At 39.9% G+C, this 134820-nt stretch overlaps 3 protein-coding genes across 8 annotated transcripts; 1 reads left to right on the top strand and 2 right to left on the bottom strand.

The window, feature by feature from the left end:
* The first annotated feature begins 14836 nt into the window (after window positions 1–14836).
* Window positions 14837–24522, top strand: fbxo33 (F-box protein 33). Its single transcript, XM_072568870.1, has 3 exons — window positions 14837–15664; window positions 21871–22547; window positions 23252–24522. The coding sequence occupies exons 1-3, from the start codon at window positions 15228–15230 to the stop codon at window positions 23518–23520; spliced, it is 1383 nt and encodes a 460-aa protein (XP_072424971.1). The 5' UTR covers window positions 14837–15227; the 3' UTR covers window positions 23521–24522.
* Window positions 24523–27160: 2638 nt separating this feature from the next.
* On the bottom strand, window positions 27161–93526 carry mia2 (MIA SH3 domain ER export factor 2). Of its 6 annotated transcripts, XR_011960455.1 has the most exons (29): window positions 93228–93511; window positions 85655–85788; window positions 81754–81840; window positions 75395–79799; window positions 68544–68933; window positions 68339–68442; window positions 57584–57727; window positions 57414–57435; window positions 57222–57310; window positions 56862–56939; window positions 54052–54162; window positions 53826–53897; window positions 53636–53740; window positions 52722–52844; window positions 52573–52639; window positions 50439–50494; window positions 48101–48191; window positions 42713–42851; window positions 41883–41984; window positions 41741–41801; window positions 40146–40181; window positions 39182–39249; window positions 35364–35476; window positions 34353–34481; window positions 33964–34107; window positions 32585–32670; window positions 32149–32377; window positions 31261–31378; window positions 27276–27390 (listed from the first exon to the last, which is right to left on the bottom strand). XR_011960455.1 is itself a non-coding variant. In XM_072568864.1 (28 exons), exons 1-28 carry the CDS (start codon window positions 93340–93342, stop codon window positions 27233–27235), a joined length of 7458 nt encoding a protein of 2485 aa, XP_072424965.1. In that variant the 5' UTR covers window positions 93343–93508; the 3' UTR covers window positions 27161–27232. The 6 variants fall into 6 exon arrangements, 5 of the variants coding, with proteins under 5 accessions (XP_072424965.1, XP_072424966.1, XP_072424970.1 ...); XM_072568864.1 differs by lacking the exon at window positions 31261–31378 and having other exon boundaries at window positions 27161–27390; window positions 93228–93508; XM_072568865.1 differs by lacking the exon at window positions 31261–31378 and having other exon boundaries at window positions 27161–27390; window positions 32600–32670; window positions 93228–93506.
* Window positions 93527–106416: 12890 nt separating this feature from the next.
* On the bottom strand, window positions 106417–128468 carry pnn (pinin, desmosome associated protein). Its single transcript, XM_072568859.1, has 9 exons — window positions 128313–128468; window positions 125993–126064; window positions 125623–125691; window positions 119834–119906; window positions 117151–117245; window positions 116528–116603; window positions 114580–114735; window positions 114361–114499; window positions 106417–108049 (listed from the first exon to the last, which is right to left on the bottom strand). The coding sequence occupies exons 1-9, from the start codon at window positions 128423–128425 to the stop codon at window positions 106920–106922; spliced, it is 1923 nt and encodes a 640-aa protein (XP_072424960.1). The 5' UTR covers window positions 128426–128468; the 3' UTR covers window positions 106417–106919.
* Window positions 128469–134820: the final 6352 nt, after the last annotated feature.

Below are 134820 nucleotides of genomic sequence, written 5' to 3'. Positions count from 1 at the left end.
ATGATGATTTCTTGGTTGACTTTATGAATATGTCAGTAACCTTAACAGTTCGCTCAGATAAAGACATTTATACTTATAACTTAGTTTTCTATTCTTTGAGCTTCCAAGAGGAGCTCATTGAAGGTTAGGCAGAGAGCTTTCAAATCTTTACGTTGTAGCATCAAGAAAGCAGTCTGAAAACCCCAATTTAAATGCTGACCACTCCCTGACAGACTGTCTGTCTCCTCCATGAGGACCCAGTTACCATTCAACATCTGCCATCTTGGTTTTTTTCCAAACTTGCTTCAACCAATTCCCAGGTCCTGATCTCATTGACAGCCAAATTTTGCTCTCTGTTTCAATGTAATGCTATTCCATGGTGATGAAGTGTCTGCAGAACCAACCTGCAATTAACTTTAGGCATGGCCTCATGAATAAACAAATATTGGTCTGTTTTCATTTTAACAGAAGCTGTTACTCACAGTCCAAAAGTCACCGTTAGCTCACAATTCACAGCTCCAAACCAAAATACAAAAAAGAATAAAATAAAAATAATGAAAAATCAGTGAAGGCTTTACCCCTTAAAACTACTTGGACAAACAAATTTGATAGGTGGATAACAATATTAAAGGCTGAGGAATACATGATGTTCTCAGAGAAATTATTCTTTTAGAAGAATTTAAAACATTATTATTATTTGTAATCAGAACTCGTGTAAATGTCCAAACCCAAATTTATAAAAGAGAAAATGAAAATGATGAAACATTAACGAGTGCTCCAACAGTATCAAAATCAAATCGTTGTATCAGGTCCTTCAATGGGCTATTACGATGGCTAAACAATTTCAATTCAAGATTTGTCAATGAGCTCGTGACCTGTGCTGCTCATTCTTGTTCTCAGTACTTGCTTCTTCTGCTAATCTATGCTAAGTGTTGTCTTCTGTCTTCAGTGCTAATAGGAGTAGAAAATGTTTTAACAAGTTTGGGTGGGATGCTCTTAGAGGGTCAGTGTGGGCTTGATGTGCCTAATGGTCTGCTTCCATACTGTTGAGATTCTATGATCTTTGCATTACAGTGTTCTTTGTGGCATACCGTTTACTGTTTAGAGTTATTAAACCTTTGCTGTGAGGGCTACAGCTAACGTTTCATTAGTCATGGCATTTAGTTTGATAGGACAACAAAATTGTACCTTTATCAAGCATAAAATTAATAGTTGTTCATTCACATGTACCCGTTATGTCAAATTTGAATCAGTTGGGTCACCAGTTTCCCCTAGGAATGCTGTGGGTATCTTTTCAAAGGGAGCTATGTAGTCTAACAGAGAAATATATTCTTAATTTTCTAACCTTTTTTATATGAGTAAGCACTTGGCTTTCTGCTGCTCTGAAATTTTGTCCTACCTCTACACTTTTTCTAGGTGAGACATTTTTTCTAGGTTTACATCTGTGACATTCGTTTGTCATAGTTGGGCACTGCTTGTTATTGTGAGGATTTGTTTCAAGTACTAATGAAGACAATTGTCAAATGTGTCTGTAGAATGTTTATATCTTGTAAAGTGGATAGGCTTTGTTGGCCTGCTGTAGTAACATTGTCCTTCTCTCGGGGGTTGTCTTTTGGTCTTCCAGGTTTCAACTTCGAGCACAATTTGGATAGATTTCTCCAAAGTACAATCTTCCTTGAACTATAATAAATCTGACGGACACTCATCAGTAATTCCAACAACAACTCTGCCTCTGATAAATTCTGATTTCAAAGTAGTCACAGTTCTCCACGAGTCTGGAGAGCATTAATTATTTATGGATCTACCTGCAATACTCTTTTGCAATATCTCACCCTTTCAATTTGTTCTCCGATTGAGCTGTTAGAAGTTATCAGAACAGTTAGAACTTCTTCTAAATGAGGCGTGTCCCATCTTGATTCATAATATCATCTGATATAGTACCCGCAGAAGACAATAGTATACTTACTTGTTCATCTTGAGATTTAGTATTTCATTTTGAAGGAATTCTGTATAATAAGTGTTTTCTCCAGGTTGTCTAAAGCTGTGTTCCATTAGGCCCATCCAACATTTAACCCTGATGGCAGTATTATTTCTCCTACTATTTTTTAATATGACCATTTATTTGGATTACTTTAAAGCCATTTTAAATTCTATGGTATATAAATATTACTTTATTCTGTTTACATCAAAGTTATAAAATTTTCAGGAGATGCCTCATAATGGTGTTCTAGCTTGTAATCTTACTTAAAATGTTGTTTTAATTTGCTTACCTTCAAGTCTCTTCAAACATTTAAATTCTGTATAATAGAAAATTTACAATACTTTCATTATCCGTAAGTATTTTGAATTCTTTTATGGGGTAATGCTTGTGATATTCTTCCAGTATAGCTTAAAATTCCGTATAGGGCAGTATTGTATCTCTACTGATTACTGGGCCATAACAAAAATGGAGGTGTCCCAACCTCTGGAGGTTTTCTCATCTTATGGAGGCAAGATGAAAGTTTTCTGTTCTATCATGGGCAAAATGATATTATCCCATCTTTCACAGTTTAAGACATAATTTACGACCCTTTGCAAAATTTTAAAAATAAACTTTAAGTTATGAATTTCCTGAGTCTATCACAGTTTAAATTTGTTTATCTCCATTCATTCATGTTCGAACTCTTTTAAATTGCACTTTTGTTGCCTTAAATGTACTCTGCAACTTTCCTGATAGCACAGCTTTGGAATAGAGTCATAGAGATGTACAGCATGGAAACAGACCCTTCGGTCCAACCCATCCATGCCAACCAGATATCCCAACCCAATCTAGTCCCACCTGCCAGCACCTGGCCCATATCCCTCCAAACCCTTCCTATTCATATACCCATCCAAATGCCTCTTAAATGTTGCGATTGTACCAGCCTCCAACACATCCTCTGGCAGCTCATTCCATACATGTACCACCCTCTGCGTGAAAACATTCCCCCATAGGTCTCTTATATCTTTCCCCTCTCACCCTGAACCTATGCCCTCTAGTTCTGGACTCCCCGACCCCTAAGGTCACCCCTCAGCCTCCGATGCTCCAGGGAAAGCCCCAGCCTGTTCAACCTCTCCCTATTGCTCAAATCCTCCAACCCTGGCAACATCCTTGTAAATCTTTTCTGAACCCTTTCATGTTTCACAACATCTTTCCAATAGGAAGGAGACCAGAATTGCATGCAATATTCCAACAGTGGCCTAACCAATGTCCTGTACAGCCGCAACATGACCCCCCAGCTCCTGTACTTAATACTCTGACCAATAAAGGAAAGCATACCAAACACCGCCTTCACTATCCTATCTACATGTGACTCCACTTTCAAGGAGCTATGAACTTGCACTTCAAGGTGTCTTTGTTCAGCAACACTCCCTAGGACCTTATCATTAAGTGTATAAGTCCTGCTAAGATTTGCTTTCCCAAAATGCAGCACCTCACATTTATCTGAATTAAACTCCATCTGCCACTTCTCAGCCCATTGGCCCATCTGGTCCAGATCCTATTGTAATCTGAGGTAACCCTCTTCGCTGTCCATTACACCTCCAATTTTGGTGTCATCTGCAAACTTACTAATTGTACCTTTTATGCTCACATCCAAATCATTTATGTAAATGACAAAAAGTAGAGTACCCAGCACTGGCCCTCATATTATTTCATGAAACCATGCCTTTTTGTGCCTGTTTACATTGGTGGTGATGCTTAATTTGAACAGTCTGTTGTCTGTCTTTTTAACCTTTTCTCCTACACAGCCTGGTTCTTTGAGCTGTTATTTTAAAGGTTTTCTCCCTTGCTGCAAGGATTTTGAGCATTATTCACACAGCTCTTAACTGCTCCTACAGATACTTCTTCCATAATGACATTGTAACTTCCCACTGTGACGAGCGTTTTACTCACTTCCTTGCCAAGCTAACTTTGTTTTTCCTCTTTTGTTACCTTGAAGTAGTTATGCAACTATCCCTGCTATTGATCATCATGTCAAATACTGGTAGCTTGTACTTAGGGTATAGTGCAGCTACCAAGCCTCCTCTATACTATATTCAAAACCAAATACAACAGAATTAGTACAGGTTTCCCTTAACAAAAATCAAAATCCCAAAGGAAAATCATTTTTTCTACTGAGTCCAGGTGCCTACCTAATGCATAGTGGGAACAGATAATCACTATTTAATCTTAAAGAGAGACACTTGTTTTACTCCACAAGATATAGTTTGTTACACAATTGCAAAAGATATGTGTTACGTAGATTAATTAAGCATAATTAGTTAAAGGCAAACAGGGGCCTGAGATGATTCACCTGTCTCCATTGTTATTTCGTTCTAAGATGCTTCTTCTCTACACAAAGACTGTATGACATAATCAGATTGACGGAACCTAAGGCAGCTTCAACAGGAACACTTCCAGAATCATTACCTTATACAACAATATGGAGGGGCAAGTCCAAAGAAGAATTTGAATAGAAGGATGATGATGTTGATTTTGAGCTAACAAAATCTGCAGGTACAGAGATGATGCATAAGGCAACCTAATGCAACAGAAATTTAGATAGATTAGATTAGATTACTTACAGTGTGGAAACAGGCCCTTCGGCCCAACAAGTCCACGCTGACCCGCCGAAGCGCAACCCACCCAGACCCATTCCCCTACATTTACCCCTTCATCTAACACTACGGGCAATTTAACTTGGCCAATTCACCTAACCTGCTCATTTTTGGACTGTGGGAGGAAACCGGAGCACCCAGAGGAAACCTACGCAGACACAAGGAGAATGTGCAAACTCCACACAGACAGTCGCCTGAGGCGGGGCAATGAACCCAGGTCTCTAGCGCTGTAAGGAAGCAGTGCTAACCACTGTGCCACCGTGCCGCCCGTATGTTGCAGAAATTATGGAGTGTGTAATTTTGGGAAATCATAAGTGCACGCAAATGGTCAAGCCTGTTGGTAACAAAGGCATGTTTCATCAGTTGAAAAGCTGAAGCATGGAGAAACAGAAGTGGGCAGTAATGCTAATAGAATTTGGAGGTGGAAGCCATCTTAATGTTAAGAATGATTCCACAATTAAGTAGGTTGCTAACAATCTTGTTCACTCTCTGTAGTCAAGGTGAAGTTAGCCAGATTTTGTGGCAAAGTCTGAAAACCGTGGTTTCAATCCTGCCAATATTTGATGAAAGATGGGACTGGTCACCAACTTTAGACAGGCATCGTGACAAATCTGAAACAGTGAGGGATTTATGAAAGATGATGCTGAGTTAGCAGGTTATCACAGTCCATGTGAGATGTAATGTATTTGGTTGATGTTGTTGACAGCTAAGTGTGGTGCTGCTGTCACTAGAAAATCTGAAGATTCATGCTGCTTTCACAGCATTTGTAAACTACCAATTCAATACTGAAACTTTAGAAATATCTGGATAATTTGCCAGTCTTAATCTAGATATGTGTCATCGTAGATCCAAGGTATGAAATTAATTTGACACTCCATCAACTTGTACTGTCATTCCATCTGCTTATTTTAAAACTTAAAGTATTATTTACCAAAACCCCTGAGTTCACTGGCTTCCACTGTTAGGTTCAGCAGCAAAGCCTCAAATCTAAATTTCATATTGTTATGTTCAAAATATTCCATCTCCTCATCCCTCCCTATCTCTGTAATCCCTACCATCCCCACAACTCTCTGTGATTCTCCTCTTCTGGCCTCTTGCTATCCCTAATTTTTTTTTAAACCTTTCATTAATGGCTGTGCTTTAAGCTGTCTCGTCCTTCAGCTCTTGAAATCTCTTCAAAAATCTTCTTTCTTCTGTCTCGGTTGCTTCTTAAAGCCTACATCTTTAACCAGTTATTTTTCTTAAATAGCTCAGTGTCCCATTTATGAGATATCAGACACTGATTTGATAATGGATAAAAAGAAACAAAGAACTGCGCATGTAGGAACAGAAACAAAAAGAGAAATTGCTGGAAAAACACAGCAAATCTGGCAGCATATGTGGACAGAAAGCAGACTTAATGTTTAAAGTTCAGTGGCCCTTCTTCACAAGTGTTCTGAATATAGGTTATCTGGTTTCATAAAAAAAAACTGTACTCACTAGAAGATTCTACATATGATTTCTCGGTTGTGCTGAAGAAGTGGGGTTGCAGTATGTTTAACAGTCTTGGTCAAGGCTGGAAGAAATATAGACACCCTAGAATCCACTTCTGAATACTATATCATGGTAGCTCAGTGGTTAGCATAATTACCTCATAGTGCTAGGGACCTGGGTTTGACTCCAGCCTTGGGCAACTGTGTGGAATTTGCAGTCTTCCCGTGTCTGTGTTTGTTTCCTCTGGGTGTTCTGGTTTCCTCCCACATCCATGTGCAGGTTAGGTGAATTGGCCATGCTAAATTGCCCATAGCATTCAGCTATGGGTAGGTTAGGTGCATTAGCCAGGGGAAATGTTGGGGAATGGATCTGGGTGGGTTACTGTTCGAAGGATTGGTATGGACTTGTTGGGCCACATGGCCTGTTTCCATAATGCAGGGATTCTGTGATCTATGATTACATAAAAGAAAATAAAAAGCCATAGATCAGGAAGATCTTATACCTTTCAAAAAGGCTTAACCTTTTTTGCCAGCAATATTCTTGACAGATATTCAATTCAAGTGAAATATTACTCCTATATACAATTCAAAGTTTCCTACTCAACTGATGATTTTACAAGTATTTCCTTTTGGTGACTTTCTGCACATTCATCACATGCGATTTTCTCCATCTTTCCCAAAAAGACACTCAGAAACGGACTAACTCGCCAACATTTCTCACTGAACTGTAAGAAGCACTCAAAATATTTTCCAGGCCTATGTACTTGGACTATTGAAACAGCTTAAGTCTTATTTTCAGCTCTGACTGCCTGAGCACTGCCAAAACATAACTAACTTTTTGCTCATATGGAGCTTTTCTTCCAAACTGCAGTTACTCTATCCCCGACCTCTCTTTCTGTAGGTCTCCAAAGCTCAACTAAGTGAACATTTGAGCAGTTATTACTCTCGGTAATTTGTTTAATCATTTATCTTAAGTCACATAATTCACTGAGAACACTACCACCAGCAAGTACGCTTCAAGCCACTCACCATCTTGACTTGAAAGTTGAGCATTATTTCTACACTGTTGCTGTGTCAAAATCCTAGCATTCTCTCCCTAACATCCCTGTTGATGTACCTACAGCACATGGACTGAGGCAGTTCGAGAAGGTGGCCTACTATCATCTTCTCAAGAGCAACTAGAGATGGGCAATAAATGCTGGCCTGCCAAGGTTGCCTATATCCCACAAGCAAATAAAAGAAAAATGCTGTTTTAATACACTTTTTAAAACGTTTCTTGCCCTTAAAAAGTCACATTCACAGAACTAAAAATCAGAAACTCATTTATTTCTACTTTAGATTTCAAGTTACCAAATAATGTATTGCAAACCATTGTCACACCTCTTCCATAAAAACAAGGAAAGGGACCTTTAAGGGACATTTTAATTTTGTATTAAAACACACTCTTGCTATTTGCATTTTACTTCTGACAGTAATGATATATTTATATTGAACATAGTACTTTCATAGCAATTATATTCTGCACAAGCCCATTTTTAATGAGAATTATTTTCTTTTATATTTGCTTTTGATCAAGCATCCACTATAATATTGCCTTTTCTCAAGATGCCGATTATTTTCAAATTATACTGCTTCAACATTAAACTCCAACAACAGTTTCAAATCTTGGTATAAAATCTCAGTAAATAAAACTATAGGATTATGGTCCAGATAAATTAGTTTTTTGGATTTGGAGACTTCAAAATATTGCAGAGTAAAAACCAGGTTCAACATTTCTTTGTCCACCATTGAATCTGTTGGCATAAATTTAATTTTCTAGAAAACTGACTGGTGATTTGATCCCCATTTCATCCTTTTATAACAGGACTGCACCAACACCAATGTTGCTGGTGTCAACAACTAGTTTGAATGGCTTATCTTAATTTGGTGCCGGTAAAATTGATGGAGTAGTCAGTATCACTTTCAAACTGTCATAAGCATTCTGACATTCCTCAAATTTCCTCATGAAATCTCAGATTTCCTGCCTTTTCTTTAAACAAATGGGTTAATAGAACCACCACAGTGCTAAAATTTGTAACAAACTTCTGATAAAATCCACTCATGTCATATATTGTAAAATTTCGCATTTTGTCTTTGGTACAGGAAAAGTCAAGATATCCCTTATTTTTGATTCTCTAAGTGCTATATGACCGTCTTCCTACGGGGTGGTCCAAATGTTTCACACGCTGTGGCAATTTCACCTTTAGCTTTCTTTAAGATCAATTTGGCTCTTTGAAACTGATCAAACAGTTTTGGGTCCGAGACAAAAAAAATGAAAGAACTGCAGCTGCTGGATATCACAAACAAAAGCAGAAATTGTGGGAAAATCTCTGCAGGTCTGGCAGCATCTGTGGAGAGTAATCAAAGTTAACGTTTTGGGTCCAATGAAAAAGGATAGATCTGAAGTGTAGTCTCTGAACTTATTCATTAGCTTTTCTTATCTCCAATCATGTATATCAATTCAAAAGAACTTAACTTTGTGCACTCATAGGGGTATCCCTAATGGTAAATTCTTTCAGGGGAATTCCTTTATTCCAATTACTAAAACATTCTCAATAAGCTCTAATCATGGTCTTTTATATTTTATGCTACATTTCCAATGCTCCTTGAAATTGTGACTGATAAGCTGAAGACATAAATTGTTTTATTCTCAAATCATTATCTCTTTCAATATATATATGACATGCAATCAGTTCAGTATTCAAATTTTATTTAATTGGGTAATTCACATTTTGTAAACAAATTTGGACAAACTTTTCTGCTGCCATTTTTGCAATATTTTTTCAAAGTCACTGCTTCAAGAAATCCTGTTGAAACATTCATAATTAATAAAAGATATTGACTCCTAATTGGGGCCACAGATAGAGGTTTTAGAACATAGAAAAATACAGCGCAGTACAGGCCCTTTGGCCCTCGATGTTGCGCCGATCCAAGCCCACCTAACATACGCTAGCCTACTATCCTCCAAATGCCTATCCAATGCCCGTTTAAATGCCCATAAAGAGGGAGAGTCCACCACTGCTACTGGCAGGGCATTCCATGAACTCACGATTCGCTGAGTAAAGAATCTACCCCTAACATCTGTCCTATACCTACCACCCCTTAATTTAAAGCTATGCACCCTCGTAATAGCTGACTCCATAAGTGGAAAAAGGTTCTCATGGTCAACCCTATCTAAACCCCTAATCATCTTGTACACCTCTATCAAGTCACCCCTAAACCTTCTTTTCTCCAATGAAAACAACCCCAAGTGCCTCAGCCTTTCCTCATACGATCTTCCCACCATACCAGGCAACATCCTGGTAAGCCTCCTCTGCACCCGTTCCAGTGCCTTCACATCCTTCCTATAGTATGGCGACCAAAACTGCACACAATACTCCAGATGCGGCCGAACCAGAGTCTTATACAACTGCAACATGACCTCAGGACTCCGGAACTCAATTCCTCTACCAATAAAAGCCAGTACGCCATATGCCTTCTTCACAGCACTATTCACCTGGGTGGCAACTTTCAGAGATCTGTGTACATGGACACCAAGATCCCTCTGCTCATCCACATTACCAAGTATCCGACCAATAGCCCAGTACCCTATCTTCTTGTTACTCTTACCAAAGTGAATCACTTCACACTTACCTACATTGAACTCCATGTGCCACCTTTCTGCCCAGCTCTGCAGCTTATCTATATCCACATCCTTCCTCACTGTCAACAACTCCATGGACTTTCGTATCATCCGCAAACTTGCTCACCCAACCTTCCAACCCCCCCTCCAGGTCATTTATAAAAATGACAAACAGCAATGGTCCCAAAACAGATCCTTGCGGAAAACTGCACTCCAAGATGAACCTTTACCATCAACTATTACCCTCTCTTCTTCCAGCCAGCCAATTCCAAACCTCCAACTCACCCTCAATGCCATACCTCCGTATTTTTTGGAGTAGCCTACCACGGGGAACCTTATCAAACGCCTTACTAAAATCCATATACACTACATCTACCGCTTTACCTTCGTCCACCTCCTTAGTCACCTTCTCAAAGAATTCAATAAGGTTTGTGAGGCACGACCTGCCCTTCAGAAAACCATGCTGACTATCCTTGATCACATTATTCCTATCCAGATGTTCATAAATCCTATCCCTTACAATTCTAAGACTTTGCCCACAACAGAAGTGAGACTCACCGGCCTATATTTACTAGGGTTATCCCTACTCCCCTTCTTGAACAAGGGAACCACATTTGCTATCCTCCAGTCTTCTGGCACTATTCCTGTAGACGACATAAAAATCAAGGCCAATGGCTCTGCAATCTCCTCCCTTGCTTCCCAGAGAATCATGGGATAAATGCCATCAGGCCCAGGGGTCTTATCTATTTTCACCCTTTCCAGAATTTCCAACACCTCTTCCCTACATACCTCAAAGCCGTCCATTCTAATTAATTGTGACTCAGTATTCACATCAGCATTCTATTTTTTTTCTCTTTTTTTTGGAATCTCCTGTTTATTTTTTTATTATTCATTTAACCCCCACACTACCGCCTAACTACGGTAGTGCTTATTTTTCCCCAGCACCCATGGTGTGTGTGTGCAGGTGTGAGACACAGTGAAAGACACAAAGTGCACGAATCTTTATTCAATTGCCACCACCAGGAAGATAAGAAAAACACCCGAGTGGCTAGTGACAAGCACTGCCCTTCAAACCAAAGGGCAATGCTGTGTGATCAAAACAGTGAAGGGGAGGGTAAGGACTAAACCAAAATAGAGTTGGACAGGGAAATAATACACTCCACTCCCCACATCAGCATTCTATTATGATTCTGCTAAATGGTTCTTTGAAAGCTGGTATGATAATTAAAGGTGCAGATTTAATTAATTGTTGTTTCCTGACTGTGTGATATGTATGACATAAGTTAACTTTAATTTTAAGTAAACCTGACCAATAAAAATGTTAGTATTTTAGCTTGCATCTTCCTAATGACTACGTGATGTGAAATTTGATGAGCCACTCTAAAACTGAATTTCGATACTCATGAAATTACATTCTAATGGGCTACCGCACATTTCTCATCAGCAGGCATTTATAGACTTTATATTTAAAGTCTATATCCTTAACATTTTGTCTTTTAAAAATAATGCTCAGATATTGGTGCTCTTTTGATTTCTGAACAGGCAGTTTGGTATGTCTAGCTCTCTTAATTCAAGATGTTTATTGCATTTCTAATACAGAAGTGAGGCTAAACATGTTAGCTTTCTCTTTACCTTTATCCTTTCTACTTAATTTTACAAAGATAGTATCAAATAATGAATTTCTAACTCATCTCCCTTTTTTGCAGATACTTCCTCCTGTGTACTTCTTTGAGCCTTAGGTCTGTCACAACAGAATCAGGAAAATCCAGGATTTTTCTCCTTAGCATTTTCTCATTAGCATCTCAGGGTTAAATTCATCAACTAAAGTTTAGAACTATTACAGATATGTGGAGAGTTTGCAAGATAAAAGTGAAATGCCGTAGAATTAGTGATTTTGATTACTAAAGACAAGAAAAGAATTTGAGAACGAGTGAAATCTTTACTATGGAAGCTGCTGTGTGGTTATTATGCTGGTCTTTGTACCTTTCCCATTCAGCATAATTTACTCTAGTCCAAGCTTTTTGATGAAGGGCTTTTGCCCAAAACATCAATTTTCCTGTTCCTCGGATGCTGCCTGATTTGCTGTGCTTTTCCAGCACCAAACTCAACTCCAAGTTTTTTGAGAGACGAGTCATGTTCTCTTAATTTCCTCTGTTTGGTATTCCAGTTTTTAAAAGTTTAATTTCCTCTTTTTATTTCTTTCTTCTCAATTTCCAATTCAAACTTTCCTGTTTTTAATTCTCTTTCCCTTCCTTTGCTCTTTTCCTTTCATTCTCTTCTGTTTCATCTTTCATCTCTTTTTGCTTCTAATTGAAAGTTTAAAAAAAGTTTTTAACTGAATCTTAGTTAATTCTAGCAGTGATATAAATTTCAAGTTTGCCTCCTTTTATTCCTGATCATATTCTTATGAAGCTGCTACTATGCATTTGGTGTAAGAATGCAAATTTATTACACAAAATATAAAAAAGGTATATTTCTATATGATAGTTTGGAAAGATCTTACCATAAACATAAAAAAACTAGCCCTTTCTCCCAGCAATATCCTTTACAAAAACTCAATGCCAATGAAGTTTCACTCCTAACTTCACTTTAATTTTTTAAATTCAATTGTTGAGGTTGAAAACATTTTCATTTTGGTGACTATGTGCACACTCACCAGATGTGATTCTCTTCCTCTCTCCGAGAAACACATAGGTACTGGCTAAGTCAGTAATTGTTTTTAACTGAACTCTAAGAAAAGCTAAGGGCTTTTCTCCAGCCCTGTTTACTTGGACTACTAAAACACCTTGTGACCTCTTTCCAGTGCTGATAGCCTGAAGACTGCCAGAACTAAACTGCCATTTGTTTGTATGGATCTTTTCTTCTGAACTTCACTCACTTCTAGCCTTTAGGGTAGGTCAAAAATCACACAACACCGGATACACTATAACCTGACCTCTAGGCTCTCTATGGCCTCAAAAGTTCAACTAAGTGAACACTTCAGCATTTTTTTCACCATGTAGTTTTAGTCATTTACCTTAAGTCACATGATTTCTTGGAAATGCTGTTTTGAACTCTGCTAAAAAAAGGGTTTCTGATCCTTAAAGCCAAATCCACAGAACTAAAAAAATTACTTCTACTTTAGATTCCAAGTTTCCAAATAATCTTTTTATAAGTCTTCATTACATATTTACATACACCATTTTAATTAAACTATCCTTAACAATTTGACAGAGGTAGCTAATCCATTGTACAAAAGTTTAATAATTATATACATGTATTTTTTTCTTGAAGTGCAAAATCTTAATTGATTGCAAAATAGTTGTATGGCCTGCTCCTATTTGTTGTATTCTTATATCTAGTAGATATAGCTTCAGCACTTGATTGCAAGTGTAGTATATATGCAATAAAAGAGAGTTAAAACATAGACTGAAAAGATTTTCAAATTTTTCCTTATTCTCAGTTCAGCTCACACAAAATCCACTTCTGTCAGTCCCTTTGGCCACTCAATTTTTTTCTTGAATAAAATCAATTGACAAATTTAACAATCATTTAATCTCCTGAGGCACAGGATGATGCAATTCTGCAAATTATCTGTTAGCATTATTTAGCTGAAAATCTCCACAAGTGGGCCATGCCACCAGTGCTTCTTCCGGAGGCTCACTGATGATGTTACCTAGTATGGTGATGAAACGTCTGAAAACAAACCTTCCAACTCAGCAAGCAAACCTACATTCAGAATCTCCACCCTCCCCAGCTTTTCAACAGTGTTTCTGAACAACATTTATTTTAAAAAAGGACTACTAAGATTATTTTGATGAATATGGCACAAGTACCGACCTGTGACATGTAAACATTGGCAGCTAGCCATTGTGTGGCTTTTGTTACTTAAGCAGTAATGCATGGAAGACTAGCACTATCATTGGAAAGACTACTTTCATTGAATTTCTGTAGATGGACAAATTCCATAGCAAATCCACTGACATACAAATGCTACACTGCTATGATGGAATAGGAAAAGTATGCTTCATGATAATATATCATTACCCTTTAAGTCCAAACATCAAACTGCATAGCATGTTGTTACACTGATCGCAATTACCTTCAATAAATCATAATTTGAAGATAGGACAGTTTGATGCAAGTAATTTAAGATTCTTACTTGTAAGAAGCACTTTTTTCATTTCTCACATTACTGATATTAATAGTGGGGAAAATAACAAGAATGAAGACACATATGTCCTTCAAATAACAGACGCCAAATACAACTTTTTTACTCAGGCCATTAATTTGGGACAATCGGCCACTTATGAATTAAATTGTTCATCAATTTTTAACATTGACTCTTCAAAACGTTTATTTCTCCAGTTTTCCATCTTCCTCCTCTCATTACTATTTCTGAAGACAATAATTACAGCTTTCCAGGTGATCATGTGGGCACCCTGGACAGTAAAAGACAAAGAGCGGTTTAATTAATGGGGTCTTTTACAGTCAGTCCATCCTGACTGTCCACCATGGGTTGCCGACGAGCGGTCAAGTAGCGAAAACGTGTTCCCCCCTTGTCTTTTAGCCCTAACCACAGCCGACTCGTGTTGAAGATGGGAGAGTTCTTCCATTGTCCATGACCCCCGAGGCGGCACGTCCAGTGTTGAAAATGGAAGCTCTCTCTTGCTAAGCCCTACATTGTTACGGCTGACGTGTTTCGAAATCTAAAAATAATTCTGAAGAAAACATTAGGGGGTTATCTACACATTCGGTAACCAAGGGGACATGGGGGGCGTCACGGAGCATGAAATACTGCGGCCGCTGGAAACCTGAGATGAAAATAGAAAGTGCTAGAAGTTGCTGCCCGTGGGCTCGAAACGATCGTGTCTCAGGGCATGGACCGAAACATCGACTCTTCTCCGCCACTCCAGACCTTAATTTTAAAAAAAAATTCCCCCCTTTCCAGCGCCTTGTGTTCGAATGAAGGTGGGAGTTTTCTCCCCCTCCCCCCACCCAAAAAAAAAGACAGAAACTTCTCGGCTTTTTCAAAAAAATGTCAACAACAGAGGCCCCTGGAGGAGGGGTGACGTCACCGGGCCGCAGCCGGGAGGCTGTAAACAGGTTCGGGCCGGATCACTCAGTCAGGGGGAGGGGATGGTACTTCCATCGTCGACATCACTGCAGCTTCACCTTAACCTGGAATCGAAGCCGGGAACGCAGTTGTCAAATACTCACACATTGTTCACACTTGTGATAGGTCTTCGCAACCTTTTGACGATAAACGTGTTAAGAGCCGGCTTCACCACTCCAACACACACCCCTGCCCTCCCAGCGCTGTGGAAGTTCCCGGCCCACTTCCGGTGGAAGGCCCAAAGCCGCGGGCGGAGATAAAACATCGGCGGCGGCGCTGGAGGCCTGCGGTAGCGAGAGGGATGAGAGGAGGCGGCTCTGTGGCCTGGGCTGCTGAGCGCAGGGACAGACACAGCCGGAGGCAGCAGCCACTGCAGCACTAAAGCAGGCATCCAGCCCGGGCGATGGCTCTGTGCGGGGCGGCGGCGGCCGTGGCCGAGATTCTGCCGTGCGAAGTCATCGTTCACATCTTCTCCTTCCTGTCCCCCTGGGACCGGCTTCGGGCCTCGTCTGTCTGCTCCAGGTGGCGAGAGTGCCTCTTCTACCCGTCTCTGTGGCCCGAGCTGCGGCTCCGCCTGCGCGGCTCAGAGGCCGAGCGCTGCCGCCTTGACTTCCTCATGAAGAAGTGCGGCTCGTTCGTGCGGGAGCTGCGGGTGGAGTTCGAGGGCAGCGGCTCTGAGAGTGCGGCGGAGCTGGGTGCCGGGGAGCTGGTCACCCTCAAGGCCTACGTGGACGAGATGGTGTGCGTCTTGAGGAGTATCCGGAGCAATCGCAACCTGCAAAAGCTGAGCGTTTTCGGGGACATCTACCTGCAGGAGCAGGGGGAGAAGCAGCCGCACGAGTAGGTGTCCGGGCAAAACTCTGGGGCTGCGGGGGTGAGGGAACAGAGTCGGGTTGGTCACAGTCACTCCAGCGAACCGACAAACACCAGGAAGGGAGTAGTCGGGAATTGGGAAAGAGTTCGAGGATGGGGAATGGTATCGCCTGGGAAAAGCTTTTCTCTATTTATAACAAACACTGGGATAGTTTGTGGATCCTCCGCTTTTCCACCGTCATCTTTTACTTTGCATAATTCCAGAGAGAGGAATTTGTTGTGAAGTGATGTTGTTCAATTCATTGCATGTAACCTCTAGCATGATGGATGATCTGGCTGAAGGGACTAGGGGACATTCTAGCGAAGTTTGCAGATGATACGAAGTTAGGTAGACAGGCAGGTAGTATTGAGGAAGTGGGGAGGCTGCAGAAGGATCTAGACAGTTTGGGAGAGTGGGCCAGGAAATGGCTGACGAAATTCAACGAGGCCTTGCACTTTTGGGAAAAAAATACAAGCATGGACTACTTTCTGTAAACGGTGAGAAAATTAATAAAGCCAAAATACAAAGGGATGTGGGAGTGCTAGTCGAGGATTCTCTAAAGGTAAACATGCAGGTTGAATCTGTGATTAAGAAAGTGAATGCAATGTTGTCATTTATCTCGAGGGTTGGAATATGAAAGCTGCGATGTGCTACTGAGCCTTTATAAAGCTCTAGTTAGGCCCCATTTGGAATACTGTGTCCAGTTTTGGGCCCCACACCTCAGGAGGGACATACTGGCAACTGGAGCGTGTCCAGCGGAGATTCTCAAGGATGATCCCTGGAATGGCAGGTCTAACATATGAGGAGCGGCTGAGGATCCTGGGATTGTATTCATTGGAGTTTAGAAGGTTAAGGGGAGATCTAATAGAAACTTGCAAGATAATACATGGCTTGGAAAGGGTGGACGCTAAGAAATTGTTTCCGTTAGGCGAAGAGACTAGGACCCGTATGCACAGCCTTAGAATTAGAGGGGGTAAATTCAGAACAGAAATGCGGAGACATTTCTTCAGCCAGAGAGTGGTGGGCCTGTGGAAATCATTGCAGTGGAGGCTGGGATGCTAAATGGCTTCAAGGCTGAGAATTTATCAATGAATTAAGGGCTACGGGGAGAATGCTGGTAAGTGGAGTTGAAATGCCCATCAGCCATGATTGAATGGTAGATTGGACTTGATGGGCCGCATGGCCTTACTTCCACTCATGTCTTATAGTAGGACAGATCGGGCTGAAGATGTGAATGGAGTGTGTACAGGGATAGTGTAGTGCTATTGAAGTTAATACCCGCCCCTCACCACTCCCACACACTTCTTGCTCTTTGCGCCCAATATCACGTGCCCAGTTTAATGTTCTAAGCTCCAGGACCGCAATTTGACCCAACGTGGTTTTGTAATCTGTGTAAACCCGATTTAATAATAATCCCTCGCAGCCTCATGGAAAGTGTCTTTCTCGGTAACTGAGCCGAGAGTAGGGTCTGGGAAAGCACAGCAGGTGAAGTAGTGTCCGAGGAGCAGGAGAATCGACGTTTCGAGTAAGAGCCCTTCATAGGGCTCATTCCTTGACCTACTGTGCTTTCCTAGGCCCCACTTTCTACTCTGATCTCCAGCAGCTGCTGTCCTCACTTCTCCCTGTGTAATTGAGTCAAGTCCTTTTTTTTTTCAAATATTAACACTTTGGCCATTGTCATTTAGGCTAGTTGTACTGCCCTTTCTATTCTTATCCCTTTAGACTATCTAATTTCTTTTCTTTTTAAAAGAATCTCCTGCTAATGCATTTTTAGGGTTGGGACTGTATATTGAGAGCCATTGAATTGATTTGCTTCAGCCTATTTTGTTTTCAAATGTCTTCTCTACTCAAATCAATACAAGGATCCTCCCAAATGATAGTACACCACAGATAAATATTGTCATGAGCAAAATGCTGTGCCTGCTGGAAGTCTGGAGTAAAGCAATGCAAGGACATACTCTGCAAATCTTGTAGCATTTGTGCAGAGAAAAATGGTCAATGTTTTAAGCTGGTAATCTTGTTTTGAGTAGACTTGCTGCAAATGTACAAGTAAACTGAAAGATACATGCTGGTCTTTTTTTCATGGGCTGAAGATGTTGCTGACTGACTAGGCAGCATTTATTGCCATCTCTAATTGTCTTGGGGCAGTTGAGTTAACTATATAGCTGTGGGTATGGAGCCACGTGTAGGCCAGGCCATATAAGGATGACAGTTTCCTTTTTTAAAGGGCATTATGAATCAGATGCATTTTCCCAATGATTGACAATGGATTCATGGTCATTAGACTCAAATTTCAGAATTTAAAAAAAATTGAATTCAAATTTCACCATCTGTGACAAGATTTGAACTCTGGTCCCCAATCACTTTCTGGGTCTCTGGAATAACAGTCCAGCAATAATACTACCAGGCCATCATCTTCCCCTTTTCAATGTAGTTGTACCTTGTATTGTCTGTTGATTAGAGAAGGCCTTGAGAGTACAACTTAACTTTGAACTTTCACAAGCTACACATTGCATGCTTCTCAGAATTATGCACGTCAGTGATTCCATAATCCCCCATGTCCAAATGCTTATCACCACCCTGATGTGAATAGTGAGCTGGAAATGAAACTCCACAATCCACAAGTCATCTCATTTGGATTATGATTGATTTTTATTATCAAAGATGGTTCATGCTTGACTGATTATCACTGAAGTAAAATAAAACTCTGTTTCATCAGTTAACAAAGCTAAATATTTAATGATCAACTTGTCCTGTAATATGGCCAAAAATAGATTATTGATTACTAATTCAATCTTAAACTATATTCCTTGAACCGCAACACCCTTTTGCACACAGGATGGACAAGACAGATTAGAAACATTCTCGGAATATGATGATTAGAAAGCATAGTTAAGGTGCAAGTTTTCTAGATCGGCGTATAATGGAAGGAGATTACTTTTTTCAAACTTTAATGATGTCATGCAATGTTGACTGCTACAATACTCAATTTGGTAGCTAGTCACTTGTCACAGCTTTGGTTGAAACTAAAAGATTTTTCTTTTTGCAGAGTGTTATTTAGCATTGACTTCCAGTTGTGCGTGCTCCTTTCAGCTCAGACAAATGGCTACTTAAAGCAATCAAAATAGATTGTGCCATTATTTGTTTCCAAAGATGTGGATGACAGATTTTGTTCACTTTTAGAATTAGATGCGATTAATACATGGCCGATCAGGATCATGAGGTGAATTTAATCTGAGGAAGGGTTGCTTTTAGTATAGGTTGAATTCTTAGTGGACAATGAAACGAAAGTATACTTTTGTTTCTTGCCTTTGTGAATGAGATGGGATATGTCAATGACTACAATTGAGCCAAGAATTTGAATTGACATCATCTCTTTATACCTCTCGGTTGACTAACTTTAAGTTCCCTTAAGCCAGCTGTTCTGAACTGAACAATTTTTATTGCCCAGGAATTTATACATTGTGCCATGTAATTAACCTTTCTTTGCAGGAATAGCCAATTAAATTTGAAAGTTAGTGGAAACTAAATACATTAAATGGTGGGTATTGGTATCAGTCGTCCAAATGTTCTGATTTTTTTGGTTTAAATAGGAAGATGGTTTGCTTTTGCACTTGCATCTTTAGTATTTCCTTCATCGGTTTCAAATAGACATGAGGATCGAAATATCTTAAGTTTAAAAAAGAAATTACTCTGGTCCTCTTATTACCTTGGACTATGTTGTAGAATCAAATCTTGCTTCTCATTACATTCACAATTTGGCAAAGAGAATTTATCAAGGGCTTTATTTCTAATAAACATTTCTCATGAAAAATGCCAAAAGTATTAACAATATTTGTACACTTACCACAAGTAGAACCACTTAACCAATATTTTAAATAATAAAATGAATGTTAATTCTATGCTTAACACAAAATCACTTGCATTTTATATAAAATGATTGGATTAAATTTAGAAATATTAATATGCAATTAATAGAAAGAACTTAACTTTCTGGATAACTTTTTATATTTTTCCCTTCCCTACGCTTTCTCACTGTTTAATGTTTAACATGTTTTTTTCTTAACATTTTCTGTCTTCGAATTTCATTTTCTTTTTCTCATTTCTATTTTTTTTAGATCGATACTTAACTCAAAGTCTGAGCAGATTATTTTTTCCCCTCCCCCCAGTCTGCAGCCATTGGTTCTTCGGTATGCTAAAGAATATATTCTGCTGGTCCAGTTTATATTAAAAATGTAGTTCTCATACCAGTGGAATTTTTGTCCCTTTATTAAAGGTAAGGTTTGCTAGGATGTAATGTATTAAAGGGCTGTTGATACAGAAACAAATTGATTACCATATTAAAAGTTACCCCCCCCCCCCCCCCCCCCCCCAATGAAAGGAAGTGGGTTTGAAAATTAGTTTGCTAGTGTATTTTCAGGTGGCTATTGAAGCAAAAGTCACTTTGAAAGAATCAAATACCCAAGTGCAATATCATTTCTTTGGCATGGTTTCAAAAAAAAATTGACACAGGTTGGGAAGTACAGACAAAATTGTTTGCAAATTAAAATGTTAGTTTTGGGCTTGATACCATGCGATGTTTCATTTCACAGCATTTTAAATTATAGACTTCTTGAAGTATAAGAGAATTGGTTAGGAATTGTGGAGTAATTATTTTGGAATAGTTTTAGAAGCTGAGAAGCAAGCCTTTGATCAAAAGGGCTATTGTGTAGGTTTGTTGCTATGGTTAGTTTCAGGGTGTGTGGCATAGATTGAATTGCATATTTGCACGTCTGCAGTGAGTGGTTGTACTAAAGTAATATGGATGGCAATTGTGTAGTACTGCAGAGCATTTAACCCTGATATTTCTAAGATTTTGTGTGAACTTGCATTTCATTGGAAGCCTGGCTTGGTTGGTTGCCTTATGTAACCTGTTGACTTGACAAATATTATAGTGGGATTTGTACCCGTTCTTCCCGTGGCCCTTTTTTTTGCTTTGGTGTTTTGAGCAGAAAGAAGGCATTTCTCCAAGAAGTTGGAAAAGCACCTGAAGCAGCATTTGGGCTGTTAGTGCCTTGTAAGAACTTTAACTGCAAATTGATAGCTTTTGTAGGCACTTGGTAGCAATAGATTAGTTTATTTAGTCACCAGATAACGTGGGTGGATTTGAAAGGAGAACAATTCAAGAACTAATGGTATGTTTTAAGCAGTCCATTCCCCTGATAAGAGTATTAATCTGTGCTCTATACTTTTTTTTGAGAACTCCCTAAAACCAGGTCTGATCTGGTTTGTTTGTAAAGATGACCCTACTAACTTTTTTGGGCTGTATGCCATTTTCTCTCTACTGGTAAGTATCACAATGGAAATAAATGAATCATTTTGTTTTGAGATTGCAGCTGAAAATTGTCCTACTCCAAAGAAGTGTCTCAGGAAATCATATATTGCATTCTGGGAACTTTTTAAAACAACAAATCATTAATTTGAGTTTTGAATAAGAACTGTGTGTGGGAAATTTTTGAATTAAAATATTATGACTTTTAAATTTCCTGTTCCGTCTTTGTTTAAACAGTTTTTAATGGCTAGTTTGAAGCTGCATTCTCAGCTCTTGCACTGTATGGTATTGTTTCAATTAACGTCACACTTTTTTGATTAACTAAAGCTTCTCAATTTCTAACTTGCCCAGAGTCTATTTTAGAATTTCTGTTATCTATATACTCTCCAAAAGAACATCATTAAAGTGAATGGTAAAGCAAGGGGAGTTCCCAAATGGGGCAATTCTTCTCTTTTAGAGAAGCCATAAAAGCATAGTGAGTTTATAACTGCAGATGGTTTTCCATAAAATGGAAAACAATTAATTTAAACTGGATTACTGTGAGACACAGGAAAGTTCAATATCAGAAACTACAACCTAAAATGTGTAGTAATCTGACCATCGGGTTAATAACAGAATAAGCTCATTATGTTGAACTGTAGTCTTAAAATCCAAAGTTAAATAGAATTGGCTATAAATTAGTATTAAATGGCATTTATTAAGCAAATGTGCAGTTGCCAGTTATGAGCTGCATGGCTTTCCTGTTTGTTCTTGCTGTTTCCAATATGATGTGCATTCTGTCCCAAACAGAGTTTTTAAATAGTTCTGGGGCTTTGAACTTGCAAATCTAATTGTTGGTAATACCTAGAAAAGTAGCAAATGTAATGCTTTTGTTTATTGCAGAATCCAACAATTGATTGAAGAGCTATTGGGAAATTCCAAACATCTGAAATGGCTCTCCCTTGGGTTTATGATGGAGGTAGTAACTCCCACAACATTAGCAGCCTTGCCTCAGTCCAGTGCCAATTGCATTGAACACCTGAGTCTCCTGGATACCCATTTTATTAACAAATCCCCAGTTGTTGAGGCAGTTGAGCTGGAGCGCTTTTTAAACCTGCGATCGCTTGCTTTGGATTTCTGCGATTTTACTGCTGATGTGACACGAGTACTCGCCAACAGCAACCACGTGCCTTTGCATAGGTTGTCTCTCTTGATGTCCAACGTACATGTTTTAGATAACATGCCACAAGATGCAGATTGGAAGGTGCTTACCAGGCACTGTGCAAATCTTCATGTTTACATCATGGCTTTTAATGTCAGGAATGACATTTTACTAAGAATTCTGAAGCCAAGTATACCTTTAGAGAGAATTCATTTTGACAGCTCAACTAATGGTATTTCAGGTGATGTGGTAGATCTCATAACCCAGCAGTATAACAAATCCCTTACCCACCTCCTCCTCATAAAGGATGTAGAGCAAGGCATCAATGGTTTTCCAGATGTCGGCAGTGACCGAAATGAAGACCCCATGGTAATTTTGGCATGGAAGTGTAGAAAACTCTCTCACCTCTCGATCCATGGTAAGCAATCCTTTTGATTATTTCATTGTATTAATATTAGTGAATTAAATTTTTGTTTATGACTTGAATGTGCATGTTTGGTGTTTGAATCAAACCATTTTGCATGTTAAGACTGAGGTTATAGAATGCATAACTACGAAAGGAAAGACAAAAGCAATATCAGAAATTCAATGCAAAGTCACATCTGAGTATTGTCACATAAGCTGCACTCATTACTTCATCTTAATGAGCAGTTATGTAAATGCTGGGAGATTATGGCACTGGCTTTTGAGCATTCTGCCTGACTCACTTTACCTAATGTAATATAAATGTTATGGATGCTGCAGTAGTGATATTTCACATAGCATCTTTTATCATAACTCACTGTCATGCTGAATAATGGAATTTTTGTAACCATATGGTCACAAGTGACTGCATTGAGTCTTAACGCCTTTTTCAGTTGGGTAGTGCATTAGTAACTGCTTTGAATTTGAACTCCATAAAAGCTTGTGGAAGGATGTTTGCAGCAGTATTTTTGTAAGGTAAATTAGTTTCAAGAATATTGGAACTTTGGTTCATTTTTCTTTTTAATTTTTAAAAAAAACTACAACTTGGGTTTCTCTTTGGAAATCAGTAAATTTTTGGATAAACTTGCAGCCTTTAACTTGTAACTTTTTTTGCATTTTCAAACTCAGTAACTTTTTTGTTTTCAATTTACAATCTAGGATATGTTGTTTGGGCCCACAATCTCATTGCTATCGCTCGGCTTCGTGGACCAGGACTGCAAGTCCTGGAAGTCACTGAGGAGAGCATTAATTTTGATGCTGCGATGACTCCCCTGGATGGGGATCCTATGCATAATCTCATTGAAGAAGTATCCTTAGGTTTGGGAAAACGGTGGCATCCAGTAATGAAAAATGAAATTCTTTATGTTTTCAGTGAGACCGCTCGTTATTTTTACAAGGAAATGCAGCGCTTCAGTGAAGGCATTTAGCATTTCAAAACTTGTGTATTAGAGGGCCCTGCATTTTCAATAACTTAACATTTACATGTGCTGTTAATTAGTATTAGTTATATATAAAGTGTGTATCCTGCTTAATCTGTAAATGTAGTTGGTATTGGTTTAGAAGTAGATGTGGCAAGAGTCACTGGATTTTCTCTGTCAGCGCCTGTGTCAACTGCCAAAGAAAACAGAATGAAGAAGTGCCCACATGCTGGCAGGGGCAGGCCAATGGCTGGTCAGCCAGAACCTACGAGTTTAAAAGGTCGAATTTTCGACCTGCGGTACACAGCTGTGCTGTGGCTCAGTCAACAACTTTACAGCTCTTAAACGAACGTGCACCTGGTTCACTGTGAATAGTGAATACAAAAAATCAGTTCTAACAAAGCTATGAGCTGCTGCTATGATTTTGAGAACATTCCACTAGGATAACTTAAATCTTGTTAAAGCAAGAGGCTTTAAAAGCCGCAATGTTCAGGGCAACCGCGGGTACAGTCGTGGTCTCTGTGAGACTAGCACCTGACCCCAGTTTTAAGTGGTACGAATGTTGTGCATTTAATGTAAGGACAGCCAGTATTACTCAGTGTGGCCATCATGCTGCCCAGCAGTGCTGTGACCTGGCTGCTTTGTATAAGCTTGTAAAACAAATTTACTGTATGCAACATATGTCAAGATTCTATTTATGAAGAAAGTGTGAGTGGTGATTGTTTCAAATGGTTTTACCATCTTGTGTCAATGATGCATTTTGACAGGTGTGCATTATGTTGCATGTCTCCAGTGATTAATGCACTTACCATGCGGATTTTATATGTACATCTGTAGAGTGGATCCACTGGTGCAATGTATGAAAATGCCAGATGTGGTGAGATTTTATCATTGAATGAGATCATATGAAATACTGACAGAAAATGTGAGGAAAGCAGTTGAATGTTAAATTAATGTTTAAGTTTGTGTTGACTGTTTATTGTTTAATCTATCAATAAAGCATTCAAATTACTTAATGTTTAGTGCTAAAGTTTTGGGAATTTACAATAAAGTTGAGCTATATCATGTGCACATGGCAAAAAAATGCATGTGCTGACAGTAAAATACATTGGTTTTCAAAAGTTTAGCCTTTGCATACGTTTACTGTATTATTTGCAGTAAAGTATGGTTACAAGCTATAACAATTGGTTTCTATTCCTTACACTTTTTTTTTGCTGGAAATCTCTAATGCTTCCTGAAATATTTGCACATCAAATAGAAAATTGTATTGCTAGTGGGTTTTTTAACCATAACTAGGTAAAGATAAAGTTGAATTTGTCCCAGACGACAACCATAGGAAGAGAGATGACTAGTGAATTTTAACCTGAATGTCACCATGTCATGAAGGTAGAACCTTCATGGCAACTTTAACACAGGTTCAATTTACACACTGCTATTAGTGTCACCCTTCATCACTAACTAGCTATTATACCACACATTCCATTACTTTAAAATTTTGCTGATAGGAAAAATTTCCCATCTTTTTGAAGACTTCTAGCATTTAAACTCTTTAAATAGCTTTTTGTTTTCAAACTCAAATGTGGTGTAGTCTTTTTAGCTGGCTGAAGGCAAGGGGGAAAAATGGCACTGGCAGCTACTGAGGGACTCTGGAGCATGTATGGATGTAAAATGCTTTAAGCATAGAACATGGGAAGGAGGTAATTCTTTAAATCAAGAATAACATGGATTTAGAATTTGGGTGGGGTGTTCCAGTGGTGATGATTCTTTTTGTTCCCTGCTTGTGTTCCACTTGATACTGTTCCTTCACTCATTAGATTAAATCTTGGACGGCCTTTCCTCATGCACCTTTTTGGTATAGCTCTGCCACCTGGACTACAGAAGTCAAGATGGCTCTCTTTACCTTTAAGAGCAATTATTATAGCCACAAATGTTGGTAGAACTAGTGATGCTCACATTGTGTGCAAATTAACAACTTTGTGGGAGGAAGAATTTGATGTTAGGACTCTGATATATCCAGTACATTTCAGCTGTTCAATGCAAGTTGCATTGAATTGCAAACTGTGTAAGATCCTGTTTACAGTTGTCAAGTTAATCCAGTGAGCAATTTTTTTGAACAAGATCATTGTGCACCTACACCTTGGTTTGAGTATTCATGGATCCTCTTCCTGATTAACCACTAAAATAGATGTGTTTTACTGTCAAACTTTGAGATTGCTTAACTCTTATCTAACCTATTGCATCGGTGTTTAACAAGTAACTTTCAATGCTTTCTACTGAAGCAGATTTAAGGTCTTAGTCTGGGGGTGGAGAATTGTTTTTGCTTTTGAACATTTTTTTGGCTTCTGTTGGATGAACTTGTAGGGTTTAGCCAACAGTTATTCTTCCCTCTCCACATGGTTTTGTTCAGCAGACATTTTCAGGCCATTATTGAACTCTATATTCCCACCTGACTTGAGTAGAACTAGGTGGGATAGCACATTGATTTAAAGGTTACAAAGACTGACTTGAAGCAATGCTTACTGTTTCTCCACCACCCATTTCAGATTGGGTTTTTAACATTGTTAGCCCTTTAGTCTATCAATCAATATCATTGAGTTTTAAACAAGTGATCTTTGGAATTGGCAATAAAGAAAATAGCACTAATCTAACTACAAAATGATTAAACAATTTGCTTTTTCTATTTCACTCTTTACAATTGACTTTTAATCTATTTGATGTCCTGCACTGACACTCCCAGTGCAAAGATGTGATACATGCATATAAATTTTGACCTCCAGAAATGGCACAAGGGTGAGTTTCTTCAGTGTTGCCTATAGTTATTTGACTTCACTTGGTCAGTCTATGACTCACTTCTGGTGGTAGGTGGGACTTCTACCTAGAGGTAGATACTCTACTATGCCACAAGAACCTATATATTTTATTCCTAGGATGTGAAAAATCACCTTTAAAAAGAATATTTCATTATTTGCCATTCAACAAACTATCAATAGTTGAAAGTGCTTCAAATGGCTATGATGGAAACTAGCTATAATTTGTCTAGGAATACCGGAGTTGGCTTTAGATAATTAAACTGTAGTAAGTGACTAATTTTCATTCAATGTGAAGTAGATTTGAAATGTCAAACAAGTTCAAGCAGAATAAAGGTGATTTGTAGAACTAGTCAAAGTTGTAAAATCCCATAACTGATTACCTTCATTCCAATGTATAGATGTCTGTATGAAAAAAAATTACACCTAAAAAGTTGTTTAAATCAAGCACTTGTCTTATTTTCAGTATTTTACAATAAACTTTTATATTCTAAATGTTCTTCAAACATTCCGTCTTATATTAAGAGTATAAATCTGCATTTACATCAGTGGAACTAAGCACAGCACCACTCTTCAACAGATGGTATTTTCTGGTTAAGATCTCTTGCACTTCAAATACTGTTGCTTTAAAAAAATCAGCACTTACAAATTCCACACAACTACAGCATACAATGCTGTTAATAATGCATGGTAAACTACTGTACAATGGCAAGCTAAGTGCACAGTAAAAGTTTAAAATTTCATGAAGTCTCCTGAGATGTGCAACTTGTAAACAGCACTTCTGTCAGAATGTGCCTTTATTCCAAATTGGAAAGTCCATATTAAATATTAACCAATTAAAGTTATTTATAATTCACATCTTTAATGTACATTTGACTCAACATGGCTAGAGGTTTTTATTCCCCTCACCCAATTCATTTTTCTTGTGACGGGTGTTCTGGTGCAGAAAACTTGGGTACAGGCTGTCGAGATGGGAGAAGACCACTTGGTACATCTAGAAGTTGTCTTGGAGGAAGAAATGTAGGCTGAGGCAGTGGGAGATGGTTTACTCCTGCCTGTACTGGATCTCTCACTAAAACAAAAGTACAGATAAGTTATTCTCAATTAGTGCAGCATTTTATTCACCTAGTTAACTTGTTATTGCTTTCAATGACCAATTAGGAAAGTTGAACATTCAACCTCCAGGATGATCTTTTCTATTTAATTTCCAGGATATTAATAGATTTTGATTGAAATATTACAACAATAGGGAGCAAAACCACAAGTAGCAAAATTTGCAGGTAGGTACAAGTTGAGTGCAATGTAGGAAAATATAAAGTTGTTCACTTGGCAAAAAAGAACAAGGTCAAAAAAGTCAACTTAAATGACAATTTTAAGGTGCAGAGAAATGTTCTAGTATGAGTCCAAATCAATAGGCAGGTCGAGCCTGTAATCAAAGTAGTTAATAGGGTGCTATCCTTTGAGAAATTAGTAAGTCCCCTGTATTTCACTGCCTAAGAGAACAAAGCCACAGTATTTTATAGTTTCTTGGACAAAAAAACTTTACACAGGCTAACATAACTTGACAGTCCAAAATAAAGCTTGTTCAACATGAGTAGTGTGATTGAATACCCTACAACACAAATGCAATCAAGAGATTTCAGTAACTACTCCCAGATATTAATGTTAGTCATCATACCTCAATTTTTCACTTTTGCTGATCCAACCCTTGACTAAAACAGTTGAGTGTTTCAATCAATTTATCAGTCCAACAAGTCTGTGCTGATCAGATATCCAAAATTATTTGGCTCATGTCCCTATTCAGATGTTTTTAAAAATGTTTTATATTTTGTAATTGTACCCTCATACACATGCCACCCTGAAAAACTTGCCTTTCAGGTCCCTTTTAAAATCTTTCTAGTCTCACATTAAACTTCTACCCTCCAGTTCTGGATTCCTCTATCCTGTGAAAAAGACTGGCTCTTCACCCTATTCATTCCCCTTGTGATTTTATAAACCTCTTAAGGTCACCCCTTCAGCCTCTTATACTCCAGGGGTAAAAAAGCCCCAGCCTATTGAGCCTCTTCCTATACCTCAAACTCTCCAATTCTGGTAACATCCTTGTAAATCTTTTCTGAACCATTTCAATTTTAAACAACATCTTTCCAATAGCAGGGAGACCAGAACTTTAAGAATATTGTGTTGTGACCTCACAAGTGTCCTATACAGCTGCAACACTGCATCCCAACTTCTACACTTAATGTACTGACCAAGAAGGCAAGCATGTCAAACACCACTAAACAGGGTTATGAAGAAGGCAGCTCCACTTTCAAGGAACTGTGCACCTGGACTGCTAAACCTCTTTTGTTTGGCAACACTCCCCAAGGCCCTACAATTAACAAAATGCAACACCTCACATTTATTTGAAATAAACTCCTTGGCCCATTTGATCAGGGTCACATATTCTGAGATAAATTTCCTCACTATACCACCAATTTGGTGTCACCTGCAAACTGATTAACAAGATGCAATTGAGGTAAGTTATTGTGGCAGAGAAGCAGAAGCTTATTAAAATAGTGCTTGCTATATCGAAATATTGAGTCCAAATGGAAAGTCCTTCACACCCTAGACCTAGTGAAGAACTGGAGAAACCCCTTTCTCAAAGCAAAACACTCCCTTAAAGCTTGCACAATGTTCACATGTGTACTAAATCCATAAATGAAATGCACCTGCTCACTAGATTCCTTATGTTCTGGGGGAAAAAAAAAAGTATAAAAGAGGCAATAAAAATTATCCTGAACATTTAACAACTTTCCATACAGGTTGTATACCACTTCTTATCAAGATGACCAAAAAACATTGTCAAAAACAGCTTGGCTTATTTAGAAGATATTCTCTGGAAGGCCCAGTACAGTTCAAGGCCTGATAGAATGCTAGCACCTTAGTTGAGACCAGGAATGTTGTGCACTTGGGAATCTGAAAAACGTCAAGTATTTACTAATGGAATGAAGCCAGCAAGTTCCACATTTCAAAACAAATGAATTATGTATTGTATAAGAAACATGTAAAATAGGCTTATATTTTACACATATAAATTTTACACAAATTCTCAACACAACCTCAACTTTAGCCTAATTATTTCCCCACAGTCTATGTGGTTACTTATCAAGTTCTTGAAAGTTCCTTTACTTCTGAGACTAAAATGCTATAGCACTCAGGAACTTTCAGCATTCCTCCTGTCCTCCAGGGTATGAGCTTTATTGGACTCCTTCCACTAGCTTTCAGCTAATCAACACTCTCCAGCGTCCCTTGAGCACCTCATGTCAATGGACGCTCCATCTCCAGAGTGGGTTTCGTTGCATTCCAGCTTAGTTCTGTCCCCTCAGAAATATTATTAGTTTCTGCAGCTAGAACTTAATTCCTGCTTGAAACAGAACTATAATCACAATCTTTATAATTAATCTCTGTATGACATTGCCATTGCCACCGCCACACTCCCCCCACGAACTTATTGTTTATCTCAGGAGGTAGTTTGGTCATATAATAACTTGCTGAAAGTTATAGGCTGATTTTTTTTAATTTTAAAAACAATTCACCTTGCAAAAAAGCTATAGATCTTAAAAGGGATCAGCATCCCAACAGAATATATATTTTATTCAAATTGCCCAAATGTACATGGGCAACACAAGAGTTAAACTATAATTAATAAATTCCAATAAAAATTTTTGGGCAAAGACAATTCCAACATCGAAAGCCTCAAAATATGTAGCTTTAGATCCACGTTGGCTGTAGTGACATGCCCAAGGATGATGATCATAGTGGTCCAGAAAATCAACAAGCAATGCTAAATTTTACAACAGCCAATTAGGTCAGGTCCTAGACGGTCAGCTGAAATTCATGGCCAGGGTAGATAAAGTGGGCCATTTTGCTCTCACAATATGTTCAACTTGATTGCAATTTAAATTAATAGCAGCACTTACTGAATTTAGTTTTGATAAACAAAGTTACAATACTCTAGATTTTAGCAATTTGCTCCATTCAGGAAATAGTTCCCGTATGCAATTCTCCATTTTTGTTGGATTGCCTTTAATTTGTCCCTAGGATCCTTACACACCTTTTGATCCATAAACAAAATCTTCCCATGCCTGTGTGTGCTTCCTCTGGGTGCTTCGACTTCTTCCCACTGTCCAAATATGTGGGGGTTAGGTGAATTGGCAGTGTTAAATTGCCCATAGTGTTCAGGGATGGGTAGGTTACTCTTCGGAGGGTCGATGTGGACTTGTTGGACCAAAAGGCCTGTTTCCACACTGTAGTGATTCTATGATTCCAATAACAGGTCCAACTGCCAACGTTGGAAGGCAGTCCTCTAATGAAGCACCCAATAAGTCTTTAGAAATTTGACACAGAATCCCATTTATTTTGTGAACACAGAATCTGTGTTCTACAGGTTTTAATTTGATTCCTTATATGTTCTGGCATTATTAACTAGGCCAGTATATTTTTTCTTCTCTTCAACTGTTTTGGAGAAGGGGATGGTGAGCTCGTTTTAAAGTCTGTGACATTTAGAAAAATCCACAGTGCTGTTAGAGGGGGAGTTCTAGGATTTTGACTGAGCGACAGTGATTGGATGGTGATTTGTTCCATGTCAGGATGGTGTGTAATTTGAAAAGGAACTTATATGTTACTCCTATGCATTGCCTACACTTATTCTTCTACATGGTAAAGGTCATGGGTTTTGGAAGCTGCTGTTGAAAGAGCCTGGAATTACACATTATCGCTACTGAGTATCAGTGGTAGAAGGAATGAATGTTTAAGGTAGTTAATAGGGTACCAATCAAGCAAGCTTTCAGTGTTGTTGGAAACACACTCATCCAGGAAAATAGGGAATATTCCATCATTCTCTTAACTTGTGCCTTTATATATGGCAAACAGATTTTGGGGAATCAGGAACTGAGTTACACACCTTAGAATCCTGATGTGCTGTTGTAGCCACAGTATTTATATGGTTAGTGCAGTTCAACTTCTGGTCAATGATAATCCGCAGGATATAGATGGTGGGGGATTCAGCAATGATAATGTCACTGAATGGTAAGGAGAGACAGTTAGATTCTCTATTGCTAGTGACGGTCTTTGCTTGGCAGTTGTGGCATGAATGTTGCTTGATGTTTAACAGCTTAAGCCTGAATGTTGTCCAGGTCTTATTGCAGATGGACACAGACAGTGCTGAAAAGCTTGCCATCATTAGAGAACATTTCTACTTCTGACTTTATAGATTGAGGGAAGATCATTGATGAAGCAAAGATAGTTTGTCTTAGGACTGTACCCTGACAAACTCAGCAGTCACGTCCTGGAAATAGGATAATTGAGCTCTAACAAGCACAATCATCTTCTTTTTCTGAGGATCCTTGATGATGCACTCAGGTTAACTATTACCATGTTGACAAGGGCAATTACTTTACCTCGCCTCTGGAGTTTAGACGAAGGCCCAATTATCTGTTGCAGGAAAGCATGAGTAAATCGTGGATTAACAAACTTTATCTGGAGGCTCGGGATCATAAATTTCTGTAGGTACAGGGGGAAATGTGTCTTGGCTATAATGGAGTTTGTTCTGCCATTCAAGCCTCACCTACAGAAGATGGTTAGAGTCATAGAGTCAAACAGACCTTTCGGTCCAACTAGTTAACGCCAACCATGTTCCAAAACCAAACTAGTCCCACTTAAATAAAATTAATACAATCATCTAAAGATAGTTCATCTGCTTTTTAGATGATTTTTCAGCACATGAGATGAATTTTTACAAATAATCTTATTTTATACATCACCAAATGGATAAATAGATGAGTATACTTACTTCCCATGGCAGGATGAGGTGGTAAACCAAAAGCTCTTAGGGGGATGCGTTCTGGAAGACCATAGATTCCGCCACGTGGACGAAGTGGAATTCCCCTGGGCAGGAAGTGACCTCGTGGATCAAAAGGCAGGGAAGGTATTTGCTTAGCAGAAGCAGCTGCAAAACCAGGTCTAACTCCAAAGTCAGGTTGAGTAGGTATGGTTTGGTTTATAGATATACTTGATGTGCCCTGCAGAAAAGATCACACTTTATTTAATCTGTAATAATAAGTCTAAAAATGAAATAAAATGAGCTGTGTAATCAAGTCAAAAATACAAAGCTTGTTGGAAGTTGTGGGATTTTCTCAGTTGGATATATGGTTTGTGTTCTTGGTGACATTTAAAAGGTAAGAGGCAGTGGGGAGAGAAGAGCATAAAAAGTAAGACAGTAATAATACATGAAGTAGACTTGCATGGACTTGTGTCTGATTCCCTGGAGCGGAATTTGAAATTTCCATGCTACTTTCCAGCGTTGAGCATTCACCTGTTCAAATCAAAATTTATAAATAACTTTACTATAAATTTAAGTTTTATCATATCAGGACAATTACAAATGCAATGGTATCCTCATCGATTTTCTACACTTTCCTGTGACTAATTTATTTCTCTTTAGTACCAAGAGAAATTAGCAAATTGCAAACACTACACAATACACACCATACATATGGAGAGGATAGAAAGTACATTCAGCACCCTGTTGTAGCAGTACAATAGTTATGATTACCCACCAACTTTGATAAAACATGATGTGAAATGATCAAAGCAAGACTGCCATGTGACTGATTGAAAGAACTTAACCTTGCATTTAACTTTTAAGGGATTAGTGAAATGATAAAAGGAGTGAACCAACTAACCTTGCCAAATAGGAAAGGTTTAGAAAATAATTTAAAAACCCGATAAAATATGATTATCTTCTTCCCAAGATGAACGAATGGAACACAAAGATTAAATTTAGAAATTAAATGAGTGCACAAATACCAGAATTAGATTTAGTACTTTACATTTTAAAAATTTAACTAATAAATTTATGATATGGTTTAAACATTAAAGTACATCTTCTTTCACTGTTATTTAGACTTTGTAATGCCTGCATTTTTCAGCCAGTTTGCTCTAATACTTCTCATTGGGGAATGAAAATTGGATTTAAATAAAAGCAAAATATTACTGATATTGGAAATCTGAAATAAAAACAGAAAATGCTAGAGAAACTCAGATCTTGCAACATTTACAGAGAGAGAAACACAAAAAGTTAACATTGCAAGTCCAATACAAAGAAGTTGTAAAAAGTCAGAAATGTCACGTCGATTCGAAATGTTAACTCAGTTTCTGTCTCCACAGGTGCTGCCAGACGTGCTGAGTTTCTCCAGCACTGTCAATTCTTATTTCAAATCTCAAGCATCCACCGTACTCTGTTTTTATTTCACTGTTAAGAATAAGTTTGTCAAAAGTAATTGTTTAGGCCTATTTAAATTTAAATTTTAGAAGTATTAATGATGGAGAGTTTTTGGATTTTGATCGATTTCAATCATAAATATATTTTCTTCCCACAAATTTCTCAAGTTGGTTTATAACTTAGTTTATTTCCTCAATTCATTTGTGTTATACTAAAATGATAGCTTCAGTATTATTTTATAACTAGAATAGATAAATGTAAATGTGTAATTCTACTGGTTCACATATACTTCCAGAATATATATATATCCCTTGTTTGATGCCTGATATTACACAGATTAGATTGATTATAAGACAAAAATTCTTTATAAAGATCCTTATATACCTGATGGTGTCTCCAAGAACTTCTGTTCTCTTTCCCACACAGGGGACAGCGAACCACTATCTGACTGCGGACCATGGTGATCAGACAATTGGTCAGAGACTGAATCTGCATTTTCATTTGAGGCATGGACTGATGGACCTTGTGCTATAGACAAAAAGATACACTAAAACGAATTAGAATACATTTTAGATATTGTGGCTAATAATTCTTAACAAATAAACACTGTACACACTATAGAATTGCATCTTGTAAATTAATTTGCATTCCAAAACAATTTCTTTACACATATTGTTGCTCACGAGAGCACTTGTATGTTTACTTTACTATTCAGAAAGCTAAACAAAAATGACAATTGGAGTGCTCAATACTATTATGATGGATAATATTACTTTTGAAATCTGGTCTTCCAGGAAACAAAGGTGAAAACCTTAAGGGTCCATCTATCAATGGAGGTGACAGAAAGCCCACGGAATCAGAGCCAGGTCGACCCACTGGAGAAGAACCATACGGAGAACTTCCTGCAATGCAATACGCAAAGTACTAAACACCGCTAATTTCCATTCATGAAATTAAGAGAGTTCTGGTTTTAATTAAGACATAGACAAATCAAAAAGTGTAATAAATAAACTAAGTCACAGATGTGAAGTCTCTTGAATATACATCAGAAGAATGTACAAATTAGTAGCAGCAGAGGCCATTCAGCCATTTGAGCTTACTCTGCTCAAAGACTGGCTTATCTGATTGAGGCTTCAAGTCCATTTTTCTGTCTACCTTCAGTACACTTTGACACACTTGTCAATCAACAATCTGAATAAATCAACAGTAGTCAGTGGCCTTGCCTCCCATACCCTCTATCACATCAATGCACTCTCATACTCGCCATCTATCAGCTAAACTCATTATTTGCTGAGAGACTCTCTTGCACTCTTGCCCCTCTTTTGTCCCTGTTCTTGCTCAACTCAACCAGATTTGCCCTTCCCCCTAACACCTATATTCTGATCCCTCACGCACACTCATCACTCTTCTGTCTACCCTCGCATCCCTCTCCCTTGTGCCCTTCCCTAGTCAGTCACTCTCTTCTATCTCATACACCCACTCCTGCACATACACAATCTCCTTTTCCCTCACACTAACATCTGTGTTTGTGTTGGGACGTGTAGGTTACAGCTGATTTGAGGGATACAAAAATATTTTTCTCTCAGAACGTCATAAAACTTTTATTTCCCTTCTGAGAGTAGTGGAGTCAGGGCTGTTGAATATTTTTAAACGGCAGAGTATGAGTAATGACTTATGTATTATTGGAATGTAGGAAAGTGGAGTTGAGACCACATTTAGATCAGCTTTGAACTTCTCCTAATTTGTAATGTTCACAAGTCCTGAAAAATAATGTTAAAAGGTACCTCTGTATGGTGGGACAAGTGTTGAAGAACTTAATAATGCTGGTCTTCCAGACGTATCATTGACAAGTGGACCTTTCATTGCTATGTCCATTTTGAATTCCGCTTCAGTTATCCTGTAAAATGAAGACATACTTTACATCTAAAGCTGGCACAACGATAGACTTTTAGTTATTTGAATCAACTTGTCTTAACATGTCCCACATACCTCTGTGATAATTGGGTCTTGAACCTGGACCTTCTGGTCCAGAGCTAAGACAAGACCCTATGGGATAACTTTTTATTCTAATGTAAAATCTATTCTTTTCTATATACATCCATTCATCACTTTTACTAAGTTAAAAGATCACACAACACCAGGCTATAGTCCAACAGATTTATTTGGAAGCACGAGCTCCAAATCATTTTTACTATTAGACCATCAAGAGGATTGTAGAGATTAAATGCAGACCCCAATGAAGTGTTTTAGATCCTGCACTAATTTCCACTGAGTTGCAAGCAATACTAATCACCATTTGACGACCATGTTTTATATTCTAGAATCTGTAATAACGTTTTCTGAAGGACTTTCCCTTGGCAGGTTGTAAGTACAAAAGAATCACAAGGATGAAACTAAATTGGACGGAATCATGATCAGAAATGATTGAACAGGCAGGCACGATGAGGAGGTGCTGGTGTTGGACTGGAGAAAGTTAAAAATCACAAAACACCAGGTTATAGTCCAACAGGTTTATTTGGATGTACTAGCTTTCGCAGCAGAGCTCAGACAGATTCTAACGTCACATCTCTAATGCATTGTCTGAGCTCAGATGTCTTTTTTTTAATTAAACCTTAAGTTATCTCGGGAATGGGACTTGAAAGAAGTTCTGGGATTTACATACTAAATGAATCAAAACCTGCAACCCATTCTAAAAAATGAAAATCTTAACAGCAATCTAGATTTGTGCAATATAATGTATCAGTTGCATGACACTGTGATCTTTTGCTTTAAATTCTGTATCTTATAATCCTGCCCCACCAGTGAGCAGTGCTCCAAAAGCTAATACATCCTCATAAACCTGCAAGACTATAACCCGATGTTGTGTGATTTTTAACTTTGAAAAGGCAGAGTCCCTCTTCACTTGCATAAAGGCGGCAGACTGGTGACGTAATAGAAATCTTTAAAATTACAATGGAATTAGACAAGACAGAGAAGTGCAAATTTAGGATTCATAAATATAAATTAGTTACTAATAAAATTAGAGTGGTGATAATGTGGAACTTGTTACCACGTGGAAATCAATAACAAATATATTAAAAGGTGGGCTAGCTAAATACAAAGTGGAAAAGAATCTAAGGAACACATACTGTTACTAGTATATCAGGGTAAGATGGGAAGATGCTTGTGCAGAGCATTTATTCTTACATAGATCAGTTGGGTCACATTTCTGCATTAACTATTGGGAGGTGGGGGGTCAGGAGGTTATCTCAAAGTACTACTTTTAGAACACAAGAAAATGAATAGTCCATTCAGCCAGCATTACCTTTCAATTAGGTCAAGGCAGGTCTTTAATTTCCACTTTCCCACATTATCGCTATATCTCTTAATGTCTTTAGTCTCCAGACACCTATCAGTTTCTGATTTGAATATGCCCAATGATTTTGCTTTCACAGCCCTCTTGTGGTAAAGAATTCTAAAAATTCACTACTTTGAGTGAAGACATTCCTTATCTGTCTTAAAGAGCCTGGCTGTTAACTTGACATTACATTGCCTGTTCTAGATTCACCAGTCAAGCTATTGAATAAGGAGTTCAAAGCCCCACACAATATTCCAGGTGAGGTCTTACCAAGCTCAATACACTGCAACAAGTGTATGTTGTTTAAATCTGTAATTAAATCCCCTGAAATGAATGGAAACATACAGATTGCATTCCTATTACTTGCTACACCTGCCTGCTAGCTTTTAGTGATTTACGGACAAAGACATTCAGCTCCCTTTGGACATAGCACTTCCCAAACTCTTACCATTTAAGAAATATTCTTTGTGTTCTCTATCAAGTGAATAACTTCATACTTCTCTAGATTATATTCCATCTGCCATGTTCTAGTCTATTCGCTTAGCCTGTCCAAGTCCTCTTGAGGCCCCTTTGCATCCGCTTCAAATCTTTCATTCCCTCCCGTTTGGTGTCATCAGGAAATCTGGAAATATTACAATTGATCCCCACATCCAAATCAGATTGTGAACAGTTGTGGTACCCCAATAGTAACATTCTAAGAATGATCTTTTTATTCCTACTTTCTGTCTGTCAACTAATTCTCAATCGCATGCACCTGAATTTTACTTAGTAACTTGCTGTGTGAGAAGTCACCAAAAACTGGGAACATTTTCCTTTGTTTGTTACAAGAACAGATCTCCTATTTAACCGTCAGGAAGTAAATGTATCCAATGTTTATGATAGTCGTTGTTACGGCAATATGGGAGCAAACACTTTGTGCAGATCAGCTTTTTCTGGCAATATATTATTTAAGGATTTTTCAAGTATATGGTCAGCTATAAGTAATGCAAGAGGTAAAAACAATGACTGCAGATGCTGGAAACCAGATTCTGGATTAGTGGTGCTGGAAGAGCACAGCAGTTCAGGCAGCATCCAAGGAGCAGCACTTGGATGCTGCCTGAACTGCTGTGCTCTTCCAGCACCACTAATCCAGAATATAAGTAATGCAATACAATCTGCAGCAATGTGACCCACAGCCAGGAAAAGAATGAACACTGCATCATGTCCGTACATCAATACTGCAAAAAGGGATGAATGAATATACAAATGTTTTCAATATTTAGGATTATGCAAAAAAATCCAAAATCTATATTTCTCTCTTCAAAATAACTGGCAAAATACAGCTTTCAACCAAGTATAATGTGATCAAACTATTTTCTTTTCAAGTTTGCCTTCAGGTTTCTGCAGGTGACGAGGGTCAGTTGAACCACTTGGATTCAGTCACCTAGTGGTAGGTAAAGGGGTTCTCTGTCTATAATACAGCAGCTCAGACTGCCCTGCACCTCTGTGATTACCTGGCTGCAAAAACTTTAAATTTAAAGTAGTTGTAGAGAGCGCAGCTCCATTTTCAAGTGCTCACTTCCTTATTTGCCTCCAATGTAGCCTGCAGTTCCTTTCAAGCCAAAGGACCTCTCAATAGCCCTTCAGTTTCACAGGCCTGACCCCGGTCTTTCATTGGTCAGTGAGCCCAGCAACTGGCCACTAAGTGTAATTATCCTCAGGGCAACCACTCAGGTGGTCATTTCCTCTTCAGTGCAAGCTTCTGACCCAATTTCAGCTGACTGCTAGGTTCAGAAGCCTGCAGGAAAAATCCTGGAACTACAATTTCGTTTTCTGAAGTAGAACCGACTTAGGAAAGAGAATTTGGAGATACATTTTCATAGATCTAAAGGTTTCGGGGAAAAATGTTTTAACTGATGGAATCAGTTTCTATATCCTCCACCCACCAAAATAAAAAGGAGAAAAACCATAAACTCTGAAGGTAATCTCGGACCCAATAAACTTTTAAATATTGTAGTTGTTTCCTATTTTGCAAATTCACTTTCAAACAAGATATCTGTTTGTATCCATATGGGTTATAACATTGAAAGTACCTGCAGAAGTAATCAATATTAATTTTTTTTTAAAAAAACAGCAACATCTAAAAATGTATTTATCAAAACAAATCTCATTTTTGAGCTTAAGATAGCAATCTTCATAAACATTAGAAAAATATTGTTATCACATACAAATAAAAAAACTCATTTTGGATCATGTTGAAATATTTTGGAACAGATATCAACTTACTTTTGTCGAAGGTGAATGTTCTCTCTCTTAATATTGCCAAGCTCTCGATCTGCTTCACGAGCGGACAGCTACAAATAAAAGTATTTATTCTAAAATGTTCCAAGTACAGATAATGCAAATATTAGCCTTTATTAGTTCTCTATATTCCACTGGGATATTGGCCTCACTGACCAACCCAGATAAGCCTGCTAAGTAATTTCACAAGCATGTCACTTCCAACAATGATTTCATACTTTTAATGAGAAATATTATATAGTAGCAATCAAAATTAAATCATAGAACATCTTGTAACTAGGTTCCTAGAATGGGTCATAGATGAAATCACTTTGATACAGAATAGCTATAGTAATTCTCAGAGGCAACAGCATATGGTAAAGCCACTGGAATATAATCTAAAGGCACAGGCCAATGTCTGGGAACACAGATTTAAATCCTATTTTGGCAACTGGTGGAATTTGAATTTACTCAATAAATCTGGATTTAGCCACAGTAAGGGACTATCGACTGTCATGAAAGCCATTTCAGTTCACTTGTACACTTACAGGTAATTGAATATTTTCCCAAAACGAATAAATTGTCCAATGATCAGTTGATTAATTTAACCCGTTTTTCCCTCTATAAGGGAATGGTAAAACAGGAAAGGAATTTCAGGAATGTGCTGCACAAAGACATCTACTACACATAGCTACTAACTACTCTGAGAAGTTTGGGACAGGAACATTAAACGATAAATGTTGATATATTCAGTTACGGTAATGCTGGGAGAAAAGGAGGACTAAAAAAAATGTGACAGCTGGAAGGAATACAAAAGAAGAAAGAAATTTGCATTGATCTAACATCTTTCACAAACCCAAGATGTCACAAGTCAGCTTACAACCAATGCAAAATACTTAAATTGTATCAGACAAACTGATACATCAGAAATTTAAATAACCAGTACTGCCATCTTACATCCAAAACTCACCCAATTATCATGTGCTTTCTTCTCATGAGATACAATCTGTAAACACAAACAAAAAATTGTTTAATTGAAGTCTGTTCAACAAAATGAAGAAGCCCTATCTGACAACATGATTATATCCATTAACATTAACAGATAATGTTTCATAAACTTCAATTTAACAAGCAAAACGTTGAATATTATGTCTTTGCTTTTGATAATGGGAAAATCATGTACATTTTTAATGCAATAGTTCACATTAATATAGCACCTTAAACACAGAAAAAGTATCTCAAATATCTCTCAGAAGTGTAATCAGGTTAGTCAATATCAAGCCAAAGAATGAGTATTACGTGGAATGGGAAGGGATGTGTTGTTTAAAGTGTGTCAAGTGTGTGTGAGGAAAATAGGACAGGCATAGAGAATCTGAAACTAAATTATACAGAATAGGTACAAAATGACTGAAGGCACGGGTTGAATGGAAGGTGGAGTCAGGAGGGTGGTGGAAGAAGGATGCACATGACCAAAGTTAGAGGAATAGAGTTCAATTAGAGGTAGAAAATGTTACAGTTATAGAGACTGTAAAACCAGAACAGGCTTTAAACATTAGGAACTAAACAAGTCAGTTAGTGTAATGGATAACTGAGATTTGAGCTGAATATTCCTTGCAAGAACGAGAAACAAACATCAGGACCATCTACCTTGCAAAGTGCAGTGTGGACTTATGCACCAAAACTCTGAGGTTCACTGACCTTACAGCTCTCAAAGATGGAGAACTATCTCAGGTTTTTCAGCTTGAATAGAACAACAGTTGACCATAGAAGTAAAACAGAGACTCTTCAAAACGACAGTACTTCTTCCCAATCTTTAAAAATCTTAAAAATCTTAGTGGGCAGCACGGTGGCACAGTGGTTAGCACTGCTGCCTCACAGCGCCAGAGACCCGGGTTCAATTCCCGCCTCAGGCGACTGACTGTGTGGAGTTTGCACGTTCTCCCCGTGTCTGCGTGGATTTGCTCCGGTTTCCTCCCACAGTCCAAACAAAAATGTGCAGGTCAGGTAAATTGGCCACGCTAAATTGCCCGTAGTGTTAGGTAAGGAGTAAATGTAGGGGTATGGGTGGGTTGCGCTTCGGCGGGGCGGTGTGGACTTGTTGGGCCGAAGGGCCTGTTTCCACACTGTAAGTAATCTAATCTAAAAATGGCTTTTACCAGCCAGACTATCATTGTGGGGATGGAGGGAAAGCACTCTTTCTTCAACTGCAGGAAGAGTCTAAAGATTTATCTGGAATGTTGGTACCTGGCAATACTCCCTAAACTGGCACCTGCCATCTGAGGGACTATTCCAAATGACCTAATGGTTTTTAATGAGCCCGAATGCTTGACTACCAACAGGCAGCCAAGGCACAAACCAAGAATCTATCCCTTTGTGCAACATACGATATAGCCAGCAGGCTTTTGGATGAACTGGAATTATAAAGAATACAGAATAGGATTAATTTTAAATATGTGCTGAGGGCTTTAGAAGCAGGGGATCTTAATGGTGGTACATTATTGAAGATTTTTTTTAAAAAAAATATTGAAACTAGTGAAAATTAATCAATAATTTTGATTTACATACTTGATTTTTATACGACTGTATAGTTTTAACTAATTCTTCTTCAAGATCTTTAGCACGTTGCCTGAAAAGAAAGCAAGAACTGTATTGGTACTGGAAATAAACCGAAATGAGGTATTAAATAACAACTGAAAATGCCAGTTACCTATAAATACTGAGTTCCTCAGTTGCTTGATTAATCTTTTCATCGACTTCAGAAAGCTTCTCTTCCTTCTGTAGACGCTGATGCTCCTCTAATGTCAGATTTCTATGTACAATGCAACCCAGAACAATCATGAGAAATTATTCACAGCCTTACAACCTTCTACTGGTTCATTTAAGAATAAAAACAATTACAAATGCCTCACGGTGATGGCTTAGTGCTATCAGTAGCTGCATTAATATTTTGGAATTTATTGATTTAGGAATTTTCATTGGGGATTTTCAGTTTCTGAAAGGGTTTATATTAAGTGTAAGGAAACGGTGTCTCTCTAAGTATCAACTCTAACCAGGCAACCACCAGGATATTTAGTAGATGAAAAACAGAACTTTACAGATTGAATACTGCCTCCTAAATTATAATGGGCTAGAAAGCACTGATGACAACTGGACTTGCATTCTTATGAAAACAAAATTCAAACATAAATTGTTGAAGAATAACTCGACTAACTTCCATTTTAATCAGTATTTTCTTATTTTCCACACCTCAATTGACCATACATGAAGAAACAACTCACATCAGGCCATAACTATTGTTGCTGAACATACACGCTTGTGAATAGAAAGCAATGTTTCCTCATGTTTTTCCCTCACATTAAGAAACGATCTGGATTTCACCTTATTCCCCCTCTCTTCTCAAAGTTAAGATCAGGACCAAGTATAAGCATCAAAATCAGCATCGTATTACTAAATACAACCAGATTTTCTGAGACTAATGTAATTATGTTCCTATATGATTCATTTTAATTTAAATTCTACCTGAATCATGCTTTGTACCTTTGAAGTTCCATCTCTTTCTCATGGTACAATTCTGTCATGATCTTTAACTTCTGCTGAATGGTCTTGTATTCAGTCTCAAACTGAGTTGTCTCATTTTGTACAGAAGTATGTTCTAATTGAAGTTTTTCAATTCGCTCTGCCAAATGGAAAGAAGTTCAGTTGTATTTTGTTTGACAGCAGCCATACCACAAAATAGTCACAGAAGAGAATTTTCAGGACAATTATGGATTAGGAAAAATATTAAGCATGGGAAGAGTGAAGGTATTAACAAAAAGAAACAAGATGTAAAATAGCATACCATGTGCCAATGCAAGCACATTGAAACTAGAAATTTGTATTTTGGAAATGTGCAGAGAGACTGCCAGCAAAAGGACAGTAAATCAACAGTACATGGTATCCAAGTGAAACTGGTTGTTTGTTGAAAGATGACGAGCCAGAGAACAATAACATTTTAAATCACAGAAACAGGCCATTCCTCTTTGCTATAACAAGAATAATCCAATTGTCTTACATTCTATCCATGCTTCATGTGTTTAATCATTTCTCTCATAAAACACACAGGTTTCTGCCTCAACTACTACCCGTGGCAAAAGTTATGTACTCCAATAACTCTTGGAAATTTCTACTAACTTTTTCCAAATTAGAACCTAACTTAAAGTGATGATCCAAATCATTGACTCTCCACCGGTCAAAAACAATATTTTCTCAGTCACCATAACTCAAACGTTCATTATTTTAATTAGTTCGATTAAATATCTTCATAGAAATGGGGAAACCGTCTCAGTACATCATGTTACCCCTCATTCCTGGTCCCATTATCTTCACTGTGCACTACCTCTTGCTCTAAAGTCCTTCTATAAGGCACAGAACTGTTTAACCAATGAGAGAACTTACACTTTTTCACTCTATGTCTCTATTTATAAAACTCAAAATGCTACTGGCCTTTGTGGCTACTTAATTTATTTTAGCGCTTAAATTTCTCTGTTCTTCACAATGTTCACTATTTTTTCTATTAAGTGTTTCCGTCTTTCAGGGATCACTGGAGTCAGGGAGGGTCCCAGAGAACTGAAAAATGGCTAATGCAGAACCCTTGTTTAAGAGGTGAAGGAGGCACAAGAGGCAAATTAGAGGCCAGTTAGCCTGACCTCAGTTGTTATTAAGATTTGAGAGTCCATTATTGAGGATAAAATTGCAGAGTACTTGGAACTGCATGGTAAAATTGGGCTGATTCAGACTGGCTTTGTCAAGGGGAGATCATGCCTGACAAACCTGTAAGAATTAGAGTCATAGAGATGTACAGCACGGAAACAGATCCTTCGGTCCAATACATCCATGCTGATCACATATTCCAACCCAATCTAGTCTGACCTGCCAGCACCTGGCCCGTATCCCTCCAAACCCTTCCTATTTATATATCCAACCAGATGCCTTTTAAATGTTGCAATTGTACTAGCCTCCACTACTTCTTCTGGCAGCTCATTCCATACACGTAGAAATGGAAATCTCGAAAAATAATAGAGGGAAAGGGAATAGGCTGTCAGCGCAGGAATCCTCTGTGGCTAATCCCCTCAATAATAAGTACACCACTTTGGACACTGTTTTGTTTTTGGAGATGGAGGGGGTTTACCCATCAGGGGAAAACCACAGCAACCACATCTGCAGCACTGACCTGGCTCTGTGGCTCAGAAGGGAAGCGGGGAGAATAGGAGAGTGATAATGATAGGAGATTCAACGGTGAGAGGAATAGACAGGAGATTCTGTGGTCCTGTGGAAGACTCCCAGATGGTATGTTGCCTCCTGGGTGCCAGGGTCAGAGATGTCTTGGATTGAGTCTACAGGATTCTTAAGGGGGAACGTGAGCAGCTGGAAGTCGTGATACACATCGGTACCAATTACACAGCTAGGAACAGGGATGAGGACCTGAAAAGTGAATACAGGGAGTTAGCTTGGAAGCTAAAACGGCAGGACGAGAAGAGGAGTAATCTCAGAATTGCTACCAATGCCACGGGCTAGTAAGGCTGGGAACAGACAGCGAGTGCAGCTGAACACGTGGCTGCAGGGCTGGTGTAGGAGGGTGGGATTGCGATATTTTGGATCATTGGGATATCTTCAGGGGAAAATGCGACCTGTAAAAGGAGGATAGGTTGCAACTGAACTGGAGGGGCACCAATATCCTGGGTGGGAAATTTGCTAGCGCACTTTGGGAAGGTTTAAACTACTTTGACAGGAGGATGGGAACCGGAGCTAGGGATCAAAGGATGGGGTATCTGGTGAACATGTAGAATCAATATGCAGAGAGTCTGAGAGGAAGGATAAACAATTGATAGAGCAAAGTTGCAGTCAGTGTGATGGATTGAAGTCTGTCTATTTTAAGGCAAGAAGCGGCAGGAATAAGTGTGATAAACTTGGAGCATGGATCAGTACTTGGAGCTACGGTGCTGTAGCCATAATGGAGACTTGGATATCATGGGGGCAGGAGTGGTTGTTGGATGTTCAGGGGTTTAGGTATTTCAAAAGGAATAAGGAGAGAAGTTAAAATGTGGGGGAGTGGCATTGCTAATCAGGGTTCGCATAATAGCTGCAGAAAGGGAGGTTGTCAAAGGGGGTTTGTCTACTGAATCATTATGGGTGGAAAAGAGCAGTTACTTTACTGGGAGCTTTCTATAGAACCCCCCCAATAGTAACAGAGACACAGAGGAGCAGATTGGGAGGCAGATTTTGGAAATGTGCAGAAGTAACAGGTTTGTTATCATGAGTGACTTCAACTTCCATAATATTGATTGGAACCTCCTTACTGTCAATAGTTTGGATGGAGCAGACTTTGTCAGGTGTGCCAAGGAAGGGTTCCTGACTCAATATGTAGATGGGCCGACTAGAGGGGAGGCCACATTGGATCTGGAGCTTGGCAACAAACCAGATCTGGTGTCAGATCTCTTGGTGGGACAGCATTTCGGTGATAGCAATCATAACTCCCTGACCTTTACTATAGTCATGGAGGGGGACAGGTGCAGACGGTATGGGAAAATATTTAACTGGGGGAGGGGGAGTTACAGGGAAATGCAGGACAGAAATGTGGAGGTTGTTTAGGGAGCACTTGCTGCAAGTACTGAATAGGTTTGTTCTACTGAGGCAAGGAAGGGATGATAGGGTGAAAAACCTTGGATGACAAGAGATGTGGAACATCTAGTCAAGAGGAAGAAGGAAACTTAAGGTTGAGGAGGCAAGGATCAGACAGGGCTCGAGAGGGTTACGAGGTAGCCAACAAGGAACTGACGTATGGAATTAGGAGAGCGAGAAGGGGGCATGAAAAAGCCTTGGCGGGTAGGATTAACGAAAACCCTAAAGCGTTCTACATTTATGTGAGGAACAAGAGGATGGCCACAGTGAGGGTAGGGCCAATCAAGGAAAGTGGAGGGAACAGGGAGCGAGTGCAGCTGAACACGTGGCTGCAGAGCTGCTGTAGGAGGGTGGGATTGAGTCAGAGGAGGTAAGGGAAGTCGTTAATGAATACTTGCTTCAGTATTCAAATATGAGAGGGACCTTATCGTTTGTGAGGACAATGTGAAACAAGCTAACGTTAAGGAGGAGGATGAGCTGGAAATTTAAAAAAAACATGAGAATATTAAAGGCCCCTGGGACAGACAGGAGATACCAAAGGTTACTATAGGATGCGAGGAGAGAGATTGGTTCGCCTTTGGCGATGATCTTTGTGTCCTCACTGTCCACTTCACTACTGCAGATTATTGGAGGATGGCAAATGTTATTCCCTTGTTCAAGAAAGGGAATAGGGATAAGCAATTTTAGAGAAGATGTGTAGCTCAGTTTGAGGTTCAATGACCTGGAATTGGGATAACCCTGGGAATTACAGACCAATCAGTCAGTCTTACATTGGTCGTGGGGAAATTACTGGAGAGGATTCTGACAGATAAGATTTATGATTATTTGGAAAAGCATAGCTTGATTAGAGATAGTTAGCATGGCTTTGTGAGAGCCTTATTGAATTCTTTGAGGATGTGACAAAATGCATTGATGAAGGTAGAGCAGTGGATGTCGTGTATATGTATTTTAGCAAGGCATTTGATAAGGTTCCCCATGGTAGGTTCATTCAGAAAGTAAGGAGGCATGGGATACAGGGAAACCTGTCTGTCTGGATATAGAATTGGCTGGCCCATAGAAGACAGAGAGTAGTACTTGATGGAAAATATTTAGCCTAGAGCTTGGTGACCAGTAGTGCTCTGCAGGAATCTATTCTGTGCTCTCTGCGATTTTTATAAATGAATTGAATGAGGAAGTGGAGGGTGGGTTCGTAAGCTTGCCAATGGCATGAAGGTTGTTGGAATGATAGATAGTTTGGAGGGCTGTTGTAGGTTGCAACGGGCCATTGACAGGATGCAGAACTGGGCTAATAAGTGGCAGATGGAGTTCAACCTGGAAAAATGTGAACTGATTCATTTTGGAAGGTCAAATGTGAATGCAGATTAGAGGGTTAAAGGCAGGATTCTTTGCAGTGTGGAGAAATAAAGGGGTCTTGGGGTCCATATCCACAGATCTCTCAAAGTTGCCACCCAAGTTGAAAAGGTTGTTAAGAAGGCGTATGGTGTGTTGTCTTTCATCGGCAGGGGAATTGAGCTTAAGAGCTGCAAGGCTATGCTGCAGGTCAATAAAGCCCTGGTTAGACCACACTTGGAATATTGTATTCAGTTCTGGTCACCTCATTACAAGAAGGATGTGGAAGCATTAGAGAGGGTGCAGAGGAGGTTTACCAGGATGCTGCCTGGACTGGAGAGCATAGCTTATGAAGAAAGGTTGAGGGATCTAGGGCTTTTCTCACTAGACCAAAGGAGGATAAGAGGTGATTTGGTAGAGGTGTACAAGATGGTGAGAGGCATATATAGAGTGGATAGTCAGAGATTATTTCCGAGGGCGGAAATGTCTATCATGAGGGAGCATAATTTTAAGGTGATTGGAGGAAGGTTTAGGGGAGATGTCAGAGGTCAGTTCTTTACACAGAGAGTGGTGGGTGTGTGGAATGCACTGCCAGCAGTGGTAGTAGGGTCAGATACTTGAGGGACATTTAAGTGATACTTGGATAGGCAGATGGATGGGTCTGTAGGTTAGTTTAGCCTTAGAGTAGGATAAAAGGTCAACACAACATAGAGGGGTGAATGGCTTGTACTGTTCTATGTACTAAACACCGAAGAGGGAAAACCTCAAACTGGTTATAAGGAAATAAAAATGTTGCTTAAGAAATTTCCTCAAATAAAAACCAACACTGGAATGGAACTTTCCAACCATGTACTGATGCAATCTGCTTCTTAAAAACAGACACATGATATAGTAATATTCTACAATGAATAGATGAATGTTTCAAGTTCTTGTATTTACCCGTCAGCTCTTGCTTTGCTTTGATTTCATCAGATAACTTGCTATAAATCTGATTTCTTTCATCTTCCGCTGACTTCAAATCAGCATTTAACTAAAAGAGATTTAAAAGTATTTCAAAACAATAGTTACAAACATCACATTGTCACAATGGAGTTTTAAAGCTTTTATTTTATTTTAAGTGGCTAATTGCTGGCAAATCGATATCAGCAAATTATATAGGGACAATTTTCATTCTCACGGGTCTGATGAGCTGAGTGATGGTCTCCTGTGCTGGATCAATTACTTTATGTATATTTTTTATATTCATTCTTGAAACAACAGTGTGACCATAAAGGCTAGCAGCTATTGCCCATTCTCGACTGTCCTTATCCAGATGACGATCAGACATCACTTTGAATCACTGCAGTCAGATTAGATTTGCCACAGGTTTTTGACACAGTGGAGGAAAATAAAGTGAGATTTTTCCAAATCAGAATGGTAAGTGGAAGGGACACCTACAGGTGATGAATTCCCCATATTTCTTCTGCCCTTGTTCTTCTGGGTGATCAAGATCACATGTTTTGAAGGCCCAGTTAAAGGAGCCTTGGTGAGCTCATCTTGTAAATAGTACACACACACTGCTGCCACAGTACTCTGGGGGTGGAGGGAATGAAGTTTGAAGTTTGAGGTGCTGAATGGGTGCAAATCAAGTGGGGTGCTTTGTTTCAGATGGTATGTGTGTGTTTTTTCTGATTATTGCTGGTGCTTCAAGGCAATTTAACAGCATTCCATCACATTCCCAACTTGTGTCTTGCGGATGGTGGACAGATTTTGGACAGTCCCACACCACCACCCCCACCTTACTAGTTTAAATCCTCCCGAGCAGCTCAAGCAACTCTCCCTGCCAGTATATTAGTCCCCTTCCAATTTAGATGCAATTTGTTCTTCTTGTACAGGTCACTTCTACCCCAAAAGAGATTCCAATGATCCAAAAATGCTTCTCCCATACACCAGCTCCTCAGCCATGCATTCATCTGCTCTATCCTATTCCTGCCCTCACTAGCTCGTAGCATCGGGAGTAATCCAGATATTACTACTCGAGGACCTCCTTTTTAAATTCCTGCCTAACTCTCTGAAATCTCCCTTCAGAATCTCAACCTTTTCCCTTCCTATGTTATTGGTTCCAATGTGTACAATAACCTCCTGCTGGCCCCTCTCCCCCGTGAAGACATTTTGCACTCTCTCGGAGACATCCTTGATCCTGACATAAAGGAAGCAACACACCATTCTGACTTTTCACTGCTGGCCACAGAAATGTCTTTCTGTACCTCAGACTAGAAAGTCCCCTAACACAATTGATCTCTTGGAACTAAACTAGTAGGTTAGGTGAATTGCCCTTGCTTTTAAAAAAAAACATACCCCTCGTTGCATTAAAGCTAGTCTCAATACCAGAAACATGGCAGTTTGTGCTACATTCCCCTGAGTATCCATCACCCCTTATATTTTCCAAAACAGCATACCTGTTTGAAATGGGGGTAGCCACAGAAGACACCTAGACTCTCTTATCTTTCTTTCTTGAAGTTAACCTTGGGGGCTTTGGGATGGGGAGGGGACCTTGCTGCTGATTGACTTGTTGCTCTTGGAAGACAGATCATTTCCCACTTGCTCCGATTCTGCGTAGAGCCTGCTGCTGGCCTGTCAAGTGCCTGAGTGGAACAAAACGTGGCAAGCCTTCCTGAAAAGCTGTGCTCAGGGCTCTTGCAACACTTCAGCCAGTGGCGGAGACCCTTTACATCTCCACAAGATTTCACTCTGCTTCCGTTTATGTAAAATTGTGGTTCGGTGATATATAAAAAACATTGTCCTCTATGTATTAAAAATACTTTATTAATTAATTAGGGACAAGAAAGGGCTAAGCTAAGTTATGCTAAGTTTTTTTTCATGTTTTGTTGAATGGAAGCAGCAGTGCAGAAGCACTCCAGTTCATTTCTCCAAAATACAGCACAGAACAACCTCGATTGGGTGGGGAGTATTTTGTTTGGATAACAGAGTTCAGATAGCAGATAGCGTTTTTACAGGATAATTGAAGTTCGGCTAACTGAGGTTGTTCTGTATATTGAACAAACAGTTAATGGTACTAACTGTTTTATTTTTCTGTGAGAATCACTATCTCTCCAGTAGTACAAAGGATATTAGGATATGTTGGCATACTGTAAAACTTAACATTCAAATCACACATTTCAAAGCAAGTACATTATGTGGAGCATCAGGAAGATAGAATATTGCCCAGGAATATCTTATTAGAAAGTATGAAAACAAGTGACATACCATAGAGATTATACCGCAAACTGTAACTTACCTTCGCAAAATAAATCAATTTTTCAATTTTTTCCTTTTGTTGTTCTTCTGACATTTCTAAGACACAAAAAAAACATGTTTTAGACAAACAAGTTAGCCTTCTGAGAATCCAAAAAAAGGCCATGAAATTTAACACCAATCAACCTGGAAGCACACATACTAAGTGAAAGTGTGGCATATTAGTGGGAAGGTCCTTAACCAGAATTAGTTGATCCAGCTCATTCAATCAGAACTTAGGACAGTGTTCAAAAGATAAAAATGATATTACTTCATCCTATTCAGCAGTACTATTCAGAATCTGGCCCTTGAGCCATCTGTGGCCTGAACGTGGCTTTGCTGTAGTCTTTCAGAGCTATCAGCTTGCTGCCATTAACCTGCTCACTAATTCTCCTACTCATTACCATCCTCATGTTTAGTGCCCGTCCTATACTCGCCTTCCCACCACGCCTCCTTTACTCACCACTTCCCTCACAAATTTCCCACGAGCTGCCTGTGCCACTTTCTCCTTCCCTCCCACTTGCACTTCCTTGCTTTTGTTATCCATCTCTTAAGCCCTTGCTCACAACGGTTCAGAGAGGGAAGCAGCACGCCAAAGGGTCAGTGAGGGAAATGTTAAGCTGGTAGTTCAGCAAACAGGAGAATGGACTGAGTGAGATCATTGTGGAGTGAAATGGCAAGTGAGAGGGTTGGCAAGGAGAAGGAAAGCAGTGGGCAAAACAGGCCGTCAGCAAGAGGATTGTGGTAAGTAGTTATTTAATAACTCATATTTAAGTGTTGAAGTGTTTTTTATGACATGCATTGTATGTAACAAGATTTTTTTTTGAAGAAGTAAATCACAATTAATCCTTATGTATTTTTAAACTCTACTTTGGAGGTCTGTTCAAACTCCCAAAACTTCTCCCTAGTTTTCCAGTCAATATCACTGCTACCGAATAAGGACATATGTAGGAAAGCACCTGAACTTCAGCAAGACATTGGCATCATTTGTATTAAAACAAACAAACCAACCAACCAACCAACCAACAAATTAATTGATGCTGTAAGCAAATAACACTACAAAAGAAATAAAACAGCTAAACAATTATTACCCCATATTTTGAGAAATAGCTACTTTCAATGGATGGCTGGGGGTTTAGTACCAGGGTAATTTCTGAATTGTCAGAACAATCTTAACAATAAAGAAATTCTGGAGATTTTTGAGGAGCCCACAATAAGGGTAATGCTGTTGACGTGATTACATGGACTTTCAAAAGGTATTCAATACAGTGCTATACGGAGTTGTGAGAAAAGGTATAGCTTGTGGAGTAAAGGGACAATAGCAATGTGGATACAAAATCAGTTGAAGGAAAGGAAGACAGAGTTAAAGGATATTTTTCAGGCTGGAGGAAGGTTTGTGGTGGCATTCCCCAAGGGTCAGGTTACAGAACCATTTATTTTCCTGCTTTATATTAATAATCTCTTAATGGGCTGAAGTCAATACCCAAGTTTGCAATGGTACAGAAGTTGGAAACATTGTAAACTGTGAGGGTGGTGTAATGCTACAAAACAACATGGACAAGTTGGTGAACTAGGCAGATGGGTGGGTAGCAAATAAGATTCAATGAAGATACAAATGAAGTAATTCATTTGGTATAAATAACATGAGGATACATTATAAAGAGGGCACTATAATAAAAGATGTGCAGGAGCAGAGAGAGATTTATGAGCATAAGTCACTAAAGATGGCAGAACTAGTACAGCGAGATGTGGAGAAATCTTTTCCAAAGTGTTGTGAATCTTTGGAAGGCTCTAACTTGAGAGTTACAGATGCACCATCATTGAAAAGATTTAAACTGCAGATAGGCTGATTGATTACCTGAGAAATCAAGGGATACAGGGAAAGAACAGGAAGGTAGAGACAAAGTCCTAAGTCTGAATGGCAGATCAGGCTTGAATGGGCTGTATGATCTTCTCCTGTTCCTTTTTTTTATCTTCTTTTTCCAGACTATTATTGGTACCAGCAAACACACCAACAACTAGATTTAGCTATTCTTTTTTAAAAAAAACTCTTCAATTAGACCTAATATTAATTCACTGAATCACTAGCTAAGCACTCCCCACTTTCAGGTTTAGATCCATTTTGCCCTAGCTATTACCTTCAGTAGGACTTTCCTCCTCAGGTACATTCCATAATTTCATCTTTAGAAGGCAGCTTGTTAGAGTCTGTAAATAAAGAAAAATCAGAAATGAATATTTTTAAGAACTGCTTGCATTATTACTTGATTTTATAGGAACAAGACCTTACCTTCACCTCATTCTCTTTACTTGCAAAAACTCTCCGAATATCTTTCTGTGTCTTCTCGCATAATTTAATTTGTTCAGAACGTTCACTGTACCGCTCCTCCCATCCTTCTGATTCTTGCAATAGCTACAGAATACAATCATGAGAATGGCTTGTAAGACACCCGCTACATAGTGGGGTATGATCAATACATTCAAAACATTTGATCCGATCAAGAACCTGCATCTCAGTTATAACAAATACAATTATCCACTTAGTTATAAAATAGAACATAAAAGTGAACTAGCATCCAGATCCACAAGTCCAGACAAAACTGCACAAAGGCTTAAAAATTTGAACAGAGGAGAAATTAAATATACAGTGACAAACTGTTATTAGACAATGCTGGAAAGAAAACATTGTAACTTTTGATATTCAAAAATACAACCTAGTGAACTTGGTTACAAATGAATAGCCATGATTATACAAAATAAATTCCAAATCTTAAATCAGGACACTTATCAAAAACTGGAGATTGGAAGCTAGGCACTATCCTATAGAAAGGGAGAAAGAAAATGGTTTGCAAAAGTTAACTTCAATATCTCTTAGCTATTAGATGCTGCGCAAGATGGTGAGAAGCTTGGAAAACGTTTCATTGTTTCATACAAAATGAGAACCACAGTTTATGCTGCAAGATGGTCAAAGGAATAAAAATATTACAACATAAAAGGGTAAAAAAATTCAAACAAATCATACTAAACCCTCTTTAATTATTATTAAACTCATCTCTAGTTAATCATCATTAAATTATCACTGCCATAGCTCATTGTTATTCTATACACAATATCAGTTAGCATCCTTGAAGAAACAAAGGCCAAACAGATACATTTTATACTTTGCAGGATATAAAATGTTTGAGTGAAATATTTCAGCCATACCTGTTCTTTGCTTTGTTTAAGATGATAATTTTCTTCTTGCGCAGTTTGGAAGGATTCCTGATGCTTGGAGTTGTTAATCTGAATTGCTTTTAATTCATTTGTAGTCTTAAAATACAAACAGACATTGAATTATTTTCTGTCTCATTGTAAACAAAATCAGCATTACTCAATCGTGTGTTGTATGCCTTACCTCTTCAATTTGGACTTGAAGGTTCTGTGCTTCATTTTCTAGGGTAGTTAAATTTGCTCGGATTTCTGTAATCTGCAAGCAGTAAACTTGCAATTAAAACTATACAGGACCAATACTTCCAGCTTTCTTCATACATTTGACAACACTTTTATACAGCTGTTAGCTAGTTATAATAGTTAACAATGGATTAAAATAAAAAAAATGGAACTGCTCAGTTACTACATACCAAATTGCTGCACTGGGATCTGGTTTGCTTTTCTTCTTCTAGGTCCTGTGTGAGCTGATCAATGGTTTGTCTAAGATTGCCATTTGACTTATCCAACTTGGCATATGCGTCCTAAGAAAAAGTTTTACAAATGAAGTTGATCCTAAACATCATCTCACCTGTACAGAAAAACTCAACTGCAAAAAAAAACTTAGCTCCTCAAAGCTATTTTAACACCCTTTTGCCACCATCTGAAATCAAGAATAAGGAGATTTTAACTTAAGTTAGAAAAGCATAAAAACTCTAATTGGATCAGATTTTCTTTCGATGTAGCAAGATTGCAACCTTCTTCCTCCCCTCACACAAACATCCAACACATAAAACTGAGTCTGTTCTATGCTGTATCAGCAGTTGTAAAATTAATTTTATAAAATGGCAACAGGGAAGACTGATTATTTTAAAATCCCCATATTAAAAATCTGCACATGATCCTGGAATTCCTAATCGAATATTTGAAATTACAAACTAATCACTGCCAACTCCCACTTTACATCTTTCTCTTTGATAATTATTGGTATGGTCTGAAATACATGATTCTTGAAAAAGGGAATTAGTTGGCAGTAGATAGTTCAATTGTGAAATGAGAAACACAAAGAAAAAAAATTAAGTAGTCAGAAGGGTATGAAAATGCTAAATATGCAAAACAATCTAAGAGATATACTTCAAATTATGATCAATTCAGAATGTTTGGTTTAGAACACTGTAACGGTGAGCATAATGCAAGATGTTTAATGCTAATATTACACTGAAGGGAAAGAGCTGCATCACTGATGAAAAAGTTGACATTGTCAACACAGTTATTGAAAGGCATCACTGGGATGCAATAACATCTGTGGACATGCTGATTATAAAATATCTAAAGAACTGGGTTCTGGAGGGTTCTAATAATGTAATTATAATGTTCCTACCACTGGGTTAGGAGAATTGGGGTCAAGTCCCATCTACACCAATGCTGTGCCATAACATATCTGAACAGGTTGACTTAAAAAAAAAACGAGCTGGTTCGTAAGGGCTCTTGTGGCGCAGTAATAGTATCCCTATCTCTGAATCAGGTGGCCTGAATTCAAGTCCCACCTACTCCAGAGCTGTACAATAACATCTTCAAGCAGGGTTATTAGTAAATAGCTACATGAAATTAATCTTTGTACATTAAAATAAATCAATAGTCACACAAAAAAGAAAAGTTAGGGTACTTGTGGCACAGTGGTAGTAGACTAAGATCAATTCCCACCCGCCCCAGAGGCATATCATTAAATATCTGCACAAGATTCAGTAACAATATCTTTAAACTAGGATAGAATTTCTAAAGTTGGGCTAAGTTTGGAAAATGAAAACTGAGTTATTAACTGGGCATTGAGGGGACTGGGGTGCATTATTTCCCCCTCCAACACTATTTTGCTTTCATCCCCTTCTTTTTTTCCTGTTATTTTTACACAGTCCCTCGTGGTAGTTCACTGGTGATTGGCTAATTTAGTGGTGGGTTTCTTTATTTCAGAAAAAGAGAGTTGGTGCTTTTGTTGTGCTGTGGGAGTGTCTCTACCTTTGGGCCAAAAGTCCAGAGTTCCCTCATAACACATCTGACCAGGCTGATTATAAATATCTACAATTAGGGAAGACTTGTGAGACAACAAAGTGGGGGTGTTGCAGCCTCTAGGCCAGAAGACCCAAATTCAAGTTCCACCTGCTCCAGAAGTGTGTAATTACATGCCTGAATGGGCTGATTAGAAAATGTCTTTAAAAACAACTGGATTCTAAAGTGGCCACTGTAGGATCTGGGATATATTAGCTTCTCCCCCACCCAACATTATTTTGATTCAGTTTCCCAACACCCCCCCCCCTCAGATTTACCCCTGTTTTCAGGTTTTGATTAATAATACAATATTCTTGTTGAGCAGTTTGTTTTTTGTTTCTTAATCTGGTTATTTGGTTTATTTAAAAAGATAGAGCTGAGTTCTTCTCTTGTGGGGTTGGCTTCTGGATGAAGAAAGAATAGAGAAGAGAATAATTAAACTGGTATTTGAGTTAAACTATAAATTTACAATGAAGCTTTTGTAAATACCCGAAAAGTCTTCTACTGTTTAATTCAAAATACGGATGTTGATCTGTTAAACACACACTGCCCTCTTTGGAAAGTCTCAAATGCTCAACTAGGCAACACCAAGTCTTCCACAGGATCCCTCCGGGGCAAAAATTCCACCATTCCTCCCCTATCCTCAAGTCACCAACCAATCAGGGTTATGCAGCTGTCATTGGAAGTGTAGCTGCTGACAATGCACACAGGAAGATCTCTAGCAATGATGAGGAATCCAGGCCACTTGAGAGTGGCAGTGAGAGGAGTTCACTTGGTGAGGTTACTAAGAGGAGGGTAGCTCTGTGGAACACCCTGACATTGGGTATCGTGATCAGGTTGTGCCTTTTCTTTCACTGGCAGCACTTTTAATACCTTGTTAGTGCTCACGAAATAGGGTCAAGTTTACAGCTGTCAGTTACAGTGACTATGAGGAGAACTTAGATGTTAGATCTTACTCCTCCAAAACCCAAAGCTGTTCTCCCCACAAGTCCATATGACAAAATAGTGGGTGCTCCTTAGAGCACTCCTCAGTATCAATCCTTTTGACTCATATACAGTAGAGCATAAAACAGATCCACATATACTTGACAATATATTTTTAGGTTATAGCTCTAAAGATAATTTTAAATTTCACTCATCCTCAATCTTCTGGCCATCTTATTCAAATATTTTTCCTGAAACTAACTCACAATATTCTTACCTGAAGCTGTAAAGTTGTTGTTTCTGTTGATTCTTTTAAGTCAGCAGCATTCTTTATAGATGATTCAAATTCTTTGTACTGAAAATGAGAACAATTGTTTTAAACTATAGATAAATAATTAATAAAGATAGATCTTAACTTATTTTTGTACAAATGAAAAAATCGTGGCAGTTCAATCAATTCTGGATATTAAATTGTAATAAATTAAGTTAAAAATGCATTACTTCTCCAAATAGACTTTACACTAAAATGAGCAGATTTTCAACTGACCAGCTTTTAATTAGTAATAGTAAAAGTTACAATTCAGCAGCTGGTAACAAACAATAGGACAACTGAAGTAGTAGAAACTACTGTACATACCTTTTGTGTGCAATCACTTAGTCTTTCGAGAAATTTACATTTTTCATCCAGCAGCTGAGAAACTGTCCCTGCAAGTTGTTTTTCTCTCCCTAAAAAAATTCGAAATATAATGAAATTGAAAGATAAACTGATTATAATACAAATGTAAACTCACTGCATCAGGATGTAATACATAAAACTAACGTGACTTACCGAAGTACCTTCTGCTTTTGATCTGAAAAGAAAGCATATACTATCAGTTAACACGTAGTTCAATACAAGCATCACATGAACATCATCGTCTCTAGAGTATATTGATGCATTTATTTTGTGAAGTAAGTTTTGTAAAATAAGTAACTGTAATTTGCAACAAACATACTTACTGCTTGGCAGATCCTTTGTATAAACAGCAATGTGGTAACAAACCCCACCAGAGCTGGAATCAGGAACAACTCGGTGTAAGTACCTTGCAGGTTCAAAATAGTTTCAGCATCTTCAGACAACGCATCCATCACCTTCAGGTAGAACTGAAAAAAAGTATCACTCAGAGACGGGGCAAGGTTTAAGGAAGCATCAGTAACAGTAATACCTAGATTGTGGGTAATATTTTCTATAATAAATGGAGAAGATAATAGTGACAGCAATTTGACAGTCAAATCAAATATATTAACAAAAGTAACAGCAATGATGTGATCTATAGTAGCAGTAATATTACCAAACACCCGCAACTGGTAATACCCAAATCAGTATCATTACCCAAATCATAGCCAGAGATCACTGCCAGAAATATTTGTCAGCTTAACAGTTGAGAGTAATAACAATATGAACAAAATTAATGGACAAGCTGTTACATGCATCAACAAAGAAAGTGATGTAATCAAATGTACCAGTGGAAGAGATGTCAGTCAGGATAATATTATCAACAATGCCAGAAGGCATGACATTATCGTTGTCACATTCTTTTGGTAATACCCTTATTTTCCTTTAAGGCAATGGTGACAGGCTGGTTTGGCAGTGGTTCAACAGGTACATGACTGGACAATGCAAATGACTAAGCTGTTGAGTTCCTCTTCTTGTGCTTGCTCTCTGCTTTTCGATGTTTGCTTACATTCAAAGGAAGCTGCATTGATTTTTCATTTGGTTGTGCCGGATTGGTATTTGGTTTCCCCAGAACTCTTAATAAAAGTTTAAAGTGACCTTCTTTTGAACACCATGAAAATGCACTACAGAGTTAAACCAGGCTAAACAAATCCTAAACAGCTGGGATTAGGAAACCTGTGCTCTCTCCTGGTCTTGGTCTACCAAAGTAGTTTACTGGGATATTGCTGCTCTCACATGCTAAAAACAACTTGGGAGCCACAGATGAGAAATTGGTAAAATGAGGACCAAATAGGATAAACCATGTCAGACTGCAACAAGCCCACTTGTGAAAGGTACCATTGCTCCATACACAATTATGCTTGTATGACAAATGAGTTAAAGGCAGTTACACAGTCAAGCAAAAGGCAGGAAATAATATCCACAAGATTTGGCTGAGGGACCATAGTTGCTCATCATTTACCCAAAAGTACTGGACTTAGGAATTAGAAATGAGTTTTAAAATTTTGCACACTTACACCAAATTGAACTGTGAGATTAATTCGTGAGCTGTGAGGACAGCTGCAACAAACTTCAATACATATTAGTGTAAGATGGCACGTTTGTGCAAGAATAATCCCATACCACTTGGAAATAACTATCAAAATATAAGAGAGGGATTTGGATCTGGGGATCACACATTTTAATCGGCTCATTAAAGAACTTAAAGCACTGAAGCACTTATTTCAAAAAGGTTAGAATTTTTAAAAAAAGAGTAATTGCTTTATACTGTACATGGTGGGGGGAGAAGAGAGAAAGAACTGGTCACATAATACTTTGGACCACTAAATAATTCTGCTTTCTGTACGATTAAAAGAATATGCAGAAGTCCGAAAAGGTGCAAATAAAGAATCAATAAGATAATATAGAAATTGAGATGTTATACTTATCAGGAAAGACTCAGCTGGTCAAGCCTCTTTTCTCTAGATAAACTAAGATATGATATAACCTCCTGCGATGACACGGAATATAACAGAACATATAATTGGGTTTCCCTGACTCCAACAAGAGGCATTACTGCAATTCCTAGGATAGTGCTGATCGTTCTGGATGTTATGACTGCAATTTGAGGTTACATTACTGTAATTCCTTGAAGAACACCAGACTGTGCATGGGCAATTATTATTATTATTCCAATAACAAGATCGGATATACTGCTGAGATATTACTGCAATTGCCAAGGTCGCATCGGATGATGTTATTGTAACCCTTGGGGTAACATTGACTGAACTGGGGAGTATATTACTGTAATTCCCAAGGTGAGCCAGACTGTATGGGGGGGGGGAATGGTATAATACTATTGTAATTCCCAAACACCGCCTGTGCCGAGATGACATCACAATAACCCGCGTCATAAATACCAGGGTCAGTTCCCCAGCCAGCTGCTGTAATCACGGCCTCCTCCTCCTCGCGCTCTCTCTATCTCTCCGTCAGACCGGGCCCTCTGGGCCGAACGCCATCTTTAAAAGACAGCGGTCTCCCTTTACATATCCGAGTCGAAGGTCATTACAGGGAAACAACTTCCGCTCTCGTGGAGAGCAAGAGGACAGAGACGGGGGACGGGAAGGAGAATGAGAATAGGTTGGGGGAGTGAGTGAGTGAGTGAGTGAGTGAGTGAGGGAGTGAGGGAGGGGGGGAGTGAGGGAGGGAGTGAGGGAGTGAGGGAGGGAGGGAGGGAGTAGAGAGTGGGAGGGGGGCGGTGTGGTAGTGGTGAGGGGTGTGGAGGGGAGTAGGGGGTGTGGCAGTGGAGGGGAGTAGGGGGTGTGGCAGTGGGCAAGGGGTGTGGTGTGGAGCGGGTGAGGGGTGGTGGTGGTGGTGGGCGAGGGGGTGTGGTGTGGAGCGGGTGAGGGGTGGTGGCGGTGGGCGAGGGGGTGTGGCGGTGGGCGAGGGGTGTGGTGTGGAGCGGGTGAGGGGTGGTGGTGGTGGGCGAGGGGTGTGGTGTGGAGCGGGTGAGGGGTGGTGGCGGTGGGCGAGGGGTGTGGTGGGGAGCGGGTGAGGGGTGGTGGTGGTGGTGGGCGAGGGGGTGTGGCGGTGGGCGAGGGGTGTGGTGTGGAGCGGGTGAGGGGTGGTGGTGGTGGGCGAGGGGTGTGGTGTGGAGCGGGTGAGGGGTGGTGGCGGTTGGCGAGGGGTGTGGTGGGGAGTGGGTGAGGGGTGGTGGTGGTGGGCGAGGGGGTGTGGCGGTGGGCGAGGGGTGTGGTGTGGAGCGGGTGAGGGGTGGTGGCGGTGGGCGAGGGGTGTGGTGTGGAGCGGGTGAGGGGTGGTGGCGGTGGGCGAGGGGTGTGGTGGGGAGCGGGTGAGGGGTGGTGGCGGTGGGCGAGGGGGTTGGCGGTGGAGGGCAGTGGGTGCGGGCGTGTGGCAGGGGGTGAGTGGTGTGGTGGCGAAGGGCAGTGTGTGAGGGGGTGTGGCAGTGGGCGAGGGGTGTGGTGGCAGAGGGGAGCGGGTGTGGCAGTGGGCGAGGGGTGTGGCGGTGGAGGGGAGCGGGTGAGGGGTGTAGCAGTGGGCGAGGGGTGTGGTGGTGGAGGGCAGTGGGTGAGGGGGTGTGGCAGTGGAGGGGAAGGTGGGTGTGGCAGTGGGCAAGGGGGTGTGGCGGTGGAGGGCAGTGGGTGAGGGGGTGTGGCAGTGGAGGGGAAGGTGGGTGTGGCAGTGGGCAAGGGGGTGTGGCGGTGGAGGGGAGTCGTGAGGGGGTGGCAGTAGGCGAGGGGGTGGCGGGGAGCGGGTGAGGGGGTGTGGCGGTGGGCGAGGGGTGTGGTGTGGAGCGGGTGAGGGGTGGTGGCGGTGGGCGAGGGGTGTGGTGTGGAGCGGGTGAGGGGTGGTGGCGGTGGGCGAGGGGTGTGGTGTGGAGCGGGTGAGGGGTGGTGGCGGTGGGCGAGGGGTGTGGTGGGGAGCGGGTGAGGGGTGGTGGCGGTGGGCGAGGGGGTTGGCGGTGGAGGGCAGTGGGTGCGGGCGTGTGGCAGGGGGTGAGTGGTGTGGTGGCGAAGGGCAGTGTGTGAGGGGGTGTGGCAGTGGGCGAGGGGTGTGGTGGCAGAGGGGAGCGGGTGTGGCAGTGGGCGAGGGGTGTGGCGGTGGAGGGGAGCGGGTGAGGGGTGTAGCAGTGGGCGAGGGGTGTGGTGGTGGAGGGCAGTGGGTGAGGGGGTGTGGCAGTGGAGGGGAAGGTGGGTGTGGCAGTGGGCAAGGGGGTGTGGCGGTGGAGGGCAGTGGGTGAGGGGGTGTGGCAGTGGAGGGGAAGGTGGGTGTGGCAGTGGGCAAGGGGGTGTGGCGGTGGAGGGGAGTCGTGAGGGGGTGGCAGTAGGCGAGGGGGTGGCGGGGAGCGGGTGAGGGGTGTGGCGGTGGAGGGGAGGGGGTGTGGCGGTGGAAGGGAGTAGGGGGTGTGGCAGTGGGCGAGGGGTGTGGCGGTTGAGGGCAGTGGGTGAGGGGGTGTGGCAGTGGGCAAGCGGTGTGGCAGTGGGCGAGGGGTGTGACGGTGTAGGGCAGTGGGTGAGGGGGGTGGCAGTGGGCGAGAGGTGTGGCGGTGGAGGGTAGCGGGTGAGGTAGGTGTGGCAGTGGTCAAGGGGTGTGGAGGTGAGCGAGGTGTGGCAGTGGGCGAGGGGGGTGACGGTGGTGGGGGGGCAGGGTGAGCGGGGTGTTGCAGTGGGCGAGGGGGGCGACGTGGGGAGGGCAGGGTTAGGGGGTGGCAGTGGGCAAGGGGGATGACGGTGGGGGGAGCAGGGCGAGGGGGTGATGGGGAGTGGGCGAGGGGGGTGGCAGTGGGCGAAGGGGGTGGCAGAAAGCGAGGGGCTGGCGGGTAGTGGGCGAGGGGGGTGGCAGTCGGCGAGGTGGATGGCGGTTAGTGGGTGAGGATGGGTGGTAGTGGGCGAGGGGGTGTGGCAGTGGATGTGGGGCAGGGTGTGGTGGTGCAGTGGGGGCAAGGTGTGGCGGTGGTGTCAGGTAGGGTGTGGCGGTGGAGTGGGGGCAAGGTGTGGCGGTGGTGGGGGGCAGGGTGAGGGGGTATGGCAGGTAGGCGAGTGGGTGTAGTGGTGGAAGGGGGGGTAGGGTGGGGGTGTGGTGGTGGGAAGGGCAAGGTGTGGCGGTAGAGGGGGGCAGGGCGAGGCGGGGTGGCAGTGGGCGAGGGGTGTGACAGTGGAAGGGGCAGGGCGAGGCGGGTGGCAGTGGGCGAGGTGTGGTGGGGAGTGGGTGAGGGGGTGGCAGTGGGCGAGGGGTGTGGTGGTGAGTGGGCGAGGGGGGTGGCAGTGGGCGAGGGGTGTGGGCGAGAGGGGTGGCAATGGGCGAGGGGTGTGGCGGTGGAGGGGAGTGGGCGAGGGGGGTGACAGTGGGCGAGGGGTGTGGCGGTGTAGGGGAGTGGGTGAGGGGGTTGCAGTGGGCGAGGGGTGTGGTGGTGGAGGGCAGTGAGTGAGGGGGTGTGGCAGTGGGTGAGCGGGTGTGGTGGTGGAGGGAGGTGGGTGAGGGGGTGTGGCGGTGGAAGTGGGGCAGAGTGGGGATGTGGCGGTGGGAAGGGCAGGGTGTGGCGGTGGAGGGGGGGCAGGGTGAGGGGGTGTGGCAGGTGGGCGAGTGGGTGTAGTGGTGGAAGGGGGGGCAGGGTGTGGGTGTGGTGGTGGGAAGGGCAAGGTGTGGCGGTAGAGGGGGGCAGGGTGTGGCGGTGGAGAGTGGGCAGGGTGAGGGGGTGACGGTGGTGGGGGGGCAGGGCGAGGGGGAAGTGGCGGTGGAGGGGGGGCAGGGCGAGGGGGAGGTGGCGGTGGAGGGGGGGGTATGGAGGGGTTTGAAGGAGAGGGGATGCAGGGAAGGGGTGTTGGCGCAGCAGATGGCGGATGCGGAAGTAGGTGGGTGATGGAGAGGAGATGGAGGGAGCATGGGGAAGGGAGGGGGCATGGGGGTGGTGGGTAGAGGACATGGGATGTGGTGGGAAGGGTGGAGAGGGCATGGGTAGGTGATGGGGAGGAGGGAAAGGGCATGGGATTGGGTGGAGGGGGCATGTGGGGAATGAGGGTGGTGGGTATGGGGAATGGGGGTGGTAGGTAGGTAGAGGGGACATGGGGAGAGGGATGAGGGGAGGGGGTGTGGGGAGAGGAGGTTGTGAGGGGTAGGAGGGGAGAGGATGTGGGTGATGGGGTGTGGGGGAGGAGGAGTGAGGGAGAGGAGGAGAGGACTGTAGGGGAGAAGGGGGGCGTGGGGTGGGGGTGGTGGAGAAGGCTGTGGGGGAGAAGAGGGGTTGTGGGGAGGGAGACTGTAGAGAGGTGGGTTGGGGAATGGTGAGGGGGGACATGGGGAGAAGGTTCAGCTGGAGGAGAAGGAGGAGCGGAAATGTAGGGAATCTTAAAAAAAAGATTGGTTGGGGAGGATAGCGTATGATGGGGATGGGATGAGAAATAAAAACTGAATACCTGCAGATGCTGTAAATCATTGATCAAAAAAAATACTGGAAATGCTCAGCAGGTCTGTCAGCCTCAAGAGAAATCAGAGTTAATGTTTTGGGGCCGGTGATCCTTCCTCAGGAGAGTGGAGGTGTGGTGGTGATTGGTGATATGATGGGGAGGACATGTTGAGGGGTGAGTGGGGATGGGATGGGAAGAGGGAAGAAAAGGGAGGGGATCCGGAAGTGGGATGGAAAAAATGGGAAGGGGAAGAAATTGGTGCAGGTGGAAGTGACGGGAAAGTGAAGTGAGAAGGGGATGAGGAAAGGGGAGTGTGAGTGAAGGTGATACTGGAAAGGGGTAAAAGAAGAGGAGGGTAAAGGATGGAAGGGGTCAAGGGAAGCTAGGGAGGTGGAAAACAGGAGGGAATGGATGGAGTAAAGGGGATGGGAGAGGAGATGGAGTGGGGGAAAGAAGGAGGAAAGAGTATAAGGGAGTGAGGAAACAGGGTAAAGTGAGTGGGGTTGGGAGGAAGAAAGGTAAAAAATTGGGAGGGAGACAAGGGGTAAAGGGGGAGGGGGAGGGGAGAGAAAAGGGGAAGGAGAAAGGATCAAGGGAGTGGAAGAGAAAAGGAAGGGGACAGGCAGGGAAGGATGGAAGGACAGATGAAGGAGAATTGGGAGGGATTAATAGCAGGGGAGGGAGAAAGAGAGGGTAGGGAGTTTGGCGAGGGGGTAGAGGTGTTTGGGGAAAGGAGTGGGATTGTTGGGGTGGTGACGGTTGAAAAGGAGAAGGCAGGTTGATGGAGTGTGAGAGAGTAGTTGAGGTAGGTAGTGATGGGGTAAGAGAGAGGGGTTACGAAAGGGGGAAAGGCAGGGTAGGGAAGGGCATGAGCGAGGGCAAGTTGGGGAAATGCATGAGTGAGATCACAGGAATGCATCAGTGCTCTAGTCCAAATACTCCATTCATCATAACATAAAATAAAAATACTTTTTCCAGGATGAATACTTAAATATATTTTCTCTGTCAGGGTTCAAACAAATATTGGTGCCATAAATATATGAATTAAGAAATTAATGTTATGGTAGATGAGTTTAAATCCCACAATGGCAGATAGTGAAATGAGAATTCAACTAGAAAATCTGGTATTTAGAACCAATCCGGGGGGCAGGGGAGGGTGGTGGGGAGGAGGGAAGCGAGATGCTGTCAATTGTTCTAAAATGCTATCTAATTCTAGAACAGTTGATTTCTTTCCCTAGTCTGACCTACATGTGACTCCAGACTCAGCAATATGGTTGATTCTGAATTACCCAATGGGGAATTGGGGGTGACCAATAAATGCTGTTTGAGACAGTGATGCTCACATACCATGAACGAATTTAGAAAGGATAATTGACATACATAGTAATGTAGAAGTGCGGGCCCGCTTGTGCCATGGTGGTAATGTCCCTATCCCTGGACCGAGGCCCAGGTTCAAGTCCTACCTACTCAAGAAGTGTGTAATAACATCTCTGACCACATTGTTTAGAAAAATAGCTCAAGTAAAAATTAAAAACAGATTTCTGTGTGGTGATTGGTTTCTGGAATAAAAACACTTTGGCCTGTGGGTTAATTTTGAAAAGATAAAGGGTGGAATTAATGGTTCAACATGTGTGGTCAGCATGTGTTGCATTGAAACAGACACAGTCTATGTACATTGAATATTTTTTCTTCATATTTCTTCAATTACCCTGGAAAGGTAAGGTATTTAAAACATTTTAGCAACTAGGTAGTTAAGGTCTAGGACCAGAGGGCATAATTTCAGAATAAGAGGTCACACATTTAAAACCACGATAAGGAAAATTTTCTTCTTTCAGATGGTAGTGTATCTATGGAATTCTTTACTGCAGAAGGCTTTCAAGACTTGGACATTAAGGCTGTCACAGATTTTTAATCAGTGAAGGAATCAAAGGTTACAAGGAAAAGATAGGGATGTGCTGTTAAGAATGATCAGATCAGACCTGATCTTAATAAATAGCAGAGTAGACAAAGTACTGAATAGCCAGGTTCTGTTCATACGTCTAATGGTCTTAACAGGTAAAACTAACTGTTGACACATTGCTGTTATGTAGTAGCAAGTAGTAATGAATTTCATCATTAACTGGATGTTGCTGTCAAGCCAATAAGTGTTATGCCCATTCACATAGATAGGTAATTTGTAAATTTCAGTGCTGGTGAGATGCTATGCTATGTGTCCTGAAGACTGTTTGCAATAAGCGGGGTTATGACCGTAGTCAGCCACCTACACTTGGTAAACTTACAACACTAGGAGATAGTGAGATTTGCAGATGCTGGAGATTAGAGTGGAAAGTGTGTTGATGGAAAAACACAGCAGGTCAGGCAGCATCCAAGGAGCAGGAAAATCGATGTTTTGGGCTGGAGCCCGTCATCAGGAATGATGCTGGAAGCCTCAGGGGTGGAGAGATAAATGGGAGTGAGCTGGGGCTGGAAGAAGGTAGCTGAGAGTGCAATAGGTGGATGGAGGTGGGGATAAAGGTGATAAGTCGGAGAGGAGGGTGGAATGGATGGGTGGAAAGGAAGATTGACAGGTGGGACAGGTCATGAGGGTGGTGCTGAATGGAAAGTTGGAACTGGGGTAAGGTGGGGAGAGGGGAAATGAGGAAACTGATGAAGTCCACATTGAAGGGTCCCGAGGCGGAAGATAATACGTTCTTTGTTGTGGTTCCGTTCGTCAAGCTGGGAATTTGTCTTGCAAACGTTTCGTCCCCTGTCTAGGTGACATCCTCAATGCTTGGGAGCCTCCTGTGAAGAGCTTCTGTGCTGTTTCCTCCGGCATTTATAGTGGCCTGTCTCTGCCGCGTTGTAACCGGAAGCGGCAGAGACAGGCCACTATAAATGCCGGAGGAAACAGCGCAGAAGCGCTTCACAGGAGGCTCCCAAGCACTGAGGATGTCACCTAGACAGGGGACGAAACGTTTGCAAGACAAATTCCCAGCTTGACGAACGGAACCACAACAACGAGCACCCGAGCTACAAATCTTCCCCCAAACTTTGAAGATGTTCTTTCTCCAGGCGTCAATTTTACCTGCTCCTTGGATGCTGCCTGACCTGCTGTGCTTTTCCAGCAATAAACTCACAATATTGCCCAATATTAGATACACCTCTGCAATTGGATAGCTTTTTTACATAATGCTGAATATGCTAACAACCAATTATTATTAAGGATTATCATTTGACCTCACTGTATGGTGTACTGGAGTGTATTGGAAGCTTCATACATTAATTCGTGGTGTCCAGTTCTTTACAGATGGAAAGCCACTGCCCATTTCAATAAAATAGAAGAACAGCCATTCTCCAGCTTATTTCTCAGGGTGAAGTATTCACCAATCCTCAAGAATTGTCCAAAGTCAAGGGAAAAACATGATATACTGTATAAGCACTGGTAGGTTGGCATGTGGCCTCTTATTGATAGAGGCATTGTCATTGAGAATTCACCAGTCAATGCCTTGTTTACAATTCAGACAAAACTTAACAGTTATCTGTCATTCATCACTAAGTAGTGAACAGAGGCTACATGCCAACTCACCAGTGCTCACATAGCATAACTAATTCACAATGCTTTGACAAAAATGTGTCTTTTTTCAGCTATACTCAATCTTGAGATGTTTATTCAATCACTCTTTCAAAAGGCCAAATAAGTGTCACCCTTAACTGAAGAGTATTTTTTTCCGAAATTGGAAAGACCAGCTGAGTAACTGCTTCTTAGTATGCTTTCTTCCAACTGAACCAGATAAAACAAGAACCTCTCCAAGCCAGTCAACTTTCAAAACAGCTTCAGCAGGAACTTACAGCAAAGCCAGTATTTATCACCAGTCATGTGATAGCCTTGCTGAAAATAAACTCCAAAGTCCCAATACTTGAAATAAAATTTTCCCTAATCCTATAAGAGTTATGGTCTTGGTGATGGAATGGATATGAGATTAAACAAGTGCTCAGGATTAAATAAGATGATACTCCATTGCAAAGGCAATACCTACAACTCCAATTTATTGCATTTCCCTGCCCCTTCAACATATCTACTGTCAAAACGCTGATTTATGCTTTTGTCATCTTGAAACTTGACTACTTCAATGTTCTCTTGACTGGTTGTTTTGCAATCCATAAACACTGATTTTAAACCTCTTCATCTCTAAAAACATGTGGAAATATCTTCAATTCTAGTCTCTTGCACAACTTAATGTTAATTGTTCCACCCTCAGTAGCCATGTCTTCGAATGCCTTGGTCATAAACACTAGAATTTTCTCCCTATATCACTGCCTGTCCAGAATCCCTTGTTTTCAGATGCTCCTCAAACCTTTAACATTTGCTATGTTTTTGGATGTTGTGTGCACAGATTAGATTTGAATGGTTTTGTCGGTTAATGCCAAGGCTCAGATGTGATAGGTGAGCAACTGAATAAGTTACTGCGTCAGTAGCATCTTACTCAAGTATAAAGCAAAATAGGAAAGGTGAGTAGAGAGAAGGAAAAAAAAACTTGTAAGTTCTAAAATTAAAGGAAATTAAATATATATATATTTGAATGAAACAATATGCAACAGAAGCACTGAAGTTGTAGCCCCAGCTCTTTGTGCATCACGATATGAAGTGTTACTTACATTGTTGATGAACTGGTCAGTTGCTATCTGGATAGCCTGGAAATCAAGGTCAAACACACTGGCTACTTTGTGGAAATCTATATTCTTGACACTCGGCTTATATTCTGTTAAGAACAAAATTAAATAATAAAGCAAAGTAATTCAAATTGTATTTAGACTTCATATAAAATCATGTACACCAACAGGTTTCATTCTTTACGCTTACCATTATTATTTTCACTTGCAACTTTGATTTTTGAATTGATGATTCCTGATGATTTTTTAACCTCAAAATCTTTATTCAAAGATGAGGATGCCATTTTCTCTTCTATTTTGTCATAAATTCTTTCCTCTGTCTTAATATCATGTGACTTTTTCTGTATTTGATTTCCTAACTTAGTTTCCATCATAGTTTTGACAGCTGCTTTCTCCAAATCTGGTATTTTTTCTGATAAGTTTAACAGAGGCATTTCCAATGTTGGTGTCTCTGTAACTTCTGAAGTAATATCTTTGGCTGTCTTCTGCTCCTGGATATCTTTGTTAGTTTGACCATTCTCTGAAATTGGCTCATTATTTGTAACACCAGCCTTCAAAATATCTCCAGAACTGAAAGCATCTGTAAAATAAAGATTTAAAGTTCTTGTTGTCTCTAGTATTCTGTAGTGGTATGAAGAAATGACTTTCTGATTTTGATGGCCTGAAAACTGATATCAAAAATGCTAGCAAAGTTTGTGATGCACATCATGAATTAGGGATAAATATTATTTTTGGATTAGAAATTTTGAGACAAACAAACAGTTCAAATTAATGCATTGTTTCGCAAACACTGGAAAATTGGGGAGGATCAATTATTGTAGGAAGCATGATAACATAAAACTGACATCTAAAAACTCATTTTAATTCATGAAAACTTAATTATGCTAATACAACATTTCTATTTTCTTCCAAAGACTGTTTATTCTCTATACTTTGAATTTTCTCTCCGTTTGTCTCTAAATTGATGCATCATCTTTGGGTTGAGAGATCAAGCAGGGCACTTTGGATTTTTACCATTGCATCAGCAAAATCAACGTAAATTCATTGACACTTTTAGCATAACAAAACATCTCAAGTCACTTCAAAGAGCATTACCACAAAGTATGACACTGAGCCACACCAAACCCAGCTTCAGAATAGACTGGGAAATGTCATTTCTGACTTGCCTCCCATCGAACAAGGAAACGATTGTCTACTTGGCAATATTGATAAGCATGTAAGTTTAGACTTAGACCTGTGAGACACCACTGCATTGCACATCACTGCTCCATTGTATTTTACAACCATGAGAGACCAATACATTCTCCTGAATATAGTGTTATTTAAATGTATGTGTGGTATATTGCAAGTTCTAAGCGTGCTAGATTGCCTTTTATTTGGAAAGTGTAAATTAAATTGTTTGTGTCATAATTGCTTACTGTAAATCCACTCCTGAATCTTATCTCAGTTCAATACACAAAGATGATTACGAGGCTGGGTAGAAATTTTCTATTGTATTTTGGTTGAGAAATTAAGGACTGGAAAACATTGTAACTCATCTTTGGAACACCTAAAGTTAATTCTGAGGAAGTTTGAGCAATTTGAAAGATTGCACAATGTACGCATCATATTTAACTTCTCTCTACTTAGTTGAAGAGACTTAAGTTACTTAAGAGCAATAGGGGAATTCAAACTTAACAAACAGGACTGATGTAATTCCAAGCCAAGGTTTCACATTTGGCAAAAATGAATAAAATAGGAGTTGAGAATAGAATAGGAGATGAGAATAAAGTAAATGTTTTTCTCATCGCAGTAAAGCCTATGCTTTTGAGGTGTATCTAACCAATGTTTCCTGCAAATTGTCCAAATTATTCAATATATCATTTTAATAGCATAACAATGTGATCTTTTGCTATAAATTCTGTGTCTTATGACCCTGCTCAACTAGTTACCTGACGAAGGAGCAACGCTCTGGAAGCTAGTACTTCCAAATAAATCTGTTGGACTATAACCTGGTGTTGTGTGATTTTTAACTTTGTCCACCCCAGTCCAACACCAGCACCTCCACATAATAATAATGTAGGTAATAAGACTTAAAGTCTGAGATTTACAACTTGTTTCTTCATTGATACAGCAGCAGCACTGTCTGTTATCTCAGAAGAATATAAAAATTCATAGTCCATTAATCAAAACTTGTGTGAAACCGACTAGGTTATTCTAATAATATTATTCTAGTATTAGTTCAAGTTACTGTTAGCGTAAAATACGATAATGCCTCCTGCTATTTGCCATTGGAAATAATAGAGGAGAGTCACCATCATGACTTAAAAATATATTGCTGTTACTTGAATTTTGCTCTATCAAAATCCTGAATCTGTCTTCCTAACAGTAGAAAGTGAGGACTGCAGATGCTGGAGATCAGAGCTTAAAAATGTGTTGCTGGAAAAGCGCAGCAGGTCAGGCAGCATAGTAGTCATAGAGATGTACAGCATGGAAACAGACCCTTCAATCCAACTTGTCCCTGCTGACCAGATAAGCTAAATTAGTCTAGTCCCATTTGCCAGCACTTGGCCCAAATCTCTCGAAACCTTTCCTATTCATATACCCAATCCAAATGCCTTTTAAATGTTGTAATTGTACCAGCCTCCACCACTTCCTCTGGCAGATCATTCCAAACATGCACCACCCTCTGCATGAAAACATTGCACCTTAGGTCCCTTTTAAATCCTTCCCCTCTCGCCTTAAACCTATCTCTTTAGTTTTGGATGCCCCCACACCAGGGAAAAGACCTTGTCTATTTACCCTATCCATGCCTCACATGATTTTATAAACATCTATATGGTCACCTCTCATCCTCCAATGTTCCAGGGAAAATAACCCTAGCCTATTCAACCTCTCCCTGTAGGTCAAACCCTCCAATTCTGGCAACATACTTGTAAATCTTTTCTAAACCCGTTCAAGTTTCACAATATCCTTCCTATAGCAGGGAGATTAGAAATGCATACAGTATTCCAAAAGTGGCCTAAACAATGTCCTGTACAGCCGCAACATGACATCCCAACTCCTATATTCAATGCACTGACCAATAAAGGCAAACACACCAAAAGCCTTCTTCACTATTCTATCTACCTGAGACTTCACTTTCAATGAACTATGAACCTGCACTTCAAGGTCTCTTTCTTCAGCAAAACTCCCATGACCATACCATTAAGTATAAAAGTCGAGCCCTGATTTGCCTTTCCAAAATGCAGCAATACTATGGGTATAACTACACTGTGTGGACTACAACAGTTCAAAATGCAACTCACCATGATCTACTGTAGGATAACTCAACAAGAACAATAATGCTGACCCAGCTAGTAAATTCCACATCCCTTGAATAAATAATATAAAAAATCCCAAATGTTTTCATCGTGCAGTTATCAGGACAATTCACAAGAAATATCAAAGTAGAGTGGAAAGATTTATCTTTTATAAGAGAAGAATGTTGATTGGTTGGCAAGTGGACTCTGATTGGTAGAGGTGTTGATATGAGGAATGCCCTAGTTAGACAACTACATGACAGTTAACTGCCAAGTTTTGTTTAACTTTTAAACCAAGCAGGTTGACTCTGATTGACCAGAGAATGACCATCAGTTATTTCAGTGAGTGGAAACAGGTGCATGGTGTGTGCTTTATTTCTGCAAAGAACAGAAGCCTGTATATTGCATGTAGTTTCCAGAATATGCTCAAGTTTAAGATACCTCATCCTCACATAGTGTCTTTTTCCAGCAATAGTTAAGAAAATATGTCTAAACTGAGATACGTTCGTGATGGTAAGCATTGGTAAGTGAATGATCATCAATGAGGAAGTGCTAAAAGAGTATAAAATGGTTTTTGAGTAAAAATAATAAATGAACCATCAGTACAATATTAAACATTTTGAGTCAGCAGCTCAGTCAAATAGAAGCATTTGCTCGTATTTGCTAGGATCAACTAGACAACGTGTCTCTTCAGCACCGGCTGGACAATTTTCTGTTCTCTTAAAATGATTCCCCACAATCTGCAAGAGATTGCTCACTATGACTGAGTGTTTAAACACATTTCTAGGACCAAGTTTAGTTTGTTTAAGTCTCATAGCAAAATAAGAGAAAAGCAAGATAAAGTGAAGATGTGTCCTAATACACCTGGTGTGAAACTTACAGACAGCTAATGCTTGGTCAGAAGGGAGTGGTGAAAAGCAATTAAGATGATAAGAAGTTTGTGATTGGAATTGTTGAAAGGAGACTAACATTCATATTATAGACAGACTCCATCAGAGTCAGTGACAGTAGATCTTTTGCTTAAAAGAGGAAAACTGACAAAAGAAAGCACGGAAAACCTCCAAAAATCCCATTTCCTCAGAAAGCTCTAAGGGAAAGTCAAAAAGAAAATGAGTCACAAAGGAACTGAGAGCTTGTGGGGATAATAGAATCCAACAGCACAGCAAAGTTAATCAGGGTTTTTGATTAAAATCAATCAATGTCGCAATCCCAACTATTATGCAGACTAATAGTCAAAATCAAAGTTCAGGCTTGGCACAGTCAGAGATGCTAAGAGAGCAGAGACAAGCTATTGGAAATGGAAGGATACTAACTAAAAGGTTTATTAGAAGAAAGAATAAAAGAGTGTTCTTTCCATTATTGATTGTCAAATAATAGTATTTTGTGAAACACATACTGTTGTTTAGGAAAGAACATTCTTCAAACATGTAAATTACTCTGGTAGTAATTTTGATTATAGTGAAATGAGTTTGCAAACCAATCTGCTAAATGTTCAGGTATGATTTAGTTATACTGCATTCTGGGAACTTTTGTACCTTTACATTTAATATATTATATATTTAAGAGAGAAGGAATGTAATATATTTCAAAATGAGCATTTTGTTGTACCATATTGCCTTTTCTATGGGCAACTGTAACTCACACTGTTTATAGAATGGCTATTTGTTCTGAGACCATGTATTAATCTTTTCACAGTGCAATAAACAACAACTTGAATTTCATGAATAATATAAAAACTCAAATATTTGCAGGTAGTTTTGCACTGCAGTAAGTCATTAAGTATGCCATGCCCAAAGCTCAGGATGTAGTGTCAGTAAGCAATAAGGATGAACGTTCAGGTTCCAATTGCTAGCCTGGATTCAGTGAGCTAATCTTGGTTGTGCTTACAAAGACAGCATTCCCATCAAGTCCTGGTAGGGGACTTTTCTTCTCAAATTTCCTGTGTCTGATTAATGCTTAAAAATGTGCTTGTGTGATTGGCTGGGTTGGATTTGTCTTGCTTTTTACGTACATGGATATTCCAGGACAATTTTCCACATTGTTAGGCAGGAACTAGTGTTTCAGTGGTACTGGAACCGCTTGACTAGGGGCCTGGCTAGGTCTGGAACACCAGTGTACAGTAACATTATCCGAATGTGGTCAGGGCCCAAACTCTTGCAGTATCCAGTGCCTTCAGCTGTTTCTTGATATCACATGGAATAAATCGATGGACTCTAACCTGGTGTTGTGTACTTCTGACTTTAATGTAATAGAGGATATCCTTGATGTGGTGACAGGACTCTACCTCCACAAGTACTCTATGATTGACACTTCAAGGATACTGTCAATCTGCATTGGCAGATTGGTGAGGATCAGGTCAAGTATGTTTTTCCCTCTTGAGGGTTTAGTTAGCAACAGCTGCATACCTGGTCTCATTGCAACATTGTATCGGACTCTGTTAATTCAGTGTGTAGTGGGACAACTGAGCTACCGATAGACACTGAAGTCCCTCATCCAGAGTGCATTTTGTGCCATTGCCACCCCCAGTTACCTCCAAAGTGGTGTTTAACACGAAGAAGTATTGATTCATCCATGGAAGAGGTTTGTTTGTGGTAATCAGAAGGAAGATTAACTGACCATGATTTATTGACCTGATATCATGAGACTTCATGGCTTCAACAGTCAACATTGAGAACTTCCAGGGCAACTTCCTCCAGACTGTGCCACTACCTTTGGTCAGTCTATCTTTCTGCTGTGTCAGGGCATATCCAGAGATGGTGGTGTCTTTGATATTGTCCGTAAGGTTTCATTGCATGAATGTGACATGTCACGGTGTAGCTTGACTAAGTCAACGGGGCCCAAGATATTAGTAAGGAGAATTTTGTAGGGTCAAGGTGGCTGGATTTGCTATTGTTCTTTCCTGTATCTAGGTCAATGCCAGGTAGTCCATTCCATTGTAGTGCTTACATACAATTAGTGCTTGCGAAGAGTCAACCACATTGTTAAAGGTCTATAGGCCAGATCAATTTCCTTCCATAAAGAAAGTGAGTGAACTAGACGTGTTTTTAGGTTAATGGTTACATAGTCACCATTCAATTTGCTTTGAATTCCAGATTTTGTTTTACTGAATTCAAATTTTATCACCATGATGAGATTCAATATATGTCACCAGAGGATTAAAACAAACAAAAAGATAAAGTGTTGGAGAAACTCAACACATCTGCCAGCATCTGTGGGGAGAAAAACAGAGTTAATGCTTCATGTCCAATGACTCTTCATCACTGGACTGGTGACCTGATCACGAGACTCTAAATGATAAGTCTGTTTTTCTCTCCACTGATATTGCCAGACCTTCTGTGTTTCTCCAACACTTTCTGGTTTTGTTTTAGTTTTCAGATCTCCAGCATCTGCAGCTTTATTATCCCCTGAGGATTACTGGAGCTCTGAATTTACTAGTCCAGTGACAGAACCATTACACCATCACCTTCCTGGCAATGTAAATTACACAGAAAAATGCAAGAATGCCTGATTTGAGAAACTGAAAAGAAAAATCACTATTGTAGGTGAGAGTGATACAGTGATGGAGCTCTGCAAGTGATTGTGTTTTTCCTCAACTCAAATTGATGTGTGGCCCTTTTACAGTGCTAACAATGTGCAAATGAAATTTTCCAAAATATAAATTAAATATACATTTGAAAAGTATTTGATCTCTTTTCCTTAAAAAACATACAAAGATGTATGTTGGAAATTGCATCATTCCCATTAACTTATTATCCAATACCTTCAATGGTGCTTGAACTAGAGATATTTGAGGTGCATTTCATTTTGATGGCAGTTAGGATATCTTGTAGCTTTTGAAACATCCCTGTATCTTCATCATGTTGTTTTTCAATCATTATATATTCAATGTTTGCATCATTCTTGTCACATGTGAAGTCTTTGTTTTGCCAGAAACTATCTTCAAAAGTGTTTACTTTTTGGAGAATGTTATGAAAACCATTATTGCAATTCTCATTCTCTAGCTGTTCAAGAATTTCTTCCAACCATAAGAGCTTTGTTTTATCAAAACATCTTTCCAAATGCTGCAGATGAGCAATACCCATTTGCTTTTTTAATAATTTAAGATTACTATTTAGGTTTAAGATGTCAGATGATGTATGCCTTACTCTGAGTTTCTCAAATGGTTTATTTATTTCTTCTAAAGGTGACTGCCTTCCCCAGAATGAGGAACTGCTGGTTTGGTCATCACTGAATTCAACATCTCTCACTATTGTTATTTCTTCATCAGTCACATGTCTTGTTCTATGTTCATTTTCAGCACTTGCAGAAATAGCTGGATTTATATTTTCATTGGCACCATCTGGATTAGGCATAACTGTTGTGCTTAACTGACTTGTATATAGACTTTTAGGAGTGGAGATATCTGACAGCTCTTCAGAATCACTCAATGTTTTTTCTTCCCACAGGTTTGGGGTTATAGGATCAATCAATGGTTGTGTTGCTTTTTCACTTATTGTATTCTTAATCTCTCTATGGTTGACATTTGTTTCAACTGTCCTTGTTTCCTTGATAATCAGTTGTGGTTCAACTTTAGTATCAGTGTCCTCAACCCTACTGAAACTTACTCCAGTAAGATTCATATTCTCAGAAAGCAGGGAATTCACAAGTTCCACATTAGTTTTATGCATCTTGTTTCTTTTTTCACTATGTAAGGTTGTGTTACTATTAACTTTGGTTACTTCTGTTTCTTCTTGTGACAAATCCTCTGTGGAATGTAAAACAACGGATTGTTCTCCTGATTCTAAAGTTATTTTATCTCCCATGTTGTTTTGTTGATGGAAAGGGTTTTCCTGTTTCAAGGTTTTGCCATCATTTGAAACAGTGAGCTCTTCAACTTGTGAACTTGATAACTGATCCGATAAAGTTTGTTTTTTGTCTTGCAATAAGGATTCTGTATTATCTATTGTAGTAAGCGGTTTTAATGATAAATCTGAAATTATACATTGTGTCTGTAAGGCATGGTGTTTATCATTCATTTTTTCATTTAACAGAAGTCTATCTTTATCTGAATCAGTATGTTTTTCAGACTGTTGAAGTGTCAAAATACTTGCCTGGAGAATTTCCTCATGCACATGCAATTTTTCAGACAATGCATTTTTACTATGATCTGAGACAGAAAGCCAGTTAAATTCAGAAGTACAACTTATTTGGAATTCTTGCAAGTCTTGTCCATCACATTTTTTCAGTAAAAGGGATTTCTCAATATCTGGAGCAGCCTGAGTAGATTCAGGTTTTACGGGCAGACACTCTTTGAAGACATGCTCTTCTTCATGCAAACAGTGCTGTAATTCAGCTTCACCATGATCCGAAGTAAACTGACTGGATTCAGAGTCTGATACTGGGGCTTGTTGTTGCAAAGTGTTGCTGCCACTGTAAAATTCTTCCTGTGGCAAAGTGTGAGTAGGATCTGAAGCTGGCTGAAGAGACAGTACTCTCTGGGCTTCATCACACATTTGTTCTTTTAAGGAAGCACCATAGGTATTTATAACTGTGATCTTCTTATCAACTAAACTTGATGGATGCCTTTCCTCTAAAGCTTGTTTTTCATTCTGTGATAAAGGATTATAATTATCTAAAATTTCCTGCTTTGCTGATGTTATGTGCTTTCCTTCTGTGATGCATTCTTTGTTCCCCAATTCATTCTGTGAAGAAGGAATATCTTGACCAGAGGTAGTAAGTTCATCAAACTCAGAATTTAAAGTTTGCTGTTCATTAAAAGTTCGCGTATGGGATAATAGCTTATTTTCATCTGAAATACCAAGCTGTTCCAGTTCCATGGTTGATTCAATATGTTGCTGCTGTGAGATTAGTTGTTCATGAGGCAATTCTTTTTCTTGATATTGATCCCTATCTGTCACAGTAATTTGTTGGGAGTCCGACTTTATTAATTTGTTTTCCTGTGAAAAATTGTCTTTATTCTGTAAGGTATTCTGTGACATAGAATTAGCAGCATTTGAAAGAAGTAAATTTGATTCCGATTCAGAAACTAAATTATGCTGTAAAGTTTCTTCAGCCTGTAATTTGTCCAATGCTGAAGGTTTTGCGGAGTTTGTGACTATCCTTTCTGAACTTCGATCTCCAGTAGGCGGCAATTCAGGATCCAATGTTAAATGTTGTTCTTCCTTCTGCAGTCCAAATTCTAAAGCTTGATCTTTACTTTCAACACCAAATTCTCCTATTGATGAAATTAGATCGTGGCTGTGCAAGAAATTGTGTTTACTGTGTGATGTTTCTTTAGTTTGTAGATCTTTATGTGTCATTGACCTCATATAATCTGAGTTAGATTGTTTAACTACTGAATGAATTTTTAAATGTTCTTGCAGATATTGTTCTTTATGGATACTTTCCTGAGTCAAAGGTTTATTATCTCCTACCAATTTTGAATCCATCATTGAATTTTGCTCTTGTAGATTTTGAACTTCTAGTTTCCAAATATCTTTAAGATTTGATGCTGTGCCATCAAATCTGAAACTATTTTCTAAACTATTTGTAGAATGTACCTTTTGAGTGTTTTCACTTTTTATTACCCCAGGTTCCTTTGCAGTCTGCTGCAAGCCTTCAGAGAGGCAATTAATATCATTCTCCATTTTACAGAGATTTATTTCTGGATAGTGGATTGGTTCTTCATTTATTAATGAATCAGCAATCAATGCCTCTCTTTCTCTTGGAGCTTGATCCACTACAAGTATGGGAGAACAAACTTCAGATTCACTATTCATTGTGTTTTTGTTGCTTTCAGTGATACATTTCTTTGTTTCTTCTTGCAAATTTGAAGCCAACTGATCCTCATTGCCTTGACTAAAGCCGAATGTCTCACTCAAACCAAAGTGATACCATGGTGATGGTTTTGATCTATCAGTGCCTCTTATAGAATCTTTGTTAACAGCACTGTCTTGTGTTCCTTCTGATGTCTTGGAAGTCTGCTCTCCATTGTTTTCATTAAATCTAAATGTTTTCCTTGCAGTATTAAAGTCAAACCACCATGTTTTTGATCCATCTTTATCTGTTGGATTCTTAACTCCAACATTTTCTGTTTCTTTGGATATGCCTGAATTCTCAGCTGTACCAGTTTGACCAGCCCATGCTTTGTTCGTATCATTAAATATCAACTGATCATTATCCATTAAATTGTGAGTAGCTCTGCCGGTATCTTTTGATACTTTCTCTGAACTACTAGATTGTAGCTTTATTTCACTTGGAACTGAAAGGTCAGGCATTTTGTTTTCCAGGTTAGGTATCTCACTTTTACTTGGGACTGTTGAATCATCAACAGAAAATGAATTTATATTTTCAAGCTCTTCTCTACTTTTATCACCATCATCACTGGATAAAGCATCTTCTGGTGAATCACGAGTGAAGCTGAACAATTTGGACAAATCACCAATCCAGGATGATGTTTCAGAACCAAGGTTTTCTTTGTCCTTGAAATGCTCATTAATTTGATCATCCATTGCTTCAGATGCTGGGGTATCTTCAGCATCGCCTAATGCAATTTTTCGACTTTTAAAGGAGTTTATCTGTTCCACAGGCTTTTTATCCAGATCGTTTTTTGAACCAAACCACCCGCTAATTCTAGATCCAATCCAACTAGATGCTTCTTGCAGAAATTTTGATTCTTCGTTGCTTTCAGATGTGATAGCAGGTTTTTCTCTGATCTCCTGCCCTGAAAGTTCACTTTCTGGGGCAATGTGTTCACTGTACACAGATTCAGGACCTGTTTCTGATTTTAATTCATTGTTATCTGTGTGTTTGGAGGCACTTGCTTCATTTAATTGATTCAGATTATCAGCTGGTGAATGAAACTCATTGACTTGTCCAGTCACATCAGTTGCTAGACTTGGTTCAATTTGTTCATTACTAGGTGTCATCTTTAAAACAGCATCATCTGCAGCATGATGTGTTCTTTGAAACTGCTCTTTATAAAGATTAATTAAATTGTCCACAAGTTCATCTTTAGCAGAATTACCTTTGTAATCCTGGCTGTTTATGTTGGACTCAGACTCATGTCCTAATATGGATCTTATTTCTTCTGAATTTGAATTTTCCCCATATTCATCACTAACTGAATCAGTTTCTTCACTTTCGATGTAATAATCACCACCATCAAGACAAAGGAAGTCACTTTCCTGGGGAAAAATAAAACATTCATAGTCTTAAGTTTATAACCCTGATTTGTTCTTCTGTGCTTATTCTGTGGGTTGTTTTAATTTAGATGTAGGCATTGACAATGGAATAAATACCTCGATGATAAAGAGAAGATTAAGAAATATTAATATAGAAAGCTTACTTTGAGAAGAATATTCTGAATAAAGTTCTAACTACAGCTTATGTTAAAGAATTGAAAATGAAAGTTGAAATGAAAGTTAGCAATAATCAGAAAAAAATTATACATTTTAGTTTGTATTACAATAAAAGATAGACCTGATGTGAAACACATTTGTTACTGTGAGTTCGCTGAGGAAGTTCTGCCTACAGGTTTCAGATTGACTGTTCAGAATTAGCATTTTTTTTAATTCCAGGGTAATACTTTACAAATGTAGGTTTGCTCGCTGAGCTGAAAGTATAATTTCCAGACATTTCGTTACCTTACTAGGTAACATCTTCAGTGGGCCTCATGCGAAGCAATGCTGAAAATTCCTGCTTTCTATTTATATGTCTGGGTTTTTTTTGGTTGGTGATGTCATTTCCTGTGGTGATGTTACTTCCTGTAATGAAGTCACTTCCAGTTCCTTTTCTCAGAGGGCGGTAGATGGGGTCTAACTCGATGTGTTTGTTGATAGAGTTCCGGTTGGAATGCCATGCTTCTAGGAATTCTCGTGCGTGTCTTTGTTTGGCTTGCCCTAGGATGGATGTATTGTCCCAGTCGAAGTGGTGTCCTTCCTCTTCCGTATGTGAGGATACTAGTGAGAGAGGGTCATGTCTTTTTGTGGCTAGTTGGTGTTCATGTATCCTGGTGGCTAGTTTTCTGCCGGTTTGTCCAATGTAGTGTTTGTTACAGTCCTTGCACGGTATTTTGTAAATGACATTAGTTTTGCTCATTGTCTGTATCGGGTCTTTCAAATTCATTAGCTGCTGTTTTAGTATGTTGGTGGGTTTGTGGGCTACCATGATGCCAAAGGGTCTGAGTAGTCTGGCAGTCATTTCCGAGATGTCCTTGATGTAGGGGAGAGTGGCTAGGGTTTCTAAAACACATCCAGAAACAGATAAGGAAGGACACCACTTCGACTGGGACAATACATCCATCCTAGGACAAGCCAAACAAAGACACACACGAGAATTCCTAGAAGCATGGCATTCCAACCGGAACACTATCAACAAATGCATCGAGTTAGATCTCATCTACCACCCCCGAGAAAAGGAACAGGAAGTGACTTCATCACAGGAAATAAAATCACCACAGGAAATGACATTACCAACCAAAAAAACCCAAACATATAAATAGAAAGCAGGAATTTTCAGCATTGCTACACATGAGGTCCACTGAAGATGTTACCTAGCAAGATAACAAAATGTCTGGAAATTAACCTTTCAGCTCAGTGAGCAAACCTACATCTAAAACCTCAACCTGAGCTACAAATCTTCTCAAAACTTACTTACAAATACTTCTGCTCTGGACTAAACCATGTTTTGGGCAGCATGGTGGCTCAGTGGTTAGCACTGCTGCCTCACAGCACCAGGATCCCAGGTTCGATTCCAGCCTCGGGCAACTATCTGTGTGGAGTTTGCACATTCTCCCCGTGTCTGCGTGGGTTTCCTCCGGGTGCTCCGGTTTCCTCCCACAGCACCAAAAATGTGCAGGTTAGGTGAGTTGGCCATTCTAAATTGTCCATAGTGTTAGGTGCATTAGTCAGAGGGAAATGGGTCTGGGTGGATTATTCTTCGGAGGGTCTGTGTGGACTGGTTGGGCCGAAGGGCCTGTTTCCACACTGTAGGGAATCTAATCAATGTTCTGGCATGATTCAGTGTCATTTGGGTGGATCTAAAAATTAACATTTGAAAACTTTGCAGGAGGATATTGTCATGAAATGTTTAATGCAGCAAACATAAAGCTAGACTTGAGTACATTCATTCACTGATTACCTTGGTTGGTAGTTCTATTTCAGTTGACACTAATACATCTTCAACTTGAACTGCATCTTTTGGAAAATACCCAAACTGTTTTCCTATCTAAAATAGAAGAAAGTCATTACAAATTAATGAAGAAAGTCATAAAGGTTTGCATTAAGATAAAAGCAAAACACTGCAGATGCTGAAGCACTGAAATAAAATCAGAAAGTACTGGGGAATTCAGCATCTATGGCAGCACCTGTGGAGGAAGAAAGAAGGTTAATGTTTCAAGTCCAGTTCTGAAGAAGTTGTATTGGACTCAAAACACCAACTCTGTTTCTCCCTCCATAGATAATGCAAGACTGCCTGAGTTTGCGTAGCATATTTTGTTTTTAATTTTAAACACCTGATTGTTGGAAAACTGTACGTACTCTGAGTGATAAAAAAAACTAAACAATGTTGATGAAACCCCTTTTCCACGATGCACAACATACAAAAACTTAGGTTCATACTTATCAAACTTGATGAACACAAAGCAACTCATTTCTAGTTTCCTGAAAGCATTGCATAAAGAAGGGAGTACTTTTTTTATGGTCTTGGGACTATATAAATCCACTGAAAAGACAAGCAATGCAATGATTAATTCCATTACGTTCATTATGTTTAACAAACACAACTTGGGGTTATGTAGTGTCTTTAATGAAGCAATAAACTTTCAGAGGAACGTGATCAAATAAAAATTGACAATGAGCCAAAGGAGATATGGAACAGGTGTTTAAAGTCTTTGTCAAAATGTATTAAGGACCATCTTAAAGCAGGGCAGACTGGTAGAGGGGTGACAAGATTCAGAGGGGGAATTTTAGAGCTCATAGTTTTACTTTCTGAAGGCATGGTCATCAATGGTGGGCAAAAGAATCACATGAAACACCAGTAGCCAAGATTGTGGAAACGCAGAGTTCCTGAAGGGCTGGAATTGGTTACAGAGACAGCAAAGCTAGGCAGGAATTTTAACATGAGGATGAAAAGAGATTGAGGGAACCATACCATGTTTTGGCCAAATGACAATTTTGGGATTTCTCTTCACAAGAAAAGGCAAGGCAAGGAGGCCATAGACATCTAAATAGTTTCAAAGTGAGTGAGCACAAAGAGTAAGATACCCTGAGTTACAGACTGGTCCAATCTCTGAGTTGGGATGCCTGTCGCTATGTATAGTGTGTCCTTGAGCAGCCTTTCAGTGCTGGCTGCTGGTGCGTTCCGAAGCTTTAAATTGTAGAAGCATCCTCTAAGTGAATTGGGATGGCATGGTGGCTCAGTGGTTAGCACTGCTGCCTCACAGCACCAGGATCCGAGGTTCAATTTCAGCCTTGGGCAACTGTCTGTGTGGAGTTTGCACATTCTCTCCGTGTCTGTGTGGGTTTCCTCTCACAGTCCAAAGATGTGCAGGGCAGGTGAATTGGTCATGCTAAATTGCCCATGGTGTTAGGTGCATTAGTCAGAGGAAAATGGGTCTGGGTGGGTTGCTGTTTGGAGGATTGATGCGGACTTGGTGGGCCAAAAGGCCTGTTTCCACACTAATCTAAAAAATATGGAGAGGACCCATGGGGTCCGAACAGGCTGGGAGATCTCAGTTGCCAATATCAGTGGATGGGCTTATGCCCTGGAGAGTGCCTTGTGCTGCTGTTGCCAGGTGTCCAACGGAGATCCAGAGGAGAAGGCAGCCAGTCAAATCACCAGGTACATGCTCAGATATCATTGTCGAGAGTTCTCACCATCTTGTCTTCTTATGGTAAGCGTCTGTATACTAATGAGGTGAGATGTGCATTTAATGAGGTAAGTATAAACAAGAATTCCTTCTTAATAGGCACCTCACTGATGCCTCATGAGAATCTTGTCTCGATACCCCAAACTCTGTTGGAATATGCAACATTTTGTTCCCAATGTCAAGATAGACTTTGCTTGACCTCTCACACAATCCTCTCAGATTTTTTGCCATCGCCCATGTTATTCAGGGCCTGGTAAGATTCTGCCCATGGTACTTGAAGGAGCATGAGAGAGGGCTTTCAGGAGATAGTTTTTCATGATGACAAGAAGCCAGAAGTTTTGTTTGCATTACAGACTTCACAAGTGAGCAGTTTTGGCAGAGAAAAGCAGAGCGTGCAAATGTTTGATGAGGTTTAATCAGATTTAGTCATGCAAGGGCTAAACCAATCGTGGATTTTGATCAAATCAGAATCCATTGGATTTAAGGGAGTGAAAATAGGGCCTGTACATTGCAAAACAATTGGGGTGGGAGAATGTAAAGTCGAAACTGAAGGTGTCGGGCTTTTTTCCAGAGGTTGGGGTGGTTCCTTTCAGAATGGTCATCAAAGAAGGGAATGCACATGAGGACTGAATCAGAGGAATAGGTATTGGAGATTTCTGATGCCAACCTACTTAACGCAGCTTATTTCCATTGCTCCTCTGCATATCTGTTCCTGAAAATCACATCCATTAGGTTATCTTCACTAGGTGCCTGTTATAAAACTGTCCTCATGGTCTTCTATCTTTCTGTAAAATCATAAGAAAATAGCAGGGGGAAGAGGCCGTAGTAAGATCATGGCTAATTCGATTGTGACATTAATCTTGACTTCCCACTGCCCCACAATCCTCAACTCTCTTCCTGAGCAAAGATCAGTCTTGATTAAACTCAATAACCCAGCCTCCACTACTCAGTGGGGAGATAATCCAAAGATTAAGAACTCAGATGATTTTCTTCTCATTTCTGGCTTAAATGGAAGATTTTACACAATCTGTGCTGCTTAGCTGTAGGTATTCTCACAAAGGAAACTATCCTCTCAGCAACTACCCCGTCAGGTGATTTCAGAATCTTATATATTTCAAATATATTATTAAAATAAGATCACTTCTCATTTTTTTTAGAATTCCACCAAGTACAGGTCCAACCTTTTTCAACTTTGCCCATAAGACAAGCCCCTCATCCCCAAAATCAGCACAGGGAACCATCTCTGAAACATCTCAAATGCATTCAAGTACATTTCAAGTACATTTCAAGTACACTCTTAATTTTTCCTTAAGGAAGAGACCATAGTACTCTCGGTGTGGTAGCACCAACGCTCAATGCTCATCAAGTTCTAGCAAGACTTCCTTATTTTTAAACACCACCTCATTTCAATAAAAGTCAACATGACATTTTCCTTCTTAATTACTTGTTGTACCTGCATGCGAACTTTTTGTGAATCATGTACAAGGACACCCAGATCCTGCTGTGCTAAAGCATTTGCAGTTTCGCTCAATTTAAATTACATTTTTGTTTTTTATTCTTCTTGCCAAAGTGAACAACCTCAGACTTTACAAGATAATGTTTGCCTCTTATGTCTCTTCACAACTTTTTGTATCTCCTTCACAGCTTACTTTCCTACCAGCCATTGGATCCAACACTGCCTTGAAGTTAAATTTGTCATTCCTGTTAAAATCATTGCATTACCTCATTCTGTCTATATTTGTTACCTTCTCCAGCTTCCTACAAACAACGTACTGGTTGAGTTCTGACCAGTTGAGCAATCCTCATTACTTTTACCCCACCATTGGCAGACATGCATTGCCATGGAACTGCCAATCTCTCCATCTCTCAGTCCTTTAAACCTACCTCCTCAGCTGAATATTTTCTCATCCATCCTATTATTTACCTCTTTGGCTCGGTGTCAATTTTGTCAGTTCTGTGAACTGCTTGGGAGATTTTAGTATGTCTTTATATATGAATGTTGCTGTCAGTCTGGAGTTGGTTAACCATGGAAGTGGTGAGGCATGCACAATATCGCAAATTACTATCAATTGGCCCATGAGATAGGAATATAATGAAACAAATCAATTCTGCAAAAATGGAATGTGAATATATTTTGAAACAAAGTATTATACCACAAAATACAATACTTACACTTCCAGCCCATAACTCATCTTTTTTCCCAGTCAACTTAAAATAAACAAATATTGAGTCTCCAGACTTGAAAGTAAGGAATCTACAGTCGTAACCAATGTAGTCCACTGTAGCCTTAACTCGACTAAGGTATCCTGTATAAACATCAAGAGCAGATTAGACCAAAACCTTAAAAAGACATAAAAGTCCCTTGTAGACCATAAATAGTTGTTTCTTTTGGTATATTAAAGATAACTCATTGTTTAAATTGTTAATTTTGTAATGTTCATGTTATTAATTTAGCAAACTTATTCCATTACATGGCCTATGATCACAAAATTAAAGTATTATTTTAATTTATTTATTTTATCTAAATTAAGCTCCATCTGCCATTCCTCACCCCATTTGCTCATATGATCAAGATCCAGTTGTAATCTGAGGTATCCTTCTTCGCTGTCCACTACATCTCCAATTTTGGTGTCATCTGCAAACTTACTAACTATATCTCCTAGGTTCACATCCAAATCATTTATATAAATGATGAAAAGAAGTGGACCCAGCACCAATCCCAGCACCAGCACCGTGGGCGGCACGGTGGCACAGTGGTTAGCACTGCTGCCTCACAGCGCCAGAGACCCGGGTTCAATTCCCACCTCAGGGGACTGACTGTGTGGAGTTTGCACGTTCTCCCCGTGTCTGCGTGGGTTTCCTCTGGGTGCTCCGGTTTCCTCCCACAGTCCAAAGATGTGCAGGTCAGGTGAATTGGCCATGCTAAATTGCCCGTAGTGTTAGGTAAGGGGTAGATGTAGGGGTATGGGTGGGTTACGCTTCGGCGGGGCAGTGTGGACTTGTTGGGCCGAAGGGCCTGTTTCCACACTGTAAGTAATCTAATCTAATCTAAAAAAAAGCCTTAACACAAGAAATCTTTATAGAGAAGTGAAGGTAGTCAATTTGTGTTGTCAGTACATGTGGGTGTACAAAACTAGGAAGCATAGTTGAATTTGTAGATGCAGCTTTGGCAGTACAAGTTATTTAGGGAGGCATTGGTGGATAGACAAATCTAGATATGTAACAGTAAAAAGGCACATTATGGAGGGAATGCAAATGTAAAGCATTAAACAGAGTTGAAAAAACATGGTAAAAAATAAATTACAAATAGCCTCACAACAGCCAAGTTCAGGTATGGGCATTTCTTATAATAGATTCGTTTCCCTACAGTATGGAAACAGGCCCTTCGGCCCAACTAGTCCACACGGACCTTCTGAAGAGTAACCCATCCAGACCCATTCCCCTACCTTATATTTACCCCTGACTAAAGCACCTAACGCAACAGGCAATTTAGCACAACCAATTCACCTGACCTGCACATCTTTGGATTGTGGGAGGAAACCAGAGGAAATCCACACAGACACAGGGAGAATGTGCAAACTCCACATAGACAGTTGCCCTGAGGCTGGAATCAAACCCAGGTCCCTGGTGCTGTGAGGCAGCAGTGCTAATCACTGAGCTGCCATGCTGTTCACTCTCTGGCTGAAGAAATTTCTCCTGATCTCCTTTCTAAAAGGCCTTCCCTTTACTCTAGGTGTGCCCTCGGGTCCTAGTCTCTCCTACCAATGGAAACATCTTCCCAACATCTACTCTGTCCAGGCCATTCTTCATTTATTTCACAGGAATGTGCGTATCACTGATAAAGCCAGAAATTGTTGGCCATCCCTAAATGGAGTTATTTAGTTGAGATATTTCAGGGGGCAGTTACAAATCAACCACATTACTGTGGTCCTTAGTCACGTGGAGGCCAGACCATGTATAAGACCACAAGACATAGGAGCAAAAATTAGGCCATTCAGTCCATTGAGTCTGCTCTGCCAAACAATCATGGCTGATATGTTTCTCAACCCCATTCTGCCACATTCTCCCTGAAATCCTTTATGCCCTTGACAATCAAAAACCTATCTATTTTGTCTTAAATATACTCAATGACCTGGTCTCCACAGGCTTCTGTGGCAGTGAATTCCATAGATTCCCCACTCTCTGGCTGAAGACATTTCTCCTTATCTCCATTCTAAAAGGTCTCCCCTTTACTCAAAGGGTCCTAGTCTCTCCTACCAATGGAAATATCTTCCCAACATCTACTCTGTCCAGGCCATTCAGTATTCTGTAAGTTTCAAATAGATCCCCCTCTCATCCTTCTAAACTCCATCGAGTATAGTTCCACAGTACTCAAATGTTCCTTATAGGTTAAACTTTTCATTCCTGGGACCATTTTCGTTAACCTCCTCTGAACCCACTCCAGGGCCAAGACATCCTTCCTGAGATGTGGGACCCAAAACTGCGCATAATATTCTAAATTTTATAGAGCCTCAGCATTACATCCCTGCTTTTACATTCAAATCCTCTCAAAATAAATGCCAACATTGCATTTGTCTTCCTAACTACTGACTCAACCTGCAAGTTTACCTTAAGAGAATCCTAGACTAGAACTCCCAAATCTCTTTGCACTTCATACTTCTGAATTTTCTCCCCACTTAGAAAATAGTCCATGCTTCTATTCTTCTTACTAAACTGCATGACCTCACACTTTCCCACATTGTATTCCATTTGCCCCTTCTTTGTGGACTCTCCTAACCCTGTCCAAGTCCTTCTGCAGCCTTCCCACCTCCCCAATGCTACCTGAGCCTCGAGCTATCTTTGTATCACCTGCAAACTTAGCCAGAATGCTAAGTTCCTTCATCTAGATCTTTAGTGAAGTTTCTTTCACTAAAGGATATTAGTGAACCAGATGGAATTTTGCAACAGTCAATCATTGTCACAAGTATAAAGACTAGCTTTAAATTGCAGATATATTGAATGAATTTATACTCCACCAGTAGCCATGATAGAATTTGAATGAGTAGTAGCCTGAGCCTCCAAATTACTTATTCACTAGCATTTCCACTCATCTCTTATAAACTTAAATGCCAACATATCTAAGCACTATATTGCAGCAACTAAAATAGTATACTGAACTCTAAAGCCAAAATAGTTATATGTAACCAAGCCCAGAGTATTAGAATCAGCCCTCACATAGATAATACATTTTCATTTGATTTCTCTCTCTCAATGCTATCTTAACTGCAGTGAACTCTTTATGTGTAAAATCAGGTTCTAGTCCTAAATTACAGCAAGATAGCAAGAGAAGTTTCAAGGAAACTCACCCTTGCTTGGAAAGAGAAACAAGTTCTTGCACCCTTAGTCTGACCTTCTGTTTTAGTCATCAAGGGACAAAAGCAGAGATTCAATCATGGGCATGATGCGGAGAAAATATTAGGAGCTGATCCCTAGCATCAGTGTTGTAGAATTCTGAACTTGAGTGTTGCAGACAATGGACACATTTGTTGAAGGTTTCAATCTTGCACAGATCAAAGCAATTCACTTGAAAAATCAATATACGGGGAAACAACATATATACTGTATGATAGGATATGCTGATTACTTCACAATTGGAATCTGATTGGTAAAGGCATTACTATGGAGAATGCACCAATTAGATGATGACTGACATTTAACTGCTACACGGCATTTAAATTTTGAAACAGTCACGTTGACATTGATTGGTCTAGGCTGTGCCTGAGCAAGGTAACAGAGAATGGCTATCATCTATATTTTTGAATTGGAACAGGTGTAGAGATGCACATTTGTTCTTTCAGTCTGCAAATAATAGGCCCCTGTATATTATGTATGTAGCTTTCAGTATGCACAGGTGTGCCACATTGTAATCTTGAATGACAATCTTAAATTGGGTTGTCAGCATAATTCTTTGCACACTAGAACTGCTTAACAAAAATGGTCCAATCAAAATTTAGATAAGACGTTTTGGGATTTGCAAGTATTGGAGCTGAAATTGGCTTACTATGTTTGTGTGATAGGCAGATTCTCTTTTTGGCTTGACTGCAGGATCCTGTGCTGAAACTTTTGAGAGATCCTATTTAGAGTAGACTGTATACTTTTTAGGATTAAGACCAAACGGTCTTGATCCCAGTCATGAGCTTGCACAATGCACGGTGGCTCAGTGATTAGGATTGCTGCCCCACTGCACTAGGATCACAGGTTCAATTCCAGCCTTGAGTGACTGTCTGTGTGGAGTTTGCACATTCTCCCCGTGTCTGTGTGGGTTTCCTCCCATAGTCCAAAGATGTGCATGTCAGATGAATTGACCATGCTAAATTGCCAAGACTGTTAGGTGCATTAGTCAGAGGGAAATGGATCTGGGTGGGTTACTCTTTGTAACCACTCTGAAGGGAATCTAATCTAATCTGATCAGGGGCATTAGCTAGCATGATAGCTCTGATGCAACCTGTTTCAGCATCAAGCTTGCAGAGTGGCCAAATGGCTCAGATCCTGTTTATAAGGATGCTGATAAAGGAAATCTTATCATACATGGAACTGTAGGAATCGCAATGCATTTATTGAGCAGAGAAGGTTGGGTTGCAATAGCCAGAGTTCTCAACTAAGCATTTTAGAAAAGGGAGCTCTCTGTTTTTAAAAATTCATCCATGGGACATGTGCCATGCTGGGCCCAGTTACTGCGCATCCATAGTTTCCTTAAAAAGGTGGGACTGAGCTGCCTTCTTGAACCTTTGCAGTCCATAAGGTGTAGGTATATCCACAATTCAGGGAAAGCTCTCTTCTGGCTAGAGTCATACCTGACACAAAGAAAGATGGCTGTGGTTGTTGAGGTCAGTCATCTTAGTCTTCAGTATTATTGTTGAAACTTTATCAGGACCCATAACCTTTGCAGTATCCAGTGCCTCCAGCCATTCTTGATATCATGTGAAGTGAATTGAATTGGTGAGGACTGGCACCAGTGATTTTGGGGATCATTGGAGGAGGCTGAGATGAATGATCCACTTGGGACTTCTGGCTGAAGATTCAGCATTATAATTGGCATTGATGTGCTGGGCTCCCCCATGATGGAGGATGAGGGTTTTTGTGGAGTCTCTTCCTCTAGTTAGTTGTTTAATTGTTCACCACTATTTCTGACTGGATGTGGCAGGACTGCAGAATGTAATCTGATCCTATGATTGTGTAATGGCTTAGCTCTGTCGATCAATTACAGCTAGGACTGTTTGCCATGCAAGTAGCCCTGTTTTTAGCTTCATCAAGTTGACCTCTCATTTTTAGGTATTCTTTGTGCTGCTTCTGTCATGCTCTCCAGCTCTCTTTATTGAATCAGGATTGATCCCCTGACTTGTTGGTAATAGTAGAGTGAGGGAATATGCTGAGCCATGAGGTTCAAGTTGTATCGGAGTGCGATTTGCTGCTGATGGCCCACAGTGCCAAATGGATGTTCGGTCTTCAGCTGCTCGATCAAACTCTATCCAATTTTGCACAGTGTTATGTCACCCAACACATTGGAGGTTATCCTCAGTGTAAGGGTTGGACTTTGTCTCCACAAGGGCAGTGGAGGTGATCTCTGAGGTTGTCACTCCTGCGTGATGGATAAATGATTCTTCAGTCGGCAAAGTGGTGAGGATGAGGTCAAGTATGTTTTTCTCTCTGACCATCTGCCATAGATCCAGTTTAACAGCTATGTCTTTCAGGACTTGACCAGCTCACTCAGTAGTGCTGCTGCCAAGCTACTTTTGGTAATGGACATTGAAAACCACAATGGTGCTCAACATGGACAAGTACTGATTTGTCAGATGAGAAAGGCGATATGTAGTAATCAGCAGGAGATTTTCTGGTCCATGTTTTATCTGATGCTGTGAGACTTCATAGAGGTCCAGAGTCAATGTTGAGGACTCCCAGGGCAATTCCCTCCTGACTGTTTATCACCATATCACCCAAGAGTCAGATCACCCAAGTTTGGGCATAAGACCTCAAATATTGGTTAGGATGTGATTCAGACTTGACAGGATTGAGTTTGCCATTGTCATTTCCAGTGTCAAGGTCAATGCCAGATGGTCCGACCAGGTTTGTTTATTTTTTAAGATCATTTTAGTGGTTGACACAACTGAATGCCTTCTTAGGCCAGTTTAGAGGGCAATTAAGAATTAACCACATTGCTGTGGGTCTGAAGTCACATATAGGCCAAACCAAATAAGCATAGGAGTTTCCTTTCCATTTTTACAATTGACTATGATTTTATTAGGCTTCTAATTGTTAGGCTTCTAATTCAAGATTTTATTGAATTCAGGTACCATGGCGGGATTCCATCCCAGGGTATTAAAACATTACCTATATCTCTGGCTTGCTAGTTCAGTGACAATACCACTATGCCATTGTCTCCCCAAATTTGCATATAGAAAGAACATGTACACATAACGTATATGTTACAACTCAACAAACAGTTGGCAGTAATTCTTTGGATCATTTATAAGGGCAATGCCTTGCAATCAGAGTAAAGCTACAGGTTCAAAATGTAAACAAAACTTGGCAGTTAATTGTCATTATCTTACAGGAACACTCTCCATGACAACCCGTTACTTTTCAGAGTCCACTTGCTAATTAGGACTCTCTTCTTATGAAAAATAAATGTTGTTTTCCTTTTCATTGCATTTCTTGTGAATTTTCCTGATGAGTACAAGATGAAAAGTTTGGACAAAACATGTTTTTGATTAGAAATAGTCAAGTCTTTGACTTTTAGACCAGTCCTCCTCTAACTTGTTCCCACATGACTGCAGTTTGAAGCATGAAACTTGTCTTGACCCTTCAGTACACCTTTGAGAGTTCAGGGACATGTTATGAGAGTACAGCTCAAAATTTCAGCTCATGACTCCACTGAGGGGGGGGGGGGGCACAAGCCACATTATGGGAATCTCTGTCTTAGACACTGAAAGGAGACAGCAAAGTGGCATATTAATGATTCCTAAGGGCTTTTGACCGGGTAAGTGCTGAGAGAATGTTTCCCTTCATTGGGAGTGTCTCAGACCAGAGGACATGGTCTCAGAATAAGTGGGCACCAACTTAAGACTCAGTAGGAATTTCTTCTCTCAGAGGATTGAGGGTGTTTGGAATTCGTTGCCACATGGAGCTGTGGGGGCAATGGCCTGATGTATATTTAAAGCTGATTTTTAATCAAGGGTTATGGGAAAACTGCAGGAAAGTACATGTGAGGCAAGTCAGAACAGCCCTGATCTTGTTGAATGGTGGAGCAGGCTTGAGGGACTCAACCAGCGGACTCCAGTTCCTACTTTTTACTGTCTTATATATGTGGTATATAAAAAGATAGTTCTATTCCTAATTGAACTAAACAAAATTGGGCAGAGACCAAAGCACAAATTCAAATCAATTTGAATTCAAATCAATAAAAGGTAAATTTAATGAGGAAGAAGCCAGTAATACTTGTAAATGAACATCCTGGTGGCAATGGAATTTAATTTTAAACTTGTTTTTACCCTTCTGCTTCGTTATTGACTCAAATAGAACACATATAAGAGAAGCTCGGTCAGAAATTTTGTCATGACCTCCCCTTTATAATATGGACGCGAACTGTCACGCGGTATTTCTTGCCGGAAGCTTCTAAAATTTATCTAGTGGCTTTCAAATTTCTATCAATCTTGGAAATCAAACGTCTTATTTTGATTTAACATCGACTGTACAGTAGATCACTTACTTTCACATTCAGGATCTCCACATATTTTTAGGTCAGACAGTTTTGAACACTTGTGATATGGGATGAACTGTAGAAGCAGTAAGACTAGGATGGTGAATGCGGCAGATTGCGCCATGTCTGTCCAATCTTCTTTCCTGGCGTCGGGCGACAGAAGCTGGAGGTAAATCACTCAGCAGCACTGAAATCGAGAAAAGAAAACTTTCTTCCACAGACAGCAGGGTACCCCCAACAATGCTATCACTTGCTGTCCTTCAAATAGCGAGCTCTCTTTTTAAAAAAAAATTGGAAACGTAAATTGCGATGTGTCCTTGGACTGTAGCTCACTAAAGAGCTTAATGATTAACCCTGTAGAAATTGATCAAGTAAATCATCAAACCTGGAACATGGAGTATCTGAAATCAGAAATACACCGAGTGATTTGTCCAGTTCAACAGCGTCCTGGTCCTTAACGTTACGCATCGCTTCAAAATAACACTTAACGACCCATGATTTATTCTGCTCTTCACTTAGCTCTTGCTTTTTAAAACTGTTTGGACATTCCCCTTGCAGATTACAAAAATGGTTATAAAAATAATTTTTAAAAATCACAGCGTTAAGGTTTCTTCAGTTTCGCTGCCGTTTTTCCAAATCTGATGGAAGCTGAGCGCACATAACTGAATCTACACAACTTTAAAATGAAAATACAAGCCGGAGGGCAAATTTGAGAGAAAATAACATTAATTCGGTCACTAAATGCCTCAAGATTAAACAAGGTTTTTAGAACCGCATCAAAAACTAACTGGTAGGCACAACTTTCTCATCACCATCGACTCAGTGGACTTTCCAGTATTATTTTCCACGGCGGAAAGATAGTTATTTACAGAAAAAACGATCAACCATAACCTTGGACCCAACAATTGCGTCGTGTCCAGTCACACGTTAGCCTGCCCATTAATTATCTTTCCAAATTGAGAAATCTGTGCCTGAAAGAGCTCCTGGTTAAATTGTTGTACGCTAACAATAGACACACACCTGAACGTTTCCAGTAAGCAGCAACATTGATCTATTGATCTATTTCAAGTCATTTACTTTCTGAACAGTTCCTGCAACTATTCTCATACAGAGAGATTAAAATTCAAACTAAAATATACAAAGTAAGATAGTCCTGGAAAATGAGCTTGTTCAGTATATTTGACAATGGTTTATGCTGGGTTCTACTCGTCACGGTTGAGAATGCTATTTTTCAAGTGGACTTTTAGCCCTGTGCGAATAAGCCAATCAGAGGAGGGCTGTGTCTCGAACTCTTGTTCTTGCCTGTGAACATTCAGGTTGGGCGAGTATGGATCTGGGAGGAGCATCAGTACGTGGTGCAGATCAGGGCTGATACCATTGTATCCACACATTATAATGTGATCTCCTCAACACGGGGGAGACGAAATGTAAACTATTTGCATCCTGCCTGCAGAAATGACACTGAGCTTCCGTTTGCCTGCCACTTTAACACACCTGCATGGTCCCTGGCCAACATTTCTGTCTTGGAGCTGCTGTAGTGCTCAACAGCAGCATCTCATTTTCCATTTGGGGACCCTGAAGTCTTCAGGACTCAATGTCAAGTTCAATAATTATAAGGCCTCAACACTTTTTCCCAAGTCCTTTCCCCAGATCCAACACATCAGCTCTTGTCATCACATGGGCTGCTACCACAGCCAATATATGGTCAGCTACTAAGGCCTCCATTAGAAGCTATTGATTCGCCAGGAGGGAAAGCAAATTCATGTTGAATCAGTAACACTGGTGAAAATGATAATAATTTCCATACAGAAATCTGCAGGAGAAAATGAAACTTGTGAGAAATCTTTTGTATTTAATATTTTCACCATGGGTAATTGATTGGTTTATATTTGAAGAGCATGTCACTCCAACTTTATCCAAAAGAGCCTAGAATTAGAAAGATTGCTATCCTGAGAAATATTGATTCAGCTCTGAACGTACAGTGAGCAAAGATTGGGCCTTCCTTCTGAAAGTTCATGGAATCAAAATTATTATTACAGGGTTTTGATAGAAAATATGTGCCTTTCCAATTGCATAAAGTGCATTTAAATTGTGCTGTGATAAAGGGCTCTTGTCTAGTTGAGACTGTTCCTAAGTCACCTGTTAAAAATATTGATTTTATATTGGGAAATGATTTAGCAAACAATACAATTTTCCATTATCTAGGAAAGCATTCCACAATTCTGAAAGTTGTTTCTGTGAGTATAAACTCTCCTTATTTGTAATCCAGATTAAAAATAAACTCATGCAAAAGCATTGATGAGTGTCCACATCAGTAATAGAGAGTAAGGAAGATATATAAATGCTTGCCAAGTTGCCTAATAAGGGCTTTCACTGGTGAGGACTGAGACCACAAAGTGGGATTGAAAGGCCAATGACAACTAACATCAAATAAAGAGTGATTGCCAATGTAAAATATAGGACACAACAGCAGGAATCCAAACAAGTCAGGAAGTTCCCAAAAGACTGTTTAATATCCAAAAATGATTGAACAAATGAGGTTTATGAATTGTGGGAGAGACAAAAAAATTTGGAATGGAAAATATAAGTCCAAATCAAGAATGTTGTGAACATCACTCAGAAGTAATTAAACCAGGAACATTCAAAATAGGCTCAAGAGAAAATGAAAGATTTCACTGTTCAGAACTCGAATCCAACCAGAATATAAACTCTTCTATTTGAACATGAAAAATATCTCATACAAAAATCATTCTTGAAACAACAAAAAGAGATGTGAATAAGAAGTGATATGACATTTTGTCTGTGTTGTTTTAAAATGAGAATTTACTCATTTAAAAACAAATAGAAGTGTTTTGTATTCCTGCCAGTTGTGTGTGATTGGGGTGTCAGCTTCATACTTAGCCAGGAATTCCTGCTAACTTTTCCAGGCAGCTATTCACTAAGTCAAAACCTTCAAAGTCGCTAGCTCTAGATGTTGGGAACTTTTTGGAGGGTTCCAGGTGCTGGGTAATTGTCCACCAGAGTTTAAACTTCCTAGGCAAATTCCCTGTAAACTGTATTCTGTAATATTTTGTTCTATATTATGTATAGTATATAGTATTCTATTCTACAATAATATGTGAACAAAATAGTTTATTGGAACTCCTGACATCAGACAAATAGTCATTCTTAGGTTAGATATGTTTCAGACTCAGTGTAGTCTTGTGTAATAGAGCAGCCTCAAGAGATTAACTTTTGAAAAAATTAATAAAGTAAATTTCAATAGAACTTGTTGCTTTTAAAGTATCATACAGAGTCACAGTCATAGAGGTCCACAGCATGGAAAAACACCCTTTAGCCCATTAAGCCTGTGCCAGTCAAAAACTACCATTTAACTATTCTAAACCCATTTCCAGCACTTGGCCCATAGCCTTTTCAATTACATTATACTTAGATGGAAGTAACTCAACCACTCTATGGGACTGGCTTTCTTGTGTTAATTTCAGATGATTTTTACATATTATAATAACTTGTTTGGATTTTTGATTTTTGAATTTTGAACTTGTGGCTATATGGGTTTTCTGTGTGTCTAAAGGGTGTGCCTGAGAGAGATTGTTTGGGGAAGCTAAAAGGAAGTTTTTAAGAACAAATAAAGTAAACAGTAGGGCATGAGGTTTTTAAGGTAAAAACAATGACTGCAGATGCTGGAAAGCAAATACTGGATTAGTGGTGCTGGAAGAGCACAGCAGTTCAGGCAGCATCCAACGAGCAGCGAAATCGACGTTTTGGGCAAAAGCCCTTCATCAGGAATGAAGGGCTTTTGCCCGAAACGTCGATTTCGCTGCTCGTTGGATGCTGCCTGAACTGCTGTGCTCTTCCAGCACCACTAATCCAGTACATGAGGAGAAACGGAATGGTTTTTTTTACCACGTGACATCTTTACACACACATTTTACGTAGTTTGGTTCATCCTGTCTTTACGTCTTGCATTATAACCTATTTTATTATTAAATGTAAATCTAAAGCATTGTGCATTTGTATTTCAATGAAATACCACCTCCTAAAAAGCATAAGAAACTCTCAACAAAATATGTTCTATCAACCCAGGTTTCAACTTGGCAACTGATTTGTCCAGTAATAACATCAACTAGGAGAAAGTGAGGACTGCGGATGCTGGTGACCAGAGTTGAAAAGTGTGGCGCTGGAAAAGCGCAGCAGGCCAGGCAGCATCCGAGGAGCAGGAGTATCAATGTTTCGGGCATAAGCCCTTCTTCAGGAATGAGGCTGGTGTGCTAAGCGAGCTGAGATAAAAGTTGGGGGGGGGGGGGGGGAAGGAGGAATTTGGGGAAGGGGCGCTGGGAATATGATAGGTGGAAGGAGGTGAGGGTGAGGGTAATAGGCCGGACAGGGGGTGGGGGTGGGGGTGGAGAGGTCGGGAAGAAGATTGCAGGTCAAGAGGGCGGTGCTGAGTACGGGGGTTGGGACTGAGCTCCTCATTTCCCCTTCCCCCACCTTATCTCAGCCAGATCCTGGCCACACGCGCTTGGAGGAAGAACGCCTCATCTTCCGCCTAGGAACCCTCTAAACACACGGGATGAATGTAGATTTCTCCAGCTTCCTCATTTCCCCTCCCCCCACTTTATCTCAGTCCCAACCCCCGTATTTTTGACATCATTGGATTTAAGAGGGGTCTGTGTCATCCCTTCCAAAGCAACAGTAATGTGGGGGCATTGGACACCATTCTGAATTGAGGTGGTTTATTGCATTGGAAACTGGAAGATGGCCTTGAATGTTTTTAAGAGATTTCTGGAGGTGGGAACGTATAACTGAATTCTTTGAAATTTTTGAAATGAAGGTAAACTGAGAGATGCAAACTAATTGAAGGCAGCAGTAAAAGGAGATCTTGTAAAGATTCAACATTTAGAACGGGAAGAAAGGAAACAAGAAATTGGGATATCACAACTGGAATTCACTAAGTTACAGTTAGAAAGTACTTGTGAATTAGAGAAGAGTGGTACACAGAGACTAAAGGACATAAGAGTTAAGAAAACTTGAAATGAAAAAGGAGAAAAAAAATGGAATTTGAACTCCAGCGAGAGGGAAATTAGAGACCATGAGCTGTCTATGGACCATCTGAGAGCAAAGAAGAATAGAAGAGGTACAGGTACAGGTACAGGTTTAAGAGAACAGATAGGTGGACACTGACAATATGAAAAAAACAGGCTAACACCAATAAGTGATATAAAGGAAGTGACACGGTTCCATTGTAAGAAGACTGGACATACCAAAGCCAATTGCTGGAGGTTAAATAGGAGAGCAATTACAGTGGTAGGAATGTCAATGATATATTCTGTAATGGGGGTTGGTGGGTGGAGGTGATGGAGAACTGCATGCGTGGGCTGGGGGGGAAGGGTCAGGAAAGGAAGTAGATAATAAATTTGCAATAGTAGTTTCAAGAAAGTATGTTTTGTTATAAGGCAAGAAGGGAGAAAAAGTTTTGTTAAGACATTAAGGTCAATATATATCAAGTTGGGCCACATATCAGCCATCATCCCATTGATGGCTTAAGTCAGTCATGACAATTTTATTTCTAATAGTGATGAGAATCATCTTATTGGAGGTTCTGATCATGTCACCTCAAAAGAAATTATTTTATGCTTCAAATCAAGGAGGTAAAGATATTAAACATCTGGGCGAGTCAGTCACTAATGTTGGCTGAAAGTACTATATGTCACCCAGTGTGGTTCATGAAGGAAAAATAAAGATTAATTGGAGGTGTGCCTGGGGGTTATAAACCAGTTTCATAAAGAACGGAATTAAAGAATGACCTGGTGAATTGGTAAGTTGTAGTACAGTTAGCAAAACAAATAATGATACAAGAAATTGACTTTATTTTGGGAAATGATGTTGCAGGTTCAAGAATATTATTCAAATTATTCATCTTTATTCATCAAATAAAGACAGGCAAAAAAAAATGGGAACCTATAGTCTAGTTAATTTGATCTCTGTAGTGGGAAAGTTGGAATCTATCAAAAAGGGAATAACTAAACACTTGGCAAAAACAAGGCTCAATTCACCAGTATCAGCACAAATTCATGACGGGCAAATCGTGCTTCACAAACTCGCTGGAGTTCTTTAAGGATGTAACCAGCAAGGTAAATAATGGGGATCTGGTGAATGTAGTGCATCTAGACTTCCAGAAGGCATTTGAAAAGGCGCTGCATAAAAGACTGATTAGATCCCAGGGGGTTGAATGTTGGTTGAACAGAGGATCAATTGTCTGACAGAAAGCAGAGAATCGAATAAATTAGTCCTTCTCTGGATAGTGACATGGAACTAGTGAGGTGCTGCAGGGTTCAGTTCTCAGACCCCAACTACTTACAATCTATATAAATGATCTGCAAGCAAGGACAAAGTGTAACATAAAAAATGTGCAGATTATAATAAAATAGATGGGAAAGCAAGCTATAATGAGTAGATAGAGTTTACAGATGGATATTGATAGCCGAGGAGAACAAGCCAGAATCTGGCAGATACAGTTTAATGTGCATAAGTGTCAGGTTGTCCATGTTGGCTGGACAAACAAGAGGGCAAATTATTATTTCAAGGGGAAGCAGATTCAAAGTGCATCAGTGCAGAGGGATAAGAATGTCTTTGTGCATGAATCACAGAAATTGAGTTTGCATGTGCAGCATATAATAAAAAAGGCAAATAGAATCCTGTCATTTATTGCAAAAGGACTGGATTATAAAACTAAAGAAGTGCTGTTGCAATTATATAAAGGTGTTGGTGAGATCACACCTGGAGTAGTGTGCAGCTTTGATCTCCTTACTTGAGGAAGGATGTGGTGGCACTGGAGACAGTTCAGAGGACGTTCGCCAGATTGATTCCAAGGACGAAAGCGCTGTCGTACAAGAAACAGTTGAATCACTTAGGCTTGTACTTGCTGGAGTTCAGAAGAATGAAGGGGGTTCTGATTGAGCTTATTAAATGCTAAAAGAGATTGATAAGGGAGATGTTGAATAGAGGTTTTCCCTTATGGGACAGTCTTGAACAAGAGGTCATAGACTGAGAGTGAGAGGAGGTAGGTTTAAAACTGAAATGAGGGAAAACTACCTCAGAGGGCTGTGAATCTGTAGAATTCACTGCCCCAGAATGTAACGAAGATAGAATCAATCAACAAATTCAATAAAGAAATAGACGTTTCTGTTGAAAAGCAGGATAAAGGGCTATGGGCAGCAAGCAGGTGAAACCAGGATAAAATCAGCCCATGATATGTTAAATAGCAAAGTGGGCTGTAAGGGCTGAATTGCTTGATCCCACTTCTAATTCCTATGCAATACTGTCTTCACCAACTAGTGGCGATAGAACTAGACTGTTATAAGAGGAACATCTGGTTTGTTTCCTGACTGTATTGTGACTAGATCAGAAGGCCATAAAATTAAACAAGAAAAAGTGTTTTATGAAACAAAGATAATTTAGAAATTAAATTACTGGATCCAAATATTGACAATTTAACTATCTTCATCCTTTTTAAACAGAATGCTCAGCCCATCTTCTTTGTTAGAAATACAACAAATTAAACACATTATAGTAAACAGCCTACTCAGGGAATGGATCAGAAACACGACCTGAATGTTAATATTTGGAAGACCAGATCTTAATGAGAAAATGAAGACCATCTCAAATGTCCGGTGATGAGGAATGGACAGTGATCCATCAAGAAACTCTCACTGGCATTTGAATATGATAAAGAGATTCTGTTAGGATTAGACAGCGTGTTTTGAAATTTTAACTATAACATGTAAATAGTTTGTTCTATATTGTCTTCATTTCATTTGCATAATAAACTTGTTTTATTGTTAAAATCAATACACAATACTGCAGATATGGGTTTAAGTGAAACACCATCGCCTTAAAACCAAAAAAAAAATTGAAACATGATCTATCAGACAGATTTCACTCTACGATCTAACTTATCCACTAATAGCATCAGTCAGGGTCATTGCAATATAAACTGTCAATAGTACTGCAAGCAACTTTTAAAGTGCCCTTAGTTCATTATAGCTTGAAAGAAACATTGCATATTGTGCTAAAATAGATCTGTGTGCTTTGCAATTTAGTGAAGTATGGGCTTTGTTCCAGCTTGCTTAATTTTATGTCTTAACAAGTGTACAATGGGTAGAGCAAAGGAAACCTTTTCCATCCTGGTTCGCTGAAAGAGTAACTCAGCTCGTCACACTTTCTTGGACTCTGGCAAATATTTTCTCTTCAACCAATGATCCCCATTCCATTTGAAAAGCTACAACTGAATCTTCCTCCATTACACTGCATTCCAAATGTAACAACTTGTTGCATAAAATATACTTTACCTAACATTAAATTTGGTTCTTTTCTAATTCGCTTTAAATCAGTGACCCCTGGTTTTCAAATCTTCTACCCATGTGAAGAATGTCTAATTAATCAGGACTTGCCTTCAAACAATTTCTTTGTTTAATTCACTGCTGTCCACTCGATTGTGAATCCAGGATAATATAATCATTTCTAAAAGCTTTACCACCATGAAGATTAAATCATTATGTTGTTACTACTCCAATATCTTTTGAACAAGGGTGCAAACGTAAATTCTCCAGATCTCAGACACCTCCTTTTCATAGGATTGGAAGATTATAAATAATGCCTCTGCATTTTCTCATTTTCTGTGTATGCTGCAATGCATCTGATCCAGTCCTGGTGGCTTACCAACTTCAAACATTGTCTTCTTTAGTATTTTTAAGGCCTTCCTGTATCTGTAGAATACTAGAATAACTTAGGCATCTACAGCTCTCCCTCCGTTAGAATGATTCCTACAGTTGTTTTCAAAATCCTGATCACCGATGAACTCTGTTCACCCTCAGGCCAACAAACTGCCACATTTTATAAAAAGTTTTTGTCAGATGCTTATTTGTCCTGAGAGAATCGTATCAAAGGCTTGCTGAAAGACCAAAGAAGCAATATCAAGAGGAATTCTCTTTTATCTTTCATCCTTAAAACTGAGTCAAGACTCAAGACACTGGGCCATAATTTTCTGCAGTACATCATCTTTGCCTGTTTAATAACAATGACATTGAGCCCAAAGTTTCCATAAATGAGAGGTAATTTCACAGCAAGTGAAGGAGCAGATCTGTGACTTGAGTGAATTCTGCAAAAGCTGCATACTTGCACTTGACTGGGCAAGGATGTATTATAAAATGGTACAAGGACTTTGGGGAGGAAAAGAAAGTAACAAAATTAATCTCTCTGCTAATATCTAATTTGGCAGAGAGAAAAGTAAATATCGTACCGGGTAAAAACATAAAAGTGATTAGACTAAAACGCCTAACAGTTAAAACCTGAAGATATTCCTTGGCAATATTTTTTCAAGAATCTTGAAATATGGGCATCTCTGGCTCTCAGCATTTGTTCCACATTCTTATTTGCTCTAAAGGCAGTAGAAGAAACTTAGAAGCAGTAGCAGTAGGCTATTCTGCCCCTTGATCCTATTCTGCCCCTTGATCCTATTCTGACATCCTTGATCAGTTTGACAGGTTTCATTAATAGGTGCAAAAGAGTATAAGGCAGGGTTATGATGAATCTCAAAGACACTGATTAGACCTCAGCTGGAGTATTATGTATAATTCTTGGCAGCACACTATAGGAAGGAATGTGAACACACTGGAAAGAATGCAGAAAAGGTTTATTATTATTGATTATGGTTCCATGGCTGAGATTTCTGAGGTTTTCAGAATCATGTGGGGTCTGAACAAAGTTTCTAGGGAGAAACAGTTCCTCCTGGAAGTGGATCAACCAGATTTCATAGCTTAAGATGTTTTCTAAAGAAGCAAACAAATGTTGAACAAAATACACTTTTTATACAAGTGAAAGCTATAACACTGACATTTATGTGGAAAGTTGCCAGGTAGGTCCTGTACACAAAAAGCCAAGTGAATCCAATCCAGCCAATCACCACACCATCAGTCTACTTTTGATTGTCAACAGTGCTATCAAACAGCACCACTGATAGGAATAATCTGCACTGTGATGCCCAGTTTGTGTTCCGTTAGGGCCACTTAGCTTCTAACTTCAGTACAGCCTTGGCTCAAGCATAGTCAGAAAGAGCTGAGTTTCAGAGATGAACAGAGTGCCCACCATTCTCCTTTACAGCTCCTCTTGGGAGACTCAACAAATTATGTCACAAGATTAATTTGCAAGAAAGCAACCAGTAATACATGGCTTTTAATTTGTGTACTCAATATTTTTTCCCAACTTTTAATTGACAGAGGATTTATTTCTTAGAACTTGTCTATCCCACTTACCAATATAAAGTCAACACAGCAAATCAATGTAAAACAGAAATAGGTGGTGGTGGGCATTTGGCCACTTCAGCCTGCTCTGCCATTCATCAAGCAGACAGGAAGGAGGCTGGAAGAACACAGCGAGCCAGGCAATATTAGGAGGTGGAGAAGTCATTGTTTTGGGTGTAACCCTTCTTCAGGACTGGGGGTGGGTGTAAGGGAAGCTGCAGATAAAGGTGACAGGAGCAGGGTGAAGTGGGGCTAGGTAAAGACAGGCAGAGAGTACGACCTGGTTTGTCCTCCCAATGCTGCCTGGCTGCGTGTTCTTCCAGCCTCCTGTCGGTCTACTTGGGATTGCAGCATCTGCAGTGTTTTTGTCTTGAACCATTCATTATGATCATAGCCAATCATCTGACCCAATAGCCAGTTCCTCCTTTTTCCCTATAAATATGTTTTATATTTCAAAAGATTAAATCAACAAAAGTCAGTGTATAAGCTATTACTGTAAGAAAATATATGATAAGCAATTAGTTTCCCTCAGCAATTTATTTTAGATGGTTAAGTACAATTTCTTAACAAAGTTTCAGTCTTCCAGTAAACAAAGACCTCTTTGTAGGATTAGCTACAGGGTCAAAGCCGCACTCAAAAAAAAAAGCCTCAAATCTTCATACATAATATGCACCAGGTTTTACCAAGTAATTGAGTTTCCCTCTTTATGGAAGCATGTTGGGTAGTTTCAAATCTTCAATCTAACACAATGTCAACATGATATTGGATCACAAAAATCAAGAAAATTGACAGTTAGAGTCAGAGTTGCACAACACAGAAAGAGACCCTTCGGTCCAACTCGTCTATACCAACCAGATATCCTAAATTAATGTAGCCCCATTTGCCAGTATTTGGCCCATATCCCTCTAAACCCTTCCTATTCTTATAACCATCTAAATGCCTTTTAAAAGTTGGTAACTGTACCAGCCTTTACCACTTCCTCTGGCAGCTCATTTCAGACATACACCAACTGCTGTGTGAAAACAATTGCCCCTTAGGTCTCTCATAAATCTTTTTCCTCTCATCTTAAATCTATGTCCTCTAGTTTTGGACTCCCTTACCCTGGGGAAAAGACTTGGCTATTCACCCTATCCATGCCACTCATGATTTTATAAACCTCAATAAGGTCACCCCTCAGCCTCCAACACTCCAGTGAAAATGGCCCCAGTCTCTTCAGCCTCTCTATAGCTTAGGCCCTCTACTCCTTGTAAATCTTTTCTGAACCCTTTCAAGTTTCATAACATCCTTTCTGTTGCAGGGAGTCAAGAACTGCAAGCAGTACTCCGAAAGTGACCTATCCAATGCCTTCTACAGCCACATGACCTCCCAATTCCTATACTCAAAGCACGAACCACTAAAAGGCAAGCTTACCAAACACTTTTTTCACTTTAGGGTGTAGGTTTGCTCACTGAGCTGTAGGTTTGATTTCTAGCCATTTCATTACCTGGCTAGGTAACATCATCAGTGGCAACCTCCAAGTGAAGCGAAGCTGTTGTCTCCTGCTTTCTATTTATATCTTTCTCCTGGATCGGGTTCCTGGGGTTTGTGGTGATGTCAATACCTGTTTGTTTTCTGAGGGGTTGATAGATGGTATCTAGATCTATGTGTTTGTTTATGGCGTTGTGGTTGGAGTGCCAGGCCTCTGGGAATTCTCTAGCATGTCTTTGCCTAGCCTGTCCCGGGATAGATGTATTGTCCCAGTCGAAATGGTGGTTTTTTTCCTCTGTGTGTAGGGCTACAAGGGAGAGAGGGTCGTGTCTTTTTGTGGCTAGCTGGTGTTCGTGTATCCTGGTGGCTAACTTTCTTCTTGTTTGTCCTACGTAGTGTTTGTGGCAGTCCATTTTGTAGACGACGTTGGTTTTGTCCATGGGTTGTACTGGGTCTTTTAAGTTTGTTAGTTTTTGTTTGAGAGTGTTGGTGGGTTTGTGTACTACTAGGATTCCGAGGGGTTTCAGTAGTCTGGCTGTCATTTCTGAAACTTCTTTGATGTATGGTAACCACAATGCCATAAACAAACACATAAATCTAGACACCATCTATCAACCCCTCAGAAAACAAACAGGTATTGACATCGCCACAAACCCCAGGAACCCCATCCAGGAGAAAGATATAAATAGAAAGCAGGAGACAACAGCTTCACTTGGAGGTCACCACTGATGATGTTACCTAGCCAGGTAATGAAATGTCTGGATATCAAACCTACAGCTCAGTGAGCAATCCTACACCCTAAACCTCAACCTGAGCTACAAACCTTGGAAAAACATTTTTCATTATCCTAAATACCTGCGATTTCACTTACAAGAAATTATGAACTTGCACTCCCCAGCTCTTTACTATTAAATGTAAAAGTCCTGTCCTGATTTGTCTTTCCAAAATGCAGCATCTCACATTTATCCAAATTAAATGCCACCTGCTACTCCTCAGCCCAGTGGCCCACGTAATTAAGATCATGCTGTACTTGGAGATAACCTTCTTAGCTGTCTAGTGCACCTCCAATTTTGGTGTTATCTGCAAACTTACTAACCAAACCTAGTTCACATCCAAATCAGTTAAATGACGAAAAGCAAGTGCACCCTAAAGATGTGCATATATAAATACTATCATAGAAGGGTGATTAAGAGGGCAACACCAACTAATTTTTCCTCTCTCCAGTTATAGGACACGGAAGATTAATTATCCCAACCAAGATTAATCAACTGAGTTCAAACCAAATTTGGGATCTTCCTGGCTATATGCAATTATGCACTCAACTATTAAAGTGGTGGTATTTAAATCTCTCAAACTACTAACTTTGCAAGTCTGTTGTTTAGGAGTGATTTCTTTGTTTCATGAGTCAAGGACTTTCAATATATCACAAATTCTGTAGAAACATTTTAATAGAAAGACAAACAGTTTTCACTCTTTAAAATGTACATTTAATTCTACATAAAGGAACTGTATAGTACATATTCAAAGACAACCATCTTTACACTAAGAATTAACAATGTTCAGATGACATCTTTTCCCCCTGGAATTGCAACTGTACAGAACTGCATCATTGGTCGAATACAACAGATTTAAAAACACTGAAAAGAGAGGAAGGCTAGCCCTTCTATGAAGTTTAGTACAATATTTCCATACAACGCCATCTTGAGAAATACTCTTTAATTATAATCAGAGAAACATGTGCATACAAAACATTGTAAAAGTACAGGGTCGAATGGCAATTTTAAGTCTCATGGTTTTCAAATAAAAGTACTATACAGCAAGCAAGACTTAAGGCGGCTTTATCCTCCAGCTGAAAGAAAACATCTCTCCTTTTATCAGGTACATTGTACATAGCCTTCCTAAAGTCATTCTTTCTTTTTCAGTCTCCTGTGAATTAGTGTTTTTTGTCTTTCCTGTCCAATTTATGATCTCTTTCAGTCCGTGAAGATCTTTTGCCTGAATGACTTTCTGTTATAGATCTCTTCCTATCTAACCGTGACCCTTTTTCCCTGGATCCTTTTAAATCTTTGCTACTGGGTTTTGATGACTTACGGTCTTTGTCTGCATTTGAAGTAACTCTACGCTTTCGATCTGAGCTCCTCCTCCGCTTTCTGTCCCTGCTGTGACCCCGACTACGACTTCTACTTCGACTCTCACTACTGCTGCTAGTGCTACTGCTGCTATCTCTGCTACTACTGCCACTGCTACTGCTAGTGCTGGAACTGCTTCTACTACTGCTACCACTGCTCGAGCTACTGCCACTGCTACTGGTACTTGAACTACTACTCGAGCTGGTGCTACTGCTACTCCGACTGTGACTTTTACTCTTTGTCTTCTCACGACCTCTGCTTTTACTCCTGCTACTACTCTTGCTCCTACTTGTGCTTTTCCTTGGTGACACCCTAACTGGTTCCACTTGTAAATCCACTGGCTGAGTGTTTACAGGACTTTGTGCTGGCTCATTCCCAACCGAACATTCAAGCTCAGGTTCAGGCTTGGGTTCGGATTCCAGTTTGTATTTCAACTCAGGTACTGGCTTGGGTTCAGGTTCTGGCTCCAATTCAGGTTCTGGCTCAGGCACAGGCTCAGGTTCCTTAGAAACCTCTTCTACTCTCTCCTCCCTACACTCATCTACTTCCTCCACCATATCCTGATCATTCTCTACATTTTGGCTTACTTCCTTATCATCAACAGGCATACTCTCTGGCTGGCTGTTGTTTTCCCCCTCCTCTACCTCCTCCTCCTCAGCCTCCACTTCTTGCTCCTTGTCCTGCTGTTTCTCTACACTTTTAACTGCAACTACTTCAACTTCCTCTTCTGCTGCCTCCATTTCTACATCATTATTCTGGTTACCCAAATCCTCCACCTCTTCATGGTGAGCCACCTTACCCTCCTGTTCCTCGTTTTGTTGCTCTTCCTTCTGCACCTCTCGCTGTTCTTTTTCCTTCAGTGACTGACGTCTAGGTCTAACTTCCATTCTGTTAATTTGATCTGCAAACTCCAGACGCCTGTGTTCAAAAATACCTGAAGATTCAAAAATAAACAAACTTGCATACAAGACTTAAATATAATGTAGCACCATATCAAAAAGAAATAAATCATAGTGGTGGTGCAGGGAACATAAGAGATGATAAAAGATCATATTAATTAGATTCTGTTCAAATTGATATCCATGTTATAGGCCATATTCCTAGCTTGATTATGAGAGATGTCCATTACAAAGATCAGCTAGTTTTCTTGCTTCTTAAACAATTAGATATTTATAGGGGCAACATAGTTGTAGCAAACAGATTACAAATGCAAACAGCGAAGGGGGAAGGGAAACAGGACATGCATTGCACACCTTCCAAAAATGAAAACATACCCTTTCTACACATTTATTTCCAGTGCATTATGAAAACCTGCAATAATTTTGCAAACATCTGAAGAACTGCCCGACAGGAATAAACAGTTCCTGTAACTCCCCAATGATACCAGACCTTCCAGCACTTTATTTTATAGTTTGTCATTCTGAAATCACTGTTTGCTCCAAAACAAAATCAAATATGAATGGGTTAAATTTATTTTAAGAGAAAGAACTATCATTTTAAGTCAAAGAAAGAGAGGCATTCTAAATTGAGTAAGAGAAACTGTTTCAAGTGGTCAGATTTCATTTTGCATCTCATTGAATAAAAACATGTCCTCAGTGAGGGAACAGGACTGGAACTTGGAAGATTCAGTATTGAATCATGCATCTTTAAAGTATTAATATACACTTAAGGAACTAAAATTTGTGCTATTAAAGATGACTGCAGTAGAAGAAGAATTACTATCAAATTAGTCAATAGTTACCTAATTAAGTCATTAAACTTGCAATACCCTATGCATAAATCTAGTCAAAATCTGTCAGTCACAAACATTAGACTGAGGAATTAAGAATAGGGCACTTAAAAAAAAAATTAGGGTTTGACTCTTTAATACAAAGTCCTGTACTCCTCTGATAATTTTTAGAAATATTTTCACTACTTCCTTGTAACAGGCCGTGCATAACAAGATGAATATTAAGAATTGCACCAAACAGTGTGAAATGAAACCTTGAAACACTGAGGTGTAGAAATAGATTGTTCTGGTACTTTTGAATCCATTTGTTACAACAAATTCAAAATTCAATCAACTAGACAATGTTAAATATACAGCCAAGGTCTCCCACGAGTCTCACTCAGCACTTTAAAATGATACAGCAATTTTATTTTAGCAATACTCTTATTTAAAGTTACTGTATAACTGTGGGGAAAGATGCGGTAACCTAGTAAATATGCCAACAGCCTTAGAACCTAAGTACTGCATATTCAAGTCTCAGGGCAATTTATGAAACTGAACTAAAAAAAATATTGTAGATTTACATAAGCAGCGGTGACTACAATTGCATCTATGAGGCTAAATATGACAATCATTGGTCCTGCCTTACCAAAAGGTCAAGTCCAACATTGAGGTTTAGATTGAAAGTTATCAGGCTAACCAAGGACATCCAAAAACTTTTGTCCTTTCTAAACTGAAGTAGTAGGTATAGGCTTCTAGAGGGTCTGAAGGTGAGATTCAGCCCTTTCAAATCATCCAACAGGTTTGATATGCATGCAGTCTGTGAAGAGGAGCAAACACTGCAGGAAGGTTGAGCAAATTGACCATAGCATCATGATGCAGTGGCCATTCAAGGGGTTTTGGGGAGGGTAGTAATGATGGTAGCAGTGATGGTGTTTTTTTTTGGAGAGGGCAGTGTACTGGTAGGAAACACCACGTTCTCTACCTTAGAATGAGAAAGTCCAGAAAACTGCTGCTTGCCTGGTACCATGGGGAGAAAGGGAAAGGAACCAATTATTATCACTGACCATTGGTAGGATTAAGACAGACTTTCTGCAGAGTGTTTCAGGATTGAAGTACAAAGGGTAGAAATTCCTGAATCATTACTCAAGCCCCAAGTAAACTGACAGTAAAAACGAAACAACAGATGAATGTGTGGTTTAAAACTTGGCATGGAAGAATCGTAAGCCTGGCAAATTAGATTCTAGATTAGAGTGGTGTTGGAAAAGCACAGCAGGTCAGGCAGCATGAGGAGCAAGGAAAAAAAAAAACAAAAAAAAAAAAAAATAAAAAAATCGATGTTTCGGGCAAAAGCCCTTCATCAGGAATCACTTTTGCCTGGCAAATTAGATACTAGGCGTGCAGTTTAAAACCACAATGTTTAGGGAGGGGATGCAAATGGTTTCAAGGAGAGAAGATTTAGAAACTTTAGACAGATAAAGACAAGACAATGCCATAGGCTACCAATGTAGCTAACAAGACCAATTCTTACAGGAATGGGCAGAACATAAACGTAAGGCTGCCACAGCAAATAAGATCGGAATAAAGAAAATTGATAAAGGGACAGAACTAAAGGCTCTTTATGACCAGACAGATGATTTGGTTGCAAAAATAGAAATACCAAGTGTGATGCAATAGCCAATGCAGAGACAAAGTTGCAAAGTGAACATGGTTGGGACCTGAATAAATCAGAAGAGGAAGAAAAGGAGATATGTAGCACTATAAGCAAAGGAGGAGATCAAGTCAAAGTGAGAAATGATCTTGGCTCAGAATATCCAAACATTAAAAAGGAAAGTCATTGACAGGAATGGCTAACGAAAATAATCATGATTTTAATTTTCATACAGTTTGAATGAATTGAATCAGCAAATGTAGCTTTGAGGATGAGTGTATTCACAGTGAATTCAGGTGAATTTCTGAGAACAATACATTTTAGAAACAATCATGGAACAGGTTACTTTAGATTTAGTAATCTGCAATGAGACACAATTAAGTAATGACCGCATAGCAAAAGGATCCACTAGATAAAAATGAACAGGACACGACTGAACTTCACATCCAGTTTGAGTGAGAAATTGGGGTCTGAAGTAAGTGTTATCTTAGTAATTGCTTTTATTCAAAATTACAAAGACACTTTCACTAATGTGCAGTGGAAAAAAAAAAGGTAAAAGCTAGTCAATAGCAAAGCTGTGGCAAACTTCTAAGGAGCCATTTTGTAACTCTCAAAGATGCATTCCATGGTGCACCTGCTTTTGTCTCCATCTGTGGCTCAGGATTTTAGGATGGTTTAAACATAAAAAGATTGGCGAGCTGCATAGATCAAGAGCTAGCCCAGATAGAGTCGTAGAACTATAAAGCATGGAAACAAACCCTTCGTTCCAACTTGTCCATGCTGACCAGGTATCCTAGATTAATCTAGTCCTATTTGCCAGCATTTAGCACATATCATTCGAAACCCTTCCTATTCACTTACACATCTAGATGCCTTTTAAACACAAATTGTACCAGCCTCCTTCACTTCCTCTGGCAGTTCGTTCCATATATGCATTGCTTTGTGGAAAAAAAACTGCCCAACAGGTTTCCTTTAAATCATCCCTCCACCTTCTTACATTAAACCTATGCCCTCTAGTTTTGGATGCCCAACCTTGGGAAAAATACCTTAGCTGTTCACACTATCGATGCACCTCATGATTTTATAAACTTCTAATGGTCACCCTTCAGTCTCTGACGCTCAAGGGAAAATAACCCCTATCAACAAAATCTTAGAAACTGGCAATAGTTAAGTGAGCATGCATAAAAATTGGTCAATGGATTATAAATGTGAAAAAAGCATGTTGTGTTATGAGGAAAGATTCAGTAAGATGGACCTACACTTTTTAAGAGTTAAAAGAATGACAAGAGATTTCATTGAAACTTTAGATTGAGAAGGGGCTGATAGTGTAGTTGCTGAGAGAAAAGATTCCTACTGTGTTGGAATTCTCAGAACGTGGGAGGTACAGATAAGTGATCGCCCACTTGGATGGAAATAAAAGAATTTCTTCTTAGTCACTAACCCTTGAAAGTCTTAAAAGGAATCAATTCATATATATAGCTCTTAATGTTTACACAGAAATAAAATGATAAAACAGTACATAATTCAAAACAAGTTATTTGAACAAGGATTATTCAAAACCAACTGCTCTTGAAGTGCTTAGAAAATCTACCAGTAAATGTTAAAGAGTGCTCAATAGTGAATAGTACCAAAGAAAACTCTAACAGAACAAAGGTAACAGCTTTGAGGTTCAGATTGCTGTGTTAAGGCCACCCTCTGCTTGAACCATCAAAACCCAAATCCAATACCTGCAACTTCAACTACATTCTATGCTAAACAAGCCTCTGGACAACTTTTATAATCTTTGGGCTCATTATCATTCCTAGCAACATGGGTCACTCCATAAAATTTAAACAAACAATGTCTACTGTTCAATACAGCAATAAGTGTCAAAGTTTGAGATTTCATCTTTTAATTGCGGACTGGCCAGACTTATCAGGTAGGGGTAAAACATTCTGGGTATTTTGCAAATAGGTTATGGCCAACATTTTTCTTTCAACTGTCACCACGACAGAAGATTATCTGATCATTTATCTGTGGGATCTTGCAGTGTATGTACTGGATTCAATGTTTCCCTACTTCATGATTGCACTTCCAAAATGCTTTCTTGTGGGATATCTCAAGTTGCAAAAGTACTGTATGAAACCTTTCTAACAGTTATCCTTTAGCATTTAACTCTGAAACCACTTGTGACTGATTCAGACAAGAGTTTCCCTGTCAAACCACCAAAAACGTTTTCATATTCTAAACAGACTATCAAATGTCCTCTTAGCTTTGTGTGTTCTGGGTAAAAAAAGTTCTATTGCCTCTGGTCTCTTTAAAACTAAAGATTATCACTCCTGAAATTAATCCCCCAAATCAGCATTACACATTCTGACTCTGATGTTCCTTCAAATTGCTTCTAAAGCCACATATGTTAAAGAGTGCTCCAAAATACTGCCTAGATTTTATATGAACATACTGTTTCTGTTTAAATGAACCTCTGATCATGAAAGAATATTTCTGAAAGATTGCTTAGATGCCAGGAATTCTCTCAACTGAACTGGTCACCTTTGGAACTTACCATGAAAACTACATGGTAGATATCAGTTTAATGCAGGAGAAAATGGGGACTGCAGATGCTGGGGATCAGAGTTGAAATGTGTGGCAATAGAAAAATCACAGGCCAGGCAGCATCCAAGGAGTAGAAGAATCGACATTTCACGATGAAGAGTTTATGCCCGAAATATCGATCCTCCTGCTCCTCAGATGCTGCCTGACCTGCTGTGCTTTTCCAGCGCCACATGAATTTAACGCAATCCCTTGTAAGGCTATAAAAAGACATTTTCATTTATAGAACATAATCTGTTTATTTGGGGGGGGGGGGGGGGGTGAAGGTGTTGGATGAGTGATGTTTGAAGGACCCTTTGATTGCACAGTATGAGAATAGTTCACTGTTCTTGCTTGCTAACTCTTGCTTGTATCCATACCTTCATTCCTTTAAAGAATATTCTAACTTTGCATTCTCAACCATGTAAACAATCTCAGCTCCCCTCATATCATCATTAATATCCATTGTTCAGGGGTTTAACGAATTTTTCTCTCTGCAGTCTGTCCTCCGCATATTCCATTTCATTCTCATTTGAATAAACATTAATGATTTTAATAGGTTGTTTCCTATTAAAAACAGAATTTCTAAATACAGACATTTAAAAAAAATCACAGATTCTTGATAGAAAACCAATTGCTGAGCTACCAAGAATTCAAGTTGAGACTTCTGTAGCACAAGATAATACCCTTAAATTGTCCTCTGGACTTGCTGCTCTTAAACTTGATTTGGTCTTTAACACAAACATTTCTTTACACACACTATATCTTAGTAATGAAATTGTGCAAGGCCCAAATCTGTCTAGATTTAATACTGTTCCAATATTTTGGCAGCCCTACTAGCACACTCCAAATGGGGGACAAAAGAAATGTCACCTCAAAACAATCCCTTTCACCTTGAGGCCACAAAAAGCTCCTTTCTCCCTTTCAAACACAATCATTCTCTAGTTATTAGTCAATAAATAGCTATCCCTTTACAACTTCTGAACTGCAAATATCTTATACCCACCACATTATATTTTGATCTTACACTCAGCACCTGTCTTTTCCATTATAAGATTTTCAAAAAGAGTGCCTGCACTTGGGTCACACTTGGCCTTGCATCTTAATAACTTGCTAGTCTCTTTCTTTAGAATAACTGTACACTGGCCATTCTGCAAATCCTGTTTCTATACATGAACCAGTGACAACCATGAACCAGAAAAAAAATGATCACAACTCAAAATTTTATTTTGTTTAGCAAGCTACATTTCTGAAATTACATGATTTAAACTGGCTTCAGGTAAGGCATTATCTGTAATTCTACTGTAAAAACACTTACCATTCATCTTCCTTTGGGATTCATCCAAAAGCTTTTGAGTAGCTGGACAATGTTTACCAGGTATATAAAATAAATGAGGCTTTGTCTTGGTTCTGATGTACTTGATTATTTTTAAATTATGTTCATTCCATACATCTTGCTGTTTGAAAAAGGAAGAAACATTAAAGATCAAGCGAATGCAAAATTCACAAATTTCCTATGCAGACAACAAATTCCTACCAACTGGGCCAGTTCCACTTTTTGTTCTAGAAGTCTTAGCTCAGTTTGTTTAGCACGACGCTCTTCAAATAATTCTCTCCTTTCATTTTCTACTTGTTTACGTTCTTCTTCAGCTTGCACTTCAAGTTTCTGCTCTATTTCCTGACGTCTTTTTTGCTGTTGGTAAGGGGAAAAAAAAAGCATCAAAACTCAAGAATTTTCAACCTCAACTCTACACTGCTCATATCTGAGAATTTAAAACAAGAAATCACAAATCACACGACACCATGTTTAGCCTAAGAGGTTTATTTTAAATCACAAGCATTCAGAGCACTGCTCCTTATTCAATGGAGCAGCAATCCAAAAGCTTGTGATTTCAAATAAACCTGCTGGACTATAACCTGGTGTCGAGTGACTTCTGACTTTGCCCACCCCAGTCCAACACCAGCACCTCCACATCAAAATAAATTTAATTCAGAAGAGTAATTTTATGCCAGCTGCATCTTGCCATTCATATTATCACCAGAATTTCATGTCTAGCTTTCTCTTAACTTACTCTGATAATAGCACAGAAAACTGTTAAACACTGCAAAGATTTTGTTAACATATCTTAAATGCAAGTAATAACCATAAAATCACCAAATTTGTACATTTAAGTAGAATGAACAATGCAGTCAATCTTCATGGTCAAGTGTGGCCAAACTGCCATTAAGACAGACATTATTCAAGGGCACCAGAGGCAAACACACATCTTTCAGTTGCATCAATGCTTAAGTATGCCGACAACTTATTCAACATACTAGCATTGTGTGTGTGTGTGTGTGTGTGTGTGTCATAGGTAGGTAACATCTTCTAACAAAGCCTTTAGGTTCAATGCGATGCACAACTTGTACTGAACTTAAATAGCACAGATTGGTACACTGTAGAATGATACAAAAACGTTTGAATCAATAGGATTTCTGAAGAATCAACCAAAACCTTCAGAGATCACCAATGTAATGAAGTTACGGATTATACAGCCGTACAGAATAATTTTTAAGTAAACTTACATGTCGCCTTGGACAACGAGCTGCAATCTAAGAAACAATACACTAATTGAAGTGCTTAAAGTGAGCCCAAGAATCACCACTGGACAAAGGAACATTTTTTGGCATGACAGTTATTCAGCACACTATCAAATATTTAGTTTGTTTGAATCTTTGAGAAACACCACTGAAATCATTAGCACAGTTCAGACAGAAATTGAAGTCAACATTTTATGAATGGATCTGGGGGACCAGAAAAGAGCGAGTCAGCACTCTGTCCTATCATCCTTGGGCCATGTTCAAATTCATCAAGTGATACAACAATTAGTTTTAGCGAGCGAGAATATTTTGTAAGTTTTCAGGATCTGAATCATTATTTGTCATTAAATCTCTCCCTATGGGGAGCACTTCCTGACTGGCAAAATCCAAATAATTATTCACATGGCATCATTTAGAGCCACTCAGCACAGTTAAAATATGTACATTACACCTCTGATTCAAATTTAAACTGCGGCTCAGCATTTCATTAAAAATTACTGTAAAGTGAACATGGAAATAGATGCTCTTCATTAATGTTGCATTTAACTAATACAGCATGTCATTCTGAACTGGTCCAGATCTACTGTTCATGGTAAATAATAACCCTGATCCTCACTAAATCACAGCAAATATAATAATCGCAGTTTTCATCTGCCTGGAGACAGAACACTGCATGGGACTGGAACAAAATTTGAGACACATTCTAGCTTGCCATAATTTAAAAAGTTACAAAGATTGTGTACATGCATCTTTGAGGTAGAAACTGATTCATAATGACATCTGTTGCACTCTATTTTGATTTATCTGAAATATTTTTGGATACCGTTGTTGTACTGTAATAATCAGGAACCAAATTCTCGATGCAAAATCCAGAAAGTGAAGAGCAAATACAAAGAAAAATATACCCTCTCAGTTGCAACATTAGATTCCTGTTTGAATTTTTGCAGTGTACCCATCAACAGGCCAAACATCCGCCGATTCCTATTAAGTAGAAGACAGCAATTAGACACTTTGTACTTGGTGCTTTGGAATTGGACCAAAAACTTGTCAAGAATATACTGCAAAATAGATTCATCAAGCATGAGATTACAATTTATTCCTGGGGTTGTAGAGTTTTTAAACCATTAAACACTCCTCTAGCAGTAGGACTTCTGACTAACAACATTTGAGTTAACAGTAAATAGTTATTCTTAAAAAACAAAATGCGTTAACAACAACTGCTCAAACCACTTCCAGTTCAGCTTTGAATTCAGTGCTCATAGCCAAGTAAAACCGTTTGGTTACTATTGCACACACACACAAAAAAAAATCAGATTTATACAATTTGTAGCTTTAGTTTACACCGGTGCAGACTAGTAAATTACACTGGCCCAAGACTGGAGTGCTATTTATCCTCCTTGTACATACTCTATACATAAATAGAAACAGAAGTTGAAACCAAATATCATCTAGAAAATGTGCGAAGTCTTTTTCGTAATAAGTTCCAAAGAGGTTAATTTTTGACCACTATACTGTGAAGTAGAGATACCTTTCTTTGCCCTTTTCATCCATTGTTTGATCTTGAATAAGGTCTCGGCGTGTTCTTTCTTTGGAGGTAGCAACAACAGAAGACTGCAACGCTGGCTATAAAGAACAGTGAAATTAATAATTCCACTTCAGCAAAAATTTGTCACTATCTTTTTAATGGGAAAAGCCAAGTCACTGGAGACACTTCTATAGCAATAGACCCTGTACTCTGATTGCGAGTAGGCAGTTCAATTATGACAGCATTTTAGTGGAACCTACCAGAATTCTTCAGAACAGATTGTAGAATCAGTTCTGAAGATGAGTCACTAGGACCAAAATGTTAAGTTTTCTTTCTCTCCACAGATGCTGCCAGACTCGCTGAGTTTCTGCAGCAATTTTATTTTTCTTTTGGAATTCAAGCATCCATTGTTCTTTCATTTTTTAAAAATACATTTCTTCACTGACATCCAAAATCTACTTGCTTGCAAAGCTCCTGTCTAGCTGAAGTCTACCAAGGCAACTTTGGAGTTAATATTGTCATGTCTGTACTGAATTTTACAAAGATCTGGGGAATAGCCTGATTCGTGGTTCCCTCGGTGAGATCTGATGAACGGTGATCTGAGAGAGACAGGAGAAAGTTGGGACACAGCACAATTTCTGCCTTAGAGATCACCATATAAGCAAACCTGTAAAGTCCTCCCTATCTACATTTGCAGGTTTGTATCAAATTGAGAGAGATGCACTACAGTCTAATGACGAAATAGCCTGACATTGTCTACAATATGTTTCCATAATTACGGCAATGTTTAAGAAATCATCAACGCATCCCTGGTATGTCTTGTTCCAGGGGCATGAAAGACCCCTCCAGGACTGCAACAGTGGGACAGAATCAAAAACAAGTTGGCATGGTAGTCCTCAACATTCACGCCAGCTGCCACAATCTTATGGCCGCAAGTCAAATATTAGCAAGGAAATCTCCTGCTAATTCATATCTACCAATCCAACCAACTTGAAGCACACAGAGGATGTAGGGCACAGAATGTGCTCTTGGTGAGGGATTCAAAGGTCTATCACCAAACGTGACTGGTTATCACCTGCATTGACTGAACTGGCTGAGTCAAAAAAGACATCATATTGCTGACAAGTCCAGCAGTAAGCTGCTCAATAATCTTCATTTTGCATTGTTAGTACCACTCAGTAGCTAACCTAGTTACAATATTCATCCAAGCACAGAAGAGGAGCAGAACTTCAGGGGTGATGTGAAACTGACAGTCCTTAAAGCCACATTCAACCAAGTCTGACAACAAGGAATGCTAAAAACACAATAGTCAATGGGGGAAAAATCCTCCACTGGCTAGAGTCTAGCTAGCACAAAGGAAGGTGGTTATGGTAGTTGGAAGTCAATCATCTCACTCCCAGGAGATTCTTGCAGGTTATCAAGGTAATGTCCTGAACCCAAACATTTTCAGTTACATCAATTACCATACAAGTCCATCGTAAGGTCAGAAGTAGGGTGTTCACTATTGATTACACAGTATACTGGACAGCGCCATTTGCGATTCACGCAGTGAGACACAACTGGTCAGGATAACATGATAGCTTGGGTAGTTAAGTGGTGAGCAACAATCAGGCTACACAAGAAGATGGTCATTGACCAGCACAACAAGAGAATCTAGACATTGCCCCTTTACATTCAATGGCATAACCATCACCAAATTAAGTAAGGTTTGGACTGAAGTGTGAGATTTTATGTCAAAGCTTTTTCCCCTAACAAGTCATGGTGATGGAACTTTCGGGAAGAGCAGAGGGACTTAAAATAAGGTGAATCAGATCAAGATGTTGTGTTATATCAGGGATTTAGGAGCATTTAAAAGGATTTAATAAGTTTGTGGTTCAGCCAATTGCTATGTCTGGGATTTTGTTCTTTATAGAATTCTAAAGTTCAAGAACCACAAGCATAACATTTTCACCACTCAAATGGAGGTATAGTTACAACAATATTCACGCAGCACAACACTATCCAGGAGAAAGCAACCTGATTGACTGGCATCCATCCCTTAGGACAAGATTCACCTTGGGATGGTGATGATGTTTTCAGTCATACTCTCAGCATCATACATAGTGTTAAGCTATTGCTCAACTAATCAGTATTACAATTCCCTCAATTTTGAGAAGCTGACAGATGTAGGTTAGGAGTCGCCTGCAGGGTTTACGGGGCTGTATTTGCTGTTGTACCGAGCTCTAAGGCAGATATGGCTGTCAGTGCTCTGCCCCAATTTCCCACATCATTAGATGTCTATTCTCATCAAGGAGGGCTCGATCATTTTCAAGACACGAAATGGGGTCACAGTGGATAAGGATTTGGAAATCTTTGAACTAGAAAGGCAAGCAGATGCATAGGAACAATCATTTGCAAGTTCCAGCCCACATCCTACACTATCCCCAATTGGAAGTATATCGTCACTTCCAATTGTCACTCAGTCAGATGTCTGGAACTCCCCAACAGCACTGTGGGTATCAATCCCTATGCCCCGAGGAACTGCAGTGGTTCAAGAAGTGAACTCGCCACATCTCCTCCAGGGTTGTGAGGAATGAGAAATAAATCCTTGCCACTTTCCACATTCAATGAATGAATAAAAAGGTACAAATTATCTATCAACTGAATCAATAATGAGCAGAAGTTTTATTTTGCAATTAAGCAATACCTTTTTTGTATCTTCATCATCCTCTGCGTCGCTGTCTTGACGTGACTCTCTCCTAGATCGACGATCTCCCAGCCTATTAAAAGAGAGCACCAATTGGATTTTGAAATATAATTTATTCATGCACTTGACTCTTATTTTGCATGCAGCAAAAACATTATCACTTCTACATAGTGCATTTTTTTGCAGCCTACACTAAAATCTAAATGCTGAACTTTGACTTTTGTCGACATGTTTCTATTATAATCAGACTACAGATATGAAGCACCCACAGCTCCTCAAGTATGATTTGATCATCAAGAGGCACAGTGGGATGAAATAATTATTTTTATTTTCTAGCAGAAAAAAAAAAGGGTCTGATTCTTGTTGAATGTTGCACATTTCCAGTGATGATTAGCTGTTCTTTTGGAAACAATTCCAAATCTTGTTGCTGATTTGTTTGTTCATAAATATGATGTGGGCATGGTAGGCCTGATTTGGTAAGAGTAGATGCAAGTCTGCATGCTGATTACACAGCTGAGAATTTCAGAAGACCGTACGTGAGAGATCAGCTAATTAAAAATACAGAATTTAGCATTAGTGTATCGAACTTAAATAGCTGAAGATAGTTCCAAGACAAAAGCGAGGACTGCCGGTGTTGGAGATCAGAGTCAAGATTAGAGTGGTGCTGGAAAAGCACAGCAGGTCAGGTAGCATCCAAGGAGCAGGAGAATCGACATTTTGGGCAGGAGCCCTTCATCAGGAATGCAGTTCCAAATATTTTGTGGTATGTAGAGTAACTTCACACCTTGGATGCAGTTGACATGAAGGGTAACATTAAGTGTGGGAATATTGAATTTGGAGGTGCAATATTCAGGAAGACATACAAGTCAGGAATCCTTGATCTCAGGACCAACTGGTTTTTTGAAAAAAGGACATTTTGGGTCAACTATAATTCGTTCAGGCTCTTCGAAAAATAGCTTGGCTTAACGCAAATAGACCTCAGTGAAGATACTTTTCCCAAAAGGGTCTACAGACATGCTAAATTGTGCCCTTTGGGAAGAAAAAAACTGCTTTTAGATCTGCTCAAGCCAAGGAGGATATTGCAGATGAATGCGTAGCTGAGGAGCTGATGAAGGGGGCAAGGTTTCACACTTTTGGGGTCTCTTCAGGGTAGAAGTGACCTACATGTAAATTGGAAGGGAATCAATATTCTTGGGGGGGGGGGAGGAGGAATTTGCTACTGTTCCTGGGGAGTCCTTAAAATAGTGGTAGTTTGGGGTGAGAAAACAGAAAAGGATAACGCTTTTACAGAAAACATGATTAATAGTCCACACTGACCAGACATCCCAATGTATCTAATCCCATTTGGCAGCCCTTAGCCTGTATCGGTACAAACCCAGATGCCTTTTAAGTGTTGTCATTGTACCAGCCTCACTCATCTCCTTGTTCCATACAGACACCAACCGATGTGTGAAAAGTTGCTCCTTAGATCCCTTGTATATCTTTCCCCTATGTCCTCTAGTTTTGGACTGCTACCCTGGGGAAAAGACATTGGCTATTTACCATACCCATGCTCCTCACATTTATAAACCTCTAGAAGGTCAACCCTCAGCCTCTGACGCTCCAGGGAAAATAGTCCCAGCCTATTCAGCCTCTCCAACCCTGGCAACATTCTTATTAATTTTTTCTGAACCCTTTCAAGTTTCACAACATCCTTCCTGTAGCCGATGGATCAAAATTGAATGCAGTATTCCAAAGGTGGCCTAATCAATGCCATGTACAGCCGCACCATGACATCCCAATTCCTATACTCAATGTACTGACCAATAAAGGCAAGCATGCTGAACACCACCTTCACTATTCTGTCTACCTGCGACTCTACTTTCAAGGAACTACAAACCTGCACTTTGTTCAACAACACTCCTCAGGACCTTACCATTAAGGTGCAGAAGTCATGTCCTCATTTGCCTTTCCAAAAGGCAGCACCTCATTTATTTAATTTAAATTCCATCCGCCACTCCTTGACCTATCAGATCATGGTCCCCTTATATTCGGAGGTAACCTTCTTGGCTGTCCACTACTCTACCAATTTAGGTGCAATCTGCAAGCTTACTCGTCATAAGTCATATGTTCACATCCAAATCATTTACACAAATGACACAAAGCAGTGGACCCAACACTGATCCTCGTGGCACACCACTGATCACAGGCCTCCATTACGAAAAGCAACCCTCCACCACCATCTGACTTCTATCTTCGAGCCAGTTCTGCATCCAAATGGCTAGTTCTCATGTATTCCATGCAATATATCCTTTCTAACCAGTCTGCCATGAGGAACCTTGTCAAAAGCCTTACTGAAGTCCATATAGATCACATCCATAGCTCTGCCCTCAAACCTATTCACTACTTCTTCAAAAAACTCAAATCAAATTAGACAGACAATTTCCCACACAGACTACCATGCAGACTATCAGCCCTTGCCTTTCCAAATACATGTAATTCTTGTCCCAGGATCCCCTCCGATAACTTGCCCATCACTGATGTCAGACTCACCGGCTTATAGTTCCCTGGCTTTTCCTGATCACCTTTCTTAAATAGTGGCACTTTGTTAGCCGACCTTCAATCTTCCCAAACCTCACCGGCGGCTATCAATGATACAAATACGTCAAAGGGCCCAGCAATCACTTCTCTAGGGTATACCTGATAAGGTCCTCAGGATTTATTCACCTCTACACATTTAGATGTCCAGCACCACCATCTTTGTAATATGGACTCAAGGTGTCGCCATTTATTTCCCCAAGTTCTCTAGCTTTATCTTTCTCCACAGTAAACACGGATGCAAACTACTCACTAAATACGTCCCCCATTTCCTGAGGTTCTACACATATCATCCAAAGACAAATTTATATTTCATAGATGACAAGTTCAATCCCATAATGGCAGTTTGGAATTTTAAATTAACTTTAAAAAACCTAGAAATAGTGTTTGCACTAGCAAAAGTGACCAGAAATCTGTCATCTGCTATAAAATCACAATTAGGTCATGATTGTCTTTGGGGAAGTATACAAGCCTTAGGCAGTTCTGGCCGATGTACACTCAAATCTTGCAATGTTTAATTGACTTAACTGCCTTTTGAAGTGTTTAAGATAGATAAATTATTGTACAAAGGAAACCTGGGGTTGGCAATGTGATATCAAGTTGGTGAAGTTTGTATCAACTTTTAAAAAATAAATAGAGAATCTAATCTAAAACGTACGTAGAAAGGTCCAAGCTAACAATATAGATAATCAACTGAAATCAGGTTGTGGAAAGATTTTTATAAAAGTCCATACAAAAATACATATACATTAAAAATACAGGGTTTTCAATGAACATAAATTTATCCTAATTAAAAAGATTTAATGGAATTAGGACCGACAACTATAGAATTTCAATACAGTCGCTGATTCGGCAACCTTCAGTGCAATTCAGATCCCAGGAAATGCCTTCTAGCTCAAAAGCTTCCTCAACAGCATACTTTTTTTATTGTTAGATAATTTTAGTTTGATTTGGACAACTTCAGTGAGTAGGCAAACGCATGGCAGATGAAGCATAATGTAGTTAATGCAAGGTTATCCACTTTGGTAGCAAAAACAAAAAAAAGCAGATTATTATTTGAATGGCAATAGATTGGTGGAGGGGGAGGAAAAAAAAAGTGGAATTCTCTGCTACAGAAACAGCTGAGGCCCAAACACCAGGTTTTCAAGAGAAGATATAATTCTTCAGACTAAAAGCTTCAAAGGATGTCGGGCAAAAGCAAGAACACTGTACTTAGTCAGATGATCAACCATGCTCACATTGAGTAGTGGAATAGACTTGAGAAATAGAGTACACATACTATGCTCCTATTTTCTAGGTATCTTTTTGGTCATCTACATTCAGCATGGACACGTGCAGGAAGGAATGTGATGTGCCATTGTGTATCATTAGTCATATTACTTTACTAGGTACCCATACTATGACAGTAATGTGATTACTATGACTCCTTTACTCCAAAGGTTACTTTTGAGTACAGGTCAGGGAGTTGTACTCAAAGCTTATGCCATTTATTGCAAATTTGACTCAAAATTCCATTGTGGATCTTGCAATATTATTCAATGAATTGTTCAAGCAAGTCTTAAAAATTACTTTCATGTGAAGTGGGACGCAGTGGAAAAGTAGCATTTACTGTCTTTTCTTAACTAGCTGAATCATATGACTTGCTTGAGTTTTTCAGAATCAGTCAGTCAATCATTGTGGATCTGGAATTACATGGAGGCCAGACCAGGTAGGATTAGCAGAATCATTCCTGAAGGACATTCATAAATCAAATCTGTTTTTATAACAATTGATTTAAAAGATTCATATCACCAACACTGAAAGTGACTTTATATTTTAATTTTATTAATTCAATTATTTAATTGAAATTGATATAGTGGGACTGAACCTGTGTCCGCATGCTGGACTACTAGTAGTGACATAGGAGAAAGTGCGGATTGCAGATGCTGGGGATCAGAGCTTAAAAATGTGTTGCTGGAAAAGCGCAGCAGGTCAGGCAGCATCAAAGGAGAAGGAGAATCGACGTTTCAGGCATAAGCCCTTCTTCAGGAATGAGGAGGGTGTCTCCAGTAGTGACATTACCACTATGCAACTGCCTCCTCCTGCTTATTAATTTTACAAACTTAACTTCATCAGGTTAGTCAAAGCAGTCTTATAAGAGTGTTTAACAAGTGTGAAGGATTCGAAATGTGAGAAGCCCAAGATAATTTTGACATTTGCTTAATAGAATTGCTATTACAGCCATTAATGAAGGAAAACAAAACAAAACAAGGGTTAGATTAAGATAGAGGAACAATGGGGCCTTGATGTACACGCTGACAAATCCCTGAAGATAGCAGAGCAAGTAGAAAATATGATTAAGAAAGCATAATGGGCACTATAATAGTTTTGGGGGAAGCGATGGTCAAACGATATTAATTGCTAGACTGCTAACCCAGGACACAGGTTTGAATCCCACCGCAGTAGATAGTAGGATTTGAATTTAATAAAAATCTGCAATGGTCCAATGACCACCATCAAACCACTGTTAATTTGTCAGGAAATACCCACTTGGTTCACTAATATTCTTGAGGGAAGGAGACTACAATCCTTACCTGGTATGGCCTACAAGTGATTTCAGACTCACCGCAATGTGGTTGACTCTTAACTGTCCTTTGGATAATTGGGGATGGTCAATGAATGCTGCCCAGCCAATGCCACCCACATCCGTTCAGTGAACGGACTGAGGACTAGAAACTGGAGTTAGTTGGATAGAGATTGATGACTTCCTTTTGTGTTGTATACTTCAATTATGTTACTGAATATATTGGAGAAGAAACTTGGAAAACACATTAAAAATACGCATACTTGTCTCAAGAATGACTGAATAAAGATACCATTAACCACTTGCCCAAATTTTGTGGATTCTTTGGTAGATTAATTTTACTATATTTTGAAAAGATGTCATAAGGATTCTTCTGTGGAAATTAATAATGAAATTCAGGTTACTCTTTTTGCCAAGCCTAGATATGGTACAAAACAGAAGGGCTACTTATTTGAATTTACTAAGCAAGAATTCACCTCGGCATCCCTACTTTATTTTTGGACAGAATACTCATTCAAAATTAAACATATCCAAAACACTAACTCTCAAGTCAGTGCAATAAGCAGTTGTTTTGACTGTATAATTCTTGCAGAGGACTGCACAAAGTCTAATGTCACACTGGAAGGGTTTATGATAAAAGATAACGTACCTGCTGAGTGCCCCATCTAAATCTCTCTGTTTAGCTGGGGGACCTCCTCCGCTGTCAGAGAGTCCACGTCTATTTAAGTAAGAAAATAACAGTAGAGTTATTTGCAGCAAGTTCTTTTATTTTTAAAATTTTCTTCTTTTAAAAAAAAAGCATCACAAATTAAAACTTCACAGCAAATTGCAAACTAAAGCTAAATACATGCCAATAAGATCAAACAAAATCACATTCTAAACTGAAATCTTACTTTGGACATTTATAAAACAAAATGCAAATCTTTTAACTTTAGAATATACAACATAGCATAAGATTCCATTCTACCAATGAAAACGTGAAGGCAGGTAAGGAAACAGGTAAAGAATTCCAATCTTACCTCAGTAATCCAAGCCCACGTCCCCTACCTCCACCAGGACCTGCGATGGATAGCCGCCTAGCTTGGCCGGGCCTGTATTTAAAAATAAATTTGAATTAACAAGTGCTAAAGTCTACCCAATAGGGGATTTTGTATAGAATAAACTATAAGAAAATATTCTGGAAGTGAGAAAGACCTTTGCAACTTGTAACTAATATCGATGATCTTCACCCACAGAAGGGAATGCAATAGCTCTAAAGATACCACTTGACTTTTGATGAGGAAACAAAGATTTAGCAAAAAGATGCATTAAATAAAAATATTAAATAAAAATAATGGCAAACTCTACCAACAATCCACTGAAAAACCCCTTTGAACATAACGGATGAAATGGCAAACAAGGAAACAACAGAAAGGAGTTTTCCTCTTACCATCTGTCTCTATTTGACTTATCACTCATCCCTTCAGATTGCAGTCAATCCTGTTCATGATCACCAATGACTTCAATGAAATCATCCCTTTGAGTCTAAGACTTTCAATACAGTTGACCATTTAAGCTTTCTCTACCACTGTCCTGAAGAAGGCCTGATGCCCGAAACGTTGATTCTCCTGTTCCTTGAATGCTGCCTGACCTGCTGCGCTTTTCCAGCAACACATTTTCAGCTACCACTGTCACAATAAGCTTATTTTCTCCTTTCTTGCTTCTCTTCCTATAGCCTTTAATACCATGAATTCAATGAGATTTCGACCCACTTCTGCCTGATCAGTTCCAATATGACTTCCCCAAACTCTTGCAGAACTCTAAACGTAATGCCACCCAACATAATCTCAAACGATGAGGTTAACCTTAATTTGAATGTCAATATACATTCAACTGGTAAGCCTCATGATCATCTTGGCGTCTTACCATCCGCCCATTAAAATTACAGACGTCAGATGGCTTGAGCCAAATACTGGCAAGAAAGCAACCTAGTATTTCCCTCCCCTCCCAAAAATGACTATTTAGTTTTTTGCAATGTATCTTAATAAACTTTTAGTTAGGTTGAACCTTGATATACTTTTGGTACTAAAATCTTTGTGCTTTTGTTATTGATCAGATTGACTTTGCCTACTCCTTCCAGTTACTCTACCACAATATGAAAATATTGATCAACAATCATTACTGACTCAGCCACAACAAACACCCTGTGCAGTCATCACTCTGGGCTTTAATGAATTATGATTACAGTGCCCTTTTGTAAAGCACTCATCCAACATTTTAAAAAGATCTAACACAAAGATACCTTTCAATTCTCTGAAGATGAGAAAAACATATTTAAAGAACCGAGCTGATGTCAAATTCGCCAACACTGAGCTCTGGGACTATTTCAGAAAACACACGAGTTGTGGAGATGGAATGGGACAGGGAAGAAACTGTTATTTTGTATTCAATAGTTTTCTCCAATTCCTACTTTCGGACAAACAATCGAAAAAAAGAGTTTGACTTTCTATCATTCAGCAACCATGTTTCAAAACTTCATGGTGTCATTAAATAAGTGCATCAGTAAGTACACTAAAATCAAGAAAACCAATTTTTTTTAGTGGTGTTTTGGTACAAAGCGGAAAGTGACTCGATACTTTCTACAGAAAATCCCATTTACTGGCCACATTTATCTTGGTCCCCATGTATTCAAAGAAGCAGAAACATTTATGATGAAACTCCCCAGTTTACAATTGGTTACCCCGAAATTTGACTAATTACGAATCCACCTCTTAATTACTGGGGTTCTTTAACCCGTCGCGAATTGGTTCTATGATGGGGTGAGTGAGATCCTTAAACGCGGGAATCTGTTAGTAACCGCGAAAAGCGAATACAGAAGGGAGTATTTCACAGCCGTGCATGTGTGCAAGGGGGAGGGCGTTCTGCACGTTTCAATCGTCAACATGTGTTGAGAGCAGTGGCCATCGAATTGGGCTGATACCCTCTCGCCACTTCCTCCGTTCACTAAAGGGATTGATGGCCCCCAGCCTCCCCCCAAAGCTGGGACATTCTTCCGCTGGCGATTCCCACGGTTACGCCGGCCATGGGGCCTGCTTGCCGAGAGGCGGCGAGGCCCAAGAACGGGCCTGAGGGAAGCGGCCAGATGGACCAACGTGTGGGATCCCACTGGAGTCAATCCCGGAGTCAGTCCCAGGGTTCGGCCTCCAACTCTCCCTCCCCGTGGATTCGTTTCGACGCTTATCCCTGCCCTGCCGGGGATAAGCCCGGGCCCGGCCACCTGGCGGCCCTGTGGATGTAAAGCGGAGAATGACGAGGCCATGGCGGCCAAACCTGAGGTGCCGAAGGCTGAAAGGCGGTTACCTGAGGTCATTCGGGTCCCGGCCAGTCAGCTTCCGAATGTTCTCGTCCACATTCTTCAAACTTTCCTTCGCTTTCTCCAGTTGATCCTGCAAACTTCTCACCGCCACCGCCATCTTTGCTTTCACCGTCGTGCGCACAGCACTCTGGGAACAGGCCAGGCTCCACCCATTCCACTATCGACCCGCCTACTATTAGTGATAGACAAACTAAAGCGCCAGTCACCGCTGTTCAATCTCTGTATAAAGTCCAATCAAATGGCCGAAGCCCAGGGCACTGGCCAATCAGTGATTTCATGCTGAGGACAGCCTCAGTGACTGTTTCAAGAGTCAGGGGTGTTAGAGACGAAGCCAAACACCTCAAAAATATTTTTAAACAGGCAGCCCAGTCGGTAAATTTGCTATTTCTGGATTAGTGGTGCTGGAAGAGCACAGCAGTTCAAACAGCATCCAAGTATAAAGCTTTATTCCTGATGAAGGGCTTTTGCCTGAAACGTCGATTTCGAAGCTCCTTGGATGCTGTTTGAACTGCTGTGCTCTTCCAGCACCACTAATCCAGAATCTGGTTTCCAGCATCTGCAGTCATTGTTTTTACCTCTAAATTTGCTATTTGTTTTAGTTACGTCTATAGTGGATATTCCGGGAGTAAATTAGCTGATTTGACTGCCAAGTTTTAAACAAACAGAATTTATTTACAAAATTATGGAATGAAATACAATGAACAGAAAATAGAATACCAGTTAACTTATCCTATCCAAACGTGACTTAGTTATTTGCAACAGTCCCAATCCACACATCCCTTGGCACAAAGAGTAAAAATGACAGCTAGCTTACAAATTGCAAAGTCAGAAGGAAAGAAGACTTTGCAGTCTTTTCCACACACCGCTGCCACTGAACTCACTGAAGTTCTGAACTGAATTTAAAAAAACCTTTAATCTAAAGGAAGGCTAGCTACGCAGCTAGCTGGCCGCTCCCTTTGGATTATACTGTTTCTTTAAGACATGAAAGTCTTAGGCTGGATGTATTATCTGTTGGGGGAAACTTATATACTTAATGGTAAGATCCTACAGAGTGTTGCTGAACAAAGAGACTTTAGACTTGACAGCAGGTGTATAGTTCCTTAAAAGTAGACTTGCAGGTAGATAAGATAGTGAAGAAGGCATTTGGAATACTTTCCTTTATTGGTCAGAGCATTGAGTATCGGAGTTGGGATGTCATATTGCGGCTGAACAGGACATTAATTAGGCTGCTTTTGGAATATTATGAGCAATTCCGGTTCGGAAAAGATTTACAATGATGTTGCCAGGGTTGGAGAATTTGAGCTAAAGGGAGAGGCTGAATAGGCTGAGGCTGTTTTCCCTGGACCGTCAAAGACTGAGGGGTGACCTTATAGAGGTTTATAAAATCACGAGGGCATTGATCGAGTAAAGAGACAAGATCTTTTCCCTGGGGTGGGGATGTCCAGAATTAGAGGGCATAGGTTTAAGGTGAGTTGCCAGAGAAAGTAGTAGAGGCTGGTACAATTACAGCATTTAAATACATCTGCATGGGCATATGAATAAGGGTTTAGAGGGATATGCTGTATATCTCTAAGACTCTACAAAAGGGCCCTAATAAAGATTAGATTCCCTACAGTGTGGAAAGAGGCCCTTTGGCCCAACAAGTCGACACTGACCCTCTGAAGGGTAACCCACCCAGACTGTCACCTGGGGCTAGAATTGAACCCAGGTCCCTGGTGCTCTAAGGCAGCTGTGCTAGCCACTGTGCCACCCCTCTTAGACTCTCAAACTCAGTCTAGTTGGAGCTTGGGCAATTACCCCCTCTGGAAAACTACTCAAAGGCATAGCAACTTTGTAAAAAGAACCAGTCTTGTGACAGGGGTCACAGTTCAAGAATTGTCTTCAAGAAAGGAGCTGGTAAGGTTTGGTTCCAAATTAACCATGAATTTATAACAAAGAAAATCAATGTCAGAGGATTAAATTGATATTTTTTTTAACAAGGTAATTCATAAAAATGACCTCCAAATGTTACCAAGCAACAGAGCCCCTTCATATTCAATGGCTTTCCCACCACGATCAACAACCTGCAGATTACCATTTACCAGAAACCGAACTGGACTAGCCATATGAATACTGTTGTGACGAGAGCAGATCAGAAACTAAAAATCCTGCCACCCTCAAGCCTGTTCACAATCTACAAGGCAAGAGTGAAAAATGTTTGATGGAAAACGATCCAATTGTCCAAATGAGTGCAGCTCCAATAAGCTTGATACTATTCAGGCCAAGACAGACCACTTGATTTGCACTGCTTCCACAAACATACACTTGCTCTATGTCCAATGCTTAGTAGCAGCATTGTGTACCATCTATAAGATGTTCTGCAGAAATTCACCAAGGCTCCTCTGACAGCACCTTCAAAAACACACAATCATTATCACAAGGAGGAAGGGCAGCGGATACATGGGAACTCCTATATCCTGACTTGATGTACTGCTGTTCCTTTTTTCATTTATTCACCCGAGGGACATAGTTGTTGATGTTTGGAAGTGCATTTATTGCCCATCCCTAGTTGCTCAAGAAGGTCATTGTGGGCTGCCTTCTTGAACTGTTGCATTCTATTTGCCATACTCAGCCTTACAATACTGTAAACGGAGGAGTTCTAGGTTCTTATCCAGCCACAGTGACACAATAGCAATATATTTCCAAGCCTGGATGATCAGTGGTTTGGAGGGAAACTTGCAGGTGGTGGTGTTCCCATGTATCTCCTGCCCTTATCCTATTAGATGAAGGAGATAGAGAATTTGGAATATGCGGCCTAAGGATTTTTTTAGATTAGATTAGATTAGATTACTTACGTTGTGGAAACAGGCCCTTCGGCCCAACAAGTCCACACCGCCCCGCCGAAGCGCAACCCACCCATACCCCTACATCTACCCCTTACCTAACACTACGGGCAATTTAGCATGGCCAATTCACCTGACCTGCACATCTTTGGACTGTGGGAGGAAACCGGAGCACCCGGAGGAAACCCACGCAGACGTGGGAAGAACGTGCAAACTCCACACAGTCAGTCGCCTGAGGCGGGAATTGAACTCGGGTCTCTGGCGCTGTGAGGCAGCAGTGCTAACCACTGTGCCACCGTGCTGCCCCTATTTTTGATGAATTTCTGGTAGATGGTACATGCTGCTGCTACTGAGCATAGGTGAAGGACGGAGTGAATGTTTTTGGATGTGGTACCAATTAAGTGGGCTGCTTTGTCCTGATTGATGTCAAGTGTCTTGAGTGTTTTTGAAGCTACATCCCTCTAGGCAATTGAGGAGTACTCCATTACATTCCTGAATTGTGCCTTGTGGATGGTTGTCAGACTTGGGGAGTGAGGAGGTGAGTTACTCATAGTATTCCTAGCCTCTGACATGCTCTTCTCGCTACACTATATATATATATATATATATATATATATGGTGAGTCAAGTTGAGTTTCCGGTCAATGGTAATGCCATTCACTGTCAAGGGGCAGTGGTTAGATTGTCTTTCCTTGGAGATGGTCATTGCTTGGCATTCGTGTGGTGCAATATTTATTGTCATTTGTGAGCCCAAGCCTGGATATTGTCCAAATCTTGTTGCATTTGAACATGGATTGTTTCAGTATCTGAGGAATATGAGTAGTGCTGAACATTGTGCAATCTTCAGTAAACATCTCCACGTTTGACCTTATGTTTGAGGGAAGGTCACTGATGAAACAGCTGAAGTTGGTTGGGCCTAAGACACTACCCTGAGGAAGAGTCAAGATTAGAGTGGTGCTGGAAAAGCACAGTAGGCCAGGGAGCATCCAAGGAGCAAGAAAATTGACATTTTGGGCAAAGGCCCTTCATCTCCAGCATCTTCAGTCCTCACTTTCCTGAGGAAACTCCTGCAGAGATGTCCTGGAGTTGAGATGACTGACATCCACAACCATAACTAGCTTGCCATGTATGAGGTATGACTCCAATCACTGTAGAGTTTGCCCCAATTCCTATGACTCCAAGTTTGCTAGGGCTCCTTGATGCTGCACTCAGTCTCTATCACTTGGAAAAGGAGTGTAAATTGCCATTAAGCTTTTGGGTTGAGTTTAACTAACCTTATGTTTTCCTATCTTGCATTACATTTCAAGCTGACCTTACATAGTGAAAAACTGGGAATTGGAAGTAAGTTATCTTGTTTTTGATTGATTTTTTGCTCATAGGCATCACTGGCTATGCCAGCATTTACTGCACAATCTTACTTGCCTTTGAGAAGGTGGTGAGCTGCCTTCCTGAACCACTGCACTCCATGTGCTCTTTGTTGACCCACAATGCTCTTGGGGGGAAATTCCAGGGTTTTGACCCAGTAACTGTGAAGAAACGGTGAGATATTTCCAAGTCATTCTGGTGAGTGGCTTGGAGGGGAACTTGTAGGTGGTGTTGCAGGTGAATGTAATCGTTTAAATCAATCTGGTCAGACATGTTTTGACACACATCCAGGGCAGATTGGACTTTAACCTGGACCTTCTGGTCGAGAGGAAGGTTTAGGGTTAGGGTTACCATAGTGCCATAATAATACTTTTTCAAAATCAAAACCATCATCTACAGTTTGCCTGGAATATTTACTGTGATTGTGACTGTTTGTAAATATTTAACAAAGACTAAAGGAAAGAATAAAATCACTCTAGTACTGTGTCTTGTTGGAGAGAGGGTGAATTAACCTGAGGGTCAGGCAATGGAACGGTTGAGAAGGAGGAACCTTCATCGTAATTTCAGCCCAGGGAAGGAATTGAACTCATACCGTTGAATTTAACAATGTTAGAACAGGACAGATTGTGGGGTGTATACGTGAGCTGTAGAAAGCAGTGAGGTGGCTAGATAGAATTAATTGGAAATATCCATTTCTTTTTGCAGGATCTCGGTGGGGGGTGGGGGTGGGAGGAGGGGAGAGAAGAGGGGGAGAGGGTGGAATTTTGAAGTCATTAATTGATAGAAGGATTTTAAAAAATGGTTTAAGCGAATTTTACCCTTTGACGATGGGGTCTCTAATCAACCTGAAGGCAGGAACCCAAAACGTTGAAGCTCGGCTTGGTTACATAGTGTTTTTATGACCGATGGAGACACAATAGATTGAATAGCTTCATTTTTTCGACACATTTTGATAAAAGGCTGAGAGAAGGTGGACGGTCAGAACGCACTTCAAGTAGTTAGCTCAAGATTTGGTGCAGGTTGACTTTCGTGTTATGCAGCCTGATCTGCAATGCAATTCCAGCACCGCACTCTCGACTTTGATGTCCAGCATCTGCAGTCCTCACTTTCTCCCTTTCGTATTATATCGCCACCAAGTGATACTTTTCAGTGTTGTTGTGGGCTCTTTCCCAAGCATCCTTAAATTTCCAAGACAACATTCACCATTTTGCAACTACCTTCATGCTTCGCCATGGGAAACTCGTTTCATCTATTGTACTGCGCAACTTAGTAATAAAAGAGATACTGTTTGAAATGTTTTAAAATTAGATAGAAGCAAGATGCTGTGGAAAATCTGGAATGAAACCAGCGAACGCTTGAAATACTCAGCATATGTGCAGAGAGTGGATGGACGTTATCAGAATTTCACTGACATTAATAGCATGCAACTGGGAAAGCATTCTTACTGGAGCTGAGTAACAACATTCCAATTTGGAGATGCTGGTGTTGGACTGGGGTGTACAAAGTTAAAAATCACACACCAGGTTATAGTCCAACTGGTTTAATTGGAAGCACATTAGCTTTCGGAGCGACGCTCCTTCATCAGGTGATAGTGGAGGGCTCGGTCATAACACAGAATTTGTAGCAAAAATTTACAGTGTGATGTAATTATACATTGAAAAATTGATTGTCTTTTAAGCCTTTCATCTGTTAGAATACAGTGATAGTTTCACTTCTTTCATGTGTAAATCACAAAACCATTTTTTAAAAGTTGCATTCTCGGGTTAGCTGTTGACAATGGTGATAGCTAGACAATATGTTGAAGGTGTTGACCCCCTGTGTTCTCTGTTTATGCCATGATGTTTAGGTTGATTCTAGACTTCTCGAACTCTGAGCTCAAAAACTGGATACATTTATGTAAAACTACTTATCTCACTTTTTAAGATTAGAATCAATCTAAACATCAGGGCATAGACAGAGAACACAGGGGGCCAAAACCTTCAACATATTGTCTAGCTATCACCATTGTCAACAGCTAACCCGAGAATGCAACTTTTAAAAAATGGTTTTGTGATTTACACATGAAAGAAGTGAAACTATCACTGTATTCTAACAGATGAAAGGCTTAACAGACGAAAGGCTTAACAGACAATCAATTTTTCAATGTATAATTTCAGTTACATCACACTGTAAATTTTTGCTATAAATTCTGTGTTATGACCAAACCCTCCACTATCACCTGATGAAGGAGCGTCGCTCCGAAAGCTAATGTGCTTCAAATTAAACCAGTGGGACTATAACCTGGTGGTTGTGTGATTTATTTTAGC

This window comes from Chiloscyllium punctatum, chromosome 4 (genome assembly GCF_047496795.1).
Source record: "Chiloscyllium punctatum isolate Juve2018m chromosome 4, sChiPun1.3, whole genome shotgun sequence".
In the NCBI taxonomy this organism is placed as follows: Eukaryota; Metazoa; Chordata; class Chondrichthyes; order Orectolobiformes; family Hemiscylliidae; genus Chiloscyllium; species Chiloscyllium punctatum.
The sequence above is the reverse complement of the archived record's forward strand: the minus strand, read 5'-3'. Positions and strand labels throughout refer to the sequence as shown.

Excerpts from the sequence above, each read along its gene's own strand:
- fbxo33 (XM_072568870.1), top strand. The coding sequence starts at position 15,228 with ATGGCTCTGTGCGGGGCGGCGGCGGCCGTGGCCGAGATTCTGCCGTGC. Across the intron at positions 15,665-21,870 it reads GGGGAGAAGCAGCCGCACGA|AATCCAACAATTGATTGAAG; the intron begins GTAGGTGTCCGG and ends TGTTTATTGCAG. Across the intron at positions 22,548-23,251 it reads CTCTCACCTCTCGATCCATG|GATATGTTGTTTGGGCCCAC; the intron begins GTAAGCAATCCT and ends TTTACAATCTAG.
- mia2 (XM_072568864.1), bottom strand. The coding sequence starts at position 93,342 with ATGGCGCAATCTGCCGCATTCACCATCCTAGTCTTACTGCTTCTACAG. Across the intron at positions 48,192-50,438 it reads AATTGATTTATTTTGCGAAG|TTAAATGCTGATTTGAAGTC; the intron begins GTAAGTTACAGT and ends AATCTCTTTTAG. Across the intron at positions 40,182-41,740 it reads TACAGTCGTATAAAAATCAA|ATTGTATCTCATGAGAAGAA; the intron begins GTATGTAAATCA and ends TTGTGTTTACAG.
- pnn (XM_072568859.1), bottom strand. The coding sequence starts at position 128,425 with ATGGCGGTGGCGGTGAGAAGTTTGCAGGATCAACTGGAGAAAGCGAAG. Across the intron at positions 119,907-125,622 it reads TTAGATGGGGCACTCAGCAG|GCTGGGAGATCGTCGATCTA; the intron begins GTACGTTATCTT and ends CTCTTTTAATAG. Across the intron at positions 114,736-116,527 it reads CTAATGTTGCAACTGAGAGG|CAAAAAAGACGTCAGGAAAT; the intron begins GTATATTTTTCT and ends CCTTACCAACAG.